This window comes from Scomber japonicus, chromosome 3 (genome assembly GCF_027409825.1).
Source record: "Scomber japonicus isolate fScoJap1 chromosome 3, fScoJap1.pri, whole genome shotgun sequence".
NCBI lineage: Eukaryota > Metazoa > Chordata > Actinopteri > Scombriformes > Scombridae > Scomber > Scomber japonicus.
Genome location: NC_070580.1, coordinates 10,565,156 through 10,689,868, shown reverse-complemented (window position 1 = coordinate 10,689,868; position 124,713 = coordinate 10,565,156). Strand labels below are relative to the sequence as shown.

The 124,713-nt window shown below is 42.4% G+C and overlaps 3 protein-coding genes and 66 non-coding genes across 71 annotated transcripts; 37 read left to right on the top strand and 32 right to left on the bottom strand.

The window, feature by feature from the left end:
• Positions 1-7,712: 7,712 nt before the first annotated feature.
• Positions 7,713-13,213, top strand: uba3 (ubiquitin-like modifier activating enzyme 3). 3 transcript variants are annotated; one of them, XM_053315725.1, is made up of 17 exons: positions 7,713-7,745; positions 8,518-8,638; positions 8,733-8,813; positions 8,913-8,995; positions 9,106-9,186; positions 9,867-9,910; positions 10,495-10,559; positions 10,683-10,838; positions 10,945-11,047; positions 11,176-11,289; positions 11,551-11,604; positions 11,721-11,757; positions 11,859-11,940; positions 12,030-12,130; positions 12,338-12,401; positions 12,503-12,557; positions 12,679-13,213. In XM_053315725.1, the coding sequence occupies exons 1-17, from the start codon at positions 7,726-7,728 to the stop codon at positions 12,765-12,767; spliced, it is 1,350 nt and encodes a 449-aa protein (XP_053171700.1). In that variant the 5' UTR covers positions 7,713-7,725; the 3' UTR covers positions 12,768-13,213. The 3 variants fall into 3 exon arrangements, with proteins under 3 accessions (XP_053171700.1, XP_053171697.1, XP_053171698.1); XM_053315722.1 differs by lacking the exon at positions 7,713-7,745 and adding an exon at positions 7,779-7,895; XM_053315723.1 differs by lacking the exon at positions 7,713-7,745 and having other exon boundaries at positions 8,309-8,638.
• A 390-nt stretch (positions 13,214-13,603) lies between these two features.
• On the top strand, positions 13,604-24,590 carry tmf1 (TATA element modulatory factor 1). The gene is made up of 17 exons (XM_053316377.1): positions 13,604-14,196; positions 14,298-15,715; positions 16,332-16,435; positions 16,986-17,112; positions 17,258-17,363; positions 17,840-17,982; positions 18,571-18,737; positions 19,306-19,462; positions 20,436-20,528; positions 20,625-20,781; positions 20,905-21,097; positions 22,470-22,539; positions 22,633-22,725; positions 22,817-22,939; positions 23,082-23,240; positions 23,510-23,635; positions 23,778-24,590. The coding sequence occupies exons 1-17, from the start codon at positions 14,061-14,063 to the stop codon at positions 23,916-23,918; spliced, it is 3,513 nt and encodes a 1,170-aa protein (XP_053172352.1). The 5' UTR covers positions 13,604-14,060; the 3' UTR covers positions 23,919-24,590.
• On the top strand, positions 22,044-22,116 carry trnar-acg (transfer RNA arginine (anticodon ACG)). The gene has a single exon. It is a non-coding gene; the product is annotated as a tRNA-Arg (tRNA).
• Positions 24,591-26,214: 1,624 nt separating the features above from the next.
• On the top strand, positions 26,215-78,084 carry eogt (EGF domain-specific O-linked N-acetylglucosamine (GlcNAc) transferase). Its single transcript, XM_053316159.1, has 15 exons — positions 26,215-26,418; positions 27,308-27,408; positions 27,700-27,808; positions 28,055-28,149; positions 28,242-28,346; positions 31,708-31,814; positions 32,188-32,291; positions 33,453-33,545; positions 33,795-33,866; positions 34,590-34,676; positions 75,914-75,982; positions 76,347-76,408; positions 76,587-76,706; positions 77,119-77,221; positions 77,526-78,084. Exons 1-15 carry the CDS (start codon positions 26,215-26,217, stop codon positions 77,670-77,672), a joined length of 1,578 nt encoding a protein of 525 aa, XP_053172134.1. The 3' UTR covers positions 77,673-78,084.
• Positions 28,456-28,527, bottom strand: trnae-cuc (transfer RNA glutamic acid (anticodon CUC)). The gene has a single exon. It is a non-coding gene; the product is annotated as a tRNA-Glu (tRNA).
• On the bottom strand, positions 28,816-28,887 carry trnae-cuc (transfer RNA glutamic acid (anticodon CUC)). Its single transcript has one exon. It is a non-coding gene; the product is annotated as a tRNA-Glu (tRNA).
• trnar-acg (transfer RNA arginine (anticodon ACG)) lies at positions 29,566-29,638 on the top strand. The gene has a single exon. It is a non-coding gene; the product is annotated as a tRNA-Arg (tRNA).
• On the top strand, positions 30,306-30,378 carry trnar-acg (transfer RNA arginine (anticodon ACG)). The gene has a single exon. It is a non-coding gene; the product is annotated as a tRNA-Arg (tRNA).
• trnae-cuc (transfer RNA glutamic acid (anticodon CUC)) lies at positions 34,987-35,058 on the bottom strand. The gene has a single exon. It is a non-coding gene; the product is annotated as a tRNA-Glu (tRNA).
• trnae-cuc (transfer RNA glutamic acid (anticodon CUC)) lies at positions 36,530-36,601 on the top strand. The gene has a single exon. It is a non-coding gene; the product is annotated as a tRNA-Glu (tRNA).
• trnae-cuc (transfer RNA glutamic acid (anticodon CUC)) lies at positions 37,959-38,030 on the top strand. The gene has a single exon. It is a non-coding gene; the product is annotated as a tRNA-Glu (tRNA).
• Positions 38,859-38,930, bottom strand: trnae-cuc (transfer RNA glutamic acid (anticodon CUC)). Its single transcript has one exon. It is a non-coding gene; the product is annotated as a tRNA-Glu (tRNA).
• On the top strand, positions 39,094-39,165 carry trnae-cuc (transfer RNA glutamic acid (anticodon CUC)). The gene has a single exon. It is a non-coding gene; the product is annotated as a tRNA-Glu (tRNA).
• trnae-cuc (transfer RNA glutamic acid (anticodon CUC)) lies at positions 40,069-40,140 on the bottom strand. The gene has a single exon. It is a non-coding gene; the product is annotated as a tRNA-Glu (tRNA).
• trnae-cuc (transfer RNA glutamic acid (anticodon CUC)) lies at positions 40,304-40,375 on the top strand. Its single transcript has one exon. It is a non-coding gene; the product is annotated as a tRNA-Glu (tRNA).
• Positions 41,267-41,338, bottom strand: trnae-cuc (transfer RNA glutamic acid (anticodon CUC)). Its single transcript has one exon. It is a non-coding gene; the product is annotated as a tRNA-Glu (tRNA).
• On the top strand, positions 41,502-41,573 carry trnae-cuc (transfer RNA glutamic acid (anticodon CUC)). Its single transcript has one exon. It is a non-coding gene; the product is annotated as a tRNA-Glu (tRNA).
• Positions 42,477-42,548, bottom strand: trnae-cuc (transfer RNA glutamic acid (anticodon CUC)). The gene has a single exon. It is a non-coding gene; the product is annotated as a tRNA-Glu (tRNA).
• On the top strand, positions 42,712-42,783 carry trnae-cuc (transfer RNA glutamic acid (anticodon CUC)). Its single transcript has one exon. It is a non-coding gene; the product is annotated as a tRNA-Glu (tRNA).
• On the bottom strand, positions 43,681-43,752 carry trnae-cuc (transfer RNA glutamic acid (anticodon CUC)). Its single transcript has one exon. It is a non-coding gene; the product is annotated as a tRNA-Glu (tRNA).
• Positions 43,916-43,987, top strand: trnae-cuc (transfer RNA glutamic acid (anticodon CUC)). Its single transcript has one exon. It is a non-coding gene; the product is annotated as a tRNA-Glu (tRNA).
• trnae-cuc (transfer RNA glutamic acid (anticodon CUC)) lies at positions 44,879-44,950 on the bottom strand. The gene has a single exon. It is a non-coding gene; the product is annotated as a tRNA-Glu (tRNA).
• Positions 45,114-45,185, top strand: trnae-cuc (transfer RNA glutamic acid (anticodon CUC)). The gene has a single exon. It is a non-coding gene; the product is annotated as a tRNA-Glu (tRNA).
• Positions 46,089-46,160, bottom strand: trnae-cuc (transfer RNA glutamic acid (anticodon CUC)). The gene has a single exon. It is a non-coding gene; the product is annotated as a tRNA-Glu (tRNA).
• trnae-cuc (transfer RNA glutamic acid (anticodon CUC)) lies at positions 46,324-46,395 on the top strand. The gene has a single exon. It is a non-coding gene; the product is annotated as a tRNA-Glu (tRNA).
• Positions 47,299-47,370, bottom strand: trnae-cuc (transfer RNA glutamic acid (anticodon CUC)). Its single transcript has one exon. It is a non-coding gene; the product is annotated as a tRNA-Glu (tRNA).
• trnae-cuc (transfer RNA glutamic acid (anticodon CUC)) lies at positions 47,534-47,605 on the top strand. Its single transcript has one exon. It is a non-coding gene; the product is annotated as a tRNA-Glu (tRNA).
• trnae-cuc (transfer RNA glutamic acid (anticodon CUC)) lies at positions 48,497-48,568 on the bottom strand. Its single transcript has one exon. It is a non-coding gene; the product is annotated as a tRNA-Glu (tRNA).
• Positions 48,732-48,803, top strand: trnae-cuc (transfer RNA glutamic acid (anticodon CUC)). The gene has a single exon. It is a non-coding gene; the product is annotated as a tRNA-Glu (tRNA).
• Positions 49,695-49,766, bottom strand: trnae-cuc (transfer RNA glutamic acid (anticodon CUC)). Its single transcript has one exon. It is a non-coding gene; the product is annotated as a tRNA-Glu (tRNA).
• Positions 49,930-50,001, top strand: trnae-cuc (transfer RNA glutamic acid (anticodon CUC)). Its single transcript has one exon. It is a non-coding gene; the product is annotated as a tRNA-Glu (tRNA).
• trnae-cuc (transfer RNA glutamic acid (anticodon CUC)) lies at positions 50,893-50,964 on the bottom strand. The gene has a single exon. It is a non-coding gene; the product is annotated as a tRNA-Glu (tRNA).
• Positions 51,128-51,199, top strand: trnae-cuc (transfer RNA glutamic acid (anticodon CUC)). The gene has a single exon. It is a non-coding gene; the product is annotated as a tRNA-Glu (tRNA).
• On the bottom strand, positions 52,091-52,162 carry trnae-cuc (transfer RNA glutamic acid (anticodon CUC)). The gene has a single exon. It is a non-coding gene; the product is annotated as a tRNA-Glu (tRNA).
• On the top strand, positions 52,326-52,397 carry trnae-cuc (transfer RNA glutamic acid (anticodon CUC)). The gene has a single exon. It is a non-coding gene; the product is annotated as a tRNA-Glu (tRNA).
• Positions 53,289-53,360, bottom strand: trnae-cuc (transfer RNA glutamic acid (anticodon CUC)). The gene has a single exon. It is a non-coding gene; the product is annotated as a tRNA-Glu (tRNA).
• trnae-cuc (transfer RNA glutamic acid (anticodon CUC)) lies at positions 53,524-53,595 on the top strand. Its single transcript has one exon. It is a non-coding gene; the product is annotated as a tRNA-Glu (tRNA).
• trnae-cuc (transfer RNA glutamic acid (anticodon CUC)) lies at positions 54,487-54,558 on the bottom strand. Its single transcript has one exon. It is a non-coding gene; the product is annotated as a tRNA-Glu (tRNA).
• Positions 54,722-54,793, top strand: trnae-cuc (transfer RNA glutamic acid (anticodon CUC)). The gene has a single exon. It is a non-coding gene; the product is annotated as a tRNA-Glu (tRNA).
• On the bottom strand, positions 55,697-55,768 carry trnae-cuc (transfer RNA glutamic acid (anticodon CUC)). The gene has a single exon. It is a non-coding gene; the product is annotated as a tRNA-Glu (tRNA).
• On the top strand, positions 55,932-56,003 carry trnae-cuc (transfer RNA glutamic acid (anticodon CUC)). The gene has a single exon. It is a non-coding gene; the product is annotated as a tRNA-Glu (tRNA).
• Positions 56,895-56,966, bottom strand: trnae-cuc (transfer RNA glutamic acid (anticodon CUC)). Its single transcript has one exon. It is a non-coding gene; the product is annotated as a tRNA-Glu (tRNA).
• trnae-cuc (transfer RNA glutamic acid (anticodon CUC)) lies at positions 57,130-57,201 on the top strand. Its single transcript has one exon. It is a non-coding gene; the product is annotated as a tRNA-Glu (tRNA).
• trnae-cuc (transfer RNA glutamic acid (anticodon CUC)) lies at positions 58,093-58,164 on the bottom strand. Its single transcript has one exon. It is a non-coding gene; the product is annotated as a tRNA-Glu (tRNA).
• Positions 58,328-58,399, top strand: trnae-cuc (transfer RNA glutamic acid (anticodon CUC)). The gene has a single exon. It is a non-coding gene; the product is annotated as a tRNA-Glu (tRNA).
• trnae-cuc (transfer RNA glutamic acid (anticodon CUC)) lies at positions 59,291-59,362 on the bottom strand. The gene has a single exon. It is a non-coding gene; the product is annotated as a tRNA-Glu (tRNA).
• Positions 59,526-59,597, top strand: trnae-cuc (transfer RNA glutamic acid (anticodon CUC)). The gene has a single exon. It is a non-coding gene; the product is annotated as a tRNA-Glu (tRNA).
• trnae-cuc (transfer RNA glutamic acid (anticodon CUC)) lies at positions 60,501-60,572 on the bottom strand. Its single transcript has one exon. It is a non-coding gene; the product is annotated as a tRNA-Glu (tRNA).
• Positions 60,736-60,807, top strand: trnae-cuc (transfer RNA glutamic acid (anticodon CUC)). The gene has a single exon. It is a non-coding gene; the product is annotated as a tRNA-Glu (tRNA).
• On the bottom strand, positions 61,698-61,769 carry trnae-cuc (transfer RNA glutamic acid (anticodon CUC)). Its single transcript has one exon. It is a non-coding gene; the product is annotated as a tRNA-Glu (tRNA).
• trnae-cuc (transfer RNA glutamic acid (anticodon CUC)) lies at positions 61,933-62,004 on the top strand. Its single transcript has one exon. It is a non-coding gene; the product is annotated as a tRNA-Glu (tRNA).
• trnae-cuc (transfer RNA glutamic acid (anticodon CUC)) lies at positions 62,908-62,979 on the bottom strand. The gene has a single exon. It is a non-coding gene; the product is annotated as a tRNA-Glu (tRNA).
• trnae-cuc (transfer RNA glutamic acid (anticodon CUC)) lies at positions 63,143-63,214 on the top strand. The gene has a single exon. It is a non-coding gene; the product is annotated as a tRNA-Glu (tRNA).
• Positions 64,106-64,177, bottom strand: trnae-cuc (transfer RNA glutamic acid (anticodon CUC)). Its single transcript has one exon. It is a non-coding gene; the product is annotated as a tRNA-Glu (tRNA).
• Positions 64,341-64,412, top strand: trnae-cuc (transfer RNA glutamic acid (anticodon CUC)). Its single transcript has one exon. It is a non-coding gene; the product is annotated as a tRNA-Glu (tRNA).
• Positions 65,316-65,387, bottom strand: trnae-cuc (transfer RNA glutamic acid (anticodon CUC)). Its single transcript has one exon. It is a non-coding gene; the product is annotated as a tRNA-Glu (tRNA).
• trnae-cuc (transfer RNA glutamic acid (anticodon CUC)) lies at positions 65,551-65,622 on the top strand. Its single transcript has one exon. It is a non-coding gene; the product is annotated as a tRNA-Glu (tRNA).
• On the bottom strand, positions 66,514-66,585 carry trnae-cuc (transfer RNA glutamic acid (anticodon CUC)). Its single transcript has one exon. It is a non-coding gene; the product is annotated as a tRNA-Glu (tRNA).
• On the top strand, positions 66,749-66,820 carry trnae-cuc (transfer RNA glutamic acid (anticodon CUC)). Its single transcript has one exon. It is a non-coding gene; the product is annotated as a tRNA-Glu (tRNA).
• trnae-cuc (transfer RNA glutamic acid (anticodon CUC)) lies at positions 67,712-67,783 on the bottom strand. Its single transcript has one exon. It is a non-coding gene; the product is annotated as a tRNA-Glu (tRNA).
• Positions 67,947-68,018, top strand: trnae-cuc (transfer RNA glutamic acid (anticodon CUC)). The gene has a single exon. It is a non-coding gene; the product is annotated as a tRNA-Glu (tRNA).
• trnae-cuc (transfer RNA glutamic acid (anticodon CUC)) lies at positions 68,910-68,981 on the bottom strand. The gene has a single exon. It is a non-coding gene; the product is annotated as a tRNA-Glu (tRNA).
• Positions 69,145-69,216, top strand: trnae-cuc (transfer RNA glutamic acid (anticodon CUC)). Its single transcript has one exon. It is a non-coding gene; the product is annotated as a tRNA-Glu (tRNA).
• On the bottom strand, positions 70,108-70,179 carry trnae-cuc (transfer RNA glutamic acid (anticodon CUC)). The gene has a single exon. It is a non-coding gene; the product is annotated as a tRNA-Glu (tRNA).
• trnae-cuc (transfer RNA glutamic acid (anticodon CUC)) lies at positions 70,343-70,414 on the top strand. Its single transcript has one exon. It is a non-coding gene; the product is annotated as a tRNA-Glu (tRNA).
• trnae-cuc (transfer RNA glutamic acid (anticodon CUC)) lies at positions 71,306-71,377 on the bottom strand. Its single transcript has one exon. It is a non-coding gene; the product is annotated as a tRNA-Glu (tRNA).
• Positions 71,541-71,612, top strand: trnae-cuc (transfer RNA glutamic acid (anticodon CUC)). The gene has a single exon. It is a non-coding gene; the product is annotated as a tRNA-Glu (tRNA).
• trnae-cuc (transfer RNA glutamic acid (anticodon CUC)) lies at positions 72,504-72,575 on the bottom strand. Its single transcript has one exon. It is a non-coding gene; the product is annotated as a tRNA-Glu (tRNA).
• On the top strand, positions 73,344-73,415 carry trnae-cuc (transfer RNA glutamic acid (anticodon CUC)). The gene has a single exon. It is a non-coding gene; the product is annotated as a tRNA-Glu (tRNA).
• Positions 78,085-124,713: the final 46,629 nt, after the last annotated feature.

The window sequence follows — 124,713 nt, the reverse complement described above, 5'->3', positions numbered from 1 at the left end:
ATGAAGATTAAAAAATCAAGCGGAAAAAACAAATGAATAGTCTCATGATTCATTAATGTGTAATATGTCAGCATGAGTAATATTGTGCACATTGTTCTCTGAGCTAACAGCCTCTGCAGTTATGATTATGGTCGACTACTTTGTATAAATCTAGTGAAAAATGAATGGATACTCTTTTGATTAGATGATATAGTCAATCTCAAGTACCATTATTAGTGAATATAAAAATGAGTCAGTGTTTCAGTGGATGGAACATCTATATCCCACTGTAATGATTCATCCAGTGAGAATTACAAGATAAAACACATATAGCTGCAATGAAGCTGTGATGACAACATAGCAAATCTTCTTTTAGGTGTCACTTTAGTACAAATAGTACAAATCTCACAGGCAATTTAACTCTAAAGGCCGCCAGCACTGTTACTTAAATGTGGATACTGAAAGATCTCAGGGTGCTTTATCTCCAGTGACTGTTTTATATAAAATATTACCTGTAAACATCCACTGACAGAGAAGATAAGCTGCTAGTGGTCCTGGTTTGGAGCCCCGGCCTTCCAAGCCTCCAGCCTCTCTCCTCAGTCATGTTCTCGGTGGAGAGGAAGGATATACCCCACTTCCTAAAGCTCCACCCTGCCCCATGCTCTGCAGAGGAAAGAGGAGAACATAAAATGCAGGGCTCCTCTGGGGTTAAACCTTTGGGTGTGAACAGTACAGACAAAACACGGTAGCTTCTCTATCGTAAATCACAGCTGTTCATAGGTGTGGAACTTGTCATATGTATGTGAGCTCTCATTTGACCTGATCATCATTTCATCAACCCAAACTGTATTTGATATATAAGAGGTTTGAGGCAAGTGGTGCTGGCCAAGAGCACAACCCCTATGTTCAGGGCCGTTTCAAGGAATTTGGGGGCCCCAAGCAAAATGAACTTGGAGGCCCCCCCCACCACCACCGCCCACCGACGCTGACACCCCTGGACCACAGCAAAAAAAAACCTACGCCCCGCCCGCCCAAAGCCTACAGGAACCACAGCATAGACACACTGTTGAAGTTCAACCACACATTATATCAATAAAATATTTCTTAACAAATACTGCTTACAAATGTTGCATATAGGCTACTGCACACATAGTATGTTTACTTATTTTATTTGAACATTTGCAATCAACATATAAACAAAGTGAAAATTCGGTATTAAATATAAAATCCAACATAGATAAAAGAACACACACATATAAGATTAACCGTTAAAAAATATGCAAAATATACATCTGCTGTTTGCAAGCCTTGGCTTCAGCAAAGGCAACCACAATGTCCTCCATGTCCAAAGACCGGCGAACATCACGCTCAATAGACATAACGGCCGGTCCTGTGTGTCTCTCTTGGCTCATGGTGGACCTCATATATGTCTTTATCAGCTTCAAAGTAGGGCTGGGGCGACGCGTCGACGTAATCGATTACGCTGACGCAAAAAATACGTCGACGCAAAAACTGTGCGTCGATGCGTCATTTGAAAACAAAAAACGAGTAGCGGTAGAGGCAGCAGCAACGCAAGTGAGTCAGTTGACTCTGATCAATGTAAAAAACCAACTCGTAATTCTGTACCTGGCTGCCACATCAATGCTAACATTCCTCCACTCCAATGCATGACTACATCATGTCTTGGATTAAACACACACACTACACACACATAGACACACATTACACACCGTATTCTAGAGTGAAAAGGCAGAGTGTATGTTCCTATGAATGAAGAGCAGTTTATCCTCTTAATGCACGCTGTTCCTCTTACGGGACGGGACGGATGTTAGTAGGTAGCGACACGTTCTTCTGAATGTTTTAAACAGCAACCCTTAAACATATATATTCATTCCGTGCAATGTTAGAAAGCTTAGATTGTCCTGATTCATTCAAGACCACTCACGCATTGTATGGTTGCCCACAGCCGTAATAGTATTAGCGGTTAGCTCGGCTAGCCACTCAGCTAAAGTAAGCTAACAGCTATAATGCTACATACCTTCAAAGTCTTCCCTTTATCCACAACGATCATCTTATGACTCAGGACTTCCTGTACAGCTCGCCAAGTATCCATTCTTGTGAAATATGAAATCTGTTTCCATAAAACCGGAAGCTCGGGGCCCCAGGCAATTGCTTGGTTTGCCTGTCCTGTTGCGACGGGCCTGCCTATGTTACTCAACTGATGCCACTAGATGAAATGAAACACAGTGAATTTTAGAAAAAAGGATGCTTTGTTTTAGACATGTACCTTATCTCTCAGATTCTGTATCCTTCTTGGGTGGAAAATCTGAACCTTGAAGTATTTGTTGTTTGCCATTTGAATCCTGGGGGGGGTTCACTCTTGTGAGGAAATTCTTGGGTGACTGCTGACAGACTGGATGTTGTCTCCACAATGCAGGGAGGAGGGGACAATAGTGATGGAGGAACAGTAGGAATGGCAGAGCAGGAAGCATGCTGAGGAGGACAGGAAATAGGAAGCGCAAGCAGGAATAAACACTGTTGAAATAGCTGAAGGAAAATTTCCGTTCCACTGACTTAAGATTATCCTGCAAGTAATTCCTCTGCTGTCCTTGAAAGACAGAGCCAGTGAGCCTCTCCCAAAGATGAAGGTCTGATACAAGGCATATGTCATGGTTGATAATAACACCAAACTGATAAAGATCAACACAATGGGGACACGGCTCCATGGGGACATTCAATTGTTTGTCTTGTGACATTTGACCGGCCTGATCATTTTATGTCAACATGTTTAAGTGCCAAAATAAAAAATAAAAAAACCCAACTTGCTCTACCATCAGTCTATACCCTTTATGGGACTGTCACTACAAGCTGTCAAACTTAAAGGGAACACATAATGTTTTTTTTTGTTTTTTTTCTGTTATTTGTATACTATTATGATGTTGGATGTCTGTATTAATGGTCAAAGTTCCAAACCTTGAGTTTAATTTATGTAAAAATGTTGCCTGCAAGTCAAAATGCTTCAGATTGAATGCATTGTTTGTAGTGTTACCTCTGCTTCCTCCTTGTGATGACATAAGAATGTTCAAGCATTCCTACAAATGTCCATCCGTTCCATAGCCTTTGTTGCTATGGTTGTTCCATGTGTTGTTCACGTGGTCCACTGACATATTTTGGACTGGATTTGAGTTTGAACATCTATGGGTGTATGTGAGAGGTTTCTATTTAGAGTAAGAAAAAAGAAAAAAGAAGTTCAATTTTACTGCTACTGTTTATGTAGTCTCCATCAGAACAAAGAGGGCCCATCAGGAGGAGGGCCTTAAAGAGACAAGGGCGAAAACGACCTGTCCATTTTCAGTGTATGTGTTGCATATTGGACCATGATTGGCTTTCAAACTACTTGTAATGTCACAAAATCATATTTGGGTACATGCTTGTAAGTAAGTGGAGGGGCACACCAATGTCTTGAAATCAGACATGTTCTTTCATTAGTCTTTGTTGGACTCAGACGGGAGATCTTACTGCAGGTTATTGTATTGTTTTCTTCATCAGCTTTTCATCCTTTATGTATCCTTGTCTGATTCTGCTGGGGAACCTAACAAACTCCATTTGGTTAATTTAAAAGACTCAACCAAACCATGTAAATAATGTTTTGACTTTTTTATCTTTTAAAGGACCAGTGTGTAAGATTTAGTGGCATCTAGTGGTGAGCTTGCAGATTGCAACCCACTGAATACTCCCAATACATCCATAATCTCCCCTTCCAAGCATGTAGGAGAATCTATGGTGGCTGCGAAACTCATAAATAAATAAAGAGCTAAAGGCCCTCTATAAAGGGCTAGTGTTTAATTTGCCTGTTCTGGGCTACTCTAGAAACATTGGTGATGCAATATGGCGGCCTCTGTGTTTAGATATAAAGGCCTCACTCCAAGGTAATGAAAACACAACAATTCTTATTTTCAGGTGATTATACCTATCAAAACACTGATGAATATTGTATTCCATGTCCTGCGTGTTTAACATATAGCTGTTTTTGTTGTTAGTATACAGAGAAAATGTCACTGACCTCCTGGCTAAATGTTAGATATAAAGTGACTTGAGTGTAAATGTTCAAAGAAACATTTTTTTTCTACTTTTGATCATAGCTGGAGTCATACTTGGTTCATGAGAACATATAAAGGTTTGATGGCTTTAAAATTACATTAATGAAAAAGTATGAATGTGAAATAATACTGGAACATTGATACAGTTCAATTTGACTACATTGAATTACATATCACTCAGCCTCGTATGGCCACTTGCTTCTAAGACCCCATGTCATCGGCATTTTTTTGGCCCAAATCCTATTTTTTTTCTTCCATCTTAGAAAAGCTCTTAGGGACCAAACAGCAGGGAAAAAACTATGTGCAGCAAGGTCACGGCAAGTCCTCCACCCCTTTAGGCAGGAAGCGCCGAGCACAAATCGTCTGTGGGGCTCTGCCCATCCGAAACAGGAAGTACAAAGTGCAAACTAGCAATGACGCCACACCCCTCACACTAAGAAGATGGATTGTGTTGTTGAACACCTTGGTGATGTTGCAACAACCCTGATCCAGTCACTTCCAGATCCAGACAATTGATGCAATGGTGACAGTAACAGTAGGAACCTGTGGTTGCCATTAAAAACTCCATTACATTACATGTAGCCATGATAAAAACATATGTATGTGTCTAGCTCAGAGGGGTTTAATGGTCTTCACTGGGATAAATCAGAGCCTGATCTTTTGCCCACCATCAGTGGTTACTTTTAAAATAACCTTAATACATTTTATATTGAATCTCTTTCTGTAATGGTCTCTGCGATCTCTCATTTTCTTCTTCTTCTTCTTCTTCTTCTTCTCTTTCTTCTTCTCCTTCTTCTTCTTCTTCTTCTTCTTCTTCTTCTTCTTCTTCTTCTTCTTCTCCTGTCAAACTAAAGACACCAAGACAAACCAAAACCCACAATCCTTAACCATCAAGCACAACATGGATACATTTTTACAGCAAATATTCTTTTTGGCAATTGTGACGTGAATGCACTCCAGGCAATTTCAGTTAAAGGTAAACACATCCATCACATATTAAATAATTTAATAAATATACCTCACGTGCAACACATTTCCTGCTTCAGTACAAAAAAAGTGAACAGAGGGACATTTCTTTCCTGGGAATCCATTCAGACAGACTTGAGAAGCATTAAGATGTACACCACCACAATTATGAAGATAACACACATACTCACACACATATTGGGATCATATAGCAAGACGACACTGTTTTGTTGAGTGTATATAGAGTCTAATTACATTGCGAGCAGTGGCGATAAATCACTGGGGTCTTAATCAAAGCACCACAACAGAGAGAGTCATCAATCACTTTACTACAGCACAACACAACATCAGCCTGTGGCGTCTCCTTGTCTTCCGGCTGGCAGCCCTAGCTCTGAGCCTAACATCGGACATATCGCTGTGACACATTATCATTAGCACAATCAACACCACTTTGGACATCCTGACAGAAAGCCATCAAATGGGCAAATGGATACAGAGATAAAGCTGACAAACCCTGGCGCTCATGTCAATGTGTTTGAAGGAAATGGGCAAAGAGAAAACAAGATTTTCTCCTCGGGTTTTCTTAAAACTGGGGGAGCAAGATGAAGAGAAACACAAAGTATCAGCAAATCCTCAGAGGTTCCACTTCCAAGCAATGTGTCACATGACTGATAGCCTGCTACAGTATGATCAAGTATTTCAAGTAATGGTCTATTTAACTGTGGACTCTTCAATCTCTGCATGGACACGTTAGTTGGCTGTGATGGATGGCAGAGAGCTGGGTCACTTCAAAGGCACGGCAGTGACATTCAGAGTACCCCTGCTTAAGGTGGGGGAATGACAGATGGCATTTCAATGGAATCTATAAAAATATGTCAGCACTGGAAGATATTTTGACTTCTAGTCCTCCGCTGCCCTACTTTAGAGCGAGTGTTCTTCCAACATCATACGATAGTAGTGAAAATTATACATTGCTGGAGGCATAATAAAAGAATCAAGTTAGTTTCAACCTAAAAATTATTCCTACTGAAGTGCCCATGAGCACTACCTCCATAGCACTGGACCTCATTCATCATTAAAATAATTCTAAAGTGTCTTCTGGGCTTCCATCTTTCATCTTTTTTTAAATTAAATGTCATCACATTTCCCTACTGTTTAACATGAGAGCATAGCTGAGGTTAAATGAATGCGGACAAGATAGACAGAACAAATAGAAAGAGAGAGAGAGAGAGAGAGGAGGGCTGAGATGGCAGGCAGTCAGCTATGAAGGACATGTCCGCAGCAGTTATTTTTAGTTATCAGTTTTCGAAGGCTGTCATTCGGAACATCTCATTACAATCTGAAAAAAATCTTGATGCTCCATCAAACCATTCAAATCACCGAAACTCAGAAAGAAAGAGCTCCATGTCCATGACACACACACACGCACACACACACACACACACACACACACACACACACACACACATGCATGGACACACACTCAGTCCTATATCAGCATCAAATAATTTGATAGCAGGCTATCAGTGCACACATTAGGCAGATCTTTGGTGACCTCTGCAAAAGGTATCTACATTCCTTTAACATTAAAGAGGATTCCGACAGATGGATTAATTACATTCTTCTGCCCACAGGCATGTCTCTTAACATGCATAGAATCCCATCTTAGGTGTATTAATCATTCTATAATGAGAAATTAAACACTTAGATTCATTAACACAATGTGGGCACAGTGAATAGATACTTGAGAGAGATGTCCTCACTTGTAAAGTCGTTAAACTTAATAGCAACATCTCAATTTCATGTCTTTTTCATTCCAAGTTCCTCATGCAGCAATTTACAATGAAAGCGACTCAAAGTAATAAATCTGCAACATAGTACATTTTTATGCGGTTTGTTCTGGTGTTTGTTACAAGTCAAATGTATAATAATAACACAAGTAGAAACACTACACTGTAGGGTTGAAATATGAATCCAATTACAGTTTGCATCCAAGCCAATCTGGAAAATTTGATTAATTTCTGCTCTTAAAACAGGTTTACTCGACTCTAATGGGCCATCTTCTTTCTCCTCTCTGCTGTCTCCCCTTGACTGTTAAGTATTTTTATAGATAATTGCTAAAGTTATAGAGCTGAACCACACAAAGCAGAGTAATTATAGAGTAATTACTAGTGATTCAGTGTAACTCTCTTTGTCACTGTGAAATTTAGACTACCGTTCTAGTGTCATGCACTTTTAGAAAGAAACATTCAAAAAATGTTGCAAATACAACTCTAACCATTGATATGGGTGAAATACAGTTTTATATACTGCAGTTTGCAAGAAGTGTCACAGTGGTGGAGTGGTGGATGTGCTGTACAGCCCAGCCGCACAGAGATTAAGGGGAAATGCTACCACCTGTTGGATATTTTCTGTAATTGCAATGTACAGTTGACGATGCTGCATTCAAGACCATAGGAAATATTTAACCTCAACTGAAACTATATACATAACGATACATTTCTTTTTCTGCGTTTGTCCTCTTCACTTCGTAGCTGCACGACACAGTAGCCTGAGCGTCTCAAAATCAAATCGCGTCCAAGTCTACCTCCGTGACAGTAAAATGTAACCTTTGACATTTTAGAGAAGTTGTATTTTCTACTGCTAACTTTGGCACTTGAAGGCAGATAAGTATTCAAACATGGCGGATACGGACGAGCCGTAAGTAGCTGCCGAGGAAACAGTTATTAACTGCCCCGAAAGATGCTTTCAAATCTCATTAACCTACGAAAGCACAGCATGTATGAACCTTCTTTTATTCTCTCTTTTTAGGGAGAAGAAAAGAAGGAGAGTAGTGGAGCTGACTGAGAAGTTAGTGATGAATTGGTAGAAGTGGCGGAAGGTTTGAGGTTACTAGACAGGAGGAAGGTTAACGTTAGCTAGTTAGCTGGAGAAGATAACCTAATACTGGTTATAAACTAAGTATTCAATGTTAATAGCTAAGCCATGGGCAAAAAATACTGACTAGTTGAGCGTGAGTAGCTAACATATCTACACAGCGAGTATTGGATCGTATCATTTACCTCAAAGCAAAAGCAGAGGACTTCACTGTACCTCTTCACTGTTGACATGTTAGCTATTCACCTACTTTGAGCTGTCCTGGCAAAAGAATAGATAACCACATCAGAAATATGCAGTTTTAACAAAATACTGTATAGAGCGCATAGGGCCCAACATTAAAACAGTGAATATTAATACAATACTCATTTGATTTCTTTAACGTCTTTAATTATTGCATGATCTGCTGTTAAGTGTAAATATAAACTTACCCTTAGGAGCTAAAAGTTAATCACAGTATACAGTTGAGGTCTGGATTGAGTTAAATGTTTGCATGTTTGTTCTGTGACAGTAATATGCATGCCATCTACCATTAAATAATCAGTCAGAGGTGCTGCTGCTGACAGATGTTAAATGTACATGTTGTTGTCTACAGGATGGTGGTTGATGGAGGCAGTGGACACACCTGTGAGTGGGACGGGCGATGGAACCATATCAAAAAGTTTCTGGAAAGGTCGGGGCCCTTCACACATCCTGACTTTGAACCAAGCACAGAGGTAACATCAGTGGAAGTTTGTTGCTTTTGCTGTTTGATCTAAGCTGTCATTTATTGCTCTGACATGTAATTGTCTTCATCACTCGTCACCACAGTCATTACAGTTCATGCTACAAACCTGCAAAATCCTGGTCATTGGTGCTGGTGGTCTGGGATGTGAGCTTCTTAAAGACCTGGTATGATCACTTTTATTAGTATTATAGATTATAGAGATATATGTTGGATTGAATTGTCAATTTTTTGCTTTTTTTGTTTTCATCCCTGCTGTGGATCAGGCTTTATCAGGTTTTCATAACATTCATGTTGTCGACATGGACACCATTGATGTTTCTAACTTGAATCGACAGTTCCTTTTCAGGTCAGTAGAATGATGGAATTAATTATGTTGAAATTTCTCACCAGTATAATTGAGTCAATGTAATGTTTGAATCAAGTAGTTTCTGTTAATAAGTGTGTGATGTTGATCAGGCCAAAAGATGTGGGTCGACCAAAGGCGGATGTTGCAGCTGATTTTATCAACAGTCGCATACCTGGATGCTGTGTGGTCCCGTATCCTTCTGATCATAAGACACTGTCTGTCTGTGTCTGTGTGTGGTTTAAAAAAATAGCCACATTTTAAATACTTTACTGAGACACACTGTCAACAACCCAAATGTAAAGATCAAGGCAGCTCTTCCATAGCATGTGACAGAATTCTTAAAACTGAAAACACAATGGGGTATTTGTTGCACCGGCTATTCCCTAACATGGATATTAGAGCCCAAACAATAGTTCAGTCAGGCGATATGATTGGCTGATATTGGCCTATCACAGATATATTGGCATTGGCATATATGTTGTCAGATATTCCCTGTTATTTAAAAACAATTGAAGTTATATAGGCAGCACTTGATCCTTTTTTCTTAATTCAAGTTTAATATATGCGTACATGTATTTTTTTCTTTGTTTTTTTTTCATTACATATCTTTGTCACAAGTGTTTGATAACCACATTTGAGGGATCTTTGCAAAACAAGTGTGATTGTGTATATATTCCATAAATACAAGATTATTGGTCAATATGTCGATATTGGAGTGTTTTTACACCTTAATATTGATATTGGCATTGGGCTCAAAAATCCAGCATCAGTCAGGTTTTAATAGATGTAGACCCCTTACTTAATCTTCTTGAGCTCTGAAATCCAATGAACATCCTGTCCAAACATGAACTTCTCCTTAATGTCTGGACAGACATTTTAAGAAAATACAAGACTTTGATGAAACATTCTACAGACGTAAGTATCTTTACCTTTTGCTTCCTTATTGCTTCATGTCTGGTTGGTACAGACAAAAACATTTATCATGTTTGACTCCAAATAAACTATGATGACACATGAAAATTCCTTATTAACTGCATGTATTCAACTTGAGTGAAAATGTGTTGGTTTTCACTAGTTGTAAGACTTTGTTAATGTAGAGAAAGAGGAGTCTGGAGGAAATCAGTCTCTTGGAGTAGAAGAACACTGGTGCCCTCAGAAGTGGGCGGACATCAACCGGTCGAGGCAGATGTCCACCCACTTCTGAGTCTGGTTCTGCCTGAGGTTTCTTCCTGTTAAAAGGGAGTTTTTTCTCGCCACTGTTGCTCATGTGGGAATGTTGGGTCTCTTTAAAGTTAAAACCTGAAGAGTTTGGTTTAGAACCTGCTCTATGTGTAAAGTGCCTTGAGATAACTTTGTTGTGATTTGGCGCTATACAAAATAAAGATTGATTGGTGCCTTGACTAAAAAGCAGCTTCGCAGCTCTGTACACTTATGCACAACTCACTGTGATCTATTGTTTGTCTCCAAGATGCATATCATTCTCATTCTGTTTTGTATAGAATTTCACATAATTGTCTGTGGACTGGACTCTATCATTGCCAGGAGGTGGATGAATGGTATGCTGGTAAGTTATCTGTCTTCATTGCAATTTTTTCAACACTTTTTTGTCAGTATTTTCTTTACTCAAGTTTCTTTGTGCATTGCTTCCATTTCTAATCATCTGAAATCCTTTTGTCTTTCTGTGCAGCTATCTTTACTGGTGTATGAAGATGGTGTCTTGGACCCAGGTTCCATCATTCCTCTAATTGATGGTGGGACAGAGGGCTTCAAGGGCAATGCCAGAGTCATTCTTCCTGGCATGACCGCTTGCATTGACTGCACACTTGAGCTTTACCCTCCTCAGGTAAGGTAGCCTTTGTGTAAAACACTGTCACAAATCAAACTGATCAGTTTTTACAGAAACAGTTCCCGGTCAGTTTATTGTTTCTAAAACACATCTGTCTTTTTAGATCAACTTCCCCATGTGTACAATAGCCTCCATGCCACGTTTGCCAGAGCATTGCATTGAGTATGTCCGCATGTTGCTGTGGCCCAAAGAGACACCCTTTGGAGGTATAAAATCTCTCTTGAAGTTACCTTGAAACATCACAGATCCCCGTTGAGTTGCAAAACCTGTGAATGAAAAGAGTAAACTGTTGTTTTGGTGTGTGTGTGTGTGTGTGTGTGTGTGTGTGTGTTAGATGGTGTGGGCCTGGATGGGGATGACCCAAAGCACATCCAGTGGGTGTACCAGAGATCTCTGGAGAGGGCAGCAGAGTTCAACATTACAGGAGTCACATACAGACTTACACAGGGTGAGCATACACACCTATCTGTCACCTCCAGAACAGTGCTACTTTTCCTTACCCTCTCCTCGCCCCCTCTGGGAGATGAGCCAAAGTACACAAAACAGAGCAAGCTGTTGCCTTCTTAAGGAACCTCTATACTAGTGTGTGCCTGTAAAACATTGTGTCTTTCTGTGATCTTTCTTTGACTGTCCATTATTAGGGTTAGGAATGGGAAGGAATAATAGAATAGAAATTAAAAAAAAAGATTTGCTATATACTATGTTTCAGGTGTTGTAAAGAGGATAATCCCAGCTGTAGCATCTACAAATGCTGTAATAGCTGGTAAGTAACTAAAAGTTTATGCCCAGTCATAAAAGAGTTAATCATTTCCAACCAACTTTCTGTAAACAGAGATGTCAAACAGGAAATAACTGTTTTTTTCTGTTTTTAATGACCAGCTGCTTGTGCAACTGAGGTTTTCAAAATAGCATCAAGGTGAGTTTGCAGCAATAAAGTTACATAGTACAAAGTTAATATTTGCATAAACAGCACATGCATTTCATTAATCCTCATGATGTTACCTTTTGCACTGACAGTGCCTATATACCTCTGAATAACTACATGGTCTTCAATGACGTTGACGGCCTGTACACCTACACTTTTGAGGCAGAACGAAAGGTTTGTCCCTGAACTGACGATTCATGTTTTACTAGAGTGATCAAGTTGCCTTTTTATACAAGACGTGTTTATGTTCACTCCTGATGCAGGAAAGCTGTTCAGCGTGCAGCCAAGTACCTCTGGACTTGCACTTTTCTCCATCCTCCAAACTCCAGGAGATATTAGACTACTTGACTGAAAGTGCCTCATTGTAAGTTTGCCTTTCTCATTATGATTTATTATCATTTACTACACTGTTAATCCAATTCAGTTACTATACTGTTAATCCAGTTAATTCATCTATTATAGTCCTGCTTCATGATCATACCTTTTTTTTGTTTTTGTGTTGTTTTTTGCTGTTGTTGTTGTGTGCCATGTGTATTGTCTTCAACCGCCATTTGTAATTAATTTTTTTCAGACAAATGAAATCACCTGCTATAACGGCAACAGTGGAAGGAAAAAACAAAACCTTATATTTACAGGTAATTAACCTCTGTTTTTTTGTGATTTCACTCCAGTCTCATGGTAACATGGTGTTCTGATAAATGTATGCAATTATATAATAATATATTTTGTTTTATAGTCTGTTGCTTCAATTGAACAGAGGACACGGCCTAATTTGAACAAAACCCTCACAGGTGAGTTGCTTTCTTTACTGAATATTAACCCTAGAAATGGCACTGCATACAGTCTGAATCAGTCAAATGGTTACATTATGAATTTGCTGACTCACTTATGTCATGAACATGTTTTTTCCAGAGCTTGGGCTGTCAGACGGACAAGAGCTGGCTGTTGCTGATGTCACCACACCCCAGACCATGTTGTTCAGACTCAGCTTTACCTCATAGGGCAAACTCAAGCACTACCACAACTGGTTGATGTCATTCTTGTTTCTTGGCCAGTCATGACTTGATTCAGAATATTTAAAATGGCCTAAAAACTAGAACAGTTTACAGTGTATTCAGTCACAGTGTAAATGATTGTAGCTAATTTCATTGTATTTATGTTTTGCACTGAAAAGCCAAATCATAGTTCACATCTTTTCATGTTTTGGTGATGCATTGTTTGTAATTGTTAAGGATTTCTGCATTAATGTGTTATCTGCACTACAACCTGAAAACCTGAAGTGTGCTCTGTGTAAAGAAAGAGACAAGCAATGCTTACTTTGAAAAAGATTACTCTGTACTGGTTATAGTTTTGAATATATTGAATATTTATTTATTCCAACACAGTTCATTTTAGTTGCAGTAACCACTGAATTGGTCAAAAAGAGACTTTGAAAATGATGAGAGAACTGGAATAAAATCTTTTTCTTACAAAGCACCGTCTCTGTTTACTGTATGTACCTGAATGTATGTTAAGGAGTGCATTTATATTCACTGAATCTGTTGATAGGCTGCACTATATTAGATCTACTTTGCTATAAGGGCCCTTTTGTTTACATGTTCCAAAACTCATTTTCAAGGTACAGGCTAAAGTCTAAAAAATCAATATAAATGCATTGCATTAAGAATGTATGTGCACTGTAATTGGAGGAGTTAATATTGAACATTTTGAGTGATTTGTTTGAGCAGACTGGGTCAGCATTTCAGGGCCAAGTTATAGTCAGACAGAATCATGACGTCATGGTGCGACGTGGAAAGGAAGTGTTAGTAGGCTAATGCTAACTGGGCTACAAGTTGAGAGCGACCAAAACAAACGATGACGACCGAGCAAAGAAGCCGAAAAAGGCACAGGTTAACTACGGGAATGCGCTCGCTTTGATAATTATGTTGGAGTTTGGGATTCGGTATTAGACATGTCTGTATTTCTAGGCGATTGACGTGCGGAGATTATGCGATTTTGGGTACCAATTGGCCAGTTCGGGAGCTGTAACAGTATCTGGGATTGATGTACACTAACCTTATGCTAGCTAGCTAGATGGTAGCTAGTTGTCAACGAAGCGTTTCTGGGCAGAACTAATATTAAAAATAGAGAAATACTCTTCATACCAGGTTATCGCTGATACCGAAACATGTCGAGACAGTTGAAGTGGTTGTGTTTTGTATGGTGACACCGAAGTGCCTGTCATTCAAATCCGCTGAACAGTTTCTTAACTTGATGGTAACGTTAGCCAGCTAGCTAGTAGCTTCATAGTCAAAATGAGTTGGTTCAACGCATCTCACCTGTCCAGCTTCGCTAAACAAGCTTTAACAACTGCACAGAAGTCAATCGATCGGGTTCTGGACATCAAAGAAGAGGACCAATGGGGAGACACGACTGTTATGCCCTATGATGGTATGTATTGTACCATTGGATGGTGACAGCTAATGTTGTCTGTGCAAGTCTATTTTTAACTGCTTCTAAGATCAAAGAGGTTCTTTGTCTTTTTCTGTCAGATGTCACAATCCCTGGAAAGCTGTCATTAAGTGGAGGATGGGGAATGACGCAGTGGGAAGCACCACCTGAAGAAAAGACCATCACTCCCCCTCCTTCCTCTGAGGCCATCACTACACCCGTTACCCGAACAGTTGTGGATGAATCCGAAAACTTTTTCAGTGCCTTTCTGCCACCTGGAGATGCACCAAGTGTCACCAAAGCCCAGGTAGTCTCTGTACCCCCTGCTAAGTCCCAAAGGCGGCCTCAGGAGAAGGAAAAGAAGAGCAAAGAGGCTGTGGTCCAAAAAGATGTGGAGACTCTAAAGTCAGGATCTGCTGATATGAGTCATGAGAACCAGACAGTTACTGATGGCCAGCCTGTAGAGCCCATGTCCTCGCCAGAAGCTCCATATCTAGACACTATTCTCTTGCAGCCAGTTTCTCCTGTTTCTACTTGCGGTGATCATCCTTGTAACCCTGACAGCAAAACGACCAATACGAGCAGAGTAAAAACAGATGCTGACTCAGATGCAGATTCTGTTGACTCAAAAACAGAGCAGCCGCAGACTCCATCAGAACAGCAGGTTGATCAGAACACCTCAGATTCGTCTGAACCTTCTGCTGTCACCTCTGAACCTAAAAGCTCTACCCCTTCCGATCCATCACCCCCCCAATCCTCTAAAGAAGCACTCCTAGAGCACAAAGACTCAAAGGTGGAGGATCGTCAAAATGATACCCCCTCCCCTCCAGTCAGCGCCTTCTCCTCAGGAACCTCTACCACCAGTGACATTGAAGTGTTGGACCATGAAAGTGTGTTGAGTGAGAGCTCGGCTAGCTCCAGACAAGAGACAGGTGAAGGAAAGGCTGGCCTTCACCTAATGCAGGGCTCCTTCCAGCTTCTCACTGCCTCCACCTGTGGAGATTTCCCTCGCCTGGAGGACTACCCCAAACTCACGGAGAGCTGCGGCTCCTCCTCCGATGCATTTGAGCGCATCGATTCATTCAGCGTGCAGTCGCTGGACAGCCGGAGTGTCAGCGAGGTTAACTCGGATGACGAGATCCCTGGCAGTCGGACACTAGCATCCGTTACTTCAGGCTCTGCACCTTTAACAGTTGTGTCATCAGCTGTATGTCAGAAGCAGGAAGACGGAGCGGCGGAGAAAGAAGGAGAGGGGGAGGAAGACGAGGAGAAGGAGGAGGAGGAAGAGGGCTTCACGGAAACTATGAGGGAGCAGTCGGTGGACGAGATGGAGGAAAGTGGACGGAGTGCGACGCCTGTCAATAGTGAGCAGCCTGAGGAGTTGACAGAGCAGGAACAGGAATCTGAGGCTAATGTCACACTCTCCGATCCCACCTCCACAGCAGATGAAAGGCTCGCTCCTCCAATCACAGAAGAGATGAAAAGTGTCTCAACATTTCAGATTCTGGAGCTTCAAAAGGTAACAAGTGATACTATAGTCACACGTAGCTTTTAGGTTCAACTGTAGAAGTCTGTTTAATATGTCATTTATCTAAAAAAGTAGAGCATAACTGATATATTAGAGGAAAGTTACAGGCCTCCTGATTTCATCTTCATTTGATACTCTGCAGAATGTGAATTAGCATTCCTTAAACACATGTCTTTGCAAAAACAATTGGATAAACAAATAGGAGGGATGTTTTGTATATAGGCAATTAAAAGAAAAAGCAAAAATTGTTAGACCGTATTTGAGCTTTTAGTAATTACTATAAAATAATTGATAACTTTGAGGTAACCAAAAAGCAACATTTCTACATCATACATAAGTCACAACAAACATGCAAATCAGATGTAAAATGTCATTTCGTGTACATACTTCAAGCTTGTCGGGAGCATAATTGAAAAGTGACTGTAATGTATTTTCTCCTTGGATATGTTGTGTTTTTCCTGCCAGTAGCATAAAAGTAATTTGTAGGGATTATACTGTATATTTAAACATTTACAGACTGCATTCCTTATGAGTGCAATATTTTTTTTTTTAGCCGTTTCTGTTTAAACGCTGTTCTAAACACAAAAACATTGCGGGCGCTTTGCAGGTCATTGATGAACTATCAGGCCGCCTTGAGAAGAGAGAGTCTCAGCTGCTGGCAGTCAGCAAAGACAAAGCTAGACTGGAAGAGGAGTGTGACAATCTCAAAGAGTGAGTATCTGGCACACACGCTGGCGACACAGTGGCCTCACAGTGCAAATGACCTTGATAAGAAAGCTGTTTTGAGACTAATGTTCTTGCTAATATCCAGGTCAGGCGAGGCTTTGCCAACATCATATTACTATGTTTATTATATTTATATTTGTTTCCATGACACGTTTTTATTTATATGCATTTATGCAACTATGTAATTGTGGTATTTTTAGTCTGCAGGATAATCATCTGAGTGTCCAGATGTTGTCACTTTTCAAATATGAGAAAGATATTTGACTCATCTGGTCGGATATGGATTTTCAGTGTCTCTGAACACAGCTTCAGTGCTGTTGGATTTCATTTTGCGTTCATTTCCTCAGAGATAAGGCAGTGTTTGATTTGGCTGACTTTGTCACAACCGTAAACTGTATAAATACCCCTGAAAATTTCGAGTGATGTTTTCATTAAGTCTCAAAATGATGATGATTGTCAAAAGCTGTCTTGGGCTCGAGGCTGTATGGATTCATCACAATGCGCTTTTACACTAATGAGTCTGTGCATCTTCCAGTGAAGTGATAAGCCTGAAGGAGGAGAGCTCCACTGTTCAGTCGCTAAAGGATGAATTCACCCAGCGCATAGCAGATACAGAAAGGAAGGCCCAGCTGGCCTGCAAAGAAAGAGATATAGCCAAGAAGGTAACTGAGATATTGAGGCTCTACTTTCTTCACCTCCCATGAAATAAGTTGAGATACCGTAGTTTTCCAAGAGCTGCAAAAACATAATGATTTTTTATCCAGTTGGATGCACACAATCTAACATGTCCATTTTTTTATGCTACAGGAGATAAAGGGCTTGAGAGAGGAGCTCTCAACAAGGCTGAACTCCAGTGATACAATGGAGATCATCAAAGAGAAGGAGGAGCAGATCAGAGGACTGCTGGAAGAGGGTGAGTTACCACACATTTCCGCTGTAGACAGGTTGTACTGATGAGAAAATGTTTGATTTAAAGCCAGCACACTCTGTCTCAAATAGTACCACAGCTGCTTTTACTATAGCCAACTTCACAAAAAGTTGCGTAATCGTAGGTTTTGGCACTAAGGAATGTAGTTGTACAAAAACGAGGCTTAATAGGTCCAGGATACTTGATGCTTGTAATGGAAAAAAAAAAGACAGGTCTTACCATGAGGATATACAAACCACATGTCTAAAGAGAAGCAGTCCCACAAGAACTGGTACCCCAGCATATTTTAGTTACCTCGTTTATTTTATTCTGCAGGTGAACAACACTTTGAAAGCTTTGAGCTGTGTCTGAATTAATAGAAAATGTGTAAAAAGAGCTCAGAAAATAACTCAGAGATTCGACATGCATGAGCTTATCAATTGAACTGAAGAGGTGTCTGTTTCACGTCATATGACTTCCAGGTGAAAAGCTATCCAAGCAGCAGCTGCAGCACAGCAACATCATCAAGAAACTGCGTGTGAAGGAGAAAGAGAGCGACACAAAGATCAACAAGCAGCAGAAGAAAGTCAAGGAGCAGGAGGAGGAGCTCAGACACCTGCAGCAAGTAAGGACTTAGTACAAAACATCCGGTTAAACATGTTTACTTTTGAGGTCTGAAAACTGTATCAGTTACTGTCTTTGAAAATTGACACCCAAATACACACGTCATGTTATTACTGCCAGTGTTATCTTAGGGATTATGGTAGACTTTTGGGTATAACATGATAATGGCTGGAGTAAGCTGAGTCATGTCAAAGTCATTTTTTGGTTGAATGATGATGATGATGATGATGATGATAATAATGATAATAATAATAATAATAATAATAATAATATTAGTGTATAAAATGCTTAATGAAATCTCATAACAGCACTGCATTAGTTGACAAAACACACAATACGATAAAACACCTTATTTTTTTGCAGTGTCTGTTCAGGAAAGCTGAAGAATATAAAGCCTTTAAATGTTGTGCATCTGTGCATTTATTTATATTATTTACTGTTATTGCCTCTATTCCTTACTGTTATCTCTTTGTCTTCCGCTATTTAAGAACATGACTTTTAAGCGTATGTGTATAATTAACTCTAATAACTATGTTTTGTATAATCATGACTGCCTTTTTATCTGTGTGTTTTTCTTTTATTTCTCTAGGTTTTGGATGGGAAGGAGGAGGTGGAGAAACAGCACAGAGACAACATCAAGAAACTGAACGGTGTGGTGGAGCGGCAGGAGAAGGAGCTGAGCAGGCTGCAGACAGACTGTGAGGAGCTGCAGGAGAAAAACAGGAGTCTGCAGGCTGCTCTGGACAACTCTTACAAGTAAACACTGTCACACCCTGCTATTGATACTGAATACCATATATGGACCAGAGCTCTTACTGTAAATCTAACCACAAGGACCAACGATGGTGTTGTAATCACATTTCATGCAATCATTTCTTAGTTGAGAGATATATTCTCTCAACAGTACAGACTGTAAGGAAATGTGCATATTTATTGTGTTGTACTGCCTATTGGATTTGAAATGAAACAATGAATATGAGGTTGAAATGTTGACTCTTTTGTTTAGTTTGAGAATTTGGATGACCAGTGTAGGAACTTTAGCCTTTTTTAAACTTACATAATATCATATTATTATTAATAGATTGTGTTACTTCTTCCAAAAGATAGAGAAGAAAGTTTGTTCATAAAACTAATTTGGCTAAAGCTGAAGGACTGGGCATGCAGATGTGCATGTAAACACTGTCAAACATTCTTGAAGGTGAAAAAAGTCACTTTGTTTCATTTCAAATCTTGGATGATGGAATACACAGACAAAAAGTCACTTGTGGGCTGCACTGTAATCTGATGCATGATGGTAACGGTGGTTTAACGTCTCTGTTGTCAGGGAGCTGGCAGAACTTCACAAGGTGAATGCCAGCAGAGCCAGTGAGGTTGAAGAAGCAGCTCTGAGCAGGGAAACGCAAGCCAAGGAGCAGCTCAGCCTGGCTCTTGAGAAGGCCCAAGAGGAGGGCAGGATGCAGCAGGAGGCTCTGGCCAACCAGGTAAGGCTGGCTCATGCTGTAGACACACACCATGCTATGTTTTTAAGTTAAGCATTAAAGGTTCATCTTCCTCTGAGAGAGAGAGAGAGAGAGCCTGTGAATGACAAAAGTGTGTAATTTTCTGATTGTTTCACAGAGGTTACATTCTAAAGCACAAATAAACAACCATCAAGCACTCTACATATGATTAACTATGGAGACAGATGTTCCTCCTCTGCCTTTCTCATTTTCTTTTCACTGGAAGTTGTAAACCAGTGTGTCTAATATAAGCATAAATCTTTTGAGTAAATATACCCACTTAAATGATCCCAACTGAAACCACAAAAATGAAATGATCTGAAGAGCCCAATATGATCCATCCACTTGTTCTTTTATTTAAGGATGCACAATTTTTTCCAAAAACTCTCTCTTCTATATTTTAAGCGCAGTCCTTATTATACTTAATATTAGAAAAGATTCTCTATCACAGTACTTACCAGCATGTTAGTCATGTTGGTACTAATTTACACCTCACATCAACAGTATTATTTTTTCTACACATTGAAGCAGCAGTTGGCCTCTTCTGAACAGGCATGTTTTGAATGGGCACTGCACTAGTTGTGTATATTGATATAATATGGAGGATCCGGTGCAGGCTTAATAAACCTCGATCTTTGAGTGTGAATTGGTGGTGCAGCTATTTTTTGCAAATGATTTTGGCTGTAGTACAGGCTGTATTGTGGTCAGTGGTCATAGTGGTATTTACACTCACTCAGAAACGCATAGTCGTCAGTGTGTAATTTGTTTGTTCAGCAGCTTCTTCTTTCATTGACAGTATTACTATATATGTGATGCAACCTGGGCTGAGAGATATACTTAACATTTATAGCAAATTATGGATTGTGAGGGTCTGAATTTCCAGCAGTTGACATTATATTTCATTACTGGCCACTTAATGAGGACATTCATCATCAGCTCTTTCTAATGTGTACAGGTGGCTGACTTAAGGCTGGCCCTGCAGAGAGCTGAGCAACAGCAGGCGAGAAAAGAAGATTATTTGAAGGAGGAGATCAGTGAGCTGCAGCAGGTAACATAAATATATGTCTGACTATGGAAGCTTTTTGACAAGATGTCAGGGACAGGATCTGTTTCATGCACACTATCTTTTTTTCTTCTTCCACAGAGGCTCCAGGAAGCAGAGACTAGGAACCAGGAGCTCAGTCAGAGTGTTACCTCGGCAACACGCCCCCTTCTGCGGCAAATTGAGAACTTACAGGCCTCATTGGGTGGACAAACGGCATCCTGGGAAAAACTGGAAAAGAACATCTCTGACAGGCTAGGTAAGAGGCAGGAGTTTTACTGGATAGGTAAAAAAAAGTCACAGAATGCAGAATTGTGAGAAAAAAAATCTTTTACATCTATGTTTTTTACCATTCCTTCCATCCTTTTTCTTTTTTCAACAGTGGATGCTCAGGCGCAGCTGGCTGTCGCCGTGGAGAAGGAGCGTTCAGCAACAGAAGAACTTCTTTCCATCAAGTCCCAGCTGGCATCTCTAGAGTCCCAGAATTCTCTGCTCCGCCAGGAGAAGGCTCGACTCATGGCGCAGATGGAGACTGAGAAGAACAAGAGAGAGAAAGTGGAAGATGAGAGCAGCAGGTAACAAACAACAAAAAACTTTGGCCTATTGGATTTAGTGACCATGTACATCCACCCATCAACTATCACATAATAATAATACACACAATGCTTTTGTTTTTATGTAGATATGGGGGGTTGAATGAGTGGGGCTGTGATGCATGTGTATGTAAGTTATAACTTTCAAGCTGAAGGAGCTGGAAATGAAACATGCATACAACATTAATTTAGATGTCATTTTGTGCCGAGCTCAAGAAGAAAAATCACGGCCCTCCACACTCAACCTATCTTTATATGTGGTTTCTTTATTTGTAGTTTGCCACCTGTTGCTTTGTCCAGTATTACCATCGTAGTGACTTGCTAGATTTAGTGACCCTTCTCCTTTCACAGTGAGTGAGCTCTAATGTGCCACTCTGGATTGACTGTTCAGTGGGTTGGGGCAGCAGCACATTCAGTGGACCAATTATGATCCAGTCCTGAATAAGCTGTGAATGTGTGTGCCTAATAATTAATCATTGTTCCTAATTGTTTTTATTGTAAATGATTTAACTTAACTGTACAAGTTTGATTTTGTTTTGTATACAGTTAACAATAGTGAATTTATTCCAGTGCATGATCATCTCTCCACACATGATACTGAAGTTAGAGTCAATACAGCAACCTGCATAAATATGATATGTAGATTTAGATGCACATTGAGAAGCTGCTTGAAAATAAAAAGTCAGTTAAGATTGATTTTGAATATTTAGCCACCACATGTCTTCTTGTGATGGTAATGCTTCCCCTATTGTAAAACAAACCCATTTGTTAGGCACATTGCGAAACAGAGGACCCAAGGGGGAGTGGAGTGGAGAGGGGGAGGGGGGGGTGTGGCGGGGTGGCTTCCCCTGAGGGAAGCAGTCATGCATGAACACATGGTCTTTGAGCCATGCGGTTATGTTTTGTCTTTTGGCTGTTAACTGTAACCGGGCCAGTGGCGCAATGGATAACGCGTCTGACTACGGATCAGAAGATTCTAGGTTCGACTCCTGGCTGGCTCGAAACTTTTTTTAAACTCTCTTTCATCAAGTTTAGACTAACTGATGTTTCCAGCACCTTAAAAAGACTTAGCCAGGCAGTATGATGGTCATCCTACATTTAAATCTCTTTCTGAAAGGTGGTAAACATGCTTACTGCGTTATAGAACAAAGGAAGAAAATCTATTTAAAGTAATGTAGTATAAAGGTCCTGAGTGCTTGAGGAGCCATGCAGCTCCTTCTTCAGAGGAAAAACTCTTAGAGGATTATTAGTATATTTTACACTGTTATTCTTTCATTTGAATACAAGCATCTCAGAGAGGTTTTCCACTGGTTGACTCTTTTTAGTCACATCTTGCTTGATTCTCAATGTATAGGGAACATGTTGAACTGGAGAATCTTCGAGGAGAACACAGTCGAATGCTTGAAGAGGCGAAGAAAGAAAAGGTACCATAAAGCTCTATCTTCTTGTTGTTGCTGTCATCTTTGGAACAACTTCCTCATGTATGTCTTTTTTGTTGTTGTTGCGTCTTCTACTAGCTGCTGCTCGCCAATCAACTAGAGATGGAGAAGATGAAGGTGGAGCAAGAGAAGAAGAAATGCTACTTGGCACAAGAGGCACTCAAGGAAAAGGTTGAGGAGAATTTTAGGAAATATGTAAATAAATGTTTTATCTTCAGTCTGATATTATGATGATGGTTTTTTAAAACATTTTCCACCTAAGGAGCGGAAGGCCATGAGCCACTCTGTAGGAGAGCCCCCTGCTTCTTCCACACCTTCACTGTCCCGCTCTAGCTCCATCAGTGGGACGGAGAACGCTGGTCTGCACACATCTATTCTTTCCCAGGTACACACTGCTTTACTCACAGCTCTGGTTATTATGAATATATGCAATATAGTAAAACTTGAAATCTGGTCATGAAAATTGGATATGTGTAGTCTGACTGGTTCACACACTGGACACTTTATTGTCTGTGTCCTTTCCACAGGATGACACTCTAGATCACTCGCTGGGCACCATGACCATGTCCATGTCGATGAGCGGGACCAACTTGTACGAGGCCGCCAGGCTGTCTGGAGGTTCCAGCATAATAGAGAACCTCCAGTCTCAACTCAAGCTGAGAGAAGGGGAGATAGCACAGCTGCAGGTAGCAATGAAGAACAAACCAAAATAGAGTTAATTACTGGGAAGCTCTAAGATTTTAATGATTAGTTTGATGGTTCAGCTACATATTTGCACCACCTGTTACCTGACCGAAAATCTGCCAAATCTTGAACAGTTTCTTAATAAATGTGTAAAAACATGTATCGACAGCAGCATTTTCACTTTGATAGACAAACATTTTCAGTCCTGCAATTAAAAAGGCAGTTGTGTACACAGTTTTAATTACACGCTTGTTTTCTTTTATTGTCTTAGCTTGAGATCTCTGGTCTGGAGAGGAGTCGTTCTGTGATGGCAGAAGAACTGGTTCGACTCACCAATCAAAACGATGAGATGGAGGAGAAGGTTAAGGACATCCCCAAGTTGAAAGTTCAGCTCAAGGTGAGGGGCCCTATAAGGAAATATATGTTGATACAAACAACTCTTGCCAGCACATGAATTGTACATAGTAAGGCCTGTTTGAGCTTTCCTCTCGAGAGGTGTTTGAAGAGGTTCTTTGAATTTGTGTGTCTTTGCATTTCAGGATCTGGAGCAAAGGCACAACACCATCCTGCAGATGTATGGAGAAAAGGCTGAAGAGGCAGAGGAGCTGAGACTGGACCTTGAAGATGTGAAGAACATGTACAAAACCCAGATTGATGAACTGCTGCAGAACCAGAAATAAAGTAGCTTCTTGCGCTTTGTTTTTTCTGGGAGACTCAAAAAGAAATCAATCGACCACCTTTGCCACACATACATTCACTACAAAAGATTGGGCAGAGAATTTAAGTTTCATCACTGTTGAAAGAAAATTCATTTATCTTTATATATTATTTTAATTATCATGTACTCTATTTAAGTGGGGACGTTGGGATTATGCATAATCTACAATGCATATTACAGAATCGGTATGAAGGATAGCTGCAATCTAATTCAGGTGTTCCATTTGAAATCTTTGGGACTTAGTACAAACTTTAGACATCATTTCCCATGATTGAAATTTTGACATGGTATTGTAGACAGTTTTTAACTGTAGGAGATGGTGAAGGTTTTTGCACTATACAAATTCATCCTTTAGTACATCATCAGAATACTTCAAGAAATATATGAAAATGTACAGGGAAAATTATGTTTTGTTCCTAACTCCTTACAGATCACAAAATGTGGTGTAGATTTGAGAGTAGTCTGTGATTGAAATCCTGAAGATTGGATTTTAAACTGTATAAATGTGTAAATGAATAAACATTTATTGGAGTGGTGGAAAATACTTGTTTGTCATGCTTAATTTAAATTGTGTGGAATCACCCATGATAAACTGATTTTCATAGGATTCACACAAAATACCACATTTTAGAAATGCTACACAATACTCGAAAAAATATTTGAAAGAGTTTCATACAGTTACTCTGTATTTTACTCCTTAACAAACTATACTTGCAAAATGTCATTGATTTTGTTAAAACATTACTGAAAACTTGTTTATTAAGTCTTTAAAACCTGATCAAATCAACTACAAATATTTGGATTTATTTAAAAGTGATTCATGGAATACAGTTCAGGGAGTCCAGATGCAGCCATGGTCCACATGGGTTGAAAGTGTGGAGCACTGCGCCATCTTGTGGCCGTCGGTATATATTACATGCCGGTATAAGATTTCCGGTGTTATGGCGACCACCGGCAACATCAGCGCTTCAGTCTGGACACTAGCAGGCTGTGTATCCAGGTAAACTGCCTCCCCCGTAAACTCACACCAACCTTATTTAGGCGACAACTGAAAGCGAGTTTAATGTCTGCTGCAGGTTTTTGCACCACGAAAACGGAAACTATTTTTTTCCTGTCCAGTTTTCTCTCTGCCACAGTGGTGCAGTTTAAATGAGTGTTAAGGGTCTTTGTCAATTTAACTAACGCTACGTGTTAGCCACCACATTAAACATTTCAGACATGAGCCTCCATGCAGTCACGTAGAAAGTATGTTTCATATTTTACCCCCTGTACAGGAAAAGGGTAAGTAGTGCTTTATTACCCTCAAGTCTCTTCCGTCTTAATATTTCTCCCTCAGGTCTACACAAGTCACTGTAACGTTATCTTAAAGCAGCTGACGCTAAGGTTGACTGACGCTAGCTAAAAGTTTAATAGCTACATTTAACGCTAGATGTATCTTCATTAGCAAGCTAAATTTAGTTTGCCTTTTTTCCTGTTGTCCATGAGTGAGAAAAAGAAGAAGTACCATTTTGGGAGACTTTTGGGTCGAACTTGTGAAAAAAGCAAAGAAAAAAAGAGGAATCATTACAGTTATCGTTAAACCTTAAAATAATTAGCCATGATTTACAACTAAAAGCTTTTCAGCGCTGTGTTTCCACATGCAAGTTCGCTCCTGTAAAAGTTTTTGATAGATGAAGTCGTAGTTTTGATGCAGCACCGTTATATGAATTGCCTAGATGTTAATTTAATAAGATGGTGTAATTAATGACTTTTCATAGCACAGGTCCAGCTTCATTAGTCCTCACAGGCTGCTTTTCTCAGCCCTTTCTTTAACCTAGTTGTGTATAGATTTGGGAGCCCTGTTATACAGCACAGTGGAGTAACAGCAGTAATATGGATCATGGAAATATGACAGCCTGTGTTGTGTGTAGCTGCTGGTTTGGCCACTTGGAGCTGCTCAGGTCACATCACTGTAAGCCAGTAGTTTTTATGTGGACTTTCAGTCTCAGTTATGATTGCCTAGACAACAGACGGAAAAAGGTTACTAATACTTCCTGCAACAGGACCTTGCCTTATGTGGAACTTGGAGCCGCCTTGAGTGAAGTTCCCACACACTTGCTTGTGCCCACATGCTTGTATACTGTGGTGTGGCTTCCAACCAAGATTACAGAGTACAAGTCTGAGTCTGAGTCTGTGTCTGTGTCTCTCCCTTCTTTTTTTCCCCCCACAGAGTCCTGTGAAGAGAGACGGCTATCTCACATGTCTGTGTAATTCTGACTATGCTGCTCTTGGTAGCACTGGGCATCATTTTTTCTTCCATTGTGGTCACCACTGAGAGGGTTGAGAAAACTAGCCACAAACCACCAGCACCGCTGCTCAACTACAGCAGGATCTCCCTCCCGCCAGAGCACGTACCCTATTTCCTCTGCAACAACAAGAGGGTCGCCAAGCAATGCCGCCTGGACCCACTCTGCCCTTTTAAAGTAAGATATGCACTCAACTATTCAGTGTGCAAATATTTTTTCATTGTGGAAAATTTGTATGACCCTTCAGCTGTGTTGACCTTGTGTAGAAAAAGCTCTTTGGTGCACAAAACAAAGCCTTTTGTTTATTAAGTGTTAAGTACCTTTAGATTTGATTTATGAGTTAGTTGAATAGTCTTTAATTCTGGGTAGGGGTGATGGCCTTATGATTTTTCAGAATTGGCAGCACTTTATCAAATTAAGATTGTACTCATTTGCAGTTTTGAACAAATTAGAAAGATGCCTGTGAATGACTGTGTATGTATCTATATATATATATATCTATATATATATAGATATATATATATAATGTCTTTGCTCTGTAGCTGATAGCCCTTGTGTAACTTGCTTAAAAAGGCACTGGATTTCTTATTTTTGTTGATCTGTGGGGTTTACTTTGGAGTAATAATTGCAATCACACGTGCAGAAAGGAAATCATACATTCAAATCTTTACTATTAACTAAAAGGAATAATATGCATATTTTGACCTATGCTGTATCTTCATCACTGTTAGTTAGCTTGTTCAAGGGCTCTGCAAAGATTAATTTTGTCGAATCTGGCTGTCAGGACTCATGAAAATGAGTATCCACAAATCAGTCAAACTCAAATTGTGTTAAGCGTTCACTGCATAATACAGTTTTGTTCATTAATTTTAATTAAACTTAAATTCCATTACAACGATCAAATTAAATGGTGAATTTTTACTTCCCATTTCTCTCTCTCTCCCTCCCTCTCTCTCTCTCTCTCTCTCTCTCTCTCTCTCTCTCTCTCTCTCTCTCTCTCTCCCTATCATACACACATACACCTAGAGATGTGCTTGTACATTTATACTTGATTGTTTTACAACAGGACGCACTGGAGGATTTGTCCGTCTGTTGGGGTTATGAGAAGAACTGTGATCCCAAGAAGCGCTTCAGCTATCCTGTCTGTACCAAAGCTGACTCTGGATGGTACTGCTCCTCACATCACATCCAACACAGTTCATGTTCTCAGTTTATCCTCCTCAATAATGCTACAATGATTAATGTTATGTATAATGTTTATATCATTTACCTCTCCGTTCATTCATTCTGCCATCCATGATGTGTCAGTATCACAAATAATTGTAGCCTTTTATTCCTGGGTGCTTAACTTATTAAACCACAGTTCAAAGTAAAAGTGTGCTCATTCACAGCATGCATCATTAATGGGCCATTATGGTTTTGGCTTTGCTCATCTGAAACAAGTCTCTGCTGTGTTAGGGCTCGTTCACTGGATGCAGCCCAGGAGGTTTTCTGGAAGCAGGCTGATTTTGGCTACGTCAAGGAACGCCTCACTGAGCTCAAAACACTCTGCAAGGCCACCAAGCCAGTAAGTCCACTCATTTCCTTAGTTCCCATGTGCCTACTGAGTCAACAGGAAGAAACAACAGGTAGAAGCAGAGGCAGTGTTAAACAAAATAGTCCACAGACAATAGGCCAGTACTTTCTTTGGAGATCAAAAGCAGGAATTTAGAGAGAGTATAGTGCGGAAGTATAAAACATTGTCACAATCCTCAAGGTCCACGGAATACTTCACTTACTTATACCAAATGTTTCTAATCTGAAAAATTTCCAGGGGGACTCATCATTAAGATGCAGTAGCCACACTCGATTCTGTAAGGCAACTAACCTTTTCCTGGACTTACGGAAACCGCGCAGAGGTCATGAGAGGTCAGTATTTTTAAAAGCTACGTGTCCATAAAAAAAGCATCACACAAATACTGATGAGAGTGTTTTGAAACTCACCCTTGCTTATGCTGCAGATACAAGGAAGACTTCCTCCAGAGGGGTGAGATTGGTGGTCGTTGCAGACTCAACCAGCAAGCGCTGGCTGCTGAGGGAGAGCACAAGAGCCCCTTGCAGTCTTGGTGAGGAAGGGCACACACATCCACACACTCAGCAGCACCCAGTTACTGAGCTTTAGTGAATGGTATGATTTTTGGCAGGAATTTTATTTTTGAAGAGGCTAAAAGAATGTTCCCTGACCGGGAATCGAACCCGGGCCGCGGCGGTGAGAGCGCCGAATCCTAACCACTAGACCACCAGGGACTGATAGATGACACTCAGAGCACATATTTTTTAGAATGTTTGATATGCATAGGTTACCCATGTGTATCACTCCTAATGAGACTGAGTTGTAAGGAGTTTGTTAATGGTCTTATGTGGAGGCCACATTTGATGAATGACCAACATCTGTGTGAGTGGTGTGTGTTGAGAACGGAAACATATCCCCACACAAGTACATGAAATGATTAGATTGTATCTTTATTCTTAAAAGCTTACTCACTTGTGTGCATATTTGATATTCTTTTATTAATTACAAGGTCCCAAAATATGTTCCCTGACCGGGAATCGAACCCGGGCCGCGGCGGTGAGAGCGCCGAATCCTAACCACTAGACCACCAGGGATTTGCCTTGACAAGTTCAAGAACTTTTGGCATGTTTGGCATTTGTGACACTGGTGGGATGGGACTTTATTGATGTAGTAACACAGATCAACACTAAGAGGTGCTTTTCTCCCACTATGATAAACTGTGCACTGTGTTGCCAGAATTACGCTGAACAGGCATCTGTTGGTATTAATATCCTGTACAGCTTAGGGGCCTCCCTGTCTGGAGAATTAGCAAATAAAGCATTTGTCATATTTACTTGCTTGGAAGGCTATTTCTCCTTTACAGGCAGAACAGTGTAGCTGAATACTGAAAGATACAAAGCTCTCTCTGTCATTTCAAATGATCAAATAGAGAGCTGCTGCAGTGAGACTTACTTTGAAATGTTTGACAGAACTAATGATGTCACTCCTCACCTTACTGATAAAAGTGTAAATTAAACGTGACTCATAGATCAGGGCATATACATTTGCTCTTTTTCAAACAGTTCAGTTAAGGTGCGCCACTGAAATATTACAGCATTTGAAGCTGCTCTTGTTATGATCATGTCATTTCTGAAGGTAGTGAGTGACAAACAGTGCTCCTTTTCTAAAGTAATGCTAAAGGAGAACGGGGGATGCAGGGGTGGTAAGGAATGTGAGGGGGTGGAGTTTGTGCCCCATGCATATCTCCCCTTGAAAGCACATGGCTGTGCTGTGGGCCAGTGGCGCAATGGATAACGCGTCTGACTACGGATCAGAAGATTCTAGGTTCGACTCCTGGCTGGCTCGAAACTTTTTTTTCTCATTTGTAGATAATCAGATGCTGCAGTAAGTGAAACTCACTAGAACAAAGTAAGTAAATTGGACAACATATGCAAAACTTTGCTCATAATATGCACCTAATATGGCAATTAAAAATGTCTTATTCTAATTATCAAACATGTTTTGTTTTTTGTTTTGTTGTATTTTGTCAGTAGTTTGTGTAATATTTTGAGTTGTTAGATTTAAATGTATTACATTTGTTAAAAGTTCAGCCTTGTCTTAGTGACTTCAAAAGTAATTCTGTTACACAGGCTGAAATTTAAAAGCCAGCCGCAGCAGGTTTTCGAAGTAAAGAGAAGGTTTTGTCACCCAGTGACGTTCTTGTACAGTGAATGTAATGCCTGTTAGCACACATCTTCAAATTATGTACTTTGATTAATTACACTATATTACTCGTAGCTTTATCCACACCTGAAAAGAAAATGATGGCATGGCAGCTTTCCTGCTTTTAGGGATGCATTACAATCGTGTTAAAATCTTCAGACATTTTGAAAAGACGGTTTAAAAATAAACAACAAAATGCCCACCACTATAACTGAAATGAATAGGCTCACCCAAATTACAAGCAACTGTCAAGCCTAATCAACTAGCCCCCTCCATCTGATGAGCCATGTAAAGGCTTGGTGTAAATAGGGGGCCAGTGGCGCAATGGATAACGCGTCTGACTACGGATCAGAAGATTCTAGGTTCGACTCCTGGCTGGCTCGTGACATTCTCTTTTTCTCATTTGTGGATAGAGGGGTGCTGCAGTCAGAATAGACCAGAACGATGAAACAATCTCCTCAATCAGATCTGCACTGAAATGGTTTAATGAATGCTGCCTTTCATTAGGTGTAAATTTCTCTTGAGAAATACAAAGCCAATCATTTTTATATTTTGACCCTCTAATAAGTGTGCTAGTGGTCACTTTGGAAGTGGGTGTTGTGATATATGCAATGTGGGCTTTGATTGACAGCTGTGATTGACAGGTCGCTCAACTGCTGCTCTCCTGGCTCTGGAACTTGCACTATTGTCGGACTATTGCTGCTATATTGTAAATTAATGTAAAATAATATAAATTTTAGCTGAATTAATAAATGTTAGCCCAAGGGTGCACCACTCAGTGTTCCCACCTTCAGTCTGAGGTTTTTGAGGTGTTTCCAGAATGAGAAAAGCAACATTTCCTACTTCTTATTTGAAATATCCTGGCTCCAAATATAAAATATACCAGAGAGCCTCAGCAGCAACTCCTGGCTTCAAACCAGCTCCAGTACAAACTGATGGGTGACTTCACTCCTCACCACATCCTTCCTTATAAACAGTCTATGATTGTCAGCCAGTTAGCTTCCTGTGTAGTGACTAATGTGTCTGTTAGAATACAAGTGCTCAAATAAATTTTGTCTGATGAAATTAATGATAATACACTTGGGACCATGTTTGAATTTTAACAAATTATGCAGCTGGGACTAGCTTTCCTGGATTTAAAAGATGCATTACAATTCAATGTAAATATTTAAGGAACTTCTGATGAATTGAAATGTCTCTAAGTTTGCTATTATGGCCACACACTTTTCTCCGAGACTGTATGACCCATCCCTACCTGAAGTTAACTGTGAAAGAACCATTAGTTATACAGTGATTCAGTCAATATTAACCAAAATAAACCATCCCTCTCCAACTAATGAGCAAGTTAAATCACATGACATGATACTAATGTGTCTGACCACAGCGGAGAAGACTCTAGGTTTGACTTGTGGCTGACTTGTGTTATTTTCTTCCTCATTTGTGATGAGATCGGTGCTGAAGTGACTAAAATAGAGTAGAGCAGAGAAAGCAAATTTGGTAGCATATGTAAATTCTTATGCATAATGTGCACCTATTATAGCAATACAGTGTCTCATCACTTCCTGTATAGTTTAGTGCTGTGTCACAAGTCATCCAGTTCATTTAGTGTGATGAATTTGATCATATTACTCCCAGTTTGAATAATATTTGATGCATTATCAATCAAGATTGGACCTAATGAACTCTCACTCTCTCACTAATGATTTTTGTAGGTATGCAGAGCTCCAGACGTACACAGAGCTGGACTTTCATCCCATGCAGGACGGACACTGTGACGTCATAATTGAAAAACCCACTGTTTTCATGAAACTGGATGCTGGTAAGTAGTGATACAGTGTCTCAGTTTAAACCTCTTTGATCTAATCAGGTAGCCAAAACCTTTATCCCCATTACCTATATGAACAGTATATATGCAGCTTTTTAAGTGTTCACATTTAATTTATTTGAGCCTAGACACTACATTACTGCATGCATAGTTCCTACAGCCTATAACATCTAAAGAGACACATTTAGAAAACTTGTAAGTTGGACATTTGCTTTATTGAGAGTTTATCCAGTTTCATCCAGTATTGATATTGTATTATTAGTCTTTTATATTGCAGTCTCAAGACAGGCTGATGTTCACAGTTCACCTATTTCCCATTTTCAGTTGTGACATGATTACAGAATAATAATTGTGTGTTTTCTTCAAGGTGTCAACATGTACCACCATTTCTGTGACTTTGTCAACCTCTACATCTCCCAACACATTAACAACTCCTTCAGCTCAGATATCAATATTATCATGTGGGACACGGTGGGTACCTAATATACATATTTACAGGTCTATATTTTTAGTTTGGGGCTCTAGTGGAATATTTTGCATGATTTACAGTAACAACAATATTAAAAAATGTATTCAGCTCCTACTGATCCCTTACGCAGCCCTTTAGCCTGTATGAAACAGACTGTTTTATCTCACACCAACCTTACCCCCGCAGAGCCCACTCTGTGCTGTTTGGCCAATAATCTAGTGACTGTCTTTTCCAGAAATGTTGATTGATTGAATGTTGAAAATGCACATTTATTTAATAACTGGTCAGACTTATCCTGGATCATAGGAGTTTCAAAACTGTAATTAAATTGCAACACCCATATTGGCAGTTAAGTGTCACTCATAGTCTCCTCTTGGGTCACAAAATAATGGTGCACCTCACAGCATATGGTACAGTTATTTCTGTTTAGAAAGTTATGTTTCCTCCATAGAAGAATCTTTTAGTTTGCCATCTGTGCTGTTTGTTTACTACTATTTGTTTGGACCAAAGACCATTATGGGTGAGACCAAGACATAAACAAGATCCTGACCATAAACTTACAAGATAAAAGGGAACAGTGTCTCATGCCTGAGATATAGCAAACCCATGTATGCCAACCCAGTTAGAAAGCCACACAGTAGTTTGTCTTCAGTGTGTATATTGTAGACAGTTTTCATTGAACAAGTCAGTGGTTCCTGTGCCTGATGAAGACATCAGAGCCTTTTCCGGCCCATTGTTTCCCCCACTGTGCACAGAAATGAAGAGGAAAAAGGAAGGAGAGAGGAGAGGGAGAGAAAAACAAAATGAGAAAGAAATAGCACACTGCGGTCCAAACGGGCCGACTGGCAGATAATTATATGATAACAGATAAAAACAAAACTTAAGAGCAGTACAGCCATAATAGTAATAATACATTTTATTTGAAGGCGCCTCTCTGGGCACAGAAACAAAGAAACAAAACAGATAAAAGATAGTGTAGAACAGACAAAACAGAGTAAGGTGAGGTAGTGCAGTTCATGTTAAGTGGGGTATCCATACTCAACAGAGTTTGAAAATAGATAGCTGACTTCAACAATGCTAAAGGCTGTGGCTGATTTTGATTGTGTGCCTTGTTTTTTATTTAAATCAACATTTGTTCCATTCCTTTTCATTTCTTTCATTAGAGTGTTTATGGTTATGGAGATCTGTTCAGTGAAACGTGGAAAGCCTTCTCAGATTATGACATCATCCACCTAAAGACCTATGATTCAAAAAGGGTAAGTTTAATGTCACTGGATGTTGATCTGATCACTTACTCATGTATTCTTGTTTGGAAGTGACAAAATATGAGCTGTATTAATGGTGGTTGATCAGTTAACAAAAGCTTTTACAGTTTTGTTGTAGAGTGAGACTGGGTGGATTTCCCCTTGAGAAATGACACTATACAAACTAATGTCTGTGCTATGCTGTGATGTATTCTGCTTATATAGCATCTTATTCATTAACTTATTCAAACTTGTCCATAGGTATGTTTCAAAGATGCCTTTTTCTCCCTTCTCCCAAGAATGAGATACGGCCTCTTTTACAACACGCCTCTAGTAAGTTAATTGTCAAGTGTATGTGTGTCTAGGTGTAACTGCTAATCATTACTTAACATTTTCACATTAGCTCTGAGTAAATTGCAGTCTCCCATACTTTCAGTGTTGGCTTATTTGTGCTTATTTATGCTTATTTCCTCCCCCCACACTCACTGATATCCGGTTTACTCATAAACATGCAGTTCAGGTCAGATATTTATGTGATGCTATTTAAATGATAATTCCAAGGAGATTACTATAAAGATGATACCATGTAAATGTGTTTTGTCCTGTGGCTCTAGCCTTGAGGTGTGAAATATTGATAGGTCAGTCTCAAGCCGATGCTTTTGATTGCCCCTGTGGCAAGTCATGTTTATATTCATGTGCTCTTATTTACAGCTGCTGTGTAGCAGGGTATATAAGATTCAGAAATTTGAGAAATGCATGGGCTCATATGATATTCATTCCGGAGAGATTAGGAAATATGTTCACAATTGCCAGATTCCCAGTGTGCAGGATGTTTTTTTTTATCACAGACCAGTACAGTGCACACATGTTGCCACATTCAATTTGCTTTCAATTCATTTCAAATCAGAGAGTAGATTTCCTAAGTATTTTTTAGTGTTTTCACATTTCCATACCGAAAATATAACAAAATAGTAATTTTGGAACAATATTTTAAATTGGAAAAATAAATTCAAATTATATGTATTAATAATCATTTCTGTTGTATGTTCATGGAAGATTTCGGATTGCTACAGTGAAGGGATGTTTAGGGCATTCTCTCAACATATCCTCCATCGGCTGAACATCCCACAGGAAAGACCAAAGGTAGGAAGAACATCTTGTAGAAAATACTACTTGATATCTGACAATTAAATATTATCGATGTTGATTCATCTCATCGTAATTATTGAGGCCGCGGCCCGCAGGTTGAGGTGTTGTTAAACAAGTATCTTGTTTAGTATCTTTCTGTCAGTGTTGGTGATGACTTTTCCTCTTTACTTGTTGGAGTATGTTTTTTTTGACATTCACAAACATAACCAGCCATACAATTACCAATCAGTCATAAGTGGCCTGGGAATGTATTTAAGTGTGAGTTATGATACACAGACAGTTTGCATTAGACATAAAGAGTGCGTTCCCTGACCGGGAATCGAACCCGGGCCGCGGCGGTGAGAGCGCCGAATCCTAACCACTAGACCACCAGGGACGGTGTCAGCTTGCTGAGAATGAAACAGAACACAAACAGTCATCAGTGCTAATAATTATAGATCCTCAGTTTATTAATTCTTTTTCAGTTTAATCAACAGAACAATACTAACCCACAATAACAGCAGTTCTTACACTTCTTACATAAAGGAAAACATTTTTTATGATTTTTTTATAAAATGACTATCACTGACACCCAAGGCATCATGCTAACCCGAGCTGACCACTTGTGTCCAAATTTTGTTGCTGCTCAAGTTACTTCTGCTGGAAAGTCAAATGGCCCTGCTTGCAGTTATTATGTCGGCCAGAGAAGCACCATATTTGTTGTTATTGTGGGCTAAAGAGCAAACGCTGTGACCACCCCAAAGAGCGGTGAAAAGCATCCTCCATTGAGCTGCCATGCAATCTCTATAGGAAACCTGTAATGGCTGCAGCAGTGTGGCCAAAAGAAAGTTGTGAATAAGTTAACTTTTTACAGTGAACAACAACGAGAGAAAACCTGCAGCCAGTCAACACACAGAGTCGACTAACATGTTGACCAATGTTTCAAATTCCTTCCCGCCTGAAATACATTAAACAATGAGAGATAAACTTGTGGCTGTTTCTTCACAGACACACACACATACACACAGCAGTGAAATGACCCGCCTGTAATTGGTGACTGCTTGTTGATATACAGTCCCACACTCATGAACAGATCATTAAACTGGGTGATATTGAGCCTGAAGTACTACTGGAAATGATCATTGTCCAGCCTCAGTTACTGGACCTGGTGAAACTCTTCATGCTGCTCCTGGGTCTGAAGGATACAATGCTCCCACAGACACCAGGGCAAGAGCAAGAGTGATGTGTGTGTCCTCTCCATGACACAAGTAATCACTTATCAAGGATCTAAACTATCAATAAGAATCCATTTCCCACTGAAAAGTTGAAGTCTAGTGAGATAACATCTCATTGGCAACCTACCTCACTTCAAAGAGCATCAGATGTCAATAAATTGTCAACAATATATTTTGGTGGTATATTACAGAATGACAGAAATGAAATGTCACGCCCCCTGGCTGCGGAAAAATTATGTTTTTGCGGCGTGCTGCTATTCACTGCTCTTTGGTGTGTTTACAGCATAAAAGCTAAAACAATGTTTTATGAACTAATATACATGTACAAACTGTTCCAACTGTTCAGATTACTAAAGTCACGTACATCTATGCTCCTCTCCATTATTTCAACTGTTTACAAACAACTGCTAAGTCTTTCATTGATGACGTATTTTCTGTTACATCCTTGCAGTGATGCATCAGGAGGGATTAGTGTTTACCCTACAAAAGATATGTGGTCAAATGCATCCCAGACCACCTCAGCAAGTGGTTTGAGTGATTGGAATGCAAAGTGTCTTGTAGTTCTTTTCCACTTGTATTTAACATTGTTCATGCGTCTGTCACATAAAAGATGCTTCAAATTCTTCTTGTCAGTCCCTGGTGGTCTAGTGGTTAGGATTCGGCGCTCTCACCGCCGCGGCCCGGGTTCGATTCCCGGTCAGGGAAATTATTATTAATATTCTTTGATCTTTGTGAATGTTCTGCAGACCTCTAGTTCATAATGCACCATTTTCAAGTAGGGGTATTTTTCTGAATTTCACCAGTATATCTGCTCACTGTCCTCTCCTTGCATGATCCCTCTGTGTCTTGTCTTACCTACCTTTGTCTAGCACTGAGTTTCATTACATTTCTTTGATAATGTATGTAAACAATCAAAAGGCAAAGACATGATACATGCACATCACAAAATGGGGGGCTATGACTTAACTGTTGTTGTATCTTTCTTTCAGTGTTGGTGATAACCTCTCCTCTTTGCCAAACCAGTTTGTCTAGTTGTTGGATGTTTTTTTCTTTTTACATTTACAAACATAACTAGCATTACAATCAGTCGTAACTGGCCAGGGCATGTATTTAAACATGAGATATGAGATGTTGTGATCCACAGACAGTGAAACAAGCCAGAAATCCTTATTTATGCTGTCTAGCAGCTGATCTTCAGTCACTTTGCCAGAGTCACAGTTTGCATTAGACATAAAGTGTGTGTTCCCTGACTGGAAATTGAAACCGGGCCATGGTGGTGATAGGGTTAGGGTTAAGGGTGTCAGCTCTCTGAGAATGAAACACTACACCAACATATGTTTGGGTGACGGAAAAATCAGTCACCTATATGTATTAAATGGAAGACATAAGAAAGGTAGTGGGAAAAATATCACTCATCAGTGCTAATAATCATAAATCTTCATTTAGTTTATTTATTCTTTATCAGTTTCATCAGTTTTCATTTGTATAAATTGACTGTCACTGACAACCTGTCCAAGGCACCCCACTAACCCTCTGCATAATAAACACTGGGATAAGCTCTGGCACTAATCTGAACTGGATTAAGTACTGGGAATGGGAGTCTTTGGAAATGTCACAATTCAGTTCAATTTTGATTCTCTGGTGTCTGATTGGATTTAAAATAGTTTTTTGACTGAATGAATATAAAAGGGGTTACAATTCAGGGTTTCAGCCAGAAATGTTGTTAGACCCAATGGGGAGGCCGCAGCACAGAGAAGTATACTTGACACTTGTCTTTCAAATTGAATTATTTAGTCATCAAATCAAAACATGCTTGCATCTGCTGCATTTTGTAAAGATGAACTCTAGTGTGTGCATGTCCTTTTCAGCTGAGTTCCGACTTTTGCTTTCCATTGCCTGTCATTAACATGCATCTCGGTACTGGTAAAATCACCAGTATGGTAATTTTCAGACAAACACACACAGAAAGTCCTTTTGGCAAATTTGTTATATTTGAGTGATGGCCATCCGTGAACGGCCATGCGGCTGTCACATAAAAGGTCCTTCGAGTTGTTCTGACAGGTCCCTGATGGTCTAGTGGTTAGGATTCGGCGCTCTCACCGCCGCGGCCCGGGTTCGATTCCCGGTCAGGGAACATACACTTTATGTCTGTGTAGCACAACGTTCCATGACTCACACTTAAATACCAGGCAGGGAGTTCCGGTCCTCTGAAATGAGGCAAATGCAGAAGTAACTTAAAGCTGCATTCTATCAAAAAGGCCACCAGGGGGCGACTGTGTTGTGTTCAAAAGGACTTCTCTCTCTATACAAGTCAATGGAGAATTCACTTGTTCGTTTGCAGTCTGCTGTTCATTTGTGAAATTTTGGCCTCCCTGATTTTATATTTGACGATAAAGCAGGGTATGCATTGGGGCGTGGCTACGTCGTGATTGACCAATGTCCCTGAGATCCAGCCCTCGCAACATCCCCGCTCCGCCGTTGGTTCCGCCCATGACTCTGCCCATGACTCCGCCTCATGCCCATATAAGTAGAATCGGTGTTCTTTTTTTCCCGCCATGCACCTGAAATTTTCAAGATGGCGCTGTCTAGATTCGAAACTATTGGCTTCCGAGCAGCAGTCCACAAATCAATGGGTGACGTCACGGATGTTACGTCCATTTCTTTTATACAGTCTATGTTAAATACATGCCCAAGCCACTTAAGACTGATAGTAAATTGTAGGGCTGGTTATGTTTCTGATTGTTAAAAGAACATACTCCAAAAACTAGTGAAGAGCAGAGGTCCCCCTTCTCATTTTTATCATATTAGATCTGTTTCCGTATCTGTGACTGGAAGTAGTATGATGTGTTTTGGCGAGGGCTGGGAAATCACAAGATCATGTTCATTCAGCATGTATTTAATTAAGCCTAAGTCATGGAATGTTGTGATAACCAGACAGTTTGCATTAGACATAAAGCGTGTGTTCCCTGACCGGGAATCGAACCCGGGCCGCGGCGGTGAGAGCGCCGAATCCTAGCCACTAGACCACCAGGGAGGGTGTCAGCTCTCTGAGAATGAGTACACCAACATATGTTTGGGTGATTTAAAGACGCGTGCTGTAGACAGTCTGGGTGCAGCACGGTTATATTTGAGTGATGGCCATCCGTGAACGGCCATGCGGCTGTCACATAAAAGGTCCATCGAGTTGTTCTGACAGGTCCCTGATGGTCTAGTGGTTAGGATTCGGCGCTCTCACCGCCGCGGCCCGGGTTCGATTCCCGGTCAGGGAACATACACTTTATGTCTGTGTAGCACAACGTTCGATGACTCACACTTAAATACCAGGCAGGGAGTTCCGGTCCTCTGAAATGAGGCCAATGCAGAAGTAACTTAGAGCTGCATTCTATCAAAAGGCCACCAGGGGGCGACTGTGCTGTGTTCAAAAGGACTTCTCTCTCTATACAAGTCAATGGAGAATTCACTTGATTTCTAACCTCAGTAAACATTTTCAAAATGTGTTTATGGTCTCAATCGTTAGTTTAAAGGCTTCTTCAATGCAGTCTGCTGTTCATTTGTGAAATTTTGGCCTCCCTGATTTTATATTTGACGATAAAGCAGGGTATGCATTGGGGCGTGGCTACGTTGTGATTGACCAATGTCCCTGAGATCCAGCCCTCGCAACCTCCCCGCTCCGCCGTTGGTTCCGCCCATGACTCCGCCCATGACTCTGCCCATGACTCCGCCTCATGCCCATATAAGTAGAATCGGTGTTCTTTTTTTCCCGCCATGCACCTGAAATTTTCAAGATGGCGCTGTCTAGATTCGAAACTATTGGCTTCCGAGCAGCAGTCCACAAATCAATGGGTGACGTCACGGATGTTACGTCCATTTCTTTTATACAGTCTATGTTAAATACATGCCCAAGCCACTTAAGACTGATAGTAAATTGTAGGGCTGGTTATGTTTCTGATTGTTAAAAGAACATACTCCAAAAGCTAGTGAAGAGCAGAGGTCCCCCTTCTCATTTTTATCATATTAGATCTGTTTCCGTATCTGTGACTGGAAGTAGTATGATGTGTTTTGGCGAGGGCTGGGAAATCACAAGATCATGTTCATTCAGCATGTATTTAATTAAGCCTAAGTCATGGAATGTTGTGATAACCAGACAGTTTGCATTAGACATAAAGCATGTGTTCCCTGACCGGGAATCGAACCCGGGCCGCGGCGGTGAGAGCGCCGAATCCTAGCCACTAGCCCACCAGGGAGGGTGTCAGCTCTCTGAGAATGAGTACACCAACATATGTTTGGGTGATTTAAAGACGCGTGCTGTAGACTGTCTGGGTGCAGCACGGTTATATTTGAGTGATGGCCATCCGTGAACGGCCATGCGGCTGTCACATAAAAGGTCCATCGAGTTGTTCTGACAGGTCCCTGGTGGTCTAGTGGTTAGGATTCGGCGCTCTCACCGCCGCGGCCCGGGTTCCATTCCCGGTCAGGGAACATACACTTTATGTCTGTGTAGCACAACGTTCCATGACTCACACTTAAATACCAGGCAGGGAGTTCCGGTCCTCTGAAATGAGGCAAATGCAGAAGTAACTTAGAGCTGCATTCTATCAAAAGGCCACCAGGGGGCGACTGTGTTGTGTTCAAAAGGACTTCTCTCTCTATACAAGTCAATGGAGAATTCACTTGATTTCTAACCTCAGTAAACATTTTCAAAATGTGTTTATGGTCTCAATCGTTAGTTTAAAGGCTTCTTCAATGCAGTCTGCTGTTCATTTGTGAAATTTTGGCCTCCCTGATTTTATATTTGACGATAAAGCAGGGTATGCATTGGGGCGTGGCTACGTCGTGATTGACCAATGTCCCTGAGATCCAGCCCTCGCAACATCCCCGCTCCGCCGTTGGTTCCGCCCATGACTCTGCCCATGACTCCGCCTCATGCCCATATAAGTAGAATCAGTGTTCTTTTTTTCCCGCCATGCACCTGAAATTTTCAAGATGGCGCTGTCTAGATTCGAAACTATTGGCTTCCGAGCAGCAGTCCACAAATCAATGGGTGACGTCACGGATGTTACGTCCATTTCTTTTATACAGTCTATGTTAAATACATGCCCAAGCCACTTAAGACTGATAGTAAATTGTAGGGCTGGTTATGTTTCTGATTGTTAAAAGAACATACTCCAAAAACTAGTGAAGAGCAGAGGTCCCCCTTCTCATTTTTATCATATTAGATCTGTTTCCGTATCTGTGACTGGAAGTAGTATGATGTGTTTTGGCGAGGGCTGGGAAATCACAAGATCATGTTCATTCAGCATGTATTTAATTAAGCCTAAGTCATGGAATGTTGTGATAACCAGACAGTTTGCATTAGACATAAAGCGTGTGTTCCCTGACCGGGAATCGAACCCGGGCCGCGGCGGTGAGAGCGCCGAATCCTAGCCACTAGACCACCAGGGAGGGTGTCAGCTCTCTGAGAATGAGTACACCAACATATGTTTGGGTGATTTAAAGACGCGTGCTGTAGACAGTCTGGGTGCAGCACGGTTATATTTGAGTGATGGCCATCCGTGAACGGCCATGCGGCTGTCACATAAAAGGTCCATCGAGTTGTTCTGACAGGTCCCTGATGGTCTAGTGGTTAGGATTCGGCGCTCTCACCGCCGCGGCCCGGGTTCGATTCCCGGTCAGGGAACATACACTTTATGTCTGTGTAGCACAACGTTCGATGACTCACACTTAAATACCAGGCAGGGAGTTCCGGTCCTCTGAAATGAGGCAAATGCAGAAGTAACTTAGAGCTGCATTCTATCAAAAGGCCACCAGGGGGCGACTGTGCTGTGTTCAAAAGGACTTCTCTCTCTATACAAGTCAATGGAGAATTCACTTGATTTCTAACCTCAGTAAACATTTTCAAAATGTGTTTATGGTCTCAATCGTTAGTTTAAAGGCTTCTTCAATGCAGTCTGCTGTTCATTTGTGAAATTTTGGCCTCCCTGATTTTATATTTGACGATAAAGCAGGGTATGCATTGGGGCGTGGCTACGTCGTGATTGACCAATGTCCCTGAGATCCAGCCCTCGCAACCTCCCCGCTCCGCCGTTGGTTCCGCCCATGACTCCGCCCATGACTCTGCCCATGACTCCGCCTCATGCCCATATAAGTAGAATCGGTGTTCTTTTTTTCCCGCCATGCACCTGAAATTTTCAAGATGGCGCTGTCTAGATTCGAAACTATTGGCTTCCGAGCAGCAGTCCACAAATCAATGGGTGACGTCACGGATGTTACGTCCATTTCTTTTATACAGTCTATGTTAAATACATGCCCAAGCCACTTAAGACTGATAGTAAATTGTAGGGCTGGTTATGTTTCTGATTGTTAAAAGAACATACTCCAAAAACTAGTGAAGAGCAGAGGTCCCCCTTCTCATTTTTATCATATTAGATCTGTTTCCGTATCTGTGACTGGAAGTAGTATGATGTGTTTTGGCGAGGGCTGGGAAATCACAAGATCATGTTCATTCAGCATGTATTTAATTAAGCCTAAGTCATGGAATGTTGTGATAACCAGACAGTTTGCATTAGACATAAAGCGTGTGTTCCCTGACCGGGAATCGAACCCGGGCCGCGGCGGTGAGAGCGCCGAATCCTAGCCACTAGACCACCAGGGAGGGTGTCAGCTCTCTGAGAATGAGTACACCAACATATGTTTGGGTGATTTAAAGACGCGTGCTGTAGACAGTCTGGGTGCAGCACGGTTATATTTGAGTGATGGCCATCCGTGAACGGCCATGCGGCTGTCACATAAAAGGTCCATCGAGTTGTTCTGACAGGTCCCTGATGGTCTAGTGGTTAGGATTCGGCGCTCTCACCGCCGCGGCCCGGGTTCGATTCCCGGTCAGGGAACATACACTTTATGTCTGTGTAGCACAACGTTCCATGACTCACACTTAAATACCAGGCAGGGAGTTCCGGTCCTCTGAAATGAGGCAAATGCAGAAGTAACTTAGAGCTGCATTCTATCAAAAGGCCACCAGGGGGCGACTGTGCTGTGTTCAAAAGGACTTCTCTCTCTATACAAGTCAATGGAGAATTCACTTGATTTCTAACCTCAGTAAACATTTTCAAAATGTGTTTATGGTCTCAATCGTTAGTTTAAAGGCTTCTTCAATGCAGTCTGCTGTTCATTTGTGAAATTTTGGCCTCCCTGATTTTATATTTGACGATAAAGCAGGGTATGCATTGGGGCGTGGCTACGTTGTGATTGACCAATGTCCCTGAGATCCAGCCCTCGCAACCTCCCCGCTCCGCCGTTGGTTCGGCCCATGACTCCGCCCATGACTCTGCCCATGACTCCGCCTCATGCCCATATAAGTAGAATCGGTGTTCTTTTTTTCCCGCCATGCACCTGAAATTTTCAAGATGGCGCTGTCTAGATTCGAAACTATTGGCTTCCGAGCAGCAGTCCACAAATCAATGGGTGACGTCACGGATGTTACGTCCATTTCTTTTATACAGTCTATGTTAAATACATGCCCAAGCCACTTAAGACTGATAGTAAATTGTAGGGCTGGTTATGTTTCTGATTGTTAAAAGAACATACTCCAAAAACTAGTGAAGAGCAGAGGTCCCCCTTCTCATCATATTAGATCTGTTTCCGTATCTGTGACTGGAAGTAGTATGATGTGTTTTGGCGAGGGCTGGGAAATCACAAGATCATGTTCATTCAGCATGTATTTAATTAAGCCTAAGTCATGGAATGTTGTGATAACCAGACAGTTTGCATTAGACATAAAGCGTGTGTTCCCTGACCGGGAATCGAACCCGGGCCGCGGCGGTGAGAGCGCCGAATCCTAGCCACTAGACCACCAGGGAGGGTGTCAGCTCTCTGAGAATGAGTACACCAACATATGTTTGGGTGATTTAAAGACGCGTGCTGTAGACTGTCTGGGTGCAGCACGGTTATATTTGAGTGATGGCCATCCGTGAACGGCCATGCGGCTGTCACATAAAAGGTCCATCGAGTTGTTCTGACAGGTCCCTGGTGGTCTAGTGGTTAGGATTCGGCGCTCTCACCGCCGCGGCCCGGGTTCGATTCCCGGTCAGGGAACGTACACTTTATGTCTGTGTAGCACAACGTTCCATGACTCACACTTAAATACCAGGCAGGGAGTTCCGGTCCTCTGAAATGAGGCAAATGCAGAAGTAACTTAGAGCTGCATTCTATCAAAAGGCCACCAGGGGGCGACTGTGTTGTGTTCAAAAGGACTTCTCTCTCTATACAAGTCAATGGAGAATTCACTTGATTTCTAACCTCAGTAAACATTTTCAAAATGTGTTTATGGTCTCAATCGTTAGTTTAAAGGCTTCTTCAATGCAGTCTGCTGTTCATTTGTGAAATTTTGGCCTCCCTGATTTTATATTTGACGATAAAGCAGGGTATGCATTGGGGCGTGGCTACGTCGTGATTGACCAATGTCCCTGAGATCCAGCCCTCGCAACATCCCCGCTCCGCCGTTGGTTCCGCCCATGACTCTGCCCATGACTCCGCCTCATGCCCATATAAGTAGAATCGGTGTTCTTTTTTTCCCGCCATGCACCTGAAATTTTCAAGATGGCGCTGTCTAGATTCGAAACTATTGGCTTCCGAGCAGCAGTCCACAAATCAATGGGTGACGTCACGGATGTTACGTCCATTTCTTTTATACAGTCTATGTTAAATACATGCCCAAGCCACTTAAGACTGATAGTAAATTGTAGGGCTGGTTATGTTTCTGATTGTTAAAAGAACATACTCCAAAAACTAGTGAAGAGCAGAGGTCCCCCTTCTCATTTTTATCATATTAGATCTGTTTCCGTATCTGTGACTGGAAGTAGTATGATGTGTTTTGGCGAGGGCTGGGAAATCACAAGATCATGTTCATTCAGCATGTATTTAATTAAGCCTAAGTCATGGAATGTTGTGATAACCAGACAGTTTGCATTAGACATAAAGCGTGTGTTCCCTGACCGGGAATCGAACCCGGGCCGCGGCGGTGAGAGCGCCGAATCCTAGCCACTAGACCACCAGGGAGGGTGTCAGCTCTCTGAGAATGAGTACACCAACATATGTTTGGGTGATTTAAAGACGCGTGCTGTAGACAGTCTGGGTGCAGCACGGTTATATTTGAGTGATGGCCATCCGTGAACGGCCATGCGGCTGTCACATAAAAGGTCCATCGAGTTGTTCTGACAGGTCCCTGATGGTCTAGTGGTTAGGATTCGGCGCTCTCACCGCCGCGGCCCGGGTTCGATTCCCGGTCAGGGAACATACACTTTATGTCTGTGTAGCACAACGTTCGATGACTCACACTTAAATACCAGGCAGGGAGTTCCGGTCCTCTGAAATGAGGCAAATGCAGAAGTAACTTAGAGCTGCATTCTATCAAAAGGCCACCAGGGGGCGACTGTGCTGTGTTCAAAAGGACTTCTCTCTCTATACAAGTCAATGGAGAATTCACTTGATTTCTAACCTCAGTAAACATTTTCAAAATGTGTTTATGGTCTCAATCGTTAGTTTAAAGGCTTCTTCAATGCAGTCTGCTGTTCATTTGTGAAATTTTGGCCTCCCTGATTTTATATTTGACGATAAAGCAGGGTATGCATTGGGGCGTGGCTACGTCGTGATTGACCAATGTCCCTGAGATCCAGCCCTCGCAACCTCCCCGCTCCGCCGTTGGTTCCGCCCATGACTCCGCCCATGACTCTGCCCATGACTCCGCCTCATGCCCATATAAGTAGAATCGGTGTTCTTTTTTTCCCGCCATGCACCTGAAATTTTCAAGATGGCGCTGTCTAGATTCGAAACTATTGGCTTCCGAGCAGCAGTCCACAAATCAATGGGTGACGTCACGGATGTTACGTCCATTTCTTTTATACAGTCTATGTTAAATACATGCCCAAGCCACTTAAGACTGATAGTAAATTGTAGGGCTGGTTATGTTTCTGATTGTTAAAAGAACATACTCCAAAAACTAGTGAAGAGCAGAGGTCCCCCTTCTCATTTTTATCATATTAGATCTGTTTCCGTATCTGTGACTGGAAGTAGTATGATGTGTTTTGGCGAGGGCTGGGAAATCACAAGATCATGTTCATTCAGCATGTATTTAATTAAGCCTAAGTCATGGAATGTTGTGATAACCAGACAGTTTGCATTAGACATAAAGCGTGTGTTCCCTGACCGGGAATCGAACCTGGGCCGCGGCGGTGAGAGCGCCGAATCCTAGCCACTAGACCACCAGGGAGGGTGTCAGCTCTCTGAGAATGAGTACACCAACATATGTTTGGGTGATTTAAAGACGCGTGCTGTAGACAGTCTGGGTGCAGCACGGTTATATTTGAGTGATGGCCATCCGTGAACGGCCATGCGGCTGTCACATAAAAGGTCCATCGAGTTGTTCTGACAGGTCCCTGATGGTCTAGTGGTTAGGATTCGGCGCTCTCACCGCCGCGGCCCGGGTTCGATTCCCGGTCAGGGAACATACACTTTATGTCTGTGTAGCACAACGTTCCATGACTCACACTTAAATACCAGGCAGGGAGTTCCGGTCCTCTGAAATGAGGCAAATGCAGAAGTAACTTAGAGCTGCATTCTATCAAAAGGCCACCAGGGGGCGACTGTGCTGTGTTCAAAAGGACTTCTCTCTCTATACAAGTCAATGGAGAATTCACTTGATTTCTAACCTCAGTAAACATTTTCAAAATGTGTTTATGGTCTCAATCGTTAGTTTAAAGGCTTCTTCAATGCAGTCTGCTGTTCATTTGTGAAATTTTGGCCTCCCTGATTTTATATTTGACGATAAAGCAGGGTATGCATTGGGGCGTGGCTACGTTGTGATTGACCAATGTCCCTGAGATCCAGCCCTCGCAACCTCCACGCTCCGCCGTTGGTTCCGCCCATGACTCCGCCCATGACTCTGCCCATGACTCCGCCTCATGCCCATATAAGTAGAATCGGTGTTCTTTTTTTCCCGCCATGCACCTGAAATTTTCAAGATGGCGCTGTCTAGATTCGAAACTATTGGCTTCCGAGCAGCAGTCCACAAATCAATGGGTGACGTCACGGATGTTACGTCCATTTCTTTTATACAGTCTATGTTAAATACATGCCCAAGCCACTTAAGACTGATAGTAAATTGTAGGGCTGGTTATGTTTCTGATTGTTAAAAGAACATACTCCAAAAACTAGTGAAGAGCAGAGGTCCCCCTTCTCATTTTTATCATATTAGATCTGTTTCCGTATCTGTGACTGGAAGTAGTATGATGTGTTTTGGCGAGGGCTGGGAAATCACAAGATCATGTTCATTCAGCATGTATTTAATTAAGCCTAAGTCATGGAATGTTGTGATAACCAGACAGTTTGCATTAGACATAAAGCGTGTGTTCCCTGACCGGGAATCGAACCCGGGCCGCGGCGGTGAGAGCGCCGAATCCTAGCCACTAGACCACCAGGGAGGGTGTCAGCTCTCTGAGAATGAGTACACCAACATATGTTTGGGTGATTTAAAGACGCGTGCTGTAGACTGTCTGGGTGCAGCACGGTTATATTTGAGTGATGGCCATCCGTGAACGGCCATGCGGCTGTCACATAAAAGGTCCATCGAGTTGTTCTGACAGGTCCCTGGTGGTCTAGTGGTTAGGATTCGGCGCTCTCACCGCCGCGGCCCGGGTTCGATTCCCGGTCAGGGAACGTACACTTTATGTCTGTGTAGCACAACGTTCCATGACTCACACTTAAATACCAGGCAGGGAGTTCCGGTCCTCTGAAATGAGGCAAATGCAGAAGTAATTTAGAGCTGCATTCTATCAAAAGGCCACCAGGGGGCGACTGTGTTGTGTTCAAAAGGACTTCTCTCTCTATACAAGTCAATGGAGAATTCACTTGATTTCTAACCTCAGTAAACATTTTCAAAATGTGTTTATGGTCTCAATCGTTAGTTTAAAGGCTTCTTCAATGCAGTCTGCTGTTCATTTGTGAAATTTTGGCCTCCCTGATTTTATATTTGACGATAAAGCAGGGTATGCATTGGGGCGTGGCTACGTCGTGATTGACCAATGTCCCTGAGATCCAGCCCTCGCAACATCCCCGCTCCGCCGTTGGTTCCGCCCATGACTCTGCCCATGACTCCGCCTCATGCCCATATAAGTAGAATCGGTGTTCTTTTTTTCCCGCCATGCACCTGAAATTTTCAAGATGGCGCTGTCTAGATTCGAAACTATTGGCTTCCGAGCAGCAGTCCACAAATCAATGGGTGACGTCACGGATGTTACGTCCATTTCTTTTATACAGTCTATGTTAAATACATGCCCAAGCCACTTAAGACTGATAGTAAATTGTAGGGCTGGTTATGTTTCTGATTGTTAAAAGAACATACTCCAAAAACTAGTGAAGAGCAGAGGTCCCCCTTCTCATTTTTATCATATTAGATCTGTTTCCGTATCTGTGACTGGAAGTAGTATGATGTGTTTTGGCGAGGGCTGGGAAATCACAAGATCATGTTCATTCAGCATGTATTTAATTAAGCCTAAGTCATGGAATGTTGTGATAACCAGACAGTTTGCATTAGACATAAAGCGTGTGTTCCCTGACCGGGAATCGAACCCGGGCCGCGGCGGTGAGAGCGCCGAATCCTAGCCACTAGACCACCAGGGAGGGTGTCAGCTCTCTGAGAATGAGTACACCAACATATGTTTGGGTGATTTAAAGACGCGTGCTGTAGACTGTCTGGGTGCAGCACGGTTATATTTGAGTGATGGCCATCCGTGAACGGCCATGCGGCTGTCACATAAAAGGTCCATCGAGTTGTTCTGACAGGTCCCTGATGGTCTAGTGGTTAGGATTCGGCGCTCTCACCGCCGCGGCCCGGGTTCGATTCCCGGTCAGGGAACATACACTTTATGTCTGTGTAGCACAACGTTCCATGACTCACACTTAAATACCAGGCAGGGAGTTCCGGTCCTCTGAAATGAGGCAAATGCAGAAGTAACTTAGAGCTGCATTCTATCAAAAGGCCACCAGGGGGCGACTGTGTTGTGTTCAAAAGGACTTCTCTCTCTATACAAGTCAATGGAGAATTCACTTGATTTCTAACCTCAGTAAACATTTTCAAAATGTGTTTATGGTCTCAATCGTTAGTTTAAAGGCTTCTTCAATGCAGTCTGCTGTTCATTTGTGAAATTTTGGCCTCCCTGATTTTATATTTGACGATAAAGCAGGGTATGCATTGGGGCGTGGCTACGTCGTGATTGACCAATGTCCCTGAGATCCAGCCCTCGCAACATCCCCGCTCCGCCGTTGGTTCCGCCCATGACTCTGCCCATGACTCCGCCTCATGCCCATATAAGTAGAATCGGTGTTCTTTTTTTCCCGCCATGCACCTGAAATTTTCAAGATGGCGCTGTCTAGATTCGAAACTATTGGCTTCCGAGCAGCAGTCCACAAATCAATGGGTGACGTCACGGATGTTACGTCCATTTCTTTTATACAGTCTATGTTAAATACATGCCCAAGCCACTTAAGACTGATAGTAAATTGTAGGGCTGGTTATGTTTCTGATTGTTAAAAGAACATACTCCAAAAACTAGTGAAGAGCAGAGGTCCCCCTTCTCATTTTTATCATATTAGATCTGTTTCCGTATCTGTGACTGGAAGTAGTATGATGTGTTTTGGCGAGGGCTGAGAAATCACAAGATCATGTTCATTCAGCATGTATTTAATTAAGCCTAAGTCATGGAATGTTGTGATAACCAGACAGTTTGCATTAGACATAAAGCGTGTGTTCCCTGACCGGGAATCGAACCCGGGCCGCGGCGGTGAGAGCGCCGAATCCTAGCCACTAGACCACCAGGGAGGGTGTCAGCTCTCTGAGAATGAGTACACCAACATATGTTTGGGTGATTTAAAGACGCGTGCTGTAGACAGTCTGGGTGCAGCACGGTTATATTTGAGTGATGGCCATCCGTGAACGGCCATGCGGCTGTCACATAAAAGGTCCATCGAGTTGTTCTGACAGGTCCCTGATGGTCTAGTGGTTAGGATTCGGCGCTCTCACCGCCGCGGCCCGGGTTCGATTCCCGGTCAGGGAACATACACTTTATGTCTGTGTAGCACAACGTTCCATGACTCACACTTAAATACCAGGCAGGGAGTTCCGGTCCTCTGAAATGAGGCAAATGCAGAAGTAACTTAGAGCTGCATTCTATCAAAAGGCCACCAGGGGGCGACTGTGCTGTGTTCAAAAGGACTTCTCTCTCTATACAAGTCAATGGAGAATTCACTTGATTTCTAACCTCAGTAAACATTTTCAAAATGTGTTTATGGTCTCAATCGTTAGTTTAAAGGCTTCTTCAATGCAGTCTGCTGTTCATTTGTGAAATTTTGGCCTCCCTGATTTTATATTTGACGATAAAGCAGGGTATGCATTGGGGCGTGGCTACGTCGTGATTGACCAATGATCCTGAGATCCAGCCCTCGCAACATCCCCGCTCCGCCGTTGGTTCCGCCCATGACTCTGCCCATGACTCCGCCTCATGCCCATATAAGTAGAATCGGTGTTCTTTTTTTCCCGCCATGCACCTGAAATTTTCAAGATGGCGCTGTCTAGATTCGAAACTATTGGCTTCCGAGCAGCAGTCCACAAATCAATGGGTGACGTCACGGATGTTACGTCCATTTCTTTTATACAGTCTATGTTAAATACATGCCCAAGCCACTTAAGACTGATAGTAAATTGTAGGGCTGGTTATGTTTCTGATTGTTAAAAGAACATACTCCAAAAACTAGTGAAGAGCAGAGGTCCCCCTTCTCATTTTTATCATATTAGATCTGTTTCCGTATCTGTGACTGGAAGTAGTATGATGTGTTTTGGCGAGGGCTGGGAAATCACAAGATCATGTTCATTCAGCATGTATTTAATTAAGCCTAAGTCATGGAATGTTGTGATAACCAGACAGTTTGCATTAGACATAAAGCGTGTGTTCCCTGACCGGGAATCGAACCCGGGCCGCGGCGGTGAGAGCGCCTAATCCTAGCCACTAGACCACCAGGGAGGGTGTCAGCTCTCTGAGAATGAGTACACCAACATATGTTTGGGTGATTTAAAGACGCGTGCTGTAGACTGTCTGGGTGCAGCACGGTTATATTTGAGTGATGGCCATCCGTGAACGGCCATGCGGCTGTCACATAAAAGGTCCATCGAGTTGTTCTGACAGGTCCCTGGTGGTCTAGTGGTTAGGATTCGGCGCTCTCACCGCCGCGGCCCGGGTTCGATTCCCGGTCAGGGAACATACACTTTATGTCTGTGTAGCACAACGTTCCATGACTCACACTTAAATACCAGGCAGGGAGTTCCGGTCCTCTGAAATGAGGCAAATGCAGAAGTAACTTAGAGCTGCATTCTATCAAAAGGCCACCAGGGGGCGACTGTGTTGTGTTCAAAAGGACTTCTCTCTCTATACAAGTCAATGGAGAATTCACTTGATTTCTAACCTCAGTAAACATTTTCAAAATGTGTTTATGGTCTCAATCGTTAGTTTAAAGGCTTCTTCAATGCAGTCTGCTGTTCATTTGTGAAATTTTGGCCTCCCTGATTTTATATTTGACGATAAAGCAGGGTATGCATTGGGGCGTGGCTACGTCGTGATTGACCAATGTCCCTGAGATCCAGCCCTCGCAACATCCCTGCTCCGCCGTTGGTTCCGCCCATGACTCTGCCCATGACTCCGCCTCATGCCCATATAAGTAGAATCGGTGTTCTTTTTTTCCCGCCATGCACCTGAAATTTTCAAGATGGCGCTGTCTAGATTTGAAACTATTGGCTTCCGAGCAGCAGTCCACAAATCAATGGGTGACGTCACGGATGTTACGTCCATTTCTTTTATACAGTCTATGTTAAATACATGCCCAAGCCACTTAAGACTGATAGTAAATTGTAGGGCTGGTTATGTTTCTGATTGTTAAAAGAACATACTCCAAAAACTAGTGAAGAGCAGAGGTCCCCCTTCTCATTTTTATCATATTAGATCTGTTTCCGTATCTGTGACTGGAAGTAGTATGATGTGTTTTGGCGAGGGCTGGGAAATCACAAGATCATGTTCATTCAGCATGTATTTAATTAAGCCTAAGTCATGGAATGTTGTGATAACCAGACAGTTTGCATTAGACATAAAGCGTGTGTTCCCTGACCGGGAATCGAACCCGGGCCGCGGCGGTGAGAGCGCCGAATCCTAGCCACTAGACCACCAGGGAGGGTGTCAGCTCTCGGAGAATGAGTACACCAACATATGTTTGGGTGATTTAAAGACGCGTGCTGTAGACTGTCTGGGTGCAGCACGGTTATATTTGAGTGATGGCCATCCGTGAACGGCCATGCGGCTGTCACATAAAAGGTCCATCGAGTTGTTCTGACAGGTCCCTGGTGGTCTAGTGGTTAGGATTCGGCGCTCTCACCGCCGCGGCCCGGGTTCGATTCCCGGTCAGGGAACATACACTTTATGTCTGTGTAGCACAACGTTCCATGACTCACACTTAAATACCAGGCAGGGAATTCCGGTCCTCTGAAATGAGGCAAATGCAGAAGTAACTTAGAGCTGCATTCTATCAAAAGGCCACCAGGGGGCGACTGTGTTGTGTTCAAAAGGACTTCTCTCTCTATACAAGTCAATGGAGAATTCACTTGATTTCTAACCTCAGTAAACATTTTCAAAATGTGTTTATGGTCTCAATCGTTAGTTTAAAGGCTTCTTCAATGCAGTCTGCTGTTCATTTGTGAAATTTTGGCCTCCCTGATTTTATATTTGACGATAAAGCAGGGTATGCATTGGGGCGTGGCTACGTCGTGATTGACCAATGTCCCTGAGATCCAGCCCTCGCAACATCCCTGCTCCGCCGTTGGTTCCGCCCATGACTCTGCCCATGACTCCGCCTCATGCCCATATAAGTAGAATCGGTGTTCTTTTTTTCCCGCCATGCACCTGAAATTTTCAAGATGGCGCTGTCTAGATTTGAAACTATTGGCTTCCGAGCAGCAGTCCACAAATCAATGGGTGACGTCACGGATGTTACGTCCATTTCTTTTATACAGTCTATGTTAAATACATGCCCAAGCCACTTAAGACTGATAGTAAATTGTAGGGCTGGTTATGTTTCTGATTGTTAAAAAAACATACTCCAAAAACTAGTGAAGAGCAGAGGTCCCCCTTCTCATTTTTATCATATTAGATCTGTTTCCGTATCTGTGACTGGAAGTAGTATGATGTGTTTTGGCGAGGGCTGGGAAATCACAAGATCATGTTCATTCAGCATGTATTTAATTAAGCCTAAGTCATGGAATGTTGTGATAACCAGACAGTTTGCATTAGACATAAAGCGTGTGTTCCCTGACCGGGAATCGAACCCGGGCCGCGGCGGTGAGAGCGCCGAATCCTAGCCACTAGACCACCAGGGAGGGTGTCAACTCTCTGAGAATGAGTACACCAACATATGTTTGGGTGATTTAAAGACGCGTGCTGTAGACTGTCTGGGTGCAGCACGGTTATATTTGAGTGATGGCCATCCGTGAACGGCCATGCGGCTGTCACATAAAAGGTCCATCGAGTTGTTCTGACAGGTCCCTGATGGTCTAGTGGTTAGGATTCGGCGCTCTCACCGCCGCGGCCCGGGTTCGATTCCCGGTCAGGGAACATACACTTTATGTCTGTGTAGCACAACGTTCCATGACTCACACTTAAATACCAGGCAGGGAGTTCCGGTCCTCTGAAATGAGGCAAATGCAGAAGTAACTTAGAGCTGCATTCTATCAAAAGGCCACCAGGGGGCGACTGTGTTGTGTTCAAAAGGACTTCTCTCTCTATACAAGTCAATGGAGAATTCACTTGATTTCTAACCTCAGTAAACATTTTCAAAATGTGTTTATGGTCTCAATCGTTAGTTTAAAGGCTTCTTCAATGCAGTCTGCTGTTCATTTGTGAAATTTTGGCCTCCCTGATTTTATATTTGACGATAAAGCAGGGTATGCATTGGGGCGTGGCTACGTCGTGATTGACCAATGTCCCTGAGATCCAGCCCTCGCAACATCCCCGCTCCGCCGTTGGTTCCGCCCATGACTCTGCCCATGACTCCGCCTCATGCCCATATAAGTAGAATCGGTGTTCTTTTTTTCCCGCCATGCACCTGAAATTTTCAAGATGGCGCTGTCTAGATTCGAAACTATTGGCTTCCGAGCAGCAGTCCACAAATCAATGGGTGACGTCACGGATGTTACGTCCATTTCTTTTATACAGTCTATGTTAAATACATGCCCAAGCCACTTAAGACTGATAGTAAATTGTAGGGCTGGTTATGTTTCTGATTGTTAAAAGAACATACTCCAAAAACTAGTGAAGAGCAGAGGTCCCCCTTCTCATTTTTATCATATTAGATCTGTTTCCGTATCTGTGACTGGAAGTAGTATGATGTGTTTTGGCGAGGGCTGGGAAATCACAAGATCATGTTCATTCAGCATGTATTTAATTAAGCCTAAGTCATGGAATGTTGTGATAACCAGACAGTTTGCATTAGACATAAAGCGTGTGTTCCCTGACCGGGAATCGAACCCGGGCCGCGGCGGTGAGAGCGCCGAATCCTAGCCACTAGACCACCAGGGAGGGTGTCAGCTCTCTGAGAATGAGTACACCAACATATGTTTGGGTGATTTAAAGACGCGTGCTGTAGACAGTCTGGGTGCAGCACGGTTATATTTGAGTGATGGCCATCCGTGAACGGCCATGCGGCTGTCACATAAAAGGTCCATCGAGTTGTTCTGACAGGTCCCTGATGGTCTAGTGGTTAGGATTCGGCGCTCTCACCGCCGCGGCCCGGGTTCGATTCCCGGTCAGGGAACATACACTTTATGTCTGTGTAGCACAACGTTCCATGACTCACACTTAAATACCAGGCAGGGAGTTCCGGTCCTCTGAAATGAGGCAAATGCAGAAGTAACTTAGAGCTGCATTCTATCAAAAGGCCACCAGGGGGCGACTGTGCTGTGTTCAAAAGGACTTCTCTCTCTATACAAGTCAATGGAGAATTCACTTGATTTCTAACCTCAGTAAACATTTTCAAAATGTGTTTATGGTCTCAATCGTTAGTTTAAAGGCTTCTTCAATGCAGTCTGCTGTTCATTTGTGAAATTTTGGCCTCCCTGATTTTATATTTGACGATAAAGCAGGGTATGCATTGGGGCGTGGCTACGTTGTGATTGACCAATGTCCCTGAGATCCAGCCCTCGCAACCTCCCCGCTCCGCCGTTGGTTCCGCCCATGACTCCGCCCATGACTCTGCCCATGACTCCGCCTCATGCCCATATAAGTAGAATCGGTGTTCTTTTTTTCCCGCCATGCACCTGAAATTTTCAAGATGGCGCTGTCTAGATTCGAAACTATTGGCTTCCGAGCAGCAGTCCACAAATCAATGGGTGACGTCACGGATGTTACGTCCATTTCTTTTATACAGTCTATGTTAAATACATGCCCAAGCCACTTAAGACTGATAGTAAATTGTAGGGCTGGTTATGTTTCTGATTGTTAAAAGAACATACTCCAAAAACTAGTGAAGAGCAGAGGTCCCCCTTCTCATTTTTATCATATTAGATCTGTTTCCGTATCTGTGACTGGAAGTAGTATGATGTGTTTTGGCGAGGGCTGGGAAATCACAAGATCATGTTCATTCAGCATGTATTTAATTAAGCCTAAGTCATGGAATGTTGTGATAACCAGACAGTTTGCATTAGACATAAAGCGTGTGTTCCCTGACCGGGAATCGAACCCGGGCCGCGGCGGTGAGAGCGCCGAATCCTAGCCACTAGACCACCAGGGAGGGTGTCAGCTCTCTGAGAATGAGTACACCAACATATGTTTGGGTGATTTAAAGACGCGTGCTGTAGACTGTCTGGGTGCAGCACGGTTATATTTGAGTGATGGCCATCCGTGAACGGCCATGCGGCTGTCACATAAAAGGTCCATCGAGTTGTTCTGACAGGTCCCTGGTGGTCTAGTGGTTAGGATTTGGCGTTCTCACCGCCGCGGCCCGGGTTCGATTCCCGGTCAGGGAACGTACACTTTATGTCTGTGTAGCACAACGTTCCATGACTCACACTTAAATACCAGGCAGGGAGTTCCGGTCCTCTGAAATGAGGCAAATGCAGAAGTAACTTAGAGCTGCATTCTATCAAAAGACCACCAGGGGGCGACTGTGTTGTGTTCAAAAGGACTTCTCTCTCTATACAAGTCAATGGAGAATTCACTTGATTTCTAACCTCAGTAAACATTTTCAAAATGTGTTTATGGTCTCAATCGTTAGTTTAAAGGCTTCTTCAATGCAGTCTGCTGTTCATTTGTGAAATTTTGGCCTCCCTGATTTTATATTTGACGATAAAGCAGGGTATGCATTGGGGCGTGGCTACGTCGTGATTGACCAATGATCCTGAGATCCAGCCCTCGCAACATCCCCGCTCCGCCGTTGGTTCCGCCCATGACTCTGCCCATGACTCCGCCTCATGCCCATATAAGTAGAATCGGTGTTCTTTTTTTCCCGCCATGCACCTGAAATTTTCAAGATGGCGCTGTCTAGATTCGAAACTATTGGCTTCCGAGCAGCAGTCCACAAATCAATGGGTGACGTCACGGATGTTACGTCCATTTCTTTTATACAGTCTATGTTAAATACATGCCCAAGCCACTTAAGACTGATAGTAAATTGTAGGGCTGGTTATGTTTCTGATTGTTAAAAGAACATACTCCAAAAACTAGTGAAGAGCAGAGGTCCCCCTTCTCATTTTTATCATATTAGATCTGTTTCCGTATCTGTGACTGGAAGTAGTATGATGTGTTTTGGCGAGGGCTGGGAAATCACAAGATCATGTTCATTCAGCATGTATTTAATTAAGCCTAAGTCATGGAATGTTGTGATAACCAGACAGTTTGCATTAGACATAAAGCGTGTGTTCCCTGACCGGGAATCGAACCCGGGCCGCGGCGGTGAGAGCGCCGAATCCTAGCCACTAGACCACCAGGGAGGGTGTCAGCTCTCTGAGAATGAGTACACCAACATATGTTTGGGTGATTTAAAGACGCGTGCTGTAGACTGTCTGGGTGCAGCACGGTTATATTTGAGTGATGGCCATCCGTGAACGGCCATGCGGCTGTCACATAAAAGGTCCATCGAGTTGTTCTGACAGGTCCCTGGTGGTCTAGTGGTTAGGATTCGGCGCTCTCACCGCCGCGGCCCGGGTTCGATTCCCGGTCAGGGAACATACACTTTATGTCTGTGTAGCACAACGTTCCATGACTCACACTTAAATACCAGGCAGGGAGTTCCGGTCCTCTGAAATGAGGCAAATGCAGAAGTAACTTAGAGCTGCATTCTATCAAAAGGCCACCAGGGGGCGACTGTGTTGTGTTCAAAAGGACTTCTCTCTCTATACAAGTCAATGGAGAATTCACTTGATTTCTAACCTCAGTAAACATTTTCAAAATGTGTTTATGGTCTCAATCGTTAGTTTAAAGGCTTCTTCAATGCAGTCTGCTGTTCATTTGTGAAATTTTGGCCTCCCTGATTTTATATTTGACGATAAAGCAGGGTATGCATTGGGGCGTGGCTACGTCGTGATTGACCAATGTCCCTGAGATCCAGCCCTCGCAACATCCCTGCTCCGCCGTTGGTTCCGCCCATGACTCTGCCCATGACTCCGCCTCATGCCCATATAAGTAGAATCGGTGTTCTTTTTTTCCCGCCATGCACCTGAAATTTTCAAGATGGCGCTGTCTAGATTTGAAACTATTGGCTCCCGAGCAGCAGTCCACAAATCAATGGGTGACGTCACGGATGTTACGTCCATTTCTTTTATACAGTCTATGTTAAATACATGCCCAAGCCACTTAAGACTGATAGTAAATTGTAGGGCTGGTTATGTTTCTGATTGTTAAAAGAACATACTCCAAAAACTAGTGAAGAGCAGAGGTCCCCCTTCTCATTTTTATCATATTAGATCTGTTTCCGTATCTGTGACTGGAAGTAGTATGATGTGTTTTGGCGAGGGCTGGGAAATCACAAGATCATGTTCATTCAGCATGTATTTAATTAAGCCTAAGTCATGGAATGTTGTGATAACCAGACAGTTTGCATTAGACATAAAGCGTGTGTTCCCTGACCGGGAATCGAACCCGGGCCGCGGCGGTGAGAGCGCCGAATCCTAGCCACTAGACCACCAGAGAGGGTGTCAGCTCTCTGAGAATGAGTACACCAACATATGTTTGGGTGATTTAAAGACGCGTGCTGTAGACTGTCTGGGTGCAGCACGGTTATATTTGAGTGATGGCCATCCGTGAACGGCCATGCGGCTGTCACATAAAAGGTCCATCGAGTTGTTCTGACAGGTCCCTGGTGGTCTAGTGGTTAGGATTCGGCGCTCTCACCGCCGCGGCCCGGGTTCGATTCCCGGTCAGGGAACATACACTTTATGTCTGTGTAGCACAACGTTCCATGACTCACACTTAAATACCAGGCAGGGAGTTCCGGTCCTCTGAAATGAGGCAAATGCAGAAGTAACTTAGAGCTGCATTCTATCAAAAGGCCACCAGGGGGCGACTGTGTTGTGTTCAAAAGGACTTCTCTCTCTATACAAGTCAATGGAGAATTCACTTGATTTCTAACCTCAGTAAACATTTTCAAAATGTGTTTATGGTCTCAATCGTTAGTTTAAAGGCTTCTTCAATGCAGTCTGCTGTTCATTTGTGAAATTTTGGCCTCCCTGATTTTATATTTGACGATAAAGCAGGGTATGCATTGGGGCGTGGCTACGTCGTGATTGACCAATGTCCCTGAGATCCAGCCCTCGCAACATCCCTGCTCCGCCGTTGGTTCCGCCCATGACTCTGCCCATGACTCCGCCTCATGCCCATATAAGTAGAATCGGTGTTCTTTTTTTCCCGCCATGCACCTGAAATTTTCAAGATGGCGCTGTCTAGATTTGAAACTATTGGCTTCCGAGCAGCAGTCCACAAATCAATGGGTGACGTCACGGATGTTACGTCCATTTCTTTTATACAGTCTATGTTAAATACATGCCCAAGCCACTTAAGACTGATAGTAAATTGTAGGGCTGGTTATGTTTCTGATTGTTAAAAAAACATACTCCAAAAACTAGTGAAGAGCAGAGGTCCCCCTTCTCATTTTTATCATATTAGATCTGTTTCCGTATCTGTGACTGGAAGTAGTATGATGTGTTTTGGCGAGGGCTGGGAAATCACAAGATCATGTTCATTCAGCATGTATTTAATTAAGCCTAAGTCATGGAATGTTGTGATAACCAGACAGTTTGCATTAGACATAAAGCGTGTGTTCCCTGACCGGGAATCGAACCCGGGCCGCGGCGGTGAGAGCGCCGAATCCTAGCCACTAGACCACCAGGGAGGGTGTCAGCTCTCTGAGAATGAGTACACCAACATATGTTTGGGTGATTTAAAGACGCGTGCTGTAGACTGTCTGGGTGCAGCACGGTTATATTTGAGTGATGGCCATCCGTGAACGGCCATGCGGCTGTCACATAAAAGGTCCATCGAGTTGTTCTGACAGGTCCCTGATGGTCTAGTGGTTAGGATTCGGCGCTCTCACCGCCGCGGCCCGGGTTCGATTCCCGGTCAGGGAACATACACTTTATGTCTGTGTAGCACAACGTTCCATGACTCACACTTAAATACCAGGCAGGGAGTTCCGGTCCTCTGAAATGAGGCAAATGCAGAAGTAACTTAGAGCTGCATTCTATCAAAAGGCCACCAGGGGGCGACTGTGTTGTGTTCAAAAGGACTTCTCTCTCTATACAAGTCAATGGAGAATTCACTTGATTTCTAACCTCAGTAAACATTTTCAAAATGTGTTTATGGTCTCAATCGTTAGTTTAAAGGCTTCTTCAATGCAGTCTGCTGTTCATTTGTGAAATTTTGGCCTCCCTGATTTTATATTTGACGATAAAGCAGGGTATGCATTGGGGCGTGGCTACGTCGTGATTGACCAATGTCCCTGAGATCCAGCCCTCGCAACATCCCCGCTCCGCCGTTGGTTCCGCCCATGACTCCGCCCATGACTCTGCCCATGACTCCGCCTCATGCCCATATAAGTAGAATCTGTGTTCTTTTTTTCCCGCCATGCACCTGAAATTTTCAAGATGGCGCTGTCTAGATTCGAAACTATTGGCTTCCGAGCAGCAGTCCACAAATCAATGGGTGACGTCACGGATGTTACGTCCATTTCTTTTATACAGTCTATGTTAAATACATGCCCAAGCCACTTAAGACTGATAGTAAATTGTAGGGCTGGTTATGTTTCTGATTGTTAAAAGAACATACTCCAAAAACTAGTGAAGAGCAGAGGTCCCCCTTCTCATTTTTATCATATTAGATCTGTTTCCGTATCTGTGACTGGAAGTAGTATGATGTGTTTTGGCGAGGGCTGGGAAATCACAAGATCATGTTCATTCAGCATGTATTTAATTAAGCCTAAGTCATGGAATGTTGTGATAACCAGACAGTTTGCATTAGACATAAAGCGTGTGTTCCCTGACCGGGAATCGAACCCGGGCCGCGGCGGTGAGAGCGCCGAATCCTAGCCACTAGACCACCAGGGAGGGTGTCAGCTCTCTGAGAATGAGTACACCAACATATGTTTGGGTGATTTAAAGACGCGTGCTGTAGACTGTCTGGGTGCAGCACGGTTATATTTGAGTGATGGCCATCCGTGAACGGCCATGCGGCTGTCACATAAAAGGTCCATCGAGTTGTTCTGACAGGTCCCTGGTGGTCTAGTGGTTAGGATTCGGCGCTCTCACCGCCGCGGCCCGGGTTCGATTCCCGGTCAGGGAACATACACTTTATGTCTGTGTAGCACAACGTTCCATGACTCACACTTAAATACCAGGCAGGGAGTTCCGGTCCTCTGAAATGAGGCAAATGCAGAAGTAACTTAGAGCTGCATTCTATCAAAAGGCCACCAGGGGGCGACTGTGTTGTGTTCAAAAGGACTTCTCTCTCTATACAAGTCAATGGAGAATTCACTTGATTTCTAACCTCAGTAAACATTTTCAAAATGTGTTTATGGTCTCAATCGTTAGTTTAAAGGCTTCTTCAATGCAGTCTGCTGTTCATTTGTGAAATTTTGGCCTCCCTGATTTTATATTTGACGATAAAGCAGGGTATGCATTGGGGCGTGGCTACGTCGTGATTGACCAATGTCCCTGAGATCCAGCCCTCGCAACATCCCTGCTCCGCCGTTGGTTCCGCCCATGACTCTGCCCATGACTCCGCCTCATGCCCATATAAGTAGAATCGTGTTCTTTTTTTCCCGCCATGCACCTGAAATTTTCAAGATGGCGCTGTCTAGATTTGAAACTATTGGCTTCCGAGCAGCAGTCCACAAATCAATGGGTGACGTCACGGATGTTACGTCCATTTCTTTTATACAGTCTATGTTAAATACATGCCCAAGCCACTTAAGACTGATAGTAAATTGTAGGGCTGGTTATGTTTCTGATTGTTAAAAAAACATACTCCAAAAACTAGTGAAGAGCAGAGGTCCCCCTTCTCATTTTTATCATATTAGATCTGTTTCCGTATCTGTGACTGGAAGTAGTATGATGTGTTTTGGCGAGGGCTGGGAAATCACAAGATCATGTTCATTCAGCATGTATTTAATTAAGCCTAAGTCATGGAATGTTGTGATAACCAGACAGTTTGCATTAGACATAAAGCGTGTGTTCCCTGACCGGGAATCGAACCCGGGCCGCGGCGGTGAGAGCGCCGAATCCTAGCCACTAGACCACCAGGGAGGGTGTCAGCTCTCTGAGAATGAGTACACCAACATATGTTTGGGTGATTTAAAGACGCGTGCTGTAGACTGTCTGGGTGCAGCACGGTTATATTTGAGTGATGGCCATCCGTGAACGGCCATGCGGCTGTCACATAAAAGGTCCATCGAGTTGTTCTGACAGGTCCCTGATGGTCTAGTGGTTAGGATTCGGCGCTCTCACCGCCGCGGCCCGGGTTCGATTCCCGGTCAGGGAACATACACTTTATGTCTGTGTAGCACAACGTTCCATGACTCACACTTAAATACCAGGCAGGGAGTTCCGGTCCTCTGAAATGAGGCAAATGCAGAAGTAACTTAGAGCTGCATTCTATCAAAAGGCCACCAGGGGGCGACTGTGTTGTGTTCAAAAGGACTTCTCTCTCTATACAAGTCAATGGAGAATTCACTTGATTTCTAACCTCAGTAAACATTTTCAAAATGTGTTTATGGTCTCAATCGTTAGTTTAAAGGCTTCTTCAATGCAGTCTGCTGTTCATTTGTGAAATTTTGGCCTCCCTGATTTTATATTTGACGATAAAGCAGGGTATGCATTGGGGCGTGGCTACGTCGTGATTGACCAATGTCCCTGAGATCCAGCCCTCGCAACATCCCCGCTCCGCCGTTGGTTCCGCCCATGACTCCGCCCATGACTCTGCCCATGACTCCGCCTCATGCCCATATAAGTAGAATCTGTGTTCTTTTTTTCCCGCCATGCACCTGAAATTTTCAAGATGGCGCTGTCTAGATTCGAAACTATTGGCTTCCGAGCAGCAGTCCACAAATCAATGGGTGACGTCACGGATGTTACGTCCATTTCTTTTATACAGTCTATGTTAAATACATGCCCAAGCCACTTAAGACTGATAGTAAATTGTAGGGCTGGTTATGTTTCTGATTGTTAAAAGAACATACTCCAAAAACTAGTGAAGAGCAGAGGTCCCCCTTCTCATTTTTATCATATTAGATCTGTTTCCGTATCTGTGACTGGAAGTAGTATGATGTGTTTTGGCGAGGGCTGGGAAATCACAAGATCATGTTCATTCAGCATGTATTTAATTAAGCCTAAGTCATGGAATGTTGTGATAACCAGACAGTTTGCATTAGACATAAAGCGTGTGTTCCCTGACCGGGAATCGAACCCGGGCCGCGGCGGTGAGAGCGCCGAATCCTAGCCACTAGACCACCAGGGAGGGTGTCAGCTCTCTGAGAATGAGTACACCAACATATGTTTGGGTGATTTAAAGACGCGTGCTGTAGACTGTCTGGGTGCAGCACGGTTATATTTGAGTGATGGCCATCCGTGAACGGCCATGCGGCTGTCACATAAAAGGTCCATCGAGTTGTTCTGACAGGTCCCTGGTGGTCTAGTGGTTAGGATTCGGCGCTCTCACCGCCGCGGCCCGGGTTCGATTCCCGGTCAGGGAACATACACTTTATGTCTGTGTAGCACAACGTTCCATGACTCACACTTAAATACCAGGCAGGGAGTTCCGGTCCTCTGAAATGAGGCAAATGCAGAAGTAACTTAGAGCTGCATTCTATCAAAAGGCCACAAGGGGGCGACTGTGTTGTGTTCAAAAGGACTTCTCTCTCTATACAAGTCAATGGAGAATTCACTTGATTTCTAACCTCAGTAAACATTTTCAAAATGTGTTTATGGTCTCAATCGTTAGTTTAAAGGCTTCTTCAATGCAGTCTGCTGTTCATTTGTGAAATTTTGGCCTCCCTGATTTTATATTTGACGATAAAGCAGGGTATGCATTGGGGCGTGGCTACGTCGTGATTGACCAATGTCCCTGAGATCCAGCCCTCGCAACATCCCCGCTCCGCCGTTGGTTCCGCCCATGACTCTGCCCATGACTCCGCCTCATGCCCATATAAGTAGAATCTGTGTTCTTTTTTTCCCGCCATGCACCTGAAATTTTCAAGATGGCGCTGTCTAGATTCGAAACTATTGGCTTCCGAGCAGCAGTCCACAAATCAATGGGTGACGTCACGGATGTTACGTCCATTTCTTTTATACAGTCTATGTTAAATACATGCCCAAGCCACTTAAGACTGATAGTAAATTGTAGGGCTGGTTATGTTTCTGATTGTTAAAAGAACATACTCCAAAAACTAGTGAAGAGCAGAGGTCCCCCTTCTCATTTTTATCATATTAGATCTGTTTCCGTATCTGTGACTGGAAGTAGTATGATGTGTTTTGGCGAGGGCTGGGAAATCACAAGATCATGTTCATTCAGCATGTATTTAATTAAGCCTAAGTCATGGAATGTTGTGATAACCAGACAGTTTGCATTAGACATAAAGCGTGTGTTCCCTGACCGGGAATCGAACCCGGGCCGCGGCGGTGAGAGCGCCGAATCCTAGCCACTAGACCACCAGGGAGGGTGTCAGCTCTCTGAGAATGAGTACACCAACATATGTTTGGGTGATTTAAAGACGCGTGCTGTAGACTGTCTGGGTGCAGCACGGTTATATTTGAGTGATGGCCATCCGTGAACGGCCATGCGGCTGTCACATAAAAGGTCCATCGAGTTGTTCTGACAGGTCCCTGATGGTCTAGTGGTTAGGATTCGGCACTCTCACCGCCGCGGCCCGGGTTCGATTCCCGGTCAGGGAACATACACTTTATGTCTGTGTAGCACAACGTTCCATGACTCACACTTAAATACCAGGCAGGGAGTTCCGGTCCTCTGAAATGAGGCCAATGCAGAAGTAACTTAGAGCTGCATTCTATCAAAAGGCCACCAGGGGGCGACTGTGTTGTGTTCAAAAGGACTTCTCTCTCTATACAAGTCAATGGAGAATTCACTTGATTTCTAACCTCAGTAAACATTTTCAAAATGTGTTTATGGTCTCAATCGTTAGTTTAAAGGCTTCTTCAATGCAGTCTGCTGTTCATTTGTGAAATTTTGGCCTCCCTGATTTTATATTTGACGATAAAGCAGGGTATGCATTGGGGCGTGGCTACGTCGTGATTGACCAATGTCCCTGAGATCCAGCCCTCGCAACCTCCCCGCTCCGCCGTTGGTTCCGCCCATGACTCCGCCCATGACTCTGCCCATGACTCCGCCTCATGCCCATATAAGTAGAATCTGTGTTCTTTTTTTCCCGCCATGCACCTGAAATTTTCAAGATGGCGCTGTCTAGATTCGAAACTATTGGCTTCCGAGCAGCAGTCCACAAATCAATGGGTGACGTCACGGATGTTACGTCCATTTCTTTTATACAGTCTATGTTAAATACATGCCCAAGCCACTTAAGACTGATAGTAAATTGTAGGGCTGGTTATGTTTCTGATTGTTAAAAGAACATACTCCAAAAACTAGTGAAGAGCAGAGGTCCCCCTTCTCATTTTTATCATATTAGATCTGTTTCCGTATCTGTGACTGGAAGTAGTATGATGTGTTTTGGCGAGGGCTGGGAAATCACAAGATCATGTTCATTCAGCATGTATTTAATTAAGCCTAAGTCATGGAATGTTGTGATAACCAGACAGTTTGCATTAGACATAAAGCGTGTGTTCCCTGACAGGGAATCGAACCCGGGCCGCGGCGGTGAGAGCGCCGAATCCTAGCCACTAGACCACCAGGGAGGGTGTCAGCTCTCTGAGAATGAGTACACCAACATATGTTTGGGTGATTTAAAGACGCGTGCTGTAGACTGTCTGGGTGCAGCACGGTTATATTTGAGTGATGGCCATCCGTGAACGGCCATGCGGCTGTCACATAAAAGGTCCATCGAGTTGTTCTGACAGGTCCCTGATGGTCTAGTGGTTAGGATTCGGCGCTCTCACCGCCGCGGCCCGGGTTCGATTCCCGGTCAGGGAACATACACTTTATGTCTGTGTAGCACAACGTTCCATGACTCACACTTAAATACCAGGCAGGGAGTTCCGGTCCTCTGAAATGAGGCAAATGCAGAAGTAACTTAGAGTTGCATTCTATCAAAAGGCCACAAGGGGGCGACTGTGTTGTGTTCAAAAGGACTTCTCTCTCTATACAAGTCAATGGAGAATTCACTTGATTTCTAACCTCAGTAAACATTTTCAAAATGTGTTTATGGTCTCAATCGTTAGTTTAAAGGCTTCTTCAATGCAGTCTGCTGTTCATTTGTGAAATTTTGGCCTCCCTGATTTTATATTTGACGATAAAGCAGGGTATGCATTGGGGCGTGGCTACGTCGTGATTGACCAATGTCCCTGAGATCCAGCCCTCGCAACCTCCCCGCTCCGCCGTTGGTTCCGCCCATGACTCTGCCCATGACTCCGCCTCATGCCCATATAAGTAGAATCGGTGTTCTTTTTTTCCCGCCATGCACCTGAAATTTTCAAGATGGCGCTGTCTAGATTCGAAACTATTGGCTTCCGAGCAGCAGTCCACAAATCAATGGGTGACGTCACGGATGTTACGTCCATTTCTTTTATACAGTCTATGTTAAATACATGCCCAAGCCACTTAAGACTGATAGTAAATTGTAGGGCTGGTTATGTTTCTGATTGTTAAAAGAACATACTCCAAAAACTAGTGAAGAGCAGAGGTCCCCCTTCTCATTTTTATCATATTAGATCTGTTTCCGTATCTGTGACTGGAAGTAGTATGATGTGTTTTGGCGAGGGCTGGGAAATCACAAGATCGTGTTCATTCAGCATGTATTTAATTAAGCCTAAGTCATGGAATGTTGTGATAACCAGACAGTTTGCATTAGACATAAAGCGTGTGTTCCCTGACCGGGAATCGAACCCGGGCCGCGGCGGTGAGAGCGCCGAATCCTAGCCACTAGACCACCAGGGAGGGTGTCAGCTCTCTGAGAATGAGTACACCAACATATGTTTGGGTGATTTAAAGACGCGTGCTGTAGACTGTCTGGGTGCAGCACGGTTATATTTGAGTGATGGCCATCCGTGAACGGCCATGCGGCTGTCACATAAAAGGTCCATCGAGTTGTTCTGACAGGTCCCTGGTGGTCTAGTGGTTAGGATTCGGCGCTCTCACCGCCGCGGCCCGGGTTCGATTCCCGGTCAGGGAACATACACTTTATGTCTGTGTAGCACAACGTTCCATGACTCACACTTAAATACCAGGCAGGGAGTTCCGGTCCTCTGAAATGAGGCAAATGCAGAAGTAACTTAGAGTTGCATTCTATCAAAAGGCCACAAGGGGGCGACTGTGTTGTGTTCAAAAGGACTTCTCTCTCTATACAAGTCAATGGAGAATTCACTTGATTTCTAACCTCAGTAAACATTTTCAAAATGTGTTTATGGTCTCAATCGTTAGTTTAAAGGCTTCTTCAATGCAGTCTGCTGTTCATTTGTGAAATTTTGGCCTCCCTGATTTTATATTTGACGATAAAGCAGGGTATGCATTGGGGCGTGGCTACGTCGTGATTGACCAATGTCCCTGAGATCCAGCCCTCGCAACCTCCCCGCTCCGCCGTTGGTTCCGCCCATGACTCTGCCCATGACTCCGCCTCATGCCCATATAAGTAGAATCGGTGTTCTTTTTTTCCCGCCATGCACCTGAAATTTTCAAGATGGCGCTGTCTAGATTCGAAACTATTGGCTTCCGAGCAGCAGTCCACAAATCAATGGGTGACGTCACGGATGTTACGTCCATTTCTTTTATACAGTCTATGTTAAATACATGCCCAAGCCACTTAAGACTGATAGTAAATTGTAGGGCTGGTTATGTTTCTGATTGTTAAAAGAACATACTCCAAAAACTAGTGAAGAGCAGAGGTCCCCCTTCTCATTTTTATCATATTAGATCTGTTTCCGTATCTGTGACTGGAAGTAGTATGATGTGTTTTGGCGAGGGCTGGGAAATCACAAGATCGTGTTCATTCAGCATGTATTTAATTAAGCCTAAGTCATGGAATGTTGTGATAACCAGACAGTTTGCATTAGACATAAAGCGTGTGTTCCCTGACCGGGAATCGAACCCGGGCCGCGGCGGTGAGAGCGCCGAATCCCAGCCACTAGACCACCAGGGAGGGTGTCAGCTCTCTGAGAATGAGTACACCAACATATGTTTGGGTGATTTAAAGACGCGTGCTGTAGACTGTCTGGGTGCAGCACGGTTATATTTGAGTGATGGCCATCCGTGAACGGCCATGCGGCTGTCACATAAAAGGTCCATCGAGTTGTTCTGACAGGTCCCTGGTGGTCTAGTGGTTAGGATTCGGCGCTCTCACCGCCGCGGCCCGGGTTCGATTCCCGGTCAGGGAACATACACTTTATGTCTGTGTAGCACAACGTTCCATGACTCACACTTAAATACCAGGCAGGGAGTTCCGGTCCTCTGAAATGAGGCAAATGCAGAAGTAACTTAGAGCTGCATTCTATCAAAAGGCCACCAGGGGGCGACTGTGTTGTGTTCAAAAGGACTTCTCTCTCTATACAAGTCAATGGAGAATTCACTTGATTTCTAACCTCAGTAAACATTTTCAAAATGTGTTTATGGTCTCAATCGTTAGTTTAAAGGCTTCTTCAATGCAGTCTGCTGTTCATTTGTGAAATTTTGGCCTCCCTGATTTTATATTTGACCATAAAGCAGGGTATGCATTGGGGCGTGGCTACGTCGTGATTGACCAATGTCCTCGAGATCCAGCCCTCGCAACATCCCCGCTCCGCCGTTGGTTCCGCCCATGACTCCGCCCATGACTCCGCCTCATGCCCATATAAGTAGAATCGGTGTTCTTTTTTTCCCGCCATGCACCTGAAATTTTCAAGATGGCGCTGTCTAGATTCGAAACTATTGGCTTCCGAGCAGCAGTCCACAAATCAATGGGTGATGTCATGGATGTTACGTCCATTTCTTTTATACAGTCTATGTTAAATACATGCCCAAGCCACTTAAGACTGATAGTAAATTGTAGGGCTGGTTATGTTTCTGATTGTTAAAAGAACATACTCCAAAAACTAGTGAAGAGCAGAGGTCCCCCTTCTCATTTTTATCATATTAGATCTGTTTCCGTATCTGTGACTGGAAGTAGTATGATGTGTTTTGGCGAGGGCTGGGAAATCACAAGATCGTGTTCATTCAGCATGTATTTAATTAAGCCTAAGTCATGGAATGTTGTGATAACCAGACAGTTTGCATTAGACATAAAGCGTGTGTTCCCTGACCGGGAATCGAACCCGGGCCGCGGCGGTGAGAGCGCCGAATCCTAGCCACTAGACCACCAGGGAGGGTGTCAGCTCTCTGAGAATGAGTACACCAACATATGTTTGGGTGATTTAAAGACGCGTGCTGTAGACTGTCTGGGTGCAGCACGGTTATATTTGAGTGATGGCCATCCGTGAACGGCCATGCGGCTGTCACATAAAAGGTCCATCGAGTTGTTCTGACAGGTCCCTGGTGGTCTAGTGGTTAGGATTCGGCGCTCTCACCGCCGCGGCCCGGGTTCGATTCCCGGTCAGGGAACATACACTTTATGTCTGTGTAGCACAACGTTCCATGACTCACACTTAAATACCAGGCAGGGAGTTCCGGTCCTCTGAAATGAGGCAAATGCAGAAGTAACTTAGAGTTGCATTCTATCAAAAGGCCACAAGGGGGCGACTGTGTTGTGTTCAAAAGGACTTCTCTCTCTATACAAGTCAATGGAGAATTCACTTGATTTCTAACCTCAGTAAACATTTTCAAAATGTGTTTATGGTCTCAATCGTTAGTTTAAAGGCTTCTTCAATGCAGTCTGCTGTTCATTTGTGAAATTTTGGCCTCCCTGATTTTATATTTGACGATAAAGCAGGGTATGCATTGGGGCGTGGCTACGTCGTGATTGACCAATGTCCCTGAGATCCAGCCCTCGCAACCTCCCCGCTCCGCCGTTGGTTCCGCCCATGACTCTGCCCATGACTCCGCCTCATGCCCATATAAGTAGAATCGGTGTTCTTTTTTTCCCGCCATGCACCTGAAATTTTCAAGATGGCGCTGTCTAGATTCGAAACTATTGGCTTCCGAGCAGCAGTCCACAAATCAATGGGTGACGTCACGGATGTTACGTCCATTTCTTTTATACAGTCTATGTTAAATACATGCCCAAGCCACTTAAGACTGATAGTAAATTGTAGGGCTGGTTATGTTTCTGATTGTTAAAAGAACATACTCCAAAAACTAGTGAAGAGCAGAGGTCCCCCTTCTCATTTTTATCATATTAGATCTGTTTCCGTATCTGTGACTGGAAGTAGTATGATGTGTTTTGGCGAGGGCTGGGAAATCACAAGATCGTGTTCATTCAGCATGTATTTAATTAAGCCTAAGTCATGGAATGTTGTGATAACCAGACAGTTTGCATTAGACATAAAGCGTGTGTTCCCTGACCGGGAATCGAACCCGGGCCGCGGCGGTGAGAGCGCCGAATCCCAGCCACTAGACCACCAGGGAGGGTGTCAGCTCTCTGAGAATGAGTACACCAACATATGTTTGGGTGATTTAAAGACGCGTGCTGTAGACTGTCTGGGTGCAGCACGGTTATATTTGAGTGATGGCCATCCGTGAACGGCCATGCGGCTGTCACATAAAAGGTCCATCGAGTTGTTCTGACAGGTCCCTGGTGGTCTAGTGGTTAGGATTCGGCGCTCTCACCGCCGCGGCCCGGGTTCGATTCCCGGTCAGGGAACATACACTTTATGTCTGTGTAGCACAACGTTCCATGACTCACACTTAAATACCAGGCAGGGAGTTCCGGTCCTCTGAAATGAGGCAAATGCAGAAGTAACTTAGAGCTGCATTCTATCAAAAGGCCACCAGGGGGCGACTGTGTTGTGTTCAAAAGGACTTCTCTCTCTATACAAGTCAATGGAGAATTCACTTGATTTCTAACCTCAGTAAACATTTTCAAAATGTGTTTATGGTCTCAATCGTTAGTTTAAAGGCTTCTTCAATGCAGTCTGCTGTTCATTTGTGAAATTTTGGCCTCCCTGATTTTATATTTGACGATAAAGCAGGGTATGCATTGGGGCGTGGCTACGTCGTGATTGACCAATGTCCCTGAGATCCAGCCCTCGCAACATCCCCGCTCCGCCGTTGGTTCCGCCCATGACTCTGCCCATGACTCCGCCTCATGCACATATAAGTAGAATCGGTGTTCTTTTTTTCCCGCCATGCACCTGAAATTTTCAAGATGGCGCTGTCTAGATTCGAAACTATTGGCTTCCGAGCAGCAGTCCACAAATCAATGGGTGACGTCACGGATGTTACGTCCATTTCTTTTATACAGTCTATGTTAAATACATGCCCAAGCCACTTAAGACTGATAGTAAATTGTAGGACTGGTTATGTTTCTGATTGTTAAAAGAACATACTCCAAAAACTAGTGAAGAGCAGAGGTCCCCCTTCTCATTTTTATCATATTAGATCTGTTTCCGTATCTGTGACTGGAAGTAGTATGATGTGTTTTGGCGAGGGCTGGGAAATCACAAGATCATGTTCATTCAGCATGTATTTAATTAAGCCTAAGTCATGGAATGTTGTGATAACCAGACAGTTTGCATTAGACATAAAGCGTGTGTTCCCTGACCGGGAATCGAACCCGGGCCGCGGCGGTGAGAGCGCCGAATCCTAGCCACTAGACCACCAGGGAGGGTGTCAGCTCTCTGAGAATGAGTACACCAACATATGTTTGGGTGATTTAAAGACGCGTGCTGTAGACTGTCTGGGTGCAGCACGGTTATATTTGAGTGATGGCCATCCGTGAACGGCCATGCGGCTGTCACATAAAAGGTCCATCGAGTTGTTCTGACAGGTCCCTGATGGTCTAGTGGTTAAGATTCGGCGCTCTCACCGCCGCGGCCCGGGTTCGATTCCCGGTCAGGGAACATACACTTTATGTCTGTGTAGCACAACGTTCCATGACTCACACTTAAATACCAGGCAGGGAGTTCCGGTCCTCTGAAATGAGGCAAATGCAGAAGTAACTTAGAGCTGCATTCTATCAAAAGGCCACCAGGGGGCGACTGTGTTGTGTTCAAAAGGACTTCTCTCTCTATACAAGTCAATGGAGAATTCACTTGATTTCTAACCTCAGTAAACATTTTCAAAATGTGTTTATGGTCTCAATCGTTAGTTTAAAGGCTTCTTCAATGCAGTCTGCTGTTCATTTGTGAAATTTTGGCCTCCCTGATTTTATATTTGACCATAAAGCAGGGTATGCATTGGGGCGTGGCTATGTCGTGATTGACCAATGTCCTCGAGATCCAGCCCTCGCAACATCCCCGCTCCGCCGTTGGTTCCGCCCATGACTCCGCCCATGACTCCGCCTCATGCCCATATAAGTAGAATCGGTGTTCTTTTTTTCCCGCCATGCACCTGAAATTTTCAAGATGGCGCTGTCTAGATTCGAAACTATTGGCTTCCGAGCAGCAGTCCACAAATCAATGGGTGATGTCACGGATGTTACGTCCATTTCTTTTATACAGTCTATGTTAAATACATGCCCAAGCCACTTAAGACTGATAGTAAATTGTAGGGCTGGTTATGTTTCTGATTGTTAAAAGAACATACTCCAAAAACTAGTGAAGAGCAGAGGTCCCCCTTCTCATTTTTATCATATTAGATCTGTTTCCGTATCTGTGACTGGAAGTAGTATGATGTGTTTTGGCGAGGGCTGGGAAATCACAAGATCATGTTCATTCAGGATGTATTTAATTAAGCCTAAGTCATGGAATGTTGTGATAACCAGACAGTTTGCATTAGACATAAAGCGTGTGTTCCCTGACCGGGAATCGAACCCGGGCCGCGGCGGTGAGAGCGCCGAATCCTAGCCACTAGACCACCAGGGAGGGTGTCAGCTCTCTGAGAATGAGTACACCAACATATGTTTGGGTGATTTAAAGACGCGTGCTGTAGACCGTCTGGGTGCAGCACGGCCTTTTCAGCTGAGTTCCGACTTTTGCTTTCCATCGCCTGTCATTAACATGCATCTCGGGTACTGGTAAAATCACCAGTATGGTAATCAATCACATCACTCCCATTCTAAAAACACTCCACTGGCTCCCTGTCTCACTCCGCATTGAGTATAAGGTCTCCCTCCTCACCCACCAGTGCCTCCATGGAACTGCCCCCACATACCTCAAGGACCTCCTCACTCCTCAGACATCCACACGTTCCCTCCGTTCTTCCTCCACCCATCTCCTTAAAACCCCAAGGACTAAGCTCCACACAATGGGTGATCGGGCTTTCTGCTCCGCCGCCCCCCGTCTTTGGAACGCCCTCCCAGAACACCTGAGGGCACCACAGGCTACTGACACTTTTAAATGTGGCCTGAAAACCCACCTTTTTAAAAAAGCATTTGATTGCTGATTTTATGTGTCGTTTTTACTCTGTAGCACTTTGAGATTGTTTTTATGAAAAGTGCATTACAAATAAAATTTATTATTATTATTATTATTATTTTCAGACAAACACACACACACACACACACACACACACACACACACACACACACACACAAAAAGTCCTTTTGGCAAGTTTGTTATATTTGAGTGATGGCCATCCGTGAACGGCCATGCCGCTGTCACATAAAAGGTCCTTCGATTTGTTCCAACAGGTCCCTGATGATCTCGTGGTTAGGATTCGGCGCTCTCACCACCGCGGCCCGGGTTCGATTCCCGGTCAGGGAATGTACACTTTATGTCTGTATAGCACAACGTTCCATAGTTCACACTTAAATATATATCCTCGCCACTTAAGACTGATAATAAATTGTAGGGCTGATTATGTTTCTGATTGTAAAGCTGAACGGCTGACCTGCTCCGCAGCAGGCTATGTTCTGGATAAGAGATCAACGAGTATAAAAGTACCACCTCCTTACCACTCACTTCTCTTTGGAAAATGGCCTGCCCATTAGAAGGTACTGTCGACATTGGTGCGTGGATCATGAGAGCGCTTAGGAGAGCAAGAGTTTTTAGGGAGATGCAATCCTTTAGATGTCCCAGATGACATCCTATACGAACAACATTCATTTGACATTCAAAATACAAACCTATTATGTGCTTCAGCCATTTGGGTGAATGGCATCAAACCAACTGTATAACATACAGACTAATATCCCTCATGTGTAACAAGGCTTCTTTTTCAAATATATCTTTTCGTCAAATTTTTTACATATACAATAAATAAATAACCTTACCACCACTCCAGTTACAGAACTTGTGTCAGGAAACCTGACAAAAAGTCTCAATAAGAATATCTTGAGAATAATTGCTGCAAAAGTGCAGAAAAGCTGAATTTTATTCATGTTTTTTAATTGTAAAAAATGACCAAAATATATTTTTTAAAAAGAATCCTTGTGGCACATGAGGGATATTAGTCTGTATGTTATACAGTTGGTTTGACATCAATCACTCAAGTAGTTGAAGCGCATAGTAGGTTTGTATTTTGAATGTCAAATTAATGTTGAATATTAAATTAACTTAATGTCGGCAATTTTCTGCCAGCATTCCTTCCTTTTGCTGCGGAAAACAGTGTTGCTTTTGGCCTGGATGTTGCATTTGAATTCTTCATATTTCATATGAATTTCATAAATGTCACTGATCACACTGTCTTTGCAATTGTGAAGCCTTAGTGAAGCATTAGTGTGGGTGATCTTATTAAAACAATAAACTCCTCTATGATATGTGTAGCTTACTAGTTTCTGACAGAATACATGCACATTTAATGTACATACAGGCACACATGGCTCACACAGCCATGCATTCACATCCTCATTCATCACCTATATATTTTACACTCCAGCACTCCTCACAGATGTTTTATGGTACCAGGTTTGAGGTGTTTGACTGTTTCTTTTAGGGCTGCCCCCTGAAAGTCAATGAGTCAAATCATCAATTGGAGACTCCTCAGTCAACTCGGCAAGTTAACGTTGAGTAGTTCAAGTTGTTTATTTAATCATTCATTCATTTAATATTTAAAAAGTAATACAGTGGCCTAATAAGCCAATTTTGAAGAAGGTGTTATTTCAAAGCAGGCAATGCTGATTTATTTACATTTTCAGGATCTAAAATATCTTAAATCTTGTTTGTATTTATTTATTAATTTTGATGTTTAAAGAGAAATAAGGCCTATCATATTAAAGAGGAGATGTCAGTTATTACATAGTGGCCAATGCTGCTAAACTTTTTCATTGTGTGAAAGCTTGATTTAAACAGAAATACATGTGTGCTGAAACTCATGGCAGTGGATTTTCTGATTACCAAATAGTCCATATGAAAAAAAAATGGAACAAATAGTCAAATATTTGTGTTGAACAGCCAAATCCAAATCAACTGACTGTATAATCAAAATTCTGAGTTGGGTACAGCCCTAGTATCTTTATGACCGGCAAAGTCCGATAACTTCTTCCTTCCTGTGGATCAGCTCATTGAGTATTCATGGCCTTCACTGGAAATATGCTAAGAGGCTTTTTAGTGACACACAGGGCTGCTAGCGATAGCCAGTGACTGAATGAGAGGTCTTCTTGGCCCTGACCCTCTCTCCAGCTCCTCCTTTCATCCTTAGATTAATGGCACAGCTAGAGACTCGCACTGCTGCTCTCCTCTATTGTGTCCTATTCAAGTGCCCTCACCACTCTTTCCCCCCTATCTACCCCTTCTCGTAATTTGCTCTGGTCTGGTTCTATTCAGAATGGCATCATTTTCAATACTTTAAGTTGAAGATGAGACATTAGGTCTGCGCTGAATCCATAGGACAGTATGCTCACTGCCTGTAAAGTTGTTGTGGTTTTAGTTTGTTGTGTTCAGGAGATTGCAAAAGTTGTACTTTGCTGTAATCGTCATTACTTTGACTCATTGTTTACTGTCACAAATGGTGACACCTCCAAAAAAGTATAAATACTCTTTAAAGACACAAGGTGGCAGTAGAAGAATACAGAATAAGAAGATGAATGTACACACCATTCAAACTATTAAGAACACATTAGAAAAGACCTTCTTTGATGATTCCACTTAAAGAATTACTCTTCTGATGTTACTTTAGCTCATTTATTTGTTCCTCTGTGACATACAGAAGAGACCTTTGAAGTAGAAGCCTTGAAGTTATTTTGAATGAGCGTCATGTTTTCCATGCCGCCTATCTTTTCTGTCCTTGTCTGATTGATTATTGGGTGCATTGCTGTTTTCAGGAGGGGCGTGTTCGTGTCACCCTGCTGGCACGCAGCACAGAATACAGAAGGATATTAAACCAAGTGGAGGTGAGTCAAGCACCTCCTTCCCTTCCTCCCACCCTCTCTGCGTCTGTGCCTTTCTTTCAAGCACTTGTTCTTTTCCCTTCGCCACATTCTGCCACCTGTCGTCCTTTTCCTTTTTTTCTGTCTCCCCATCTCCCCATCTTCCCTTCATGTCTCTTTCTGTTTCTTCACTCTTGTACAACTCTCCCACTCCCTCAGCCCCTCCTTCCCACCATTGATTTACTGCCCGCCTCTGTTAAGTGCCTATTTAAAATCTTACTTTCTATAAACAGTATGAGTAAAAGAGGCGTGTGATTTATATGGCTGCTGCCTATATTTGTCTGCTCTCCCATTGATCAGAGAACTCATCCTTCTGTTGTTATTACAGCTTGTAAATGCCCTCAAGACCGTGCCATTGCTGGAGGTCAATGTGGTGGACTACAAATACAAGTGAGTTATAGAGTGTTTGCCACATTACCGCAGGAACTATTCAGTGCAGCTTAGCATTGGCCAGGAGTGTAGCGGCGCTGTGTACGAATACAAAAAGTGTGTAGCTTTTGAAATTGTGTAGTAGCGACAGTGTTCACTCAATGAAGATGATTGATGCACGACTCCCTCTATCCTTTAGGGATGTTCCCTTCTTGGAGCAGCTGAGGATCACCCACAACTCTGACATCTTCATAGGGATGCACGGGGCGGGTCTTACACACCTCCTCTTCCTCCCCGACTGGGCTGTCATCTTTGAGCTGTGAGTGACACTTTGTGTGTGTGTGTGTGTGTGTGTGTGTGTGTGTGTGTGTGTGTGTGTGTGTGACAGAAGACAGAAAGAGAGGGGAACAGGGAGACCGATGGGTTTGGCTGCGTTGTGCCCAAAGTTCCCCCTCAGCCACTTGGTGTATGAATGTGAAATACTGCCTAATTAACCAGGCATTCATCACACCTGGCTACCCTGGGTAGGAGCGACTGATTGGAATGTGTGTATGTTTGTGTGTGTGTGTACTTGTAGGAGCATGTGTGTGTGCATTTTGGTGAGTGACACCCAGAGAAAGCCACGGTGTTCATAGAGCACGTGCATGAGAGAAAGACTGAGCAGGAAAAGAGTGAAAGTGAGGCACACCTAAGAGAGCAAGAGATAAAGTGTCTGCATCTGTCCCTCCCAGATATAATTGTCAGGATGAGAGCTGCTATCAAGATTTGGCTCGGCTGCGGGGCATTCGATACGTGACTTGGCAGACAATGGACAAAGTGCTCCCACAGGACAAGGTAGGGGAAACTCCCGTACCAGCCATTAGCTCTCTGACATCTCAGCATGAGCCTTCTCAATTCATCTCACCTGTCTTACATACACACACACTTACACTTGTATGCACACATTTAATTATGTGCGCGAGCACTTATAGGCACGTCAGAGCAAACGCGCATTATTTTGTTTCTCACCTGTATTATCTCTGCCATCTAACTGCGAGGGCAACCTGACAACACAAACACACACATTCATATGCTGTCATGTTTTTGTTTCCACATGCTTTGATATGTCTATTTACTATTTGTTCTACACTTTTCTCAGGGTCACCATCCCACCCTTGGGGACCATCCAAAGTTTACCAACTACTCCTTTGACGTGGGGGAGTTCATGCGCCTTGTGCTGGACGCAGCCGATTACGTCACACGCCATCCCAAATGGCTGCGTCGTATCCTTCATGAGGAACTCTAAAATCTCTTGGAGTGGGAATCGGGGGCGTGTGCAGACATCTGGCTACTGATGAACCCTGAAATCATACACATCTGGCTACAAACATCGTGACATCTTGACATTTGCAGTGTACGCTTTCTGACTGTTTTAAAGTTAGCTCATACACCAGTGGACCTCTGTCACAGTATTTGTCACTTCCCGTCTGCTGCTTTGATAGGTCCGGATGAGAGAAAGCAGTTTGGGTTTGAATAGCTTCCATCAGCTCTGTTGGTGTAAAATCAGTTAAAGGACGAGCCGTGTGCAGTGGTAACATCTGGAGACTGATAAGATGCATCCTATGTTTCTTCATTACCTCTGCTGTGTCTGCTTCATTCTGTGCAGACAAAGTTAGCTAATGAGCAGCTGTTACGGCATCTCTTCACATCCGACATCTTGTCACCTTTCATCAGTGTCACCTTGACGGGAGTCTCGTCAGAGCTGTTGACAATCACAGTTTCTGAGCACATCCAGAATACATTCCCATGATGTGCAGTACTCAAATGCTGGATTCACACATATTATTACAAACTTAAACAACAACATAGTGAATGAATGTAGTTTTTAAGTTATGTTCACTAGAAACGCTTATTGCTCTAAACAGTAAGAGACAGAAAACCAAGATACATTTTCTTTTTTATCGTCAGTATTTGTGTTATTGTGCATGCGTGTACTTTTAAACAAATTGTGATACTTGTAAACAAATTTTAAGTATTGTGAAACATAGATTATTATTTATGGATAAAATCCAACATCCATTGTTTTACAAAACATAATGACAATAATGTTGCTTTTGTCAGCTGAATATCAGAAATATTGAACAGAATTTTTAAATGTAACTCTTAGTATTACATGTTTATTTACAAGTTTACAGGCTAGTCTTTAATGTGTGTCTTATGCTTTGATGGAATATGCCATTCATACTGATGTTTGTTTTATTATAAATTCCTTTGCGTTTTACCAAAGGAAATCCATTGTCAGTATGGTCAAATGATGAGGGTGCTGCTACAATTCCCTTTTCCTAAAGCCTTTTGAATGCTGTTAATTGGTCTGAAATGAAATGAGCACAATTTGCATGCAGTCTGGTGCAAAGCACAGGAGTATTTTGAGAGTTGAGAAGATCATTATCGTGTTCCTTGGCCCCTCCGTGAGCTTGATGTTTTATTTATCAATGAAACCATTTTGAACTGAGTCAGACCTTTTTGGTCAGGGCTTTTCAAGACTTGTAGGCAATTTCATATTCAAAAGCTGTGTAATATTTTGAAATAAATAATTCTAAAAAATGCTGAAGCATGTCTTCCAGTCTGTGCTGGCCATGTTAGGCATCAGAGATTTAATTCATCTTAATTTAATCAATCATCTTTTGAAGTCTGACCTTGGATGGAAAAAACTGAAGCCTCTGTCTTGCCAGTTCTTGCTGATGCCAGACAGCTCTTTGCTGTGGGTTTCATTATTTTAGTGAGTTCAGGTCTAAGGAGGGAAAGGGCTCTTGCGCAAAAGGGCACTAGTTCAGTTTTTACTGTCACCATAATAAATCTGGATGACCTCAAAAACTACCCGAGTTATCAGTCACGCACCATAGCCACACGGGGGCAGTACAACACCACACATGAGGCCGAACCTTCATCCTGCGCTGTGTGATCGTGCCTGTCAGCCACTTTCCAACGTACAGAGAGAGAATGATTTATTCACTAATACATTCAAAGGGTCATAGGACTACAATGGTTTTTTTAAATAGTGTTTCCTCCAATACCACAAGTTTGGTGTCAGCAGTCGTGCTTCTGCCTGCTCTTTGCGGATGTTGTGTCTGAACTTTCTGCGTATTGACAGACACCGGGCCTGTCTGGCATGGACACTATTTATGGCCCTGCTCGGGTTACTGCCAGTGACCTCGTAAAGAAATGAAGAATCTCTATGCACGGGGGGGATCAAAAGCAGAGGAACCAAGATGTCTGTTCTCATTAACCTTCATGGTAGCACCAAATCGATGATCAAGTCTTGTTTTAGTTCAAACCTGCCAGCAGGATATATCCAAAATCCGAACAATCCCACCCTTCTTTCTAAATTATGAAGCAAATCACGGTGTACAAAGAATAATACCCCCTCCTCTTGTCTGTGGTGTGGTCGATGTGACGGAACACAGTCTAACCTTAGATTTTGCTCCACCGACCGCCAGGGCGCAGCGTTTGTGTGATTGTGTAATTAGTGGTGTTGCTGGCATCCCTCTCTCTATCTATCATTAACAAACACGCCCCACATTTTATCGCCTCAGGCCACGATTTGGGGTCCTCTGAAAGTTAACCACCCAAAGTTCTACATCAGCTATGCTTGGATGGCATTATTTTTTGCCGTACCTTGAGTAAAAGTGTGTTTTTTTTCCAATAAGAAATGTTGATTTTTTTTTATCCTTATAGGCCATAGCACAGGCCTCGTGAGCTGAAAAAAGGAGCCTTACACGCGTCAGGACAAAAGAGCTAAAAAAGCCTGAAGCATCGTCACCAAGCTGTGAGTAAAGTCATTAGATCACGCCTGAGTCGTAATGTACACTTTTAAATTTGAAAGAAGTTTATAGGTTGAGGTTTTTACGGGTCTGGTTAAAAAAAATAACCTCACCAGCTGCTGCTTTGTCTGACTTTTAGTGTCCTATTTAAGTCTGACATTTCCACAGTTGTACGCTGAAGGTTCTGGTCCATTATTTACATGCTCCACGCCAGCATAGATTTACTTTATGTCCTTATTATTGTCTAAAGCTGATCTAACAACCATTTCTCTTGTGATCATTAGCATAATCTAATTTATCTTGAAAAAAAAAACCTAACATGTCTCACCCTGTGACTTCAAATGAATCAATTACAAACCGCTCATCTTACCTCGGCCACTTTTCCAGGCGTCCCCACGACACCAGATAAACAATATCTTTGAGAGGGATTAATGAAGGAATATCGATTTAGGAGGAAGAAATATTCCACAAGTTATGAGCAGATATCTCGCTAATGTTTTTCTCTCCTGGGAGATGATTATTGGGAGAATATATCCAGGAGAGGATCCTATAACCCAGCGACTCTGACACACGAAGCGCCAAGAGGCCGCAATATACATCCTTTAACTTAACCATTTCTGCTTAAGACTTTCACACTGAAACGGATGCTGCTGTAACAACAGCTGGACATATAATGGTAAATATAAAAGTAGTAAATTACATTTCGCACCGTTCACGCTTTGTAGCCCAGCAGAGTGTTTATGATGTGGTTCCCTCTGATACTATCTGGCCCCTCTGAGGAAGGATTGATGAGATAAGTGCTATGGGCCGTTGCATCCATTAGCTGCCTCACTTTAACATACAAGGCCTCTGATCCGCTGTTGAGACACAGGTTCAAAACTGGAGACACAACCACTTGCCGATGCAGACAGGATATATGAGTCTAAATTTCATCAACTTTCTGGTGTGTTTATTTTTTTCTTTTTACTTATGCATTATACACTCAAGCGACTTTTGTCTTTTTGTCTATGCACTGGATTAGCTACTTGACAGCAAAGTATGCACACAGTCAGTGACAGGATAGGCTGGAGCTGTCCAGTGTACTGGATTTAGGTGCGGCGCTTCTGGCACTGTCCATGGTCCTGAGACTAGTACTTCTATTTCAGTTTAAAGCTTTTTCATCTAAATGCTGCAACAAAGGGGCTGCATGTGCCATATAAAGTCACAGCAAAACCGCATCAATGTCTAATCTGTTCTCAGTTAAAAGTCAGACAGATCGATTTGTAATAGATTCAAGCCTTGCTTAATCCGGTGAAAATAGCATACAGCACTTTCTCACTGGATATGGGCATCTAGCAAAATGGTCAAAAGTAATTGAGGACAGTACCTGGCAAGGTTGTCAGTGATTACAATGACATAAAAGCCGGGAGTTCAGCAAGTGTGTACCATGCTGCACGTCCACTTTTGCTTAGATAAGTTAAAAGGCACGTCTCTTCCAACGGAAATGCCTGACAGGGCCCACCGTGTGGCCCGGCAATGCTGGCAACAAGGAAGACATCTGAATGTATCGGATACTCTTCACCTTGGGTCGTTAGCAGACATCGACCCCCTCTAAGTCTTAACGACTGCAAATACAGCGCAAAGCAATCAATCGCCATCAACACACCAGAATTTTCCAGGGATGGAATAATTGATAGGCTGTCTCCTGGTGCGTAACGGAGAGGCGGCGGTGATTAAATTCTGTTTAACATCTAGGTAGGGGGGGTTACACCATGCGCGCGTATGGCCGAGCACAGAACCAAGTAGAGTCTATTGATATCCACACATCGCCTGTAACATGATCGAAGTGTAGAAGCGCGGTGGGCTCTTTTGTGATGAGCAGGGGTCATCGACTAATGCACGATATTGCACCTGTCAGTCAGTCCAGAACCAATGAGACCACCTCCTCAACTCAACACACTCACACCAGTTGCAGCCCTGTAGTATTGACGTGTACATTGACTGGTGAGATATGACCTCTAGCCTATGGTCATCACAAAATCCAACCAATGTGGAGAGATACTTTCATACGGTACTCACACATTTCTTACTCCTAACTTAATATCAATGTAAGATTATTGACAACCTTAAACTGTGTACAAATACAACTGTTGATAGACTGATGTCATTTTGGATTGACCTTTTCACCCAAAACACTCTAAATCTATACCATTTAGGATCAGATCATTAATTTGCCCATATGAATAAATTGTCAAGTCTGTGCGTAAAGTCCTGTCATATATTAGGTCAATGACACAGAAAAGCAAATACACAAACTTATAAAAGTTGGGAAATGACTTGCTGGAATGAGCGATTGGCAGTCTATGAACGGCTGTCATGTAACCCCCTCTCTCTTCAGGATATATAGGTACAGAATCGTCACCCCTATCCCCAGCCCAGGCTACTTGTAAACTACATGACATCAGCGAGCAAGAGGGGGTGGGGGGGGGGGGGGGATGGGGTGGGGGTGTACTTGGGAGCTGGTGAACTGGGCGGGCGCTGTTGCACGTGTTCTGAATGGGGAAGACGGGCTCGCATCGCATTTCTCATGTCCAATCGATCCCTGCTCGGGAGGAGCGACGGGAGCGCAACTATCACTCCTGCATCACAATACCATCACTCTCATCAGCGTCTCTCCAGCGACTATAACGCCTCTGTGTGACAGCGGCGCGCAGGGGGATAAACTTGTGTGGAGTGTTCACAAAAATAAATAAATTATAAACAACGCCAACCCGGCGTCTTTTGGGGGGAATTACGCACTTTTGATGACTTTCTCCTCAGTGTGGCTTTGAAATGGGACGTGGCGAAATAATGGCAGATTGGACCATATCGCCATTGATCGAGCTCTGTTTTCTCACCCGGCTCCGGAGAGCTGGCAGTCTTGCGTAGTAGTGGCTCTCTCTTCACCCCTTGCTTCGGCGTGTTTGTCGCGGGCTCCGGGAACTGGACAGGAGGCTCGGAAGGATTGCCCCGAGTCTGGAAATCACAATCAGTGGAGTTGAAGCTGAAAGTGGGAAAGAGGCTCCACTGTCTCAACTTGGATCTTTTACAATTTCCTGTGATCATGTCATCGAGATTATAGATTTCGGTAAGGTGGTGTTTTGTTTTGTTTTTTTAAATAAAAATTCAACAGTTTAATTAGTATAGATTCATGTTTGAATTCCCTGTTTCTGTTTATGGCGCGCGGTCAATAGGCTAATGAAACGAGGATGGGGGTCAGAGGGGGACTTTGGCTGAGGGGATGTGGAGCATTTTCCATCGGGAGAAGGGAGAGAAGGAGTGGTGACTGGCTGCCTGGCTCACTAAACGACTGACGAGCTGAAAGCAACTTTGATTTTCTTGGCTCGGAGCGCAGCGAACACATTTTTTGCTGAGGAACGATTTCTTAAAAGAACATCAGGATTTCCAACGAAAATGTCCTTGATCTCTCAAGTAACTCCGCTCCTTCTTCGTGCGTGATTGCCATGCGTAAAAAAAAGGAACATATATAATGAGGCGATCCAAAACGGGCATCAATTCTGCTGACCGTGTGTAGGGCGCACGCTGTCGGTGAGGGGCAGGGGAAGATTGAGGTGAGATTGATGCAGTGTTTCACCACGGCGAGGTTAAATAAGCGATCGGTCGGAGCCCGGCTCTGCTTAGCGGTGCTTATTGAGTGATCTGCGAGGCTGATCCGCTGACCGGGCTCTTTTCACGCGCCTTCTAATCGCTTTGCATGGATCGTGATCGGCTGGGGAAGGAAAGGGGAGAGCGCGCGGAGCTCGGACATATGGGAGAGAGATGAGGTGCCGCCGGGGGTTCTCCGGGCAGATTGCGCACGGAGGCAGGGAGGTGTGTTGCAGAACCTAATGGGCACACTCTATTGGGCGCACACGCACACTCCAGGCGCGCACAGACACACTGCCCCCCCCCTCTCTATTTCATGCGCACACACACAAACTAAGAGGGGAAAATTACTTGGTGCATGTTAATGGGCGCAGTAATGAGACCCAGCCCCTATCGTGTTGTAATTGTTAGTCATCCTTGCCTCCACCCCTCCTCTCTCTCTCTCTCTCTCTCTCTCTCTCCCCCCCCTTCCTTCCCTCCCTCTCTGCTTATATCTCTCCCTGTCCCGCTGCTCGGCTCTGCAATTTGTACTGTATTGAGAGAGTGTAATTATTTCCCAATTGTTTTTAGCATACAGCCCTGGCACACTCCACAGAAAGTGGTCATTAGTGTGACGGGTGGACAGGATGCGAGAGAGAGGAGAGAGACTGGTGGAGAGGATCGTCCAGGGACTTAATTCTCATTGACAGTCACATTAACACAGGAGCAGCACTCTTAATCCTGGGGAGATTACTCTCTTCAACCTGACCCCCTGTCACCCAGCCGTCCTCCTACACACACACACACTCACACACTGACACACACACACCTGTATGAGGGTGCCTGGCTCTGCTGCTTTTCCTGACCGTAGTGGATGGCTTCTCCCACTATCTTTGTCACCCTTTCTCATCTCCTCACACCCTCCCACTGCACTTTTCACGAATCCACACGCAGAATTCACACACTTGGCCATTACTCCTCAATCTAGGCTCACTCTCAAACCCACCCCACCCACCCACTCCTATAGTAGTTCCCAGCAGTGGGATAGCCGGTATCCTCGGAGGGCCGTTTGGCTCTACATGTTTCAGCGGCCTCCTATCTACTTACCCCACAGAGGGCTGTTCAGGATGACTGGCTGGGAATAAGGGGGAATGGATTGTGTGCGTTTGTGATTGTGCACGAGGACACGGCCAAGCAGAGAGGCGACGGATGGTAGCGAGGACAAGGGCGAGCGAGGGAGGCGAGAGAAATGAGCTGGAGAGAGAAAAAATATTTGTGAGAAATGAGACGAGGGAAGGAGATTGTGTGTGTGTGTGTGTGTGTGTGTGTGTGTGTGTGTGTGTGTGTGTTTGAGATAGACTGCGTAAATATGAAATGACCTGTGTATGTGTGTGTGTCTAGAAGGAACTCTGCACAATGGGATCTTGTGTATTTGTGTGTTCTTGTACACGTATGTGCACGGGAGAGACTGCACAAGTGAGATGATGATGAGGATGTGTGTGTGTATGTGTGTGAGAGAGAGAGAGAGAGAGAGAAAGAGAGAAAGAGAGAGAGAGAGAGAAAGGCGTTCCAGGGGATATGCCAGATGAATAAGCAGAGATCAGGCATGTAGGACTGGTGAGGTGACAGCAGCGCGACATATTGGAGATCACCTCCACACACATTGGCATTAACAGACTGACTGTGATGAATGGATACTTCCCGACTGCGAGGAGGAGGAGAGGAGAAAAGAGACGAGAGGAGAACAGAGGAGAGGCAGTCTTTCATGTCATGGGCAGAAAGATGGAGAGAGGACTCTCATTTGTAAATGACAGTGTCCAGGACAGCTTTTCATCTCAGGCAGTTTCTAGGTGTATTGAGTCAGAGAACATGAATAGGCGTCATGTTGAAGCAGTGGACAATAACACCTTCACTCATCCTCATGAAATCCGGTTCAGAGAAAATCCACTGATGTCTTTTTTTAAGCAGGAGAGACGTGACTCTAATAGAGGAAGGAGAGAGATATTAGATCAATGACTGTGTTGCCTCTGCATACCATGGAACTGTTTCTTGCCACAAAACCACAATTGGACAGAGGTCATGACCCCTGGTAAAAAAAAGGGTGGAGTTCAGATGTTGCTGAAAGGCTGCAGTGGTAACATAATACCTCATTAACAGTGTGTAATGGCTCAGATTTGATCCACTAAATTTGAGCCTCCATGAATGGAATTAGTGTTCAATTATTCCAAGGAAGGATTATTCAGAATTCACTGTCCACTTTTCTCTGTAGCTAATTGACTCACACAAATCCTGTTGTGTACATGCCACAGCAGTCTTTAAATGAGTTTACTGACTTTAAGGACGGGGTGCATCTGTAATGTAATTCACATGCATTACTGAAAATTTGAATGGTAATCTGCTGTGATGTAATCTGACTCAGGAAACTATAAACTATTCATTTCAGTTAATATACCCAACTTTGAGTTTGTTTTCTGTTTACAACTATAATTGATCAGCATTCTGCTTCTGTATTAAAACCCCTTTGCATTTTGTATTTGCCAATTTATGCAAGTATTTTGTATTCTCATACCTCATTAAAAAAACCCAAACAAACAAAAACACAAAAGAACTTCTTTACAACATGTATATATCAATGTGCTTAAACTTTGTTAAACTGGCTCTTTATCTGAAGACATTTGTTACAACATCATTGTCATCCCTTCATTAAAACTCAATAATTCAATTTATCATTTACCAACATAAATATCAATAAAAACAAACTAAACACAGCTGATCCAGCACTAAAAGTCCTCGAAGTGTCCTGTAAGAAAAGCTGTGGAAGATCATTCTAAAGTTTGGTTTTTCGCTATCCAGCTATCACTTTGTACGAGTGAAGACCAACTGCTGAGAACATTGGAGGTCTCATGTTTTAGCTCCACGGCCATGTGTGCTCTTTGTCCTCCATTCTCCATTCTGTCAGTCAGTCAGTGACAGAGAGGCCGTGGTCACCTGTGTGGCACCTTCACACCCTCCAGACTCTCTAATTCCATTTAAAAGACCCAGCTTTGACTGACAGCTTCCACTGCCACATGGCCTTCCCCTGTCCAGCCAATGAAAGGCACAGCAGCTACATTTGGAGTTGCAGCTCTTATGGCTTAAATTGTAGTTGACAGACTGCAGGTTAATGGATAATATGATTCTTTATGTGCCAAGTGCATTTTAAGATTCTGTCATGTATATTTGAGCGATTTATATATATATACATAAAAAACCCAAACATCTGTTGGGAGTTTTAGATTAATTAATTTCTGTTTAATTTTAGTCATTGTTAATTGGGAGAGAGCTTTGAGGACGTCGTAACCCCTTTTCTAAAACTGGAAATAACACCACTTCACCCGCCTCAAGGTGATTATTTTCTCCACAGCTCCAACTCACTTTGACCATGACAAATCTCCCTAAGTGATAGTAATGATTGTAATTGAACAGGCACAGTTCCTTCCCACAGTGCTCTATCTATCACCTTGGATGCAATCTGCTGCTTCCACTTGTGTGTGTGTGTGTGTGTGTGTGTGTGTATGTATTTGTGCATGTGTTTCTGCGAGAGGTGGTGCGTCCCTGTTCACTCCCCTCTGGCAGCTGGCAGATGTGTTAGTAACCGTGAGCGACAGTGTGAGTGTGTGGGAGTATTAGTGTGTTTGTGGGATTATGAAAAGCTCCCAGCATGGGCTGCAGTGAGGGTTCACCGTGAAACTGCTGGGAGGAAGCGGTGTGGTGGCGGCTGAGCCTGGGGCGGTCATCACAGCAACCCTCAAACAACACCGCTCCTCATGAGGGGGGCAGTGGGGGTTTAACCCTGTGGGATGCTGAGCATGAAAGGGGGAAGCGGTGGAAGGATGGAGGAGAAGAGGAAGAGAGAAAGCAACAGAGAGGGCCAAGAGAGAATGAGGATTGGTTAGGTGAGCTGGATTGAATGGATGGGTGAAAGAAAGGAGTATGGGTAGTCAGGACTGAGGGAAATCTGTCAGAGGAGTGAGTGAGTGTGTGTGTTTGTGTGCACAGTTAAAGTGTGTGTGTGTGCTGAAGGTGATGGCTTTGTAATGAAAACAGCAGGCAACCAGTGGTGGAGGGTCCCTCTTACTGTCTGACTGATGTCAGTCACCAGCGGACAATAGCATCCTTTGGGGATTGCTGCTCAGATGAGGGTGAATCCTTGTATCTCTGGGTGTGTGGTGTGTGTGTGTGTGTGTGTGTGTGTGTGTGTGTGTGTGTGTGTGTGTGTGTGTGTGTATATATATGTGTACATATTAAGAGTTATTTCACATTTACTGTAAATCATTTGATAGGAGAGTTTGACATTTTTGTGCATATCTCATCTACAATGAAATGACGAATTGATGGTTTGCTGTCAAGTACGGCTTTCCATTGAGTCTTTCAGTTACATTTGAACTTATGAAAGTCTGCATATGAATGTACTTCTATTACTGTAATCATGCTGTAAGATCAAAAATCGTGTTCACACAATCACATTATTTGAGGATCAGTTTGGAGTGGTCTTCACACATTATAAAAACAAGTGTTTTTGAGAATATACATGTACAAACATGAGTACATTTGTGTGAAATGTTTTTAATCATGATCGTTGTATGGACTTGCTTTCTAAGACAGCATGAGTATGCGTGTTTGGGTCTGTGTGTGTGTGTGTGTGTGTGTGTGTGTGTGTGTGTGTGTGTGTGTGTGAAGGAAAGAGAGGGTTAGAGGCCCTGCTTGTCTCAGGGGAGCAGAGTGATATGGTGTCATGCTCTGGAGACCCGAAGACAAATTAATTCACTTATTGACACTGCTGACACGTCTCAGTGACTTTGTAAAATGAACAATTGATCAGGCTTCCTCTCTCTCTCTCCGCTCTATGTCTTTGTCTCTCTCTCTCTCTCTCTCACACTTCATTTTCACGCTCTCTTTCTCTTTCTTTCTCCTTTTCTCCCTCTTTCTTTCTCTCCCCTTCTCCATTCTGGCTTTCTCTGCACTTTCCTACCTTTCCTTTCTTTTTATTTCTTTCCTCCTCTCTTTTCAGCTCCTCCCTTTCTTTTGGCCGGCCAGTTGACAGGCGTGGCACGTACGGTAATTAATATAATTACGCACAAGCTGGTCATTAGCAGCAGAGGGGACCGATATAATCAAGATGTCGGTTTGTCTGCATATATGAGTTTCTGTGTGTGTGTGTATAGATGTGCGGAGATAGCAAAAAAAGAGTGTGTGACTTCTCTCTGAAAGCGTAGCAGATGTTGTGAAAGCAACCGCGAATGAGCTTTATCTGCGTGCGCGTCAATTGATTTAAAGCTGTTGTGTTAAGAGTCAGCTCAGAGTTGGTTTTCAGTGAGAGTTTGTTCAGTGCTTTTGTCTGGGCCAGAGGAGTAGCTACAACTACAGAGGGGCCGGAGCTCATAGGAAATCAAAGCAGGCTCCACATCAAGGTTGTTCATTTTCCATTAATCATAATTTGAACACAAAGCACAATGAATGGCCACTGCTCTCAGGAGACTCACTGTCAGGGCTTCGGCCTGCTTTTGTTTGGCTCTGGCCTGCCATTCGATACCATCAGCCACATAGGAAGGGTCCAGTCAGGGTTGGCAATACACAGAAAGGAGCAGGGATCAGTGTGTGTGTGTGTGTGTGTGTGTGTGTGTGTGTGTGTGTATATGTGTGTGGAAACTCTGTTCAATTACTAGGCTAGACTGTGATTTCACCCCCCCTCCCTGCTGTGGTTCACTATTTCTCCCCTCTTCTCCTTTTGATATTTCATTTCTACAGGTTTGGAAAGGGTAGAAAAACATGGGGACGGTATGGGAACTGGTGAAAGGACTAGAGGCTCAGTGAAAGGTTCAGTGATTGTAGAGAGAAGATGAAAAAAAAAGAAAATAAAGTAGTAGGGCTGTACAGGAAAGAGTTGGTTTCCTATTACTGGAAAATGGTCATGTTACAAACTTTTAAAATTCTCATGAATGATTACAATCTCAACTCTAAGAAAGTCTGCTATTGTTACTTTGTTACTGGTAGCAAATAGAGCCAGAATGTGAGAGGCAACTTTACATTTGCAGCGTTCACAAGGGCCAGTGTGGAATCATTCTAGCGGTAAATGTAGCAGTAGACCTCGCAGGGAGGAAGGCAGATTAGTATTGGAGACAGAGAGCTTACTGAGTGAGCATAACAGTACATAAAGATTGCGCTTCACCATTCTAAATCACTTCTTTTTTTTTATCACAAAAGCAAGCTGCAGCCAGCAAGAATAAAAGAGGAGTAACAACAGGGGAAAGGCATCAATATTGCAGATACCTAGTTTTTCTCCGTTGTGTTGATGGGAGGAAAACTCTTCCAAAATGTGTGTGGGTGTGTACTGTAATCTAAAAGTGTCTCCCTTGCTTTCCACCTTTCTATCCATCTTCTAGCACTGAGGGACACTGACTTTTAGTGGCCTTTTATTGCTTTATTAGAGCGCGCTAGATTTACAGCCCGGGTCCTGCCTCTGTGTGTCAGCGGCACGGCGGAGGGTCGCTCTTATCAATGCCGACCCATGCTGGCTGTCTGGGTTTTAAATGACAAACTTGTAAAATGAGCAGAAACCGGGGACGGGGGCCGTGGCTGCAGACTTGTTGTGTTAGCGAGCTAATGTTTATAAGCCTGTTAGTGTCTCTGCCCCCCCCCTATAAAACAAGAAACAGCCTACATCTGCCTCTACCCATCCTCTGCTGTAGTGGAAGAGGTTGTTAATAGACTTTAATGAGACTTGCTAGAAATGTGTGATTGTAACAAGTTCATTCAGCAAAAGCAGACTGTACAGTTGTGTGTTAAAGTGGACATTTATGTGTGTCAAATCATTGGTAGACTGCAATTGTGCACATTATGTAGATTAGTTTTGTGTAAATATAGCATGAGTATACTAAAGTCTGCTAGCTTTGGCATGTAAAACAGACACTGGCACTCTGATCATTTCTGACTTTTATCTATGAAAGTGGGTGAGGAGACTGAGACAGAAGGAGAGAGGTGCTGAATAGAGATGGACTGGGGTTGGTAGAAAGAGAATGACAGAGGAGACAAAGAGCAACCTTGGAAAACGCCAAAGATGAGAAACTAAGAAATTGATTCACGTTAAGAACATGCACATGCACAAACACAAACACATACACACATATTTTGTGGTCACCGGATCCCCAAACGATGGTTTGTGCAACAAGGTGGGATTTGGACTTAAGTGCAGACAGATCAATTGAGCTGTAATGGTACCTTAGTGCCAAGGCCATTCTCTGAACCCTGCAGTCAATACCAGAGCCAGGTAATGGTCCTGAATTCAGACTTAAACTCACAAATCTCTCTTCTTGTTCTCTTCTTCTTGTTTTCTTGTTCTCCCCGTCTGAACATTTCACCAAACAGAAAATCTTTCACTTAATTGCTTGTTGGTTTATTGGTGTGGCGGTACGGATGGATGACAGTAAACAGATGGTGTGTGTTTATATGACTCTCAGACGGCTTCTGACCCTCTCCTGTATGAGAATCATATGTTATACAATTTACAACATCTGTGTACCTTATATAGGAGCACACAGTGCTCAGCTATAGCTGCCGTCATTCAAAACTGTATTTAAATATTTGTATATGTCGATTTAGGAACACATAATTACATTAAGGGGTTACTAAATTACCATATGCAAAATATAGTGATATGATATATAAGTTGTGTCAATAGCAGCAGTATAAAATCAGCAGCAACACGATTGTAATCATGCACATAAAATGTACAAAAAACCCAAAACAAATCATTTGTATTGGAGTACATACAGTACTCAGCCTATATCTATTTTGAAACTGGTTTGGTTTCACATGGATGTAGAACTGTGGTTTAATTTAAGTGTGTGTCTCTGCCTAATGCCATAGTCAGAGGAACCCTCATACACATATATATTTATACATGATTATGCTCTGCAATGTATTCATTTAAGGTGAAGAAGAACATTTGATGTGATATTATTAGAACTTGCAGTTGGTGGGTATTGACTTTGTAGCAGACAGAAAACAGTGGGAGAGGAGAGAGCAGAGATACCCGTCTGCACATTGATAAAGGGAGTAGAGGGGAGGAAGAAAGCGAGCGAGAGAGAGAGAAACACAGACATATGGGGGGCATGGATGCTGTAGACACCAATAGTAAGAGACATAAGGAAGAACAAACAAGAACCAGGAAAACAGCGTGAGCATAAAGGGATAGAAAAGGGGATGTGATGGCCTCTGGCTTCTGAATACATACTAGTGTGTTAATTTGAGTTTATCTGGATGTGTGAAAGTGTTTTTTTGTTTTTCGTGTGTGTGTGTGTGTCTGTGTGTGTTTGTGTGTGTGTGCGTGCATGTGTGCGTGTGTTTGTGTGTGTGTGTGTGTATGGGCACACACCTCTATCTGCCCAGTGACCCAGAGGAAATGGCGAGGAGCCGAATGCTGTAATGGTTTAGAGTCAGAGGCAGGCAAATATATAGAAGCAGAAAATTACACACTCTAACTGAATGTTAATATCATGCATATCGGCAGAAATCTGAAACGCTTCACATAAGATTCCACTGGGCTCTGTGCTTTCGCCTGTTTCATTTTCAATATCTTTCCGCCTTAGGGAGATGCACTTTGTTTTACACTGATATGCTTTTTGTCTGTTTGGTCTGTGTCTGGGTGCAGAAAATCAGCTTACAGAGATACTAGTGTGATTCTTGTGTGGTCTTCTTCAATCTCACTGCATTGCTGTTTTTTCACACATGCACATTGGAGCTCAACCAGGAACCATAAAAACCCATATACTGACATTTCTATGCCAGGGTCTGGAATCTACTTTATTATTGATTCAAGTATTCAGTCATTTGCAGAAAACTATTTTGTCAGCATGACAAAAAAAGCAACACTTTGATGAAATTATTTTGGCAGTTTTAGTAATAGTTTGTATAAATCACTATACATGATTAATAGAAGAAGTTACTCCAGGACACAATGTTGCCCTTGAAGAATTATTGTATGAGGATTTACTGACTTCAATCACTGAATTTGACACAGAAAATTAAATTTCAGGTTTCCAGATTATGTAACTGGGGTCATGAAGAATCACCCTCTCCACATGACCCAGCAGACAGCATACTCTATGTGACAGTGTTAAATATCTGATAATAAACTAAAGGCCATGATTTGGTCTAATGAATTGGCCAGTCAATATACCAGTCTAACTGTAATCTACATTCATAGTGTGTGAGTGTATGAGAGACCAAATAAATAACAGTGTTGACTGCACACAGTAGTGTTGGGTCAGTAGTTGGGCTTAAAATGTAGGGGAGAATAAAAGTTTTATTCTTGTGGCAATTAAAATATTTGTACTCAATTTCCTGGCATTCGGTTCGTTTGGATTTTAATATTTCATGTTTAGAAGTGAATATTTTATACATGGGTGATCACAAAAAGTAGGAGATGTTCTAGTGAGATGCATATCAGGAATCAGGAGTCTTGAGTTTTCATGATAATTGACTACAATATTAATCACAGACAAACTTTAACCTTACAGGTCAGGAGCTATCAAAGACTCTATGATGGGAAAATCCATAGTATTCACATCCATAATGTCAAGGCTAAATCATCCTTTTTTCCCTAAATTATCTATGATCTAAAAGTCAGAAAAGGGCTTTTGCAGATACATATCTCATTTTTGTTTTTGTCATCAAATCTGATAAACAGCATGTTAGGGAATGCAATTACTCCAGTGAGAGATAACACATCCCTTTAAAAATAGATAAACCAGAGATATTCACAAAAGCCCAGAGACGAACACTGTTACATACTAAACAGGTGACACTGAGGTTATCAAGTAATGGTGCAGTTTCTATTCTTTGTAGGAGATGAGTTCAATTGAACAGGAACTTCCTGTACTGTCCTGACAAATGATATAATCTCTGTGACTGCATGTTACTGACAAACAGCAGAGTGTCAGTGACATCCCCATCACGGACAAAGATCATGCACAAGAAGTGTCATGCTGTTTTATTTTTAATGCACAACATTCATGCTTCCTGATGTGGCAGATGAGGTCACAGAGACTTTATGTATGTATAATTTTCTGGATTAATGTGTGTATGTATGTTGTTGCCATTGTGCAAGTGTGAGAGTGCTAGCAGATGATGCTGTTTGGATGCAGGGCACACGGGTATATTTGTGGCCGAGGTGGGATTGTCTCATTGCATGTCAATGAGCCCCCATGTCACTCCTGTGTGATTATTGCAAGAAATGACACAAATCAGCCTTTCAGCCCTCAGAGACACAAAGAGAGAGGAGGTGGAGAGGGTGATACAGGAGGAGTAGAGATAATTTTAGAAAGAGCGAGACTTGATGTTCTCAGATAATCTCGAGCATGTCTGTGTACTAGTTGTTAAAGCGTGTGTGTGTGTGTGTGTGTGTGTGTGTGTGTGTGTGTGTGTTCGTCTGTGTGTGTGTCTTTACTGCTGCTAAAACCAGCGACGCCTCACAGCCACGATGACCAGCTGAGCCCCCTGCACACCTCTGCTTTCTTCGACATATGACCCCCAGGGACACTTGGGCCTTTTTATGTGACATGAATGTTTTGTATAGAAATGTGTGTGTGTGTGTGTGTGTGTGTGTGTGTGTGTGTGTGTGTGTGTGTGTGTGTGTGTGTGTGTGTGATTGTGATTGTGTCTTCATGCCTATTTGCACAGACTATACATTATTTTATTTATGTTTTCTTGATTATTACTCTGTTATGAGGACACAATCTGTGTATGTGAGCTTGAGACCCAGTAGAGGTGACAACATTGCTGTGACTGATGGGACTCTTTGTCCCTCAAGTCTTGACGAAAATTGGCTGCAACTGGAGACCACACATACATACACACACGCACATACCCATGCACTATTGTGCTCTTTTAATGAGTGTATCAGAGAACAAAGCTGATAAAAATGCGAACCATGGCCCAGCCTTTAAAAAGAGAATAAGAAATGGGCTACTGTGCTGCCATGCAGCATTCCTAATCACTCTGGCACACAAAGCACATGCACCTTGCATACTGTACAGGAATGGAACACACACACACATGCACACGCACAAACACACATAAACAAATAAGTAAATCAACATAGATATGCACATTGCACACCAACAAATAAACACAAATCCATAATACACAAATATATAAATACTGTACATGTCACTGTGGGTACAACTCTTCACTCTGCTGTAGAGGATGGATCTGACACTGTTTCTGCATTTGCATTCCACTTCATCTGCACAGGCATACACTTAAGAGGCACTCCATACACACATTTAAACACATTCACTACTCAACGCAGACTGTATTTGTGTGTCACTCTACTAACATATATATAATCCAGTGTATGATCTCTGTCATCTTTGCCTTTTCTCTTTACCATAGCCTTTCCACTCATCTCCTTTACATTTTCTGTCCGATCCTTGTCTTTTCCTTGACATCCTATCTTTCTCTTCCTGATCAATGTCACTCCTTGATATTGATTTTTGTTAATAGTCACACTTCATATTCAAACACTACTGCTGTTCATTAACCCTGTCTCACATGGTGTATCCAAAGTACGTCCTCTCGATCTTAGACTGATTAATGCCCTTTGTTTTTAGTTTGTTCCCCACTAGGGGGCAGTGGCACCACACTGATGGCTCAGTGGTGGTATCAGGCTTGGTTGGAGCTGATGCATTCCCAGGAAGTTTCTGAGCATAACAGTGGACTGAGCTGAATATCAATGAGTCATGATGAATAATGAAGGTTTGAGGAGGGGAGAACATTTTGTTATTAATGTGAATCTGTTGTCTTTCATTTAGATTGCACAGTTAGTCCCTTTGTAAAGAGAGGTGTGTTGACACACTCTTACGGCAGGATGGTAATTTACTCTGTGTGTGTGCGTGTGTATGAGTGTGCAGAAGTGCACATGCATCAGAAGCTGTCACTCAGCTGTAATTAGGGAGAGTCTCTCCTGCTGTCATCCAACACTGTTTGAATTTACCTTGCAAACACTGTGTGTGCAAATGTGTGTGTCTGTGAGTGCGTGTGCGTGTGTGTGTGTAGAGCGTCAACTTGTGTTTATTGCTTGTTTGATCATTTGATTTGCGGCCAGTGACTGTTTTAGCTTGGAGGCTATTCTGAAGGGTTTTCTTAAGCACACCCATTTTAGAGTCAATTAAAGTTTTAACTGTTTTGTACACTCTTTGGTGTCTACTGTCCGTCTCCATCTATGTGTATGTGCATGATAGAGTAAGAGGAAATGTGAAAATCTGTTAGTGTTTGGAAGAGAGAGAGAGGGAGAGCTATGTGTGATGTCTAGAGTGGGGATCACATTCAGCCTGGGGGTAGGTGAACCTATTGTAAACAATGGATCTGACAGAATCTAGGCCTTCACATCTCTACCCTTGTGTGTGTGTATGTGTGGGTGTGTGTATATATATGTGAGTGTGTGTAGACCTTCATACAAGGCCATTGGAGGCCACAGAGGAACCCCAGGGCAAACTGGCCTCTCTGACCGAGTGTCTTTGTACCTCCTCTCTCCAGGGGCTTCTTCTGGTTGAGGTGAGGAAGAGAAGAAGCAGGAGGAAGACGAGAAGGAGGAGGAGGAGGAGAGCTGAGGTGTGAGTGAATGCAGCCATGGCCTGTACCCCCTGTCCATTGAGGAGCTACTCAGTGGAAGACAGATCAAAGACGACCAACAGGTGAAATGACATCCTTTGCAGATACACATGAAGGCAGGATAACAATAGAATATACAGCTGGGGCTGCAACTAATGATGATGTTCATTATTGGTTAATCAGTAGATTATTATTATGTTTAGTCAATAAAATGCCTTTCACAAGATTCAGGAGCTTAACTAACAATATTGTCCAATCAACAGTCTAAACACCAAATATGCATGAATATTAAAATGAAGAAAAGCAGTAAATCTGGAACCAGAAACTGTTGTTGAGCTGTTTTCCTGTCAGTCAACTAAGAAATAAATTGAGTAGTCATTTCAGCATTAAACACATTCAAACCACATATTATAAATTCAGTTATAAGCCTCAAGTTTTTTTCAATGTTAACCTGTCATGACTTATAAAGTCAACTTTTTCATAACTGTCTGTTCCTGCTGCCAGAAGAAAACTGGAAGCATTAATCCTAATGTAATTCTAACAGGCATATAGGACGCTTGTGGCACAGCGGAGCTGCTGGTTATTTACTCTCATGGACAACAGTATATTGTATGTGTGGTGTGAAAGAAAACTTTCCTCAGGTCTATTCTGATCTTGAGCTTGTAATTTTCTTCCTTTGACCTTTACTGGCTCACCCCTCACATTGTTTCTGCTTGTTTGAAAAGCAATATTTTTAGTTTGCTTCTTTTTTTGGGGAGTGTTCTAACTTCTTCTCATGCCCTCTTCTTTCTCCTTTCCCCCTTTTACTCCCTCATTGCAACCTCTATCTCCTTTTTCCCTCTTTCAGGATGAAACTGTGGAGGAGGTCAGCTTGGCCTTTGCAGGTGGCCTTCCTTGTTGCCTTGGTGATGCTCTGGGTTGACCCGGTGTCCGCTAGCAACCGTAACCATCGGGGATCGACAGGTACACCAGGTCTTGCTCTGAACTCCGCCCCTTCCAACACCACAAGAGGTTAATTACACTGTCACTGCAGAGGTACAACACATGTTCCCTAAGGCTGCCACTGACTGAGCCATCCCGATCCTAGAGGAGGGGGCTGAGCAGGGACTATTTGCTCCGCCCCTCAGTATGACAGAATGTAATCTAGACAATATCTTGTTTTGGGCTTGGATGCAAACCCACCCCTGTTGAATGATTGAGCCCATACAGATACAAATGGCACTTAAGCTGTCAGGGGCTGTCAACACAAATAGATCAGTGTGGGTGTGATCTGATCTATTCAGAGTAGTTGGCTGTGGAGACATCCAGCAGTTCAGAGTCATTGTTCTCTGATTCTTAGTGGTTTAGGGTTGCTATAAAATAGGGCGTATGTCCCCGGCAGAAGAGGCCATGTATGTTTCTAATCCTCAGGCCCATAATTGCCAGTGCCTACATTAATATGCATAGCTCTGCAGTCCCCCTTTCAACCAGAGCACCGCTTCACTTATTCCCTGTGAAATCCATGAAAAAAAGATAGAAAAGCATAGCCACCGCTGACTTAATTGTGGCCCACAAGCTAAATCTATTCTCTATCTTTAATTTCCATAAGTCATCCAGACAGACCTCCAACCAAAAAATGACCAACATGGTCTTATTAATATTTCATTAGGGCTGGATACAGGGACAGTTGTGCTGAGTCACACAGCATCTTGCGCTTTGACTTGTTGGCGACAGCCTCCCAAGTCACCTCTTCCTCACACCTAATTATGACAATTTCTTTAATTATGTCTTGGTTTCTTTGCTCTCACTGCTTGGGTTTTGCAAGGTGACCTTTATGTGCCATCGGAATGCTACCAGCATCCAGTCTGTGCAGTGAGTGATGGTATTAGTTTCCTTTTGATGGAGAGGAGGCAGCCTGCTTACGGCAGGGACATTACTAATTGCAGGCCCTGTATATTGTGAAGGTCAGCATGGGTGTCCACCCCCTTCTTATTTCACTCTTGCTGTGGAACAAGATGACTTGCTTCCAAACCGACTGGCGCTTTTTATTAGAGGGTTTACTCTAATTGGTGGAGGTTTAGTACTTGTTGGCTGTGAATACCAACATGACACACACAAACACACACGCACACACTAACACAGCAGTGTGAGGATGAAAAATAATTGGCTGCTAGATCCATTTTCTATGTTTCTACTTAAGTGTTTTACTGCTGTTTTGCTGGCAGGTCAGTTAGACATTTGTTTGATCCATGTTGCTGTTGATGTACCATTAACAGCCACATGGTGGCTCTAGAGGTCAAAAAATGTTCTACTAGATGTATGTGTTTTTTTTTTCTTTTTAAATCTTAGTCTCATTTACTTAATGTTATTCTCTGAGGCAATCTTTCATTTTGCAGAAACTCACCTCAAAAACAGTTCTATAATGGGAATGGATGGAGTGAATGTCAACAAACCATGCAGACATAGTATGACCGACAGTTGTCACTTTAAATCAGTGTGGAAAAAATAACACCTGCTTCTCTTTGGTTTTCTGAGAGTACTCTCTTGGGCTTAAAATATCAAGAATGAGTCAACAAAATGTGTTCCTGGCTCAAAATGATGGTGTCTTAATAATTTCGGCTCATGCACACCAGCCCTAATATGGCTTAAAACCAATTTATATCAGTTTATGTCATGTTTTATTTGACTTATCGGTGACAGAACATACTGGATGGATCTTTTTAAAAAATGTGACAAAAATGTAAAATAAAATAAAACACATTAAGAGAAATGTATGTACATTTTCACATTTTATGGCCCTCATCACCTGCCACTGACAAGCAAATGGCATGGATACTAATAGATATAGAGCCTACAAATGAGTGCAGGCAGGATATAAAAAGCTGTTGCCCAGAGCAAAATAACCCCTGTCCTTCTCTCTCTCATTCCCAGCTGCTCACATAACATTAAATGTTAATGGCACAAACAGACTGCATATCATTTACATGTTGTAGCACAGGTAAGAGCTTTTCCCTACCCAGATCTGTATAACACTGAAACATTCAGCTAACAAAAATGAGCTAATGTATTCATACTGCCATGTTTACAGTCAGCTCCCTCACAAATAGAAGAAAACTGTGTGGGAAATGTTCAAACCTTTTACCAAACACACAGAGAGCAAATATTTTGGCATGCCCATCAGATCTTAATTGCTAATCATTGAGTTTAGCATTTCATAATAATTACACCAAGCAATTAATAAGCAGGTCACACAATGAACAACAGAGGTGTCAAATAATCCAATACAAATAATTACCCACTTCAACCTTATGTATCGTTTCTTATTTAAACATCCAAACTTTCTTGCAGGTAAAATCATCATCTGTGCACTTAAATTTCTGCTTCTGAGCAATATTATTCTTTTATTAAACCCCTGCAGCTAAAGTTCCCTTATACCCTTTTGTCTTCTCTTTTTTGAATGTTTGAAATGTGATTATCTGAGACCAAGTGCAAAACTAACAGTGAGCATGACAACTTTCCACAGCTTATTATAGAACACTCAGGAAACCAATACATTTGTCGGTGTGTGGGATTAATCCCTAATCCTGTGTCATCATCTAAAAATTCCCCGCTCCAACATACTATTGATGACAAATTATATCTCAAATTGCCAGAAAGATACTTTTTTCATCTATTTGTCAGTGGGACCTCCTGTGTTCACCTTAGCTCATATGAGCAACAACTGTATAAAAGGGACTGCTGTCATAGTCACGCCTCCTTCACACTGTAGACACTGCTTGAATGTGTCCCTGCATATATTTGAGTATACTGTACAACAGCCTCTGTGTCCTTATCTTGGGCTTCTTATGAGATGTCTCCTTAAAAAACAATACTGGCAAGGTCTCAGCGAGCAGGTTTTATTGAGGATAGATTTATTACGCAGGAGTGCTCAGCTGTACCAGCGTCCTGTTATGATAATTAGCATAAAGCCGGATGAGGCCTGATGTGGGCCTGTTAAACACTGATAATGTCAGTAGGATTGATGGGCTGCGCAGGAATGGGGTGAGGAGGAGATGGAACAAGTGAGGAAAGTGGAGGAGGGTAAGGAAGGGCAAAGAGTGAGCTCGTGCTGGAAGAGGACAAATGAAGGAAGGAAGGAAGGAAGGAGGAATGATAAGAGATAAAAAAAAAAAACAGGAGTTTTAGCTGCAACATGTATTCATGTTGATGTTTAGAGAGCATATGGGAAGATGTTTGACATAGTTTCCACTTTGTTCCACACAACTTATCTTTGTAATCTTGCTGTCTTGAACAGTAAGTCCCCTCCACATTGACTCCGACAGATTTGCTAGAGATCTGGTCCTACACAGCAGTGGACATGCCTGTCAGGTATTGACAGCGGAAAGACACAGCTTTTTGATAAATTGCATGATGCTCCTGCTTGCCTGTGTCTGTCAGAATACATCAATCGCCTGGATAACCCATCAGTTCAAGGTAGCTTGGTTTGTTGGCTGCCCAGCTACTGTTGCCACCCCTCCCACCTCCTTTTTCGCCCGCCGCGGGAATAGAAGCATTTAGCCATGCTTGAGAAGTCTTCATCTCAGCGTGTGCTGTGAGTTCTATTACATTGAGACGGCCATAACAGAATGGTTTAAAGGCAACACTGAGACATTAGATACAGTGTTATTATGTGTATGTAGCTGAAGGCAGACTACAGATGAGGGGTGAGAGGCAGCAGTGCTCTGAACAAAACTGAGATGCCTCACAGTTGAGCTGAGCTGTGCTTCAACACGTTCTCCAGACCACTTTCCTGATATGTGGGACATGTTGTGATTTTGTACCATTTCAATTCAAAGCTGGTGTTAGCCACAGTTGACTTTATTCTGATTACTTCTTTGATGCAGAAAATCTTCTGAAAATTAACTTTTGTATTACAGAAAATCACACCGGTTCCTTCTAATAAGACAGATGTAGGCAATTTTCTTCCCAATTCTGTATGGTTGCTCTGTCCATGTAATAGTTGGTTCTAAACAATTTGAAAGTTTAGACAATTGTGGCCATTTCCATATTTACAGTGAGTGTGAATAGCCCTAGTTACATCTGTGTACCAACCACAAACGATACATGGAAATATTGCACTAAAAGTGCTAACATTGGTTAACACAACTTTCTTGTTTCTGGGCAACAAGAGTGGGTGGTTTTGAGTGTATTTTGCTGTAAACTGTGTGGCTCTCTAACCTCTACTCATTGATTAAGTACCTTGGATATTCAGGGGGAATATAAATCATACCTACGCAGCTTGTTTAAATGTGTGTGTACATATATGTGCTTAGACACAGGCCCACACCTACAGGCCTACAAACATAACTTCATGCACACATTGACATATCCACCCACTGCATATATTCTACAGAAATTAATAATCAACATTAGTATTTTGACCTTTTCTGGCACATTATCATTGGTTGTGGTATGAAAAATCTTTACCTCTGCATGGGAGGAAATGCCAGCTGTCGGTTATTAAAGTTTTAAAAAAAGAAGGTCAAACTGCCATCGATATACAACTTCTAATATTACTTCCTCCATGCTTTATTCTTTACTCATATTACTATAATGCCTTTTAGAAATCTTACCATCTCACCACTGGACTGAAAGTCAGTTTTTTAAAAGTCGAATTGTTTGACTTTGCTCTATATTATGAAGTTGACAGCAAAACAACAAACTGAACAGATTCTAATGTGTTCTGAAGTTGTAACATATTTTGAGATGTGATAAATTGAAAGCAGTTTTTTTGTGCTGGCTGACAGATTTGTGCATGCATGCTCAGTTTAAGGTTATTGGTCATGCAAAACTTTCCAAAGAAATCTTCAGTACATTTCCAGACTTATTTATCAAACTAAAGGAGATGACGTAATTACATGGACATTTGATTAAAAAACTATTTTCAGAAAATATCCAGCCAACTGCAAAAAGAACCACATTTTTATCACATTTTTCCCTCATCATTTTGCTCCAGTTCGTGATCGTTTCAAGGCAACAATTCATCAGTATAAAAGACATGTTTCTGCCTGTAGTTTGTTCTGATACTCCCTGATGAAGGCCACACCGGCAACATCTGAAACACACTGAAGTTGTTTTGAATGTCCTTTTTAACTTTCCATGAAAGAAAACCTTTTAAATGATTTGCTTCAAGAGCACCTTGGACTCACAAAGTAAACTGCCACAGTAAACCACAAGAAAACCCAACAGAGTCATGCTGTCTTCTCTAACGCTTTTGAATCATGTAAACTATCCCCATATACCTTACATATGCCTTACATATACCTTACAACATCAGGAATTTTCTAATGTATTCTTCATTAAAATTTAAATCAGCCTGCAAAAGCTGGTCTGACACAAAAAAAGGGGCATAAATAAAGTTCAGGTGGGTTTCTCTTCCACTTCCCTGCTGCTCACCCTCACAGCTTTACAGTTTTAGAATACAAACAGCCTTAGCCCAGGTCTGATGTAGGCAATAAAGAGAGAAGACCTGTGAACCTTCTGACCTCATTATGCCAGCAGGAGGCGAGCCGCTCTTTGTTCTCCCTGCTGCCTGTGACACTGCTTCTCCTCCTCCTGTATGACTCCCACTTTCTCACTAACAAGCTGCCTATTTCTGAGATGGGGAGTGGGGTGAAGGGGGGGCAGCCGAGTCACCAAACAGCACAATTCATTTCCAGTAAAGATAATGAGGGCACAAGTCTGATTGCAAACAAAACAATTTGTCGTTCTATCCTTATTCATTATCATATGGTCACAATAATGTTTTCCTCCATTGTTACTCAATACTGAAATTGGCATTATCTGTTGTAATAATACTACACTGACAGCCCTTGTCACATCAAGTTCTATTATGTTCTATTATAGATTGTATCAGTGGATTTATGTGTGTGTGTGTGTGTGTGTGTTTGTGCGTGCATGTGTGTGTGTGTCCGGCAGCTGCTCCAGCCTCAGTAGACCCTGAGAGAGAGGAGTGAGGGAAATGAAAGTGGAGGGATGATAGTACGCCCTCAGAGAGCCAGGGATCATTGATGGTGCTCTCTGGAGAAGAGAACAAACAAACTTTAAATCAGAAAGGATGAGAGGGGCCATGGCCTACAGAAATGGAACCTTCTACAGAGTGTGTGTGTGTGCTGTGTGTGTGCTGTGTGTGTGTGCTTTGTTTGTCTGTTAGCAGCTGTGAATATGTGTGTGTGGGTGTGTGTGTGTATGTGTGTTTATGTGCTCGACTTTGTGTCTGCGTGTAAAGCTCATTCGGGCTGAGCATGAAAAGTTTTGGAGTCTGGGTAAAGTCACGTACATAAATGAAACCTGGGCTTATGGTACAGTATAACCAAGGTTTTTCCAGGGCTGTAAAGAGGCTTATAGGTAGTAATGTCGCCAACAGGGTTTGCTGTGCTCTGGGAAATGGTGCCAGAGACTCTCAGGAGTGCACAACAAGCTTTGGGAGCGAAGATAAGGCCGCTGGAATCCGTTCAGAAGCCATAAGCAAAGATTAGATTTACTAAACATTTTATCCAACATTTGTGGTCGGCGCGTTTTCTTTTCGGTGGCAATAAAAAAAAACCCTCCTCCTGAGAGATTCATGGGTTTAATGTGCTGAGTAAAATATAACACAAGCAGACACTGTAGGCAGTGCACACTTCTAAACATTACCATACAGCATAAGCCTATTCACACATTATCCTTTCAGCATGCTGTTGCACTGTGTGTGTTGAAAACCTGCGAACAGACAACAGAACCTACACCAACGCATGTGACAGATGTGATGATGTCAAGATATCCACAGCTGCCTCATACATGAATCATCCCTGTGAGCTCTTTTAAACAGAATTAAGTCACAATTATCCCAAAGCATTTGGAGACTAGTCTATTCAACAAAACACAACTCCCTGAAGAGGAGTAATGAGAGATAAACGATTTGACTTAACAGAAATAATTCTCATTAAAAGCATGCTCACACACACACGCAGGCACGCACACACACACACACACACACACACACATTAAAATACCACGGGGCAGAAAGCTTTGGGTGAAAATTTACTTTAAGTTAAGAGTGCCCTTCTGTCCCATTACTATCAAGGGAATGTTAAAATTAATCGGACCGAGGTCCCATGGGAAGTGTGAGGATAATCAAGTGAGATTAGAAGCTGTTTATGTGTTGGAGGTGTCAGGTGAAAAGCAATTATCCTTATATAAATGATGACTTTCAGGAGCACACAGGAGCGCACACACACACAAAACCAAACGCAAAGACAGCAACAGAAATGCAGTGATATGTGAGAACAGGTGCAGACATGTAGCCATCCACACACATGTAGAGTGTACACACCCACACATGCATATACCCACTTAACACTGATGGGTTCTGGCCAGAATCCATAATGATTTAAGTGTATCCTATTAGTGGGTCACTCTTCTCTACCGCTTAACTCCCTCATAAAATGCGCATGTCTTTTCTTTGCTCAGATCAAGTGGTTTATTTTGTCTGAAATGAGTCCAAAGAGAGAATGTTTTTTTTTTCAACATTTTCTGCTCTCCTTGTTTCTCTACTCTTCTCCTGCACACAATGACAACAACAGAGCCGCTTCTGTGACGAAGTTAATGAGGGCACCGGGCTGAGAATGAAAGCCAAGTCTCGCTAAAGAGTGTTTACTTATGAATCAAAGAGTATGAGACTGGAATAAATTGAAGACTTTATACAAAAGTAAATAATTCAGCAGATTTCTTTAATCCTTAAAGTGGCTGGTGAGGTGTTCATATTATTGTTATTTGCATCACAAATATATATGAATTTAAACTCGATTTTAGTGCCAACAAACCATCAAAATACAAATAAGCCCTCTAAAAGTATGAATTTGTAGCAAATAATCCCCCTCTCTCCTCTCCTCTCTCCTCCTCTCTCTCTCTCTCTCTCTCTCTCTCTCTCTCTCTCTCTCTCTCTCTCTCTCTCTTTCTCTCTCTCTCTCTGTCTGTCTCAGTCTCCTACCAGGTGAAACAAGGGACATGTGAGGTCGTGGCTATCCATCGCTGCTGTAATAAGAATAAGATTGAGGAGCGCTCTCAAACCGTCAAGTGTTCCTGTTTCCCCGGGCAAGTTGCGGGCACCACCAGAGCCAGACCCTCCTGTGTGGAAGGTAAAAACCTCACAACCCAGTGTGCTCGTGTGTGTGTGTGTGTGTGTGTGTGTGTGTGTGTGTGTGTGTGTGTGTGTGTGTGTGAATATGTATATTCATATATCTCACCTTAGTATTTACTCATTCCTGTAAATCCTTAAATTCTTCTTCTTTTTTTTTTTCAAACGTCTGGCTTCGAGTATCATTTCCAAAAGTAGCAAATGTATCCAAACAGGCAGCTGTCACGTCTCTTAAATGAATAAACAGCCAGTGTGCAGTTTTGTTTTCTGTAAAAAATGTCAGTTTATATTTGTGTGAAAAAAACTGATCTAGCAGATACAAACTGTAATAAAAGTATGCAATGAAAAGCACAACTATGCAGTGTTTGAGAAACTGCATACTTCACAGTGACTCTAGTGCAGCTGTACAGTGATCAACAGTCTGTTTATACTGGTCAACTGCAAAGCATCAGTCTGTGTAGTGGATGCATCACCTACTTCAGCTACAGTGTCCCTTTACCCTTTTCCTTTAAATGTGCCCTCAAGTTGCTTTAAAGCTAGAATGAATATTTTTTCCACACTGTATGAAAGCATAATCAGTAGGAGCTTGTTCCAACAACAGTAAATCTATTACACACACATAGTCGGTAAAATACCCAAACCCCAAATGTCATGTTTTTGTGACTGCACCATTAAATCAAACAAAAATACTCTAGTTGCCTCACACAATATTTTACATACATTTTTCCACAACTCCACCAGACCTCCTCAGTATGTTTGGAAAGATGACAACAATTTATAATAAACTTTTGTGATTTTGGATGCACAGCTACAGTAGTGCATATAATGATGGATGCACTGAAGAATCTGACAGAAAGCGTTAAATAGAGGTCCTTCATGAAATATGTCACCTAAAACAAATGATTAGCAGATTGGAGATAATACTAGTCAGTGAGTCTGTTGCAGAGATTGCATATAGGCTTTACCTTTACAGTTGGTTATATGTTAAAACTGTAATTACTTTGTTCCACTTCCAGCATGAACTGAACCAGACCATTCAAAGTTTCATGAATGTCAGATGGAAAAACATGCAAAGCTAATAAAAATGTTATCTTTTCTATACTTGTGGGGAAAAATCACATAAGAGGTGAGAAAATGAGACAAAGAATACCTGAAAACAAATCCTAGACTATAAATCCATCCATTATTGTTTATGGTAATCATATCAATCTGTTCCACCTAATTTTAACATTTCAAAATGCTCCAAATACTTTTGAAAAGCGGTTAAATTGTACTTTTAAAAGGTATTTGTGGGACAAAGTAAGGCTGCTCATCTCTGCCAAGCTAGTCCAACAGTTTATGGTTCATCATGTCCCAAGGAGATCACGTAACATGAAAGGTTAAAGCCACTAATGCAGGTAATAGAAGCCCAATCACCAGTGTCTCCTTGCCTTCCTTATTCCCCTGTGCCATATCAAAGGAGAAGCAAATATACGACAGCTATCAGACAAGACGGCCTCAGCCTCAAGACTAGAAATTTAAACTGCAGTTTTAAAAGCCTGATTTTATTCGGAACAGCATTCCATTTCATATCTAGCCGGGCCACATGAGTATATGACAGATGGTGATGGAGAAATATGTTCCTCTGATCTCTTTTATAGGTCAAGATGTAACATTTGGGGTTTGAGGAAAAATGATTGAAAGCAAATTAAATGTATTATAGAATGTTGCTCTCACATACACAGCAAGAATGTACATACAAGTATAAAATGTGTTTGTGCTTGTTTATGCATGCTGAATATGTGGGTGGATAAAAATGATAGACAGATGAATGTCTTCATTGACGTTTGTTCTACCCGTTTGTTTGCTCGCAGAGCTTCTGCCCTGCAAGAAACAAGCCGTGTCAGTGACCCCTATCATCCACAGACGCTCCACTGAGATCACAAACATACACACAGTGTCAGCCAACCTGATCCAATCACGCTGTATTAGCCCCCTACCACAGGAAAATACATAGTTGTCTCATACGCGAGTAGAGCCAGTTAATCTTCGAAGGGTTATTCAAACTGTTAAGGTCAGACGGGGGCTGGAAACTGAATCTATACTCACACACACCCCAATGACTGAGAAACACACAGAAATATAGACTTTGATTAGATATGTGAGCAAAAATGAAGAAATGTATTTCTTTAAACTTGGTACAGATTCACTATTTTTGGTTTGTTTATTTCTTATGAGAATACATTATTAGCATATTATCATCCTAATGCAGCAAATGAAAGATATGGAAATTGTTGAAACAATAAACAAATAAATAAATGAACACCTTCACCACCTTGACATAGCTTTTGTGTTTGACTTCTATAGACAATATAGAAGAAATTAAGCACACTCACTGTATTTATCTCAGTAAATAAAAGCAAAAAGGTTATTGTATTTAAATATAGAGAGTTTTTATATTTAGGAAACTGCAAATAACTACACTTTACACTTTTTTAAAACTATATTTTGTATATTTGATTATTTGCTTAGTTAATTATTATTAATTCATTAATTCATTAGCACACTTTCTTAGTTTCTTTGTGTTCTGGTTTTATAAATAGTTAATTTGATAAGGAAAAGAAATCTCATCTTGGCCTAAACCTAAACTAATCTATTTGCATTGAAGTACGCATCTCTATGGGACCCATTATTCCTACAACAGCCGTCTCTCAAGTCAAGTCCAGTCTGTGTTGCTATTCTCGCATGTGGCCAGTAGACGGTGCTTTTCCCATTCAAATGACTCCATCACAAACATACCTGCTACTTCATTTCAACACTATTTTCACCCAATAAAAAAGATTTGTTGTTTAACCTCTTTGATGAGTTCCTCGATGGGAACAATCGCTCGATAATGATAAAATCAGGCAACCATAGCAAAGATGATTGGTTTTGTAATGAAAGTTGGGATGAATAAGGAATCATGTGAAACTTTTGGTATAGACTTGGTAAAGTCTTCTAAGAGGAAGGAATGACACTGATGAGAAAATAATAGATAGACAGGACGACTGCATGACTGAAAGTCATTCAGTGATAAATTCTTTTTGATGCTCTTAATCACTCCCGCTCTTTCTCACTCACAAACACACAGACACCCACACACACACACACACACACACACACACAAGCACACACAGTTACACACAAACCCCTCATTTCCTCTATCACACTAGTCATGAAGTTTTCTAATTTCCTATTCAGATCTCACCTCTGAGTCTCACCACCTCTCACTTCCAAATCCAGTGCTCAGCAGCACTTATCTCATGAGTCATGCTTGACCTCTGAGTTCACAGTTACAAAAGATCTCGCCTCATCCAACACAGTCTTACACACACACAAACACACATCTACACACACGTACGCATGCTACTCACACCTTTTAGGCTTGAGCACTGATGGAAAGAGACAAACCCCTCTCAGAAGCCTGCCTTTGTAGAAAAGCCATAGTGTAAATGGAGTTACATTATTGATGCCGGCTGAAAGAGGAGTAAATGGCAGCAGGTCCCATTACCAGCTGCTGCACGGTGGGGCCCATTACTGTGAGCCTAACTTTTTCAACTGAACTCTATTCATCACTGTACTTTCCCAGATTTTTTTTTCATCATTCAAGAAACATACTTCTTTCTGTTTTTATGTAGAATTAGTGGCACTGGTTTGTGCTGTAAATTGTAAGGTGCTTTTGGAGAAGCCTGAGTCATAGTGTGGGAAGTTTTAAGGGGGGAGACTTAATAGCCAATAAGCAGAGGTCAAGAGGTCAATCTGTGTTTAAGAACACTCTCCAGGAGAAATGTACTAATCATTTCCACATTTGAGGGCACATTTTGGAGAACAAACTAGTGGATAACATCTCTACCAAAGTGTAGTCAAGTTCACAGGGTTTGCAAAGAAAGTATTGGTTACGGTTTATTTTTGTGTGCATTCACAGGGAATCAAATCAAATCAGTGCAATGTCCAAAACAAAGCTATCCTCATGCATAAAATGTGGGTTATGCCCCTTACATTGTTGTGTTGCACATTTGCAGTAGTGTTGCAAGTATGCACACCCCAGTGTCACTATCAGGCCAACAATGTAAAAAAATACAATGTAAAAGAGGGTTAGGTTTAGGGTTGGTGGTTAGGGTTAGGGTTAGATGTAGAAAAGAAAAAGTAACTCTACCCATACAGTTTAATCTGCAAAGTTGCTAGTATCAGCAACCACTGGGTACATGTAGTAAACAGTAGAAATTTGCTCAAAATAGAAATATTCATATTATTACTTCAAATTATTAAGCATTCAAGTACACAACATGGATAAGTGTGCTTGGTTAACCTTTAACGCTTGCATTTTTGTGTGTCTGAGATGCTGTAACAGTAAAAAAGAGCTTTCATTTTCTCCTTGAACACTGTCATTAAAGTGTTTTTGGCGATGGAGGAAAACAGTGAGCACAGTGACCTGATAAAAACGATGGATGAGTGGATTTAGTTTGGTTTGTGATATGGTGAACCAAGACAAACCGTGTTTCATTTTGGGCAAAGAAATCTAGTTAAGTGTTTCAGCACACATCAACCTGCTGTTGTTTACTGTTATATCTGCTCCATAATGTCATGCTTTTGTCATTTTGACAGTCTCTGTTCCTGTAAGTGTGTGTGTGTGTGTGTGCAACTGTTCACTGTGTATAATCTATTTCTGACAGTTTTTCAACCGCGCTCACTACTTGTGTTTTCTCGTCATGCATACCTGGGTGTGCTGGCATGGCTGTGTGAGTCGAGGCAACAGAGATACAGTGTGTTAGTAAATCATTGTAGAAAGAGATGGATGCCTCTCTCCAACTGCTTCTGCACTCCAGGATCACTGAGTGGAACAGTTACAATGCCTGAGGGTATCTGTACCTCTGGGTCCAGCCCTAACTTTACGTATGTGTGTGTGTGTGTGAAGGTGCATCATACGCCCTTTAAATAGTAATGACCTGGGAGCAAGGGCATGGGACTGCTTGTGATTCTGCTTTTATGACTAACAGTAACCGCATAGTGGGGACTGCATACATGTACACACAGGAAACCCTGCAAAGGCATCTATGTGCACGCTGGTCAAAACACATAGACACACAGGCATGCACGTACACATGCAAAGTAAAAGTAAACTCCCCGTTGCATTTTGTGTTGGTCCATTGAGTGAGTACAGGCGGTGCCCTTATAAAGTATTAACATGCAAACACTCTAACAGACGCACGCCTGAGTGCACATATTGTATGCCCTGCCTTACATCAGTCTACATTTGAATGACACAATAGAATATGTATTATTGAATTAGTTAAGGTTAACCTATTTTTCTTTATCATGTGACTTGAATTACTTTGGATGAAAGGTTTAGAGGTGAAGGAAGTCCCTTTGAACTTGGTGATTCATGCCAATACATTTCCTGCGTCATCCTTTGAAAGTAGACCTAGTGTGCTGATCCTGGCTTGCGTGTGCTCACTGTGTGCTCTCAAAAGAAATGATGTGTAGTCATAGATGAATCACTACTGTTCATATAGTATGAAATAAAATCCACTGTTTAATGTCAGATTGATTTAGGCCTGTTTTTTTGTTTCCACAGTGGGGAGAGTAGGGTGTTAACTCTGTGTTTGTGAAGTAATGGTGAAAATGAGAGAAATTTCTCACAAGCAAAGCAGTGTTAATATATCAAGTTTTTTTTTCATGGTGGCGAGGTCTTAATTGTCCATAACACTTATTAAATACCTGCACAGGTGGAACATGTCATACGTTCTAAAAGTGTTAATTAATCAGCAACAAAGCGTCATATCAACAAAAGTATTACATTAATTAGGCGTACAGGTTTATATTTGGTCACAAGGGTCTGAACAATACACTAGTGATGTGTGAGAGTGAACATGTGGATGCAGTTTCAACTTTGTCCACTTGATGTCACAAACATTACAACGACAGTGCAGGCAGCAGAGCAGAGGAAGAAATGAGCAGGGGCTATGTTGGGATGAATGCTCGTGCACACACAAACAAAAATGAAAAGCTGTACCCACAATAGGCATAATGATGAGTGACAACTATCAGGTGAGTGTTAGATTGACATGTTGTGATCAGTAGGAAGAGAGAAAGAGCTGTAGGCAGCCTTGTGGTGCGAAACCTCTGCAGACCCCATTTAGAGAACCCCAGAGATTAGATGAGAACCTGGGGAGTAACATAGCCTCAGTCCCTTGTGTTGCCTAATCACATGCACCTTAAGCAAAGCACTGTCTAGACGTTTGCCCTCAGCTGATCCCACACTTTAAGTTTGAGGGAGAACTTGAAAGGGAGCCATTTTGAGTGCAGATTTCATTGTAATGAGCTGATAGTAACTGTGATGAAATGTAAGACTTGAGCGTTAAACCTTATTTTAATTAGCATATGCACCTTTTGTGAATATAAATATAGACTGTTAATGAGACTGATGCAATTAGAGTAGGTAGGCTGAGAAGTGCATATCTTTTTTTCTTCTTCTGGAGAATATGCATCCTTTTTCTATTTCAAGAAGTTGGCAATGATTCATTTTCACATTTTCTTGTTGAATATCACAGTCAAAATGTTTCAGGGACCATTGTGCAGACAGAGTATAAAGCCTTCAATGTCAAATTAGCTCCATCATTTTAAAAACCACTAAGCTTATAATACTCTCCAAGTATTTTTTGCTAATCAAGAGTTGAATGTTTTGGAAAATGTGCATATTCCCTTTCTTTATAAGAGTTAGCACACTAATGCTAAATGTGAAGCTACTAATGGCACACAGTTAGCCTAGTTTAGCATAAAAACTGAATACCTGGAAAAAGCTAGCCTGGCTCTGTCTAAAAGTGAACAGACATGAGAGGGGTAAAATATTGAACTATGAATTTAAAGCAGAATACAAACGCTCTACTTTCAGATCCAGTTGAGCAAAAGAAGACTTTTTTTTTTTTTTTTTTAGCAGTGGTTGACCTTGAAGACACCACAGTTTTATGGTGCATCAAACTGGCAGCCTCCTTTCTCTGCACATTCACTATTAGTAAGGTGAGGAAAAACGTGGCCCCAGAGATGAGGAGCTCAGAATTAACTGCCGCAGACAGTACCTCTGTAATCTTTTTATCATCGACCTGTTGAGACCTATCTGTGAGTGCTGTCCAACATCTGAACTAACCATGACATCACAGGCCACGTTCTGGGCCCCTATTCATTTTCTGACTTGACATCCAGGTGCTTATAGGTCACGCCTGCCCCGCTCTCCCAGTATAGCATGAGATAAGCTTGCAGGGAAAGCTAACTCCATAATAGCACTCAAAGGCCATGCCCATTAGCTCTAAATAACACTCTCGTAGTGCAAAGCGCCGTCGTCGACACCGTAATGGCCACATTAACAAGCATTACACAGCCATTGGTTTTTAAAACCGCTTACTGCCACTGAGCTCATGCATCATAACAATGTGTTCAACATTACGCTTTGTGATAGCTGTGAGGTTTTTTTAAATTTATTTTTTTGGTGGTGACCTGACATCTTGGTATGGCCTCCCTCTTCTTCCTACACCTCTTCCTGTCTCTGGTGTTGCATTTGTGCTGCCTATTTTTCCACTTCACTTCGTTACTACTGTTGTCTTTGTTTAATCTGCTCCTTCGCTCTTTCTCTGTTGGATAGTCACCCTCAAACAGCTTCTTACCTTTCTCTTCTGCCTCTCATAGTTCCTCTCACTGCTCATTTCCACACTACAAAGATGTTTTCTTGGTGAACACTTATTATTTAGCCTGGTCCTCCTCCCTATTCCTCCCTCTCTTCCCCTCAGCCACGTTGTTTCTTCTTACACGATGCTTGAGAGGATTTGCCTGTGTTCTTTTGCATTATGTAGTTGAAAGCTCATTTTCCTGCCAAAACCACCTCATCCTCCTCCCTTTGTTGAAAACAGTAGTCACCAGAGATCCTGTATAAACATCATCAATCCAGCAACTTAATGAAGTTGGAGAAATGGGTGCACTCTTTTATCCATGCCTGCATCCACAGTTGAGACAGGAGGATGGATAGATGATGAGTTTTGAGAGAGGGGAATTGAGTTATTCTTAGCCGTCGGGCTGTCTCCTATTTAGACAGTGGGTCAGATGATCTAGAAGATTTGAGTATCAGCTGCAAAGAAGTGAGAAAACTTTGGGGTTTAATAGTGGATTAACTGTAGATCTGGCCATTTTCTGAAGCTGGATTTTTATCAATTTTCTTGCGCATATAAATGCAGCAGATCACTTTTTTCTTGATTTAGATAGAACTGAGGAACTTTCTTTAAAAACATCAAAAGGCTACAGCAAATATCATACAGTAGATCATAAACATTACGTCTCTTATCTCGGATATATGTGAGCACACTGATGTTTTAATTAATACTTCATCAAAATCCTGATCTTGTTCTCTTTATTATGCAAAATGAATAATGCTCATATCGCTGATTATACCAGAAACAGGAGGGATGGTGGGTGAAGCGGTTTTTATTTTAGTTGTAGGTAGTGACTGAATACTCATGCATGCACCACTGCAAAAAATATGCACAAATTCATCTCTTGGAGTAGTGAAAATATTAATTCAAAGACCTTTGCCCTTTTAGAGGAGCAGCACATGGTAGTCATATCAGATTAGTTCTATTCAGGGTATTTGGTAATTCTATTAGTTATTGCTTCCCAGGTATGGCAGTGAAAGCTTTATGTTGGTCATATTTTCTCTATTCTGTCTACTTATTTTCTTGTGAATGGCAGACATACTTATTTCATGCAGGATTTAAGATCCCATGTCGAGGGATTATAATAATCTGATTAAAATGAAGTTACCTGCTATATATTATAACTACTGGGAAAATCACAATAATCTTATTACAGAAGAAAAACCCTCACATGACTCCTCAGTGAGCAATTCAGGACCAAGAGAGAGGATCAGCACCATGGACAGCGCTTGTGACATTTACACTGTGAAAATATGGTGCCGGCATTATTTTAGATCTGATCTAGTCTAGCGTTTTGTCATTATTCAGTGCTCTGAATAATCTTTTTTTTTCATTCAGTGACCTGCTGTATATTTCTTTCCTCCATTTACTACTCTAGCCTCCATTGTAGCCCAGAAATGGTGGTGCCAGATGCAGCCGTGTATGGATGGAGAGGAGTGTAAGGTCTTGCCTGACCTGACTGGCTGGTCCTGCAGCACTGGCAACAAAGTCAAAACCACCAAGGTGAGAAGGATGCCTGTCTGTGTCTGTGTGATTGTATAACTACCAGCCTGTTTGCATGCCTGTCCTCTCTTCAGTGCCTATCAGTACAATTACTGTGTGTATATTTTATGCACATGTCACCACACACATGGTGCTCTTCTCCTTGCATGTGTTGCCTGTGCTGTATTCTCTGTTTGCATGGTGACACCTACACTTATATCCAACCAACCCCAATTATTGTAGAGCCTTTGATGAAGAACGTCTTCTAATTTGTATGCAACAACAAAGCAAGTAACCTTATCAGTGCTCACATCATAAAGTCCCTTGAGAAACACATGATGTCCAGAAAGAATAAATACATGCATTACTGAGCATCTTCCAGCTTGACTAATATTTGATGTAGTTAGAATTGACCTTGATCTTCAATTGAACTGATGTTTTTTGTTTTTTTTCTTAGAAAATATCTTGCCTCAATTAGTTTCTGGTAAACAAACTTTCAACTTGATGACTTTTATTCCTCTTTTTCACACTGTAGATGACTGCATTGTATATGAAAAGAAAGTGCTTACCAAACAAATTAAAGATAATCTTGCAAAGCAAAGTTTGGATCTCTAAGATACCCACAAATGAGTGTAGGCTAATTTAAGTACTAACTTCAAACATCAATAAAAAATTACATTCGCAATACAGAGCTAATTAACAAGCGAGGCCCAGAGTGAGCCTTATTTGTTCATCTGCTACAACTGTATCTGCTCTGGCGTGGGTGAAAGAAACAATGGATGCAGAAAACACAAGACCTCTGTACACTCTGTAAGATGCAAAACCACAGTGTGATGTCATGTAAAGTGATGCTATTCAGATGAGATAAATTGATTTAAATGAGGGTCCTTCATGACCCTTTGTAAGCTGTTGAAGTGTGAAAGTTAATTTGCAGGACTGACAACGGGGGTGTGCGTATATACATGCCAGAGTGCGTGTCGTGGGATTGAGCAGGTGCAGTTTATTTACAGGTGAAAAATAAAAAGAGAAACAGTTATGAGGGAAGCGGCACAGGCACCATAAGAGTAATTGCTTGAGAGATGGCATAACAGCCCAACATCTGTCGCATTCATTAGAATGCATTATGGCGAGGGCCTTCCACAGAGGCTTTACAATTAAGAGTCATAATTAAATTGGTGAGCGGGATAGACTGAGGAACAGAGGCACTGCTGGTCTCAGTCACAGGCAGTGGAATTAATGACCCAGGGCATTACACCAACTCTGGGACTGATAGGTGCAATTATCCTGATTCTGCCGCACATTGCCATCTTTCTGCTTCTTCTCTCCCTTTCTTTTTGTTTTGTCTCCCCCACCTTGTCTGACTAGCCGATCAGCTGAGAGAGGAATGAGGAGCCAATGGCTGACTGCATCAGTGGACATTAATTGTGCATTTCCAAGGTGCTTTGGGACCGGGAAGCAGTTACTTGGAGACTTGGTGGCAGATGTCACTGAAGATAGTTGCAATGAGACATCGATTCCCTGGCAACTGCTCGCACGGCCCTGCTCTCTCACTCTCTCTGTGTCTCTTTTCTTTATCCTATGTCTCCTTTTCTACCCATGACCTCCTTTCACCACCTCAGTGTCTCATTCACCGTGATGATCTGTATCTGTCCATCTCTCTTTCACTCCCACACAGCGTAGGTTTGCTGTAGAAAGATGTATAGATTGCCTGGCTTAGGTAAAGGAACACTGTTTAACAAGGAGCAGCCAAGACAACATAAGATACATATTTTCACATGCCAAATTTCATGTCTCAGTTTGTAGAAAAACAGACAATTTACAGATGAACAGCACTGATATATGAGCATATATGTTTATTGCAAATGCACATAGGATAAGGTTAGTTGAAAAATAAACTCTTTATATCTCCAATTATATACCTTCAACTCGCTGCCCAAGTGTAAACAAACCATTACAGCTCGGAGACCCATGTGAACCCTGCCTTTAGCAGTTGAGACATTGCTGGTCCCTGCAATCAGTCTGCACAATAAACTGCAAACAAACCTTTTCAGTCCAATAAAAAGGGCAGAGAGCCAGGAATTAAAAAAATACAAAGCGCTTTGATTCAAAACATTTCCCTCTGACTCCTGATTGGATCTTTCAAATTGAAACGTTCATTCATTGACCACAAAACACAGACTTAGTGCCCCTCCATGTAATTACACGTATCTATAAAACTGATTCTCAGCTCTCATCTGTGATATTGTTTCTTTTTTAGGTCACACGATAGCAAGAGAACTACTGAGCCACGAGGAAACCTGAAGCTCTCCATGTGGAAAGGATGGATGACTCACACATATTTACTGTACAATGGGGAAAATATCAAGGAAAGAACTGCTGCCAGGCATCCATCAGAAAACAATGGGATAAAATGTACTCATTACAAACTATGTACACTCAGCTATGTGGAGCCAAACATACAGCATATTCACTATGCTGGTTGTTGAGACCAATGGACTACAATCATGGACACCCAGGGTACATCGGGACAAAAATGGACTTATATTTTCCAATAATGGACAAAGTGTGGATTGATTTAAAAAAGAGAAAAAAAGGTCAATTTGAAACACTGAAAAGCATTTCAAAGTATATATTTCAACAAAGCATTTGTGGGTGAGTGTGAGATGTGAACTAAAAGCTGTGCTTAGAGTGCTGCTGGACACAATCCAAACTTGTTGTCAATATGTAGAGCTTATATGGTGGAGACGATTTGGGAGAAATTGAAACAGATCGCAGCTCATAACTAGCAAATAGCAAATTAGCATCAAATTGCTCTTGTGGGTCAAGTCACTACCATCATGACTGTTTTGCAAGAGTCATTTTGCAGTTTCCAATTCCAATTAGGAATTGCAGTGTAGGATCATAACAACATATTAAAAATTCATGTAAGATATTTGCACTAGTTGAAAGCGTTTGGGAATGTTTTGTTTTTCTAGATATCTCCCATCTTTGGCTGTGGATGTCACATGGAATTGAAGGTGAGCATTTTGTAAAATGTCTGACACTTGAAGTAGATAAATATACTGTATGTATCATGCCCCATTATTCCTGAGTAGTTATCGGTTAAAAATGACTCCAGCTATTGAGCCTCACTTACATACAGCTTGGTACAATATGAACTAGCAAAGTGTGATTCATCTGTCTCATTTTTGCCCAATCACATTTCCAATCTCAGCCTTTAAAGCTATCTATCTTTGATCTATTATATTCGGTCTGTGACATCTCTTATGTTAAATGTTAAAAGGAGGCCCATAAAATGTTCAAACAAGGGGGATGAGTTGTCTTTATGTTATTATTTCACCCTATTGGGAATGGTTTCTTTGTTCTCTCAGTGAATGTTCAGATTATTAGTTTTTAAAAGCACTGCAAATGCTATATAATTGTATGACATGGGGTCTTTTTAACTACCTTTATGAGGAGATACAGTATGTTTTTGTATGCACATCATCTATTGATTGCCCTCAGAAACCCTCTCCACATCAATGCTTCAGTGAGATATACTGAAATAATTGCCACGGATAATGGCAGTTCAACCCTTGGCAAACATGTTTTTTTTCCCCTACAGGCTTCGATCATTACTGCGCTGAGTACAATAGTGTAGCACCCAAACAACCATCTTACATCTCTCAATTATCTCTGTGCATTCTCCCTCTCACACTCCCCTCGTCTTTGAATCTCTCCTGCACCCCTCTCTCTTTTTCAACACATTGCGTAGCATAGAAAAAGATGGCACAGTTAAAATAGTTTTCACTCAGCCTGTCCCACACACTGTATCTTTATTTCTCAGCTGTTTGTGCTAGTGTGCTGCTTTTTGCTCTCACGCTTTTCCCAAATCCATTTTTTCTCTCGTCGACACACATCCAAGTGCAGGTCTTTCTCAAACTGTGTCTGTCTGACTCTCTGATATGTGAATGTGTTGGGTCATTGTGCCCAGGGGTTAGCCCGCCTGGGGCTGCTCCTCGTCGAATGAGAGCCTCTGCTTTCAGACGTGCTGCTTTGTGAGCTATGATAAATCTGTGGGAACCGAGCTGCTGCCTCTTCAGCTCCAGTGCTGAGCTCTGAGCCAGAGGGAGCTTGGGGACAGCAGGGCTACCAGTGGCAGGCAGCTCCACTCTCTAATTACTGAGAGGCCTGGATAGCACTGGGCTTCTCTCGGGACCACTGACATGGAATATTTTTAGGCCTACGGTGCAACACTGCAGTTAGGCCAGTCACACCACAATGCCCTCTTTCCTTGAGCGGTGTCTCAGCAACAATGGTCCATTTAGAGTGGGGATACAATGACATTCTGCAGCCAGACGCACACACAAGCAAATACACCGACACAAACTCACTTTTTATCGCACTCACACCCACATAGACACGCTGATGTGCGAGAACTGGAATCAGCAGATGAAGTGGCAAAACTTAATTATAGCCAACATAAGGCAAAATGTCTCCAGAGCTGTGCAAATTCAAACCATATGAGGGGATCCTTGCCTTCCCTCTCTCCTTCTGCCTCTCTCAGTCTCCCCCAGAGGTTTGGTGTTCTGTGGATGAGCCTGGCGCCTTGCTCCCTCTATCATACAAGGCTCTCTTCAGCAGAATCAATATTTGAGGACAATTTGCGCTGCGATGCTCCCTGGTGGCTAGGGTTTGAAGCTGCAGCTCCAGCTGCAATTCAGACCCTGACACAGAGAAGGCGTGCCTAGGACAGATTCGCACATTGTCTCAGGTCACTGTTATTTAACAAGAAGATTTGCAAAGTGCACCATACATACATTTACAACTGCTGTGCAGGCTGACCAGCCCTGCAGTAGAACTCCTCCTCCCTCCTCCGCCTTTGCCAATTTATGAGGAGGACGACTGAACTTGCAAAGATGCCTCAAGGTATCTTGAAGGGATTGCATATTACCATATTCACCTTTAATGAGATGTTACATAGCACGCAAATTTAGCAGGCATCACGCATATCCACAGGTCTATACATTGTCTGCTCTTTGTATAAAAAGCGTCAAGTTTTCTGCATCCTTGTAAACAGATGGCTTTAAAATAATGAAATAAATATATTCCCTGTTTGAATTACTTCCAATTCCCATCTTGTTTTGAACTGGAAGTGGATATGTCTATAGTGTCAGCAGGGGTCTAACCTCCCAAATGTCCCATGCAGGCTGGATGCTTTCATCTCCATGGTTTAGCAACTGGTGGGACCCAGAGGGCAGGACCCACAGAAGCAAACAAACAGCTTGGAGGAAATGACTGCAGAACAACATGCTAATGAGAGAAGATAGACAGTTTTGAGCATGAGTGGAAAACAGAGGAGCAATGAGATACCTGAAAGAAAAAAATACAAATGAAGAGGTATAGCTATAGTGTTTCAGAGAGGGGAGGGGGGAAGGGGTGAAGAGTATTTTAAGTATGTCTTTGTTTATGTGCTAAGTCTGGGTGGCTCCCGAGAGGCCACTTGCATCGTCAAACCAAACGCTTCCGAGAGGGAGAAATAAAGGGATGAAACACAGTTGTCTTGGCTTATGCATCATCTTTTGTCAAGTCCAATTTGTATTAGCCTCCAGCCATATACAGGAAATATGGGTTCAGGATTCATGTTCAGTGAGAATGGTAATCTTCAGATGAAGTGAGTCTGTCAGAGGCAAAGAGATGTGTGACAACTTGAGTCAGCTCTAGGAAAAGTGAGCTTTGCCATTGTAGAGGAAACAGGCTGCAACTCCTGCTGTCTGAAACTGACATTGATTTAATATAAGTCAGAGGAAGATTAGCTGATTAAGAAGATCTGATCTGCGTTATCAGTGCCGCATGGCAGTCGCTGGTCTTGTCGCTGTCACTTCAGAGGGAACAAATCAAGTCAAGCCAAAATGTTGCCTTCAAGAGATCAAATCTTTCAAGCCCCGAAAAATGTAAGATATAGGCTAATTACTTAAGACATGTGCCAAAAAGGCTCTCAAAAATACATTATTAAACTCCATTTAATTGTATTCAGGCCTTTTTTCCACCATTCAGCTCTCTATAGAGCATAATGCAGTCAGTCTCCTTCATTCAGTATTCTGATGCAGCATATTGGAATAGTGCAACACAGTCACGTGAATTTACTTGCTACCACAGCTGGTTTGGCGTCAGGTGGATGGTGTGGGGATTAATTGCATTAGCTACAGTCTCTTACCCACCATAGAATATGTGACAAAAACACCACCACACAGCCCATTAAAATTCAATGAAACCAAGCAAAAAAAGGAGGGGAAACAATCAAAAGTGTCTTTAATATTCATTTTGCGGCGACTGGCAGGCCTGTGACGGGCCGATATTGACGGTGGAGTGAACGGGGATTCATTAACATCTTTTCCCTCACTGCTTCCTCTCGCAGAGCCGTTCCTTGCTGCGTCGTCAAACTCACTTATCTCTCTGAAGCAATTAGCCACTGGAGGCTCTATTGACCTGAGCCTTTGTTAGACTAACGGGCTACATTAGCATGGCCGTAGCCTGGCAGTCTTGGCAATGCATGTGTCTGTGCCAATGTGAGCAGCACTGATAAAGAGAGGGGCCCTGCGGTGTATGCACTTGCATGTGTGTGTGTGTGTTTGGGAGAATACAAGAGCTACATACATGCATATTAACTGCCTGCTATCACTGTGCGATATGTATCGAGGACCTATAGACTTTTAATGTATGTATGGACTCTGTGTGTGTGTGTGTGTGTGTGTGTGTGTGTGTGTGTTTGTGTGTTTTTGGTGTAGTCCTGTTTGCACACAGGGGGTGTGAATAACTTAGCAGTGAATGTAAGCAATGCATATGTGTGTAAATTTAATTTTGTTTGCCTTTATGCTACGACACACAAAAAATTCAATTGCTGAATGCACATTAATGCAGATAACATACACTGCAGCTATCAGGCACCAGCAATATACATTTCAATACACAAGCTCTGCATTGTATTATGTGGTATGTGGTGCATAAGCGTGACATAAGTGACATTTAATTTTGCTGACTAAAGCTATAAGATTACACACATATATTATAACAATATGATGAGTTGTAGTGCTTGAAGGGGAATGTGTTTCTTGCTGCTAAGCGTATAACTACGAAGAGCATGGTTTGGTGTGCGGCCTGTGGCACTCTTGGCCAATATGGTTACAGTGCTATTTAAAGCCTGTTTCTAATTTGAAGAAATTGCATTTCCTTTACTGTCACGCTATATTATTGCAACCATGTAGCAACACAACACAGAGAACCCACATTAAGTTGACACATAAATATGAATTTATCTGTCAGACAAACAGCCTTGTGCTAAGTAGAAAAATAGCATACTAGTAAGTGTTTCACTGTTTACACCAATGACAACAACAGGTATGCATGAATTATTCATAATTAATTATCCAAATGTGCTAAATTTCCTTATTTACCAAATTAATGGTTTGTTTTCCTGAGAAATGTCTCCTGTCCGGTACGTTGGGTGGAGAAACAGCGTTCTCATAAATTTCCCTGGCAGGTGAGGTATGGAGAGAGTGATGAGACAGAACAAGGGAGGATCAAATACAGAGAAACCATTAGTTCCGCTGCCTCTGTGGCCTGCTGCTACAGATTTAAAATCATTGCAAGCGGAGGACTCACAAGTTCTACAATGTTGTGGTAGGCTACTTGTAGCATAATTGAGAGCCACACTCCTGCCCCATCTCTTAGCAACTCTCTGCTCCATTAGTTTCTGTAGCTCAGTGTGCAGATGTTTTTTTTCCCCCATCCATCTTTCTGAAAAGCTAAAACATCTTTTCTCTTTGACTCATATGAAGTGTCTGTTTGCACTGTTAAGACTGCAAATCGATCAGTGTGCTCCAGGCTTTTCTCTCTGAAGTTAAAACAGGTTCTTCTGACCATTTTCTAAGCGAAACACTTATCTAGTTTTCATATGGTGATGTTAATGCCGTCATTCGTATGCCTTGCTTCTCTGATATGTCAGCTTTTAATACAGCTGCAACAGAAAGCCAAAGTGAAACTGTAACTTCTGGGTCCTGCTCCAGAAATAAGAAAAAGATCATCAGCAGGGGAACCAAACAGCCGAGATCATAGCTATATACTGTATAGTTGGAAATTACATCAGAAGAGGGTGTTGGGCAAATTTTATTAAATTGGGAAAGACATGGTGTCATAGCCTTATGATTTTTGAACTCTTTGTTTTGTTATTTAGCTTTTACTGTGGTACTCTTATGTTGCCATGATTTTGGATCGTTTGGTTTTCCTCAATATTTGACTTCAATCTTCGAACTTTCTAGCTTTCTCGATTAGCTCATGTTGTTGTGTACTTGAGTTTTGTATTCAGGGACGGTTTTATTTGTGCTGGGTTATTATTGATTATTATTGAGAGGTGTTGTGTTTTCAGGGTTCTGGTTTGCTCTCTTTCCCTTGTGTGCGCCTTCTCCTCTCTTGTGATCATATGCTCCTCCTCACACACCTGCCCTGCATCATGTTTGTTAGCCTAGCTTGTTAGCCTGCCATCATTGTTTCTCCCCAGCTTTCACACCTGTCCTGTATCAATCTTGTTAACCCTGTCTTAGTGTCTAAGTTTTGATTTTCTGTCCAGTCTTTGTTGGATGCTTTCTCTAGTTTTGTCACGTTTGTTCCAGTTCTGCTTCATGTTTTCAGTCTCTTTCTGTATTCTGTTTTGTTCTGGTCATTCACTTTTGTTTTTTCTAAAGAGTAAAAACCGTTTCCTTCAGCCCTGCATTCGGTCTCTGCATTTGGGTCCACTTGCTCGGCTCTCTTCTACACATGGACTGCATTCATGGAGAGCTTTTACCCAAAGCCATAGGCAGATTATGAGACAATGGGCCCTTGGGCAAGGATGCGTGAAAGGTAAAAGGTAGGTTCACTGACTTACAGCCAAGATCACAATAACAAAATTCATCTGTACCTCAACAGGATTTACGGTGCACATAAACACAATTCACGCCAACGCCATATTAACCAAGACATACATTCCCCCCGGATCTCAACAGGATTTACAGCACGGGAACACTCAAAGCCAACAGCACAATAACTAGAAATCAATTCACCTGTATCTCAACAACACAGGATTTACAGCGCATGCACACTGAATTAAAGCCAAGAGCACATTAACAAAATACACCGCTCTCAATCACAAATAAGAGATGAGTTTAAGAAATAAATAATATTAACAAAAACAAGCCTAAAAACAATTGCTATGGTGTTACATATAGGAAATACAGGAAGAGTGTATGAGCCTAAATCAATCACATTATGCTTTTCATTTTTTCCACGCTAGTCCCAATGCATGTGTTGGTCAGTTTGTTCTCATTTGCCATAAGAGAAAGTGCCTTGAGGCATTTTTTTCGTCATCTTAGCCCTCAATTCATTTTTAATCCTGAACAGGAGAGAGAATGACTGCTCCGCTTCGCAATTACTGACAGGCAGAGTCAGAAATAGCTGCAGCGACATAAACATTTGGAAACATAGATTGCAGGCCATAATCAAGAATTATTTGGAGCAATCCTTTTGGGCTCGTATCATCTTCAGGCTTGAGAAATGATCTGAGCTGAATTAGTTCTGTCATCTAGGTCAGATGGATATGCAGAAGCCAGAACTGTGGTCTTCTCAATTACTGAGGCACTGGAATAGAAAAGCACACTGAACAAACTGCATAGGTGCTTGTAGGCCTCCAGACGTTGTCAATGGCAACATTGAAATCGAATGGCCCTACTAATATTTAGTTCGTTCCATTAACTTACATGAGATGGACAAAATATTATAAAACAATTTTCTTACTATAATTCACTCCTGTATGCCACCACCACCCACTATGATCAGTGTACAGTTCAATTATAAACATAAAGGAATTATCACCATGTATAATGTTAAAGCTTTGTAAGCGTAGAATTTATGGCAGAGCTGTTGTAT

Coding starts and splice junctions, on each gene's coding strand:
- uba3 (XM_053315722.1), top strand. CDS start 7,828: ATGAACCTTCTTTTATTCTCTCTTTTTAGGGAGAAGAAAAGAAGGAGA. Junction 8,639..8,732: donor ACTTTGAACCAAGCACAGAG/GTAACATCAGTG, acceptor TCGTCACCACAG/TCATTACAGTTCATGCTACA. Junction 10,560..10,682: donor GGTGGATGAATGGTATGCTG/GTAAGTTATCTG, acceptor CTTTCTGTGCAG/CTATCTTTACTGGTGTATGA.
- tmf1 (XM_053316377.1), top strand. CDS start 14,061: ATGAGTTGGTTCAACGCATCTCACCTGTCCAGCTTCGCTAAACAAGCT. Junction 22,540..22,632: donor AAGAGGCGAAGAAAGAAAAG/GTACCATAAAGC, acceptor GTCTTCTACTAG/CTGCTGCTCGCCAATCAACT. Junction 23,636..23,777: donor AGTTGAAAGTTCAGCTCAAG/GTGAGGGGCCCT, acceptor TTTGCATTTCAG/GATCTGGAGCAAAGGCACAA.
- eogt (XM_053316159.1), top strand. CDS start 26,215: ATGCTGCTCTTGGTAGCACTGGGCATCATTTTTTCTTCCATTGTGGTC. Junction 28,347..31,707: donor AAGAGCCCCTTGCAGTCTTG/GTGAGGAAGGGC, acceptor TGATTTTTGTAG/GTATGCAGAGCTCCAGACGT. Junction 32,292..33,452: donor ATATTATCATGTGGGACACG/GTGGGTACCTAA, acceptor TTCTTTCATTAG/AGTGTTTATGGTTATGGAGA.